Below are 115,363 nucleotides of genomic sequence, written 5' to 3'. Positions count from 1 at the left end.
CTCTTTGTAATGTACGTTTTTAAATTCACCGAATATGCTCGCGCATGCGTAAAACATACGATCAGCAAATGTTTCTATACACACATCAATAGTACTTGCGTAAACTGAAACATGTAGATACTCATACTACGAAAGATGCGAGTAACGAAATGTATTTGTGAGTAACGTTTCGTTACTCGGTACTAGATGGCGTACTCGTTACTCAGTAACGAATACATACGGTTTGCTACAGCTCTAAAATCAATACTATTGCAGTGATGTATTCATTGGTCTTTTTAAAATGAGAACGTGACAAAACTTTAGTTTTTATTCATCGAAAATACTATTTTAATTATAAAGTCTGTTGAAGCTTGATGCTCATTTATTATTTATTTACATAGTGATGAATATTTTCATAGTTACGGCGTGGTAGAACATTCTGCGTTGATCGTCTATTTTAATGCAAAATATTAACTGTTAAAGGTTAGTAGTTATTTTATATTACGTATCTTCTTTTCAAAATGCGTCTTTGTTGAATACATTACAATTTAAGACCTCTGACGATTTTCGCCATTGTCTACTGCATGCATGGTGCATTGCGTTTTCAATACACACCTAAAAGGAGGATTTAAAATTTATACATGTGTAACGACTTCTTATTGATTGCGCTTGTAACTGATTAACAAGAAACGAATTGCACGTTAAAGGTCGGTGCTAGCTATTATTTTAGTATAAATGTATTGTGAACAAAATACCAAATGGTATTATACAACCTCATCTTTTGTTCTTATAAGAGCTCTTATTGGATTTTTAGATATTGTAACCAAATGCTTGTGAAATAATAAAAAATTATCGCATTTATATTTCGTAGTAATTAAAATTGATTTGCAAATCCTGTAAGAATTACACTAAAGAGTTACACTAGTGTCTTTTAGAAGTGAGCATTTCTTAAAAAAAACTTATTCAAACATTATATTTAAATTTAACTGCATTAGGTTAATTAATACTATTAAATTAAAACTAATAATAAAATTTTGTTATGTATGTTTAAATTTAACATAATTAATTTCTCTAGGTATTTATAATGTGAATGCCGTTTATTTTTATCTAGAATCATTTAAAAGCAACTACACATTAGGTACCTATATATTATATAGTTGATTTTACCCATGTAAAATGTAGCTATACAAATTCATTATGCTCTTTTACCATTTAGAAAGAAAATATAATAATATTACGATAAAATGTATAAATATTTCATAAGAATAAAAAAAATATGATTGTTATCTATTTTATATTTTAACATATTAAATTTAAAAAACTGAGCTGGAAATATTTAAATTTTATTTTCATCTTGTACTTAAAAATCAATACTATTGCAATATAAAGATTCCTAAAAGCATTATTAAATTGATTATATAAAATCATTTCTTGTAGAAACAAGTCTGACAAATGTTTTGTGTTTATGAAAGAATTAATTGTATTTCTATTGTTAGTAGTGCATTTGATTGTGGTTTATCATTTAGCATTGTTGTTCATACAGTCTAATTATACATTATTGTTTAAAAATTAACACAATTGTATTTCATGACATTTATTTGTGCAGTATAAAACTTATTCTTGATGGTCTATCTACATAGTGCATTTGGACTTCACTCTAACAAAACCTTTGCTTTAATGCTTAGCACATTTATTTATTTCAATCTCAGCTTATACTTATACCAAATTAGTGCAAGTACAAATTGATATAACTTGATTTATGAGATTTTCTAACTCAAACCCTTAGGGTAATTTGGAGTCAAGACATTGTGCAAACATAACTCCCCGAACGGTTTTCATATAACTTTGTTAATTAATTGAAAATAAAGTATTGAATATGTTTTGATGTTTATAGATTCACATTGTTCCATTGTAAATGTATTTTGTTGTTTTAGATTCTTGTTGTTTGAAGAAAAAGATATACATTATAATATACAAGGGTTATTTGTAAGGAAAAATGGAGGAGTTGAATGGGGATCTTTATGGGGATGGTCTCGTAAGTCTCGGGGATGAAGGATCATTGGAATCTACTGATAGTGGGAAGCAGGACCAAAGTTGCACAATTTGCGAGTAAGTGTGCTAATACACTTTACAAAAAAATTGACTATACAATTTACAATATTTCTGCACAACATACTATTTTACCCAATCTTATATTAGATTTATAAAAATATCCGTTATTTTAGCAATAAGCTGTGCAGTCCCCGGGTGTTGTCATGCCTACATGTATTCTGTGAAACATGTATAGATAAGCTGATGGTAAATGAAGCAGGTGATACTTTGAAATTTGATGTAGCTGTTGAATGTCCAGTATGCAAACAAGAAACCAAGGTAAGTACATATCAAACTCTTTTCATCCGTGAACCATATATTATATGTAACAAGCATTATATTATATAATTTGTATTTTAGATTCCTGTGGGGGGAGCAGCATCTTTACCATCTGATTATGTGATTACTAACATTTTGGATGTGTCTTCAATGGATCAATCCGTTGTTTGCACCTGTTGTAAGAGTAAAGAACCAGCCGTAGCTCGATGCACTGATTGTTCCCACTTCCTATGCTCAAACTGTAATTCTGCACATGAGTTCATGCGCTGTTTCGAAAACCACAGAGTTGTCCCATTTGATGCGCTTCGGTCGTCTAAGGAAAAATCTGCTGTTCATAAACCAATATTCTGCAGCCGCCATGTTGGAGAGAGCCTAAAACTGTATTGCTGTGACTGCGAAGTTGGTGCTTGCACCGAGTGTCTCACAGTAGATCACAAAGTTGGTGAACATCGTTGCGAGCGCATAGTCGATGCAGAGCCGAATCTCCGAGCCGAATTGCGTAACTACATAGTAGAAGCAAACGCGCGTGCAATAGCCGCCGGTGGGGCCTCAGCTCGGCTTGACGATGCCCTGGGTGACCTTCAACGCCAACGCGATGAGGCCGAGAGCCTCATTAATGAAGCTTTCCATGCCTATAAAGCTGCTCTAGAAAGGCGCCGTGAGACAGTTCTAGAAGAACTCGAGCGCTTACACAAAGAGAGAGAACTGAAGGTTATGGATCTTTTCGACCGCGTGGACAAGACCGTTCTACGTATTGATTGCGCTTGCAAGTTCACCACACGGCTGTTGAGACGCGGCGACGGCACCGAAATTGTGATGCTTAAGAAGACCGTCGCTTCCCAATTTGCACGCCTGTTAGAGGGGGCTCCGGAGTTTGATGTCGATTTCTCTTTGGAGTTCGTGACAAAGATGGATAAATTCGACTCTATAACTGAAGATACCTTTGGAGCTTTTCGGACTGAAGCAACTATGGCGGAGGAAAGGAAACGGTTAAGCGAGTCCTCTGCGATCGTGTCCGTTGCGTCGAACGCTCACTCCCCAGCAGTGTCAGTCACCAATGCACCGGTGTTCGATGATTTTCCTCTTGGGAACGTTCGTCGCGTGACTGGCGTTTCTGGGGTGGGAATGGTGGGAGTTCCCTCAATGGGTGTAGGCTCCGGGCCAGTGGCAAGCAGTGGGGTACTGCCGGGGGTCGTGAGCGTTAACAATGTAACTGGAGTAGGCTCTGGGGTGCCAGCACTGCCGTCTATGGTCGAATACAACTTGCAGCAGTTGGCAAGTATTGCCGAAAAGGACGTTCCGCCACCCCCGCACGCTTCCCCCGCTCCATCATTCACATTAGCGGAATTACTGGCTGGTGATTTGAACTCTCCACATGCATACAACAACTTGCAAGCTTTAGCCAAACTTGGATTGAATACAGGTAGTCAAATTATCTAAAAAAATTGCCTAAAAACAAACTTTATAATAATCTAGTAGACTCGGCCAAGCGTTGCTGTGGCTAAGATTTTTGTTATACATATTATATAGTAGTAAACTATTCAAGAGAAACGGCTGAAGAACACCAATCCACCATGCTTTCTTGGTGGTTATGCCATTTAATTGTAGCTTATGTGAAACGTTGGTAATTATTTTGATAAGGATCAATACCTAGGTACGAATAAAGAGCCTTTTCTAGCGGTGGTATTTTAATTAAAAAAAATAATAAAAGGACGCTCATTGTGACGTAACTATAAAAGATAGAGACATGCTGTCGCGACATTTCTTATAGAAAGTGATGTGTCCTGAAAAATTGAAATACATCATTTTCTATCATTAATAGTTTTCGCAGCGCACGCGATCGAAGGAAGTTTTTTGTTTATTTTTTACACCTTGGGTTAGATTATTCAAGTTTTAGTAAGCATCCCTAATTCTTTTGAAAATGAAACATAGTTTATGTCACTCGGGAATAGTGTAGCTTGCCTACAGTGAAAGAATTGAAATCGGTCCAGTAGTTACGGAGCCTATTCATTTCAAACAAACAAAAAATCAAATCTTTCCTCTTTATAATATTAGTATAGATAGAATTCATATTGGATAGCCGTTTATAAACGATCTAATTTGATTGGATACCCTCTTTTACAATTTATCTTAACTTTCCAGAGGTCAACGGCTATGGTGGGGTCGGGGGCGTAAGCGCCATTAGCTCAGTAGGCCCCCGGGGCGTGTCCCCCGGTCGTCCGCTTTTAACAGCAGCCGAAGAAGCAGCCTTAGTCGCGCCACCAGCCCCACTGGTTCGGGCAACGAAGGCCACACCCATGCATATTAGATTTAAATTCGGACAACTCGGAGGCGGTAAGGGCCAGTTCAACTCCCCCCATGGCTTCTGCCTTGGAAATGATGAAGACATCATTGTTGCGGATACCAATAATCACCGGATTACTGTAAGTATTTTCTATATACTTGGTAAATAAAAAGAGATAAAGTTTGCTTTGAGATTTAAATTGAATATGGGGTTATTAATTTTTGAAGTTATACTTCTTTAGGAGCGTTATGAAAAATTTATGAGAGTGAAATTTTACGATGCGCGCGCAACGTGACACAAAATTAACAGAATGAAGTTGTTAACGAATTCTTTTTAAACCAGCCGGGCGCTGAGCGTGCCCAAAATAATAATAAAGAAATAGAATATGCGTGAAGTTAGCAGCTATGCCAAGAATTTTGAATAAACATTTGTAGTACCTTTTAAACAAATAAAGGAGTTTTAATTATTTTTTCAAAGAAATTTAGCAATGCCTTTTCACAGAGACCTATTGTTACTTAGTTAAAAGGTTATGAAACATACCTAGTTATTAAATTGAATGAATAAAATAATAAATAATAATAATTATTATTATTAATATTAATTAATAATTGAATAATATACTAAATATTAAATATTATTAAATTATTAACGTTAAATATTTATTATTAATTATTTAATGTTTTAAAAAAATAAAGAAAGCCAAAGAAGTATAACTTTTTACGTGCGTACATAAGTACACGCACCCTTTTTTTGCTAATTTTAGTGTAAAAAAAATTTCTATAGACTGATCTAAATAAATCGTGCATTTTTCAGGTGTTCGACAAAGCTGGCAATCACAAGTTCAATTTCGGTGTAGCGGGTAAGGAAGAGGGCCAGTTGTGGTACCCCCGTAAAGTGGCTGTGGTCCGCGCCACTGGAAAGTTTGTTGTCTGTGACCGTGGCAACGAGAGGTCCCGAATGCAGATATTCACTAAGAATGGGCACTTTTTGAAGAAAATTGCCGTAAGTATCTCGCATTTTTGTTCTAAGAGAGCGTTCAAGTATTACGTCACGCAATTTTTGGAGATTCTTGACACCCCCTCCCCATGTAACGCGCCGTAACGTTATGTACCCAATAGTAAAACGGTTTGTGACCACCTAGTGACACTTTATACCTAAGAGTTACTAATATTAACAATAACGGCTTAATTCAATCCCCGCCCCGCATCGTAACGTTTTACAAAAGGACCCCCCCCCCCCCAATTCGTGACGTAATACTTGACCACTCCCCAACTCACACAACAGTCAAGTATATACAAGAATTATAAGTAATAGTACGGGAGGTAGCAACGTTTGAAAAAAAAGAATTTTAGGTCAGCTGATTTTGTGATATGTCTTCCTTCTTGCACTTGCGGTTAGAGTCTGGGCAATCTGGCTGGCGGTAGCGGTTGCGTTCATTAGTGCGCATCCTATCTGTCCAGGTAATAATCCTGGATTTTAAAAGCATTTTAAGAAGCGTAATTTTTGATTTTTCCTGTTTAAATAAGTCTACCTGACATACTTTTCTTATTGCCAGACATTTTTCACGTTGCTAACTATGTGCCAGACGCGATTTTAAGTTTTATTTTTATAAAAATTTCAAAGCATTTTAGAATGTCTGTAATTTTAATATTATGTTATTTAAATATAAGAAAAACTGAAAATGAATTCGCCAGACATTAATTCGGTTGTTAAGTCTTGAATTCAAATGATAAAGTATTGCAGTATGATGAAGCATTTCATTTTAAGAAGCGTAATTTTTAATTTTTCCTGTTTAAATAAGTCTACCTGACATACTTTTTTTATTGCCAGACATTTTTCCCATTGTTAACTATGTGCCAGACGCGATTTTAAGTTTTTTTTTTAATAAAATCTTGAAAGTATTTTAGAATGTCTGTAATTTTAATATAATATTAATTAAATATAAGAAAAACTGAAAATGAATTTGCCAGACATTAATTCGATTGTTAAGTCTTGAATTAAAATGATAAAGTATTGCAGTATGATGAAGCATTTCATTTTAAGAAGCGTAATTTTTAATTTTTCCTGTTTAAATAAGTCTACCTGACATACTTTTCTTATTGCCAGACATTTTTCACGTTGCTATGTGCCAGACGCGATTTCAAGTTTTATTTTTATAAAAATTTCAAAGCATTTTAGAATGTCTGTAATTTTAATATTATGTTATTTAAATATAAGAAAAACTGAAAATGAATTTGCCAGACATTAATTCGGTTGTTAAGTCTTGAATTAAAATGATAAAGTATTGCAGTATGATGAAGCATTGCATTTTAAGAAGCGTAATTTTTAATTTTTCCTGTTTAAATAAGTCTACCTGACATACTTTTCTTATTGCCAGACATTTTTCACGTTGCTAACTATGTGCCAGACGCGATTTTAAGTTTTATTTTTATAAAAATTTTAAAGCATTTTAGAATGTCTGTAATTTTAATATTATGTTATTTAAATACATATAAGAAAAACTGAAAATGAATTTGCCAGACATTAATTCGGTTGTTAAGTCTTGAATTAAAATGATAAAGTATTGCAGTATGATGAAGCATTTCATTTTAAGAAGCGTAATTTTTAATTTTTCCTGTTTAAATAAGTCTACCTGACATACTTTTTTTATTGCCAGACATTTTTCCCATTGTTAACTATGTGCCAGACGCGATTTTAAGTTTTTTTTTTAATAAAATCTTGAAAGTATTTTAGAATGTCTGTAATTTTAATATAATATTAATTAAATATAAGAAAAACTGAAAATGAATTTGCCAGACATTAATTCGATTGTTAAGTCTTGAATTAAAATGATAAAGTATTGCAGTATGATGAAGCATTTCATTTTAAGAAGCGTAATTTTTAATTTTTCCTGTTTAAATAAGTCTACCTGACATACTTTTCTTATTGCCAGACATTTTTCACGTTGCTATGTGCCAGACGCGATTTCAAGTTTTATTTTTATAAAAATTTCAAAGCATTTTAGAATGTCTGTAATTTTAATATTATGTTATTTAAATATAAGAAAAACTGAAAATGAATTTGCCAGACATTAATTCGGTTGTTAAGTCTTGAATTAAAATGATAAAGTATTGCAGTATGATGAAGCATTGCATTTTAAGAAGCGTAATTTTTAATTTTTCCTGTTTAAATAAGTCTACCTGACATACTTTTCTTATTGCCAGACATTTTTCACGTTGCTAACTATGTGCCAGACGCGATTTTAAGTTTTATTTTTATAAAAATTTTAAAGCATTTTAGAATGTCTGTAATTTTAATATTATGTTATTTAAATACATATAAGAAAAACTGAAAATGAATTTGCCAGACATTAATTCGGTTGTTAAGTCTTGAATTAAAATGATAAAGTATTGCAGTATGATGAAGCATTTCATTTTAAGAAGCGTAATTTTTAATTTTTCCTGTTTAAATAAGTCTACCTGACATACTTTTTTTATTGCCAGACATTTTTCCCATTGTTAACTATGTGCCAGACGCGATTTTAAGTTTTTTTTTTTATAAAAATTTGAAAGTATTTTAGAATGTCTGTAATTTTAATATTATATTAATTAAATATAAGAAAAACTGAAAATGAATTTGCCAGACATTAATTCGATTGTTAAGTCTTGAATTAAAATGATAAAGTATTGCAGTATGATGAAGCATTTCATTTTAAGAAGCGTAATTTTTAATTTTTCCTGTTTAAATAAGTCTACCTGACATACTTTTTTTATTGCCAGACATTTTTCCCATTGCTAACTATGTGCCAGACGCGATTTTAAGTTTTTTTTTAAAATGCAATGCTTCATCATACTGCAATACTTTATCATTTTAATTCAAGACTTAACAACCGAATTAATGTCTGGCCAATTCATTTTCAGTTTTTCTTATATTTAAATAACATAATATTAAAATTACAGACATTCTAAAATGCTTTAAAATTTTTATAAAAATAAAACTTAAAATCGCGTCTGGCACATAGTTAGCAACGTGAAAAATGTCTGGCAATAAGAAAAGTATGTCAGGTAGACGTATTTAAAAAGGAAAAATCAAAAATTACGCTTCTTAAAATGCAATGCTTCATCATACTGCAATACTTTATCATTTTAATTCAAGACTTAACAACCGAATTAATGTCTGGCAAATTCATTTTCAGTTTTTCTTATATTTAAATAACATAATATTAAAATTACAGACATTCTAAAATGCTTTAAAATTTTTATAAAAATAAAACTTAAAATCGCGTCTGGCACATAGTTAGCAACGTGAAAAATGTCTGGCAATAAGAAAAGTATGTCAGGTAGACGTATTTAAAAAGGAAAAATCAAAAATTACGCTTCTTAAAATGCAATGCTTCATCATACTGCAATACTTTATCATTTTAATTCAAGACTTAACAACCGAATTAATGTCTGGCAAATTCATTTTCAGTTTTTCTTATATTTAAATAACATAATATTAAAATTACAGACATTCTAAAATGCTTTAAAATTTTTATAAAAATAAAACTTAAAATCGCGTCTGGCACATAGTTAGCAACGTGAAAAATGTCTGGCAATAAAAAAAGTATGTCAGGTAGACGTATTTAAAAACGAAAAATTAAAAATTACGCTTCTTAAAATGCTTTTAAAATCCAGGATTATTACCTGGACAGATAGGATGCGCACTAATGAACGCAACCGCTACCGCCAGCCAGATTGCCCAGACTCTAACCGGAAGTGCAAGAAGGAAGACATATCACAAAATCAGCTGACCTGAAATTCTTTCTCGAAAACGTTGCTACCTCCCGTACTATAATGTCATGGGAACTATAGATATATAATTTTACAATTATTTATTTGAAATATGAGACTATAACTTTCCTTTAGCATTTGCCTCATTGATCTGAATACATTTAAAGCTTCAGCAGAACATTGCTTTGTATTAATTTAATATACATACTGAATCTCAATCCGCTGCACTGGTCCTTTATTATTTTGCTTTTCATAAGAAAGAGAAAGGAAAATTCTTATGTTTCAAAGAGCAACACTTCAATCAGAATTATATAACAGTAAAATGATTTTTTTTAATGGGTCTTTCTATTTTTATTATTTTTGTAAAAACTAGCTGTCCGCCATTTGTTGGTTGTATTGTTGCGTTCTTTTTTAAACTGATATCTCCCAATCTTAAAATTAAATGTCGTCAAACATTCTAGTTTACTTGTGTATTTATTTGTATATGAATTATACAAATGTTTTTTTTTTTGTAGCTGCTAGTTTGGTGTTAAATTCTGCTGTCATGTTTTGTCTTGTCTTACTTAGTATTGTATTTTTTTGAGGATATGTCCAATGTGTATTTATTTTATGTTTCTGTATAGTGATGTATCTGTTTAGTTTCCAATAAATAAATATACTTATTCCTTGATTAATTTACTTTCTAAATTAAATTTAAATCGTTTAGTTTTTAGGGCGTTTAAACAAATATTGAAGTGATTTTATCGGGTACAGGTGCGGTTCATCGACATAGTAGCTGGCCTGGCAGTGACAGCCGAAGGTCTAATAGTGGCAGTGGATAGTGTGACCCCAACTGTATTTATTCTGTCTGAGGAAGGTGACCTCATGAGTTGGTTCGATTGTAGTGAGTGTATGCGGGAGCCTTCCGACATTGCTATAAGCGGTGAGCATTCTGAATATTTAAATTTCCAGCAAAAAAATTCATATATATTACCGGAAATGTATGAAATATAGGAATTGTATGCAAATCCTATGAAATTTATATAATTCCAAAGCTATTTAGGAAATTTATAAAAATAATGCTTTCTGTAATAAAACTAACCTAACGTAACATTCGTTTGGCATATAATCAGTCAGTTATTTAAGTCGTTGCAAATGTCACAATATTAAAGTAAGCCTTGTATTATTATACTATGTTAAATGTAAACAAGTCAGTCCATATGGCTTTTTATTTTTGCAGGGTAAGCCGGAATGGCACTTGTACTTTATATTTTTTTGAACATAATGGACACAAAACTTTATATCAGATAATTCTTCCTATACTATCCCCGCATACCCATTGATATCTAAAATATTTTCATTTCCGATTGCTATTTAGACAATGTAAAGATTTCTTAGAAAATGTCTAATATAATTTTACACATTTCCGTGCGGTTTTAGGAATTACATACAATTCCGAGGAAACGTATATAATGACGGATTACATACATTTCCGGTAACATATATACACATAATTCAATGTTATTGTTATTTTGATCTGTATAAAATATTTATTACGAATATTGAGTATAAAAATCTAATTTTAAATGACGACGCACTTTAAATTAACATAATTAACGCTTCATTAAATATTATTTTCGGATTTAATATAATATTACATTTCTAACCACTTAATTGACCTATCGTTCACCAGTATTAAACTATCAAAGATCATAAATCAATTATACTAATTATTTAATTATTGCAATTATTTTTTTGTAATATTCTAAATGTATATTATATAATTTCCAGGCAAAGAATTCTACGTATGCGACTTCAAAGGTCACTGCGTGGTCGTGTTCGACGATGAGGGCAGGTTCCTTCGTCGCATCGGATGCGAGAACGTGACCAATTTCCCCAACGGGATCGACGTGTCGGACGCCGGCGACGTGCTGATCGGCGACTCGCACGGAAATAAGTTTCACGTGGCCGTGTTTTCGCGGGACGGGGTTTTGGTCACAGAGTTTGAATGCCCCTATGTGAAGGTAGGATTATGTGAAATTAACATTTCAATTTAGATCTAATATATAAAATTCGCGTCACAATGTTCGTTCCCAGACTCCTCCGAAATGACTCGACCGATTCTTATGAAATTTTATATTCATATTTTGTAAGTCTACTATCTATCATTCAAACCCCTCAGTGATAAGGGGTGTCCAAACCAATTTTTTTTTTATTTTTTAGAAAAAAAAAAAAATTTTATCATGCAGCATAAGAAAATACATACAACCCCTAATTTTCTCCCCTCTACGATCGACCTCTTTTTTTTATTAGGGGCCATCCATAAAGTACGTCACACGTTAATGGGGAGGGAGGGTATCACCGAAGTGTGACATCGTGTGACAAGGGGCACGGGGGGGGTCAATACTTTTGTGACGTCACATGTTAAAATTTTAAATACTAAAACGCAAAGTTTGGATGTGAATTAAAAATTTACGAACTTGATCTATATTTACATTGATATACAAAAAAACATAAATATTTTTATCTTTAATTAATATAATTAATCGTTTATTATTTTCTAACTAGTCGTTTGTTTTTTCAGTTTTATGAAATGTTGGACTTTATGTTGATTTTATTAGATTATTATTTAATAAAAATAAGCAAAAAATGAAAATTCTCTCGATTATTTTTAAATACATACATAAATTTAAAAAATGTGTGACGTCACATCAGGACGTCAGGGGGGGTTATAAAAATGTGACAACCCGTGACAAGGACGGGGGGAGGGGTTCAAAAATCCTAAAATTCGTGTGACGTACTTTATGGATGGCCCCTTATTGTAGATAGTTATTTTTATTGAACTAAAAAATGTTTCCTTGAAATAATATACGATGTTTTGATAATGATGCAGTATCACAACCAGTTTGTGATAACAACAACTACTTCGAATTTCACTAAATAGACATTTAATTGAACTAATTCAAAGATATACAGCAAATATGTGGGAAAGTAAAAATACTCCTTTTCAGGTGTCCCGCTGCTGCGGTCTGAAGATAACATCGGAAGGCTACATCGTAACCCTGGCAAAGAATAATCACCACGTTCTAGTCCTCAACACCTTATACATTGTCTGAGGAATAACTCAATGGCTGTAAGTCGTACACAAGATCTCACATTTATTCCCTATTTTATAATTTGATTGCTGATTTTACATTGCTTAACAGTATTTGACTAATTGTTATTTTTTTTTAATTGTTAAATTCACTAAACGTTGTCTATTCGCAGTGAAATCTCCTATTCGTTTCGGCCTCACTGCATAAGAACTGAATATTTTGGTTTCGCATTTAGTTATAGTAACAGAAAATCCAAAGTTTAGGCTAATTTCATTTTTTGTTTTTGCATCCGGTTGCCTCATACTTGGTTTGGACAATATGTAAGATTGTTCCATAGACCGGTGACTGGATTATTTTATATCTAAATTAGCAGCTATGGTTCCTAGTTCGAGTGAAGTAATGTCAATTAGGTTCTGATGGGGTGTCGCCTCGCAGACGAATCGAACATTATTGCTTGTAGTCTCATTTTATTGCCCATGGGCGATAAGGCCATGTGTTTACGCACAATTGATTTAATCTTTTTAGTCTTTGACCAAAGGAGGCGACACTAAAACGTGCCATCTAGTTTAGGTTTAATCGCTTATACAATATTATATATTGTCCGTTAAAATATATTTACCTTTTACAGAAATTCTTGTGTCTATACAAAATGTTTTTTCCATGTACTCTTGTTTTGAGAGCCTATATTTGAACATTTTTTCGTGGTTAGGCTGTTAAGGAACACTTTCTTTGGTAATTGGATTGAACCACTGTTAATACAAATTATATACATTGAGTGGTGTTTAGTAGTTTATGTGGCATTTTCATGTAACTTATCGATATTTCGACTGTTATTCCCCTTTTACATAGCATTAGGTAAGTCACAAAGTTGATTAGCGGGTTCGATCGCTTATAAATGGGTTAGTATTGAACAAATAGGCTATTAAACTATCGTTCGTAATATATCCATGAATGTGCCATCATAAACCTATATTATTTCTACTAGTTGTCATCAAAATTACTGTTCGCCAAAGTATATATTTTTTATAGCGATCCAAGTTAGAAATTTTTGGAAAGTTAACTCTTCTTAAAGTTAGATGGTAGGTGAATAATATTAATCGTCACCTTATATATCCTGCTATATATTGTTTTGAAATAATGATTTTCGTGGTCTTCCAATATCGGCATTGAAATATTTTATTAGAATTTATTTGAACCAAATTTAACATGGAAGATGGAGTAGTCGGGGGTCATTATTTCAGCAAGTCCTTTCTAAATTGATAAGTACTTACAAACCACCTATATTTGAGTGTGATATTTTGTTGATATATTATTTTATATGATGCTCTCTAGCCCCTATAGAAAACATGATTTCTAATTTGAACCTCATTTGAGTATGTCTTCATTTTTTGAGTTCCTTAAGCCCAGTGCAAAAGTCTACTGTTCATATGATGAGCCGAATCTTTTTAAATATTGCTGAGCCATACTTATACCGTAGCCGTTCACATATTATATCGTAAGTATATTGTACTTAATTAGTCGGTAATATTTGTTTGTATTGGAACAGTATATGGGTTCAATTAGACATTTAATGTGATATGAGCAATAATGTAAAACCGTCGAGTACCAACACAAGTCGCCGAGTCGAAGTCACATCGGCGTTGACGCTTTGATTTATTTATTAGTAGCTTTTGGGTTTTTTTTTTCTTATTGTTTTTAAGTTATTTGTTTCAGGATTTTTTGTCCCGATAGTATTAGGGAATTTTATTTTCTTTTATTATTTGAACTAAGCAAATGAAAGCTGCGAGCGTTGCGGGTTTTAATGTGTGATTAATACTCGTATTTTATTAATTTTACTGTATTGTTTTAATTGTCCCTGGGCCCATATTTAAATAGTATTTATGGCCAGTGCGTAAGGCCTTAGAGTTACGAATTTTTACTGCCAAATTGTTTTCTTACTATATTTGTGCATGCACATAATTATTATTTTATTGTATAGGTATTTGTAGAAATTAGTTACTAGTTGTTGCCAATTTTTTTTTGTTTTAATATTCAGGGTTTTAATATTATTATAATGTTCAATATTTTATTTGTTGTCCATTGGTCGAAATTTTTGTGTGTTAGTGACGTAAAATTTTACAGAAATACAAATAGGAGCCCCAAAGGGAGCGTTTGACGCTATTAATAATATTGCTTAGAGTTGCATAAAATTATTAAAAAAGTGGTGTGATAAGTTTTGGATAATTTTACAAATTATACTATTTTGTGTGAATTTCAATATTGATAAATTTAAAGTACGCATTACCAATAACACAACGGCATCGACATTTAGTCGACCGTATGTCTGGGAGTATTATTTTAGAATACATTTAATCTAATTTGATGTAAACAGTCGACGAGAGTTTCCTTTTGTTCTTGCCATGTATCTTATATAGGTGTCGAAGTAGAGGTTTTGTAGGAATTAGAATTTTTCAATTATTGATGTATACAGAGCTGTGGGAGCGATGGTGTTATTTAGATTCGTTAGTTAGAAGGGTGGCGGGTATTCGCTGCGTCTCTTTGGCTGTATATTTATGCTGTTACGGATAAGCACTGTCATGGGGTTAATGGCAGGTCAAATGGTATCTATTGTCCATTGACGTTACACGATAATAATTGTATCATTAGAGTACATTACAGTAGCCTTTCTTGGAAATCTTAAAGTTACCTATATACACGTAAAGCGATTTTTGGTACATGTATTTCTCTTCTATATTCCCTTATGTATCCAGCAATAAATTCGGTAGATGTAGTATGCGCCGTTTGGCATTAACGTTGTCAGCTCCGACGGCGATCGCACGATTGTCCGTTCGGTGGAATGCGCAAGTTTATTGGCAAACGGTGTGGTATTAGGGTTCGCAGCGCACAAGGTGAGCTCATGTTACCCTCCCTATTGGAGGTGGGCGTATTGCCTATTTTGTGGCACCAAGCACAGCTCGATAATCCGGTGGAGTTCGTGATTCTTAGGACCGTGCTAATTGACCGTGAGTAGGGTTCGGACGGGATGTGCGTTCAGTTTGGGACACCGACAGCTGATCACCTGCTTTTTACGATTCAGTGATCCTAAATCCTAATCAACCCCTCGGGGCCACGTTGGTAACTCGTAGAATCGATTTTATTGTGTCATTAGTGTAGTATTAACGCATTTAGAATTGAAATTTTTCACCTTACCACCGCCATATTAGTTTGGTCACTCCACTGTTCAAAAACCAATAAAAATAAGGTTGTGAGCTGAATTCCCTTGGAATTATAAGCCACATGAGTGCTTGTGCAATAAATATCACAGTTTGGGTCTAGGCTTTTAAATTATTATAGATTATATACATTGTTGAGCTGATTATAAAAATTTAATATATTATTATACCTTTTAATATTGTTAATGAATTCTAATTGCATTCCACATAGAGTGAACGAATTTGAAATGACCATTTTCAATCTACATTATACAAGTTATTTTTTTTACAACGTAGGATTATTAGCAGTTGCCAATGTTTTTTCCTTTAGTCAGTAAAAGTACAAATATTTTAATATACAATTCTTGGTATTTATCTATGTAGTGTCTAATTTTTTTTTTAATTTGTTTGTTTAACTATAAGCATAATTTTTTTCACTAACGCGGCCAGTTACAACTTGAAAATTATTCGGTAAAAAAACATATCACTTGGAATCTGATTCTCGCATTACGTAATGTGTATAGGCAAATTCATTAACGCTAAACATAAAGCAATACATTGCTCACCACGACAGCTCGGTATAAAAAATGTTGCATACATTTTCCGTAATGTGAGATTGTATTTTTATCTTAGTAGTAACATCTGTGTTTTCTTTAATTTTACGGTTCAATGGCTTTCGTTTTATTTCAGTTAGTTATAAGTGTATCCTAAGTTACAATGTAATGTTTCTCGTCATTTTTAATTATATCGATTAAATTTATTTGTATGAATGGTGCATGTTCCAAATGCATATTTTATTTTTGATCCAAAGATTTCTTTTTAATGCTTATAGTTTAATTTTATTTATAAAAACGACATTTGTGGAGTGTGCATTGGCATTTGATATTAGAATCACATAATTCCGTAGCGTTGGTGCAACCGAGCAAATGTCTACTGTATTCTCGTATGAATATTGCTCAATGGTTTTATTACGTTTAAAGTATTTTAACATAGGTCAGTCCACGGAGTGTATTGGCCGTGGACTTTCGCGTACATAATATCTACCGACAATACCCTCCGTAAACATTTGAAACTTGAAACGTTAAATTTTATTATTAGGTAGTTGTTTTGCCTTGTCGCCTTGCATCGGCGCAAGTTGCGGGGCGCCAGAGACACTTGCCATGCTCTGGAGCCATTTTGACTGCTTCGACTCAAAGCAATATTATCCACTTCCCGATTGCACATATCTTTTTTTAATACGACCCGGTTAGCAGTTAATAATGTCTCCAGCGCCGCGGCGGTGTTAGCTGAACAAATTTTAGCCCCACAGTCAACGAAAGTATTGTTATAATATTACATACAGAATTTTCTGCAGCGTCGTGCCTAGATCTTAGAAGTTAATCGTATTGAGGTAGAGATAATCTCAAATATTTTGGCTCTTTGAATATTCCATGATATTATTTTGTTTTTCGTGAAATTGTATTTACATTATACATTCATACACTTAGTAATATTGTATACATGAATATACATTGCGTAGTTTGTAAATTGATTTAAATGTAAAAATAAGATGCGCAACTGGTTTTACATCGCCGATTGGGATCGCAGGAATTGATCGATTTTAATATAGAGCAATCGAGTATCTCGTGTGTTTTTTTCAACTAGTTGATCGTCTTACTTTGACACTTTTCGCCGCTGAGGTTACTTGAGAATTTGGTGTTGTTGAGCTCGCACCTTTTTGGCGAGTACAAATTTTCACGTGACTGCGGCTTTTATTATTAAGTTTATTATTCGTGAACTGTGGCCAGGACAACAGCACAGAGCAGTGTAATTCAGAGCCTGCCTAACATATATTTTTGTCATGATTTTATTTAGGTATATACATGTTATTCACATATTACAGTTTTCTCAATAATAGCTTGTATTTTAATTAAGAAATAATCATATTTAACATTGCCAGGTGATCAGCAACCTGCACTTTAATATTTTTGGAAACTATTGAACTTAAATTGTACTGACTTTATAAATATATTTACTTCAATAAAGATTTTCCATGCCACTATTGAGGGGTTTTATTTAAAGTCCAACTATGTATGTGTATGCTCCAATTAATTTAAAACCATAAGTAGAAGATTAAATGTGGTTATAATGGAGTGCTCTAAAACGACAGTCATGTGCTGTCTAATTAAACAAAATCATTTAATAAAAATATTTAATAAAATGTATATATGTATAAGTAAAAAATTCAGATTTGACTAAAAAAATATCACATGCTATTACACAATTTCTTATGGTTAGGTGTGTCTAAAGACACATTCGCCTGCAATCCAAGACGACATAACTTTCAGTGTTTTGCGGTCTAAACATACAAAGTCTGCATCGTAGCCATAATTTAGTTTTCCTTTCCTATTGTCTATTCCCAGAGCTCGGGCAGGATGCAAAGACGCAGTTTCCAAAGCATACTCAAGGGTACATTCTGAAAACATTGAAAAGTTCACTATAGTATAAGATCCCGATATACAACGTCCTTCACCGAGATGCTTATTTAATGAAACGTATTTTATATTTAATTTAATATGTCAATAAATATAATCCATATGGGTTGCCTAGCAAATTTCAGTCCAGAGTATGTTTAATTAATATTTAAAAAAAAAAATATTTTTTTATAATTTGCATGTAGTAAATTTTTTTCAATCAATATTTTTAATAAGGGTAGTATTATATATGTATCACTATAACTTTCTTTTTTACTAAAGATGTATATATACTTTAGTGTCACATTAAAAATATACACATAAATAATTAATTGATTAAAAACAACCTAACGTTTGCATATTCTATGGGCTTCTACTTTCGATTGGTATAGAATTTATCTAATAATCCGGTGAAATGTTTAAAAAAATATTTTTTTTTTCCACTATTTCAAATTGTGACTTAATGAAATATGTTATACGTGCGACTCTTATAGGTAGGCAGCTGATGAGCAAAATCTTATATATAAAATTCTTGTGTCACAATGTTAGTTACCATACTCCTCCGAAACGGCTTGACCGATTTTTATCAAATTTTATATGCATATTCATGGTCTGAGAATCGGCTACTATCTATTTTTCATACCCCTAAGTGACAAGGGTTATCCACCACTAATATTTTAATTTTTGGACGATGTTTTTTATGTGCCATTAAAAAATACATACAACCCTTAATTTTCACCCCTCTACATTCAACCCCTATTTTTATTATAGTAGATATTTTTATTGAACTAAAAAAATGTTTCCTAGAAATAATATACATGGCAAAACAACGTTTGCCTGGTCAGCTAGTATCTATATATGATTTGCTCTTGTTGCAAACCTTTTAATGAGCCTCTTAAAAATTTAAATTAAATCAGGTAGGTACCTATACTATATCATATACATATACATATGCTATATCGTAGTTATAAGATTTAGATATATAAATATTTTAATGATTTTTATATTTTATGGCATACTACGAATAATCGAATCAATAATGCAGAGCCCTGAATTAGTTGAATATGTTTGCCTTGAATTTTCTTCGTTATCTAAATGTTATTGACCATTAACCCCAGATACAGGCACGAGCAAATGATTAAGTATCCGGCTTTAAAGAAAAATATTTAACAATGTGAATGTAACAAATGCTATTTTATTTCAATAAAAAGAATCGTGTCTGAAAAAATATTCTTCCAGAAAATTCTGGTTAGCTTATAATAGAATAAAATATCTAGTGTTGAAAATAAAGTTTGTTGAATTTGTTTCCTAAAATATTTCTGTTATCTAATGTGTATTGATTTGTCAATGTCTAATTTTTTTTTTTTAAGACAATTCACACCAATTGACCTAGTCCCATGCTAAGCTGGTGAAGCTTGTGTTATGGGTACTAGGCAACGGATAAACATACATATTATAGATAGATAGACATATAAATACATATTTAAACACCCAAGACCTAAGCACAACACCAAATGCTCATCACATCGATGTTCGTCTCAGCCGGGGATCGAACCCGGGACCCATGGATTCGCAGTCAGGGGTACTAACCACTAGACCAATGAGTCGTGAAATCTTCTGCTGTTATTAATTTAAGTTATAATTCATTTAAATTAACAAAGCCATTAAATAAATTTTATCACCTGTTGCTTCTTTGAATATTGTGACACATCGGTCCAATGCCATGGTGCTTCCACACAATGTTTTGGTACCAGCAATGTATGCCCAACCATTCTCAACAGAGACTGCTTGTGGGCCAATACGGTACGCACCATCTGGTAAACCCTGAGCCGCAAATGCGTCACTTATTAGGATTAGACCTGCAATTTTTGAAGATAAACTTCTTTAGAATCGTTGTGATTTCAAACCGGATGCAACGGAAAAAGCGACAGTAAAAAGAGACAGACACATAAATTAATAGGATTTGGCGTGGGAGAGAGTGAGATAGGAGGCATTATACAGTGTATAAACTTTAAATTAGTATGTATTTGAACATTTTCTGAAATAAAAAAACACATTTGATGAAAATTTAATAAGTAAGTCAAGTAAGTAGTTTAATTATAAAATTAGATTATTTATCAATTTTATTTACAAATCATTAGTTATACACTTAATTAAAAGTTTATACACTGTATAATGCTTCTTATCTCATTTTCTCCCACGTTGGATCTTGTGAATTTATTTCAAACTTTTATTATTTAAGTTTTTACCAAATTAAAGATTGATACTAAAGTTATAAATAAAAATTTAACATTAAAATATAAGAATATTTTTTTAAAGAAAATATCCTACATTTAGATAGAGAAAAAGTCTAATTTACATATTTTAATTATAAAAACTTTGTTTTTGAAGGTTTCACTTCTACCTTAATGATTTTTTTATAATAAGTAGATACTACTGGACTACAGCGCCACCTATCGCTTACAATTTAAAATTAAACCCACTTAGAAAAAATCAATAGTGGGGTTTAGAGCACTATGCACAATTGGATGTCATTAAATTATACAGAATGTGAACTATTATAGTATATTACTTTATAGTTGCGAGAATAGTGTTGGCTTACGCCCGAACCCAATAACCTATCTGAATCCATAAACCACCATCTGAGATAGTAATCTTGATCCAAATGTTGTAAAAAGTGTGCCAATAACCAATCGACGGATTGTAATAGCTATCTGTCGATACAAACTATCCATGGGAAGTCGTATCGGTGTCTGTGGATAGACCTTTGTATGAAAATTACAGTTGACTAAAGCTCGATTTCAACAGTTAATCATTTTAACTTACACCAGTTTTTTAAATAATTAAAAAAAACTGTTTGTTATGTTTTAACATACACATGTATATTTTAATGTTATTTGTACAGTTTTATTTACTTTATTTGGTTTACATTGATTATCAAATATGAGTGAAAACTCGGTAAAATGGAACGACAAAGAGCATTTTATCCGTCGCCAAAAATGGATTGTCTAGGGTTTGGTTATTGGGATGCAGATAGGAGGTCGATCGACTGTCAGATTGAAAACAATCTGAGATCAGACCGTTTGTGGATTGATTATTGGGTTCGGGCGTTAGTAGCTTAGGTATACGCCACACAGGTCGTGCGTTCGAATTTCGACACATAGCACTTTCTATATGCGCAATTAACAGTCGCTCATACAGTAAAGATAATCGTTAGGAAATCGATGTGCTTTTGTCATAAAAATAGAAAACGTGTGTCAGGAAGAAAAGGCTGATCACCTATTAAGGAAAAAGATATCACGGAACAGATACAGAAATTCGAGTTCCAGTCCAAGCCAGTTGTACTGCCACTGAATTTTTAAACTTACATTTCTATATATAATAATAATAGCATAGGGGTAATATTGTCTAGTTACATATTTGGTAATTATTATTATCAGTTTAATACATAAATAACAATTACCACAGTTTCAACATTTATGCCAATATAGCTTTATTACTTCCAAGAAAATTCTAAGATCTTTGTAATCCCCTTTTGTTAACTTCTATAAATGTATTACAAACCTTCACGATTTGTTCGACATGCTATTCTTAAAGCAGCTGGATGAGTGTGGATACCATCAGCTATGATTCCAAAATATACTTGCTTTTTTGTTGTAGATGCTAATAGACCTACAAGACCTGGGTCACGGTGATGAAACTGTAAGTTACACATCAGAATGAGCCCATTAGACTAAAATTGGGCTAGCTGATCGCGACGTGTATCTCGTTCGTATATAATATTAAATTTCTCATGTAAATAAAAAATAATTTTTGTAATGAGAAATAAAGTTCTTTAAACATTTAAGTTGGATATAAAATGACAAAAGGTCTTTGGCTATCCAATATTAATAATTGTTATGACATGTACATGATAAATGATAATACATATTATTGTTTCAGTAACATATATGTCTATAATATGCCACCTATTATATATGGCAATACACCTATCATATAGTAAAGTAAAAAAATCATTTAATCATATAGGTAACATAATGTACACTTATGACTCGTCGGTAAAGAAATACATATTAATGATTCTAATTTTACATTTACTGCCAGTTCTCAAATCAAGGGCGTAGAACGAGAGAGAAGAACTGGCAATAAACTCTCCGCCACTGTTTTTAATTGCCATTTTTTTTTGTTTTATACCCAACGTAAGGAGCTGCAGCCATTACACCATGTTCCACATGACATATCAAGTAATTAATAATAATAACATAGATAAAAAAAAAACAAAGACTTGTCCTCTATCAGCAGGAGGCATGGTGAAATAGGAGCACGCAAACACATAGTCGAAATAACCAACATCACCGGTTACACGAATTCAAGTACGACCAGTCACCACAAGCAGCACCCGTTCACGAGCATGGCGCATGGCCAGCCATCGGCCCCCTCGCCATATTTTATAACATTGTAAACCAAAAGAATTTTTATAATAGTGTATGTCTAATTTAAATTAGTCTTGTAGTTGTTGATATTATAACTTGTATAATTCAAATTAGTCTTATAGTTGTTGATATTATAACTTGTATAATTCAAATTAGTCTTGTAGTTGTTGATATTATAACTTGTATAATTCAAATTAGTCTTATAGTTGTTGACTTTAAAACTATAAACAAGGTATTCACACACTTACCGGAAGCATTGCATTAAATAAATGGGTAATCATATTTGCTCCCTGTCCAACACCTTCTTCAGCTTGTGACAGATCAGCTTCAGAATGACCAAGAGCAACTTTTATCCCCTTTTCTGATAACCGTTTTATGGCATTCAATGCACCTGGTAGTTCTGGAGCTAGTGTTACTATAATCACATTGTCTAGGGACCCATACATCTCTATAAGGGAATCAAAACCCTGGAAAATTATGATTGAACAGATTACATTGAAAGGACCATAAAAGATATTGATTATCTAAAATAAACCCAATCCCATTTTAAATGATGCAAGCATGTTTCAAATTGACCCACATAGGCAGTAAGAATTCCTATGAAGGAGTTAACTTAATAAAGCATAATAATAACATAATAAACTACATTTGATAAGAGTACAACAACCTAATTATAAAAGTAGGCCATTGATTTCAAATAGCACTGGTTTTTCCTTATCAGTATTGTTTTACAGTATCTTCTGTAATTTCTACCATTATCTATCTACAACAAACAATTTATTTTGCAGTATATAATAACTTAAGATAAAAAAAACGACGGATTGCACTCCGGGAGTGCCATTGCACTAATTGCTTTAATTATCAGTATAAAAGTACAGTCATTTATGTGGAAGAATGCAATATTTATTTATTGCGCTATCATACACAAACATGACAATTTATATTACATTAAATACGCCGCGCCTGCTGTCCTCTATCCGTCTTACGAATTTTCGACCAGGTGACGTGTCCTGACGCGAGTTTAACATTTTTTACCCATTTCAAAAAAGTGTTTAACGCCGCTAAAGAAGTTTTCACTTCAACAAAAAATAACAAAAGCTAAATCAATCAGAATGGTCTTTATAGTAGAGGAGCCCAAGAGGGGATTTCGGAATTTAGTACAGCGTGGCAGATATACAGGTTGTACCCGGTTAAGTACCTCTACCAAATATGAGCCCCATATATATGGCCGCCCGTCAAGGATAAAGGATCAGATTAGCAAAAAAAAATTAATCATCAGACTTTCTCGAGCGCGTCAGATTAAGGTAGGGTTAGTTAATTACATGCTAAGAAGTGTATATTTCACTAATCTGACAATTTGCAAGTAAGAAGGTAGGACATGGATGCTATCAATATCTGACGCGCTCGAGTATGTCCATGCCACAGTTTTTTTTTTACATTTTTGAGTCTATAGCCCCCCACCGATGAAAAGGTATAACATTTTTTTCTTTAATATCTAAGCTTCGCTACCCAATAGGTCTCTATGATGCTCGAGTAAATCCACATTTAGCATCGTGGGCTTCCCTACTACTTTGTTAATATACTAATAAAAATATCACCTTAATAATAATAATTACTATGTATTATATGATATTATGTTAATATGTATTATATTACTAGTATGTCTTTATCTGGTGACAAAAGTGTATACCACTTTAATAGTGTATGTAGTATATAGTTCAATATTATCACTACATAGCATATGTTATAGTATATAGTTTTATGCCATAAGTTCACAATAAATTCACAAATTACCTAACTTTTATGAGGTTTATATGAAGTATGTACAGCTTATACATATAGTTAATGATTAAAGCATACCTTTTCTGGATTTTTTATGAGTTCTGGTGTATGTGCACCCTTTCTAGCCAAACTAATAAATGGACCTTCAAGATGGACACCAAGAACAGTAGCACCACTTTTGTTTCCTTGCTTTTTCTGTATTTTAGGCAAAATTTTAGAGTATTTATATTTATCTGAAGTGACCATAGTGGGACAGAAAGATGTAACACCATGACTTAAAAGTTCTTTTGCAACTTTTTGAACTCCCTCTTCAACATTTTCTGAATCATATGAAAAGTCAACACCCCATCCTCCTGTTAACAAATCGGAAAATTAGCACTTTCTAATTATAAAACACTTATACTTAATTTAATTATATTTACTTGTGGTAAGCCCTGTGGGGACTTACCCTTTGTCTTTTAAGTAATGTGAAACAATTTTAATAAGTCTAATTATAAAAAATTGTATTAGTAAACATAAAAATGAAACATATTTTCCTAAAAAAAAATTACGCTGTTTGAATAAATTTTTAAAACAATAAATAACACATACCGTTTATTTGTATATCAATGAACCCAGGAGCGATAAGTAGGCCACCACAATCTACCGAAGTATCGGCCTCAACTTGTTCAACATAAAATACTTCTTCGGGATTTACAATTTTACCATCTCGAATCCATAATTCTTCCTTAATAATCTGACTTTCACGTAGAATGTAACAATTGAAAAATCTGGTAAGTCCGTTTCTTGCCTTCATTATTCCGTACGTGTCCAAGGATTTTCACAAGTTTTACTAAAAAATTTAAAAACAATACAAACAATGTTTTGTAATTTATATTAGTATAAACAAGTTTAGAGTATAAAGAATTCTAACCAGTAAATTATTTATAAAATGTAAAAGACGTGCTGTGCACATAAAAATCTACTTATTTTTAAAAAACAAATAACAAAACTTGACTTGTGATGTGAACTTTTTTAAATTTTCCGTACGCGGTTTGCGTAATGCGTTTAACATTAACTTGCGAAATGCGAATTGCCAACTGCCATTTGCCAATTGTGAAGTATGACCATAAATTATCAAGATGTCAGACGTCGTACGGGACGCGGGTACGTCAATTGTCAGCGCGGATGTACCTTCCCGTATACGTTTCCGGTGACATCTGCATTTTATATTGCGAAGTAATGTTATAAGTTTTAATGATATTAATAAGCACTACTGTTACAATAGCAATAAAAGTATTTAGGGTAATAGTACTCTTCAAATGCAACAATTTTTTTATTGCTTAGGTTAGGAGTGCATGTGGTCAATAATTTTATCAAATGTCAATAAAATTTCAATAATTTTATAAAAGGTCAAACATTGAAATTTAATAATTTCAATGTCTTTCGTGAAAATATTACGACACTAACTTTATTGCACACTTGTTCTTTTTTTAGTAATCATGGTTAACCCAAAACTTCGAGTTATGTAAATAATGTGAAAAATCCGCGTTTATAATTTATTGTCTAAGAGAATTTATTTAAAAATATATACTTATATAAGATAAGGTATAGAAATGTGACCTTTTTGGTAGTCAAATCATACTAGATGTATGAATAAAAAGTTGTATTGATTTATACAAATGTAAGGAAAAAACCTGTATCCATATAAGAAGGAAAATATACAATCATTTACCATTACACAATGACATTGCCGATATTTGATAAACAAATCCATGTATTCCAAGTATTTCGATGAAATACCCAATATTACGTTATTAAATTGAAACGTCTAACGTTGTTACGGGTACCTACTTCTAAAATCCAATATAATACGGATTCCATCTTGCAAAGTCCACTCGCGGCCTCGAGAGCTTTCTCTAAAAGTCTAAAGTTGAGTTTCAGATTTAAAACACTTAGAAGAAAAGTTTCTTATAAGCTTTTCGAACCGGGAAAGACTGTGGTCATCTACTTACACGATTAAATTGTTTTATAGCAATCTACTTAGCTTAAACGAAAAATGTAACATTTCAAAACTAAATGTATACTAATGTACCTATATTTTTACACTTTTTATATTAGCTTCACCTGTATGTATGTATGTATGTATGTTTGACCCACTTTAAACGGACAGATTTAATTCAAACTTTGTACACTTATAAAGAATCAGCGACAATATAATAATTTCATAGGTTTATCTCGAAAAAACAATGAAATATTTTTTAAGTCCACAAAGCAATACGATTAAATTGAGACAACACGTATTGCTGCTAGGACTAAAAAGTGGAAAATAAATATAGTTTAAAAAAACTATAAAACACGCTTTTAAAGCACATCAAACTAAAAAGTGAAAAATAATAAAAAAGATTGCTGGAGCCCACGAACATAGGCTCCACAGCCACGTGAATGTCGAGGCTATTCAACTCCTTGATTCCATGGGCCTAGTGAGAAGACTGAAAAGGACAAAACCATGAATTAGTGTTAGTACACGTAAGTATTAAGTGCTAAACAGTGAGTGAAGAAATAAAACACAAGAACAGGGTGTCTTCCCCTTAAAAGAGACTGAAAGTAGTGTTATTGGACACTTTCTTCTGTTAAAAATCCTTTTTAGTAAATTAGGTTAGATAGATAGGTTAGAAATTAGATACTTATTAGGTCTTAAGTTAGGCTAGATCGTAATGTTCCATGATGACTTAGTAAAGATACATGTATAAAATTATTTAATAAAATAACAACTGCAATAAAAAAATAACAATAAATTATTAGATATTATTGTTTGTTAAATTTTAATATGTCCCTGATCCAAACGTTTAAATAACAAATATATAATTTCTAATAAAAAGCTTTAATATGTAATTCTTATTAAATAATTTGAAAAAGTTTATGTTATTTTCTAATTATATACTAGTTGAAAAGCACGTTATCAATTAAGATATGGATATTTGCAAATTATATCCTTATATCAACGGTTTCTATAGCGCAATTTTCAAATTAGAAAATTCAATATTACTACATGTTTAGGCAGTGATTAACCAAAACCTATTGTATGTTGGTAATGTGTGGAAGTTATTGGAGCAGTCGACTTAATAGAGCTCTGAGACAGATGAGTCTAATGTTGCGACTGCGCGATGGAACAAAACACGACTAGTGTCTGGGCCGTCCTGTATCAGTCAACCGCTTGCTGTAGAACGAAGCACGTCCTTCCAAATCCTGTGTTGTGAGATCGCTGCAGTGACAAACTAAGTGATAAGTGCAGCTTAGGAGTATATGAATTATGTTCTCGTAATGTTTATATGCGGGGAAATTCAAATTTGGAATTCGAAGTTTCGGTATGTGATAATCAAAGTTTTTTGAAACTTCGCTTCAGTTTTATTTGAGGGATTTTTAGTTTTTGAAGCGATCGAGTTTCTTTTTTTTTATCTTGGGTGTAGGAGCACGCTTTTGGACTTCGGACTATTCAATTATAATAAGACTGCATGTGGGGGCTGTAAATTAGATTCGTAGGAGATAATATAGTCTCCTTTGAGAAAAATATCTTAATAAATAATTAATGTTTAAACATTTATCGAGTAGATATATATTGTATATATAATCGGTAAGATAAGATTACTAAGATTTTGTTTAATTTTCTCTACAGCTTACCAATTAAAGGTATTGCCGCTAGATACAAGCTTTTTCATAAGCTCTATTTTCTTAGTTTTAAGATATTTATTTTATTCTTAACAAAAAGGCTGTTAGACGAAATGGTTTAATTTTCTCTTTGTTATTTAATTTTACCTGAAAAATATATGTAAATATAAATCATTGAGTAACGCATTTAAATTTAAAAAAAAGGGTTCCATTGACTCTCGCCAAAGCCTTTAATCAAACCATATTTTGCATGTCCTACAATGACCGCAAACTGTTTGAAGTAGTCTGCTGTCTTTGGCAGACCTCAGCCATAGAGTTACAACGGAATTATCTCAGAACTAAATTTTGAGAAGCTCAAAGGAACATAATAATTTAGAATAATGTGGAATTACTATTATATATATTACTAACTATACGTATATATATATTATAAAAGAGTTAGTACATTATATACTTACAAAGCCAAAACAGATAACATTGTTAAGCAAAATATACGAAACAGAAAACATAAGTCAATTAAGTACATGAATGGATAAAAAACGAAAACCGAAATCAAACATTACACAAATGACAACTTAATATTTTAAAGAAATAAAATATTGTTACTACTGTAGAAATAAAGTCAAAAGTCCTCTCGCTTCGTAAAATATTTCCTCTTTGGTAAGGTGGATAATGTCTATATTATTTTCATAAACTGTATTGTAGTTAGCTAAACCCCGAAATATTGGTGAATTACACAGATAATTCGTGTTCGTACGTGACAAATGGAACAATAATTGTGAATATCTTGTCGCATACGGAGGAGGTTCTTAAAGAAATTAATGATAGCAAATAATCAGATATTAATAATAAATTTTAATATCTTATTTTATATCTACGTCATAACTAAACTTGTAAGCATATAATTAATAAATTCTTCTAACGTTTCTAAATAATATCTCGGCGTTAAGTTAAAATTAAACTTTCATTGTCTGTAAAACAGCAGTTACTATAGCATTGGATAATTAATTTAATCTTTTAAGTTTTCTTTACACAAGACACATTAAAAAGGTTATACAAGTATAAAACTTATGTTTGAAGTATTAATGTAACCTAAAGCAAATTCTACAGAAAACAAAAATAATACAATACAAAGAAGATATTTTTTTTCAAAATAACGTTATCATATTAAAACTTCAAAAAACCAATCAACAAAAAATCAGACGACACTACAGAGTTGACGATTATCAAATTACCAAAGACATGCAACATGGTTTAAATATTCATAGTATGCTCTATTATTTTTGGTAAGTACAATATAGAATAAAAACTTTTCGTTTAGTCTAAGTACCTACTAATTAAAAAGTTACGTAGGATTCGTTAGGATGTCGGTAACTTAATATTCTTTGTAAAATCGGCGAGGCCAGAGATTCATATTGAATCATTAGATTATTAAACTTGCCGATAAATTTTCATGACAGAACTCATAAAAAAGTAAAGTTAAAATATAGTTTTAAAAATGGAACGTTTCGATTCTGATTAGTTAGTCTGGTAACAAATCTAAATCTATAAAACTATTTGAGATGTTTGTTTTTTTAAAATACAATCTTTATTTCAAATCTATGGTCTAAAGTCAAAAAGTCGATTTATGTAATAAACCTTGTTTAACCAATAAGCCAATTTACGTTTGTCAATTTTATACAGTTAAAATTTCGATAAAACTGTATTGAAAAAGTGACCGGAAAATACTTAAATTATTATTTATATTATTTCTTTTATTATTATTATTATTATTATTTCTTTACCTTATTTTAACCTTTCACTTATCTTTACTAATATTATAAAGAGGAAAGATTAGATTTTTTGTTTGTATGAAATGAATAGGCTCCGAAACTACTGGACCGATTTCAAAAATTCTTTCACCGTTGGCAAGCTACACTATTCCCGAGTGACATAGGCTATGTCACATTTACAAAAAAATAGGGATGCTTACTAAAACTTGAATAATCTAACCCAAGCTGTAAAAAAATAAACGAAAAACTTCCTTCAATCGCGTGCGCTGCGAAAACTATTAATGATAGAACAAAATGATGTATTAAAATTTTTCAGGACACATTACTATCTATAAAAATACATGTCTCTATCTTTTATAGTTACGTCACAATAAGCGTCCTTTTAATAATTTTTTTTTATTAAAATACCACCGCTAGAAAAGGCTCTTTATTCGTACCTAGGTATTGATCCTTATCAAAATAAATACCAACGTTTCACATCGTCAAATTTACGTCATGTAAGATCCTATGTTTGGGATATCTTTAATCTTATTATATTTATTTAAAAAAAGAGTGGCATTACTTGAATGATGAAGCTTTTGTAAAATATTTTTTTTAATTTTTCATTCTGTCTAATTGCATAGTGTGATAAAAAAAACTGTCTCTTTTCATCATAGCGTAAATATAATTTGACAGAATGAGATGGAAAGTTTAATGAATAGACCAGTGCAGATAGCCTTTAAAATAAATAAAAAGTAAAAAAAATTACAGTAGGATGAAACCCATTAGAAAAGCAGGGGAATATGATCAAAATGAAAGGAAAAATAAATTACGGTCGATCTGAGGTCGGGAAGGGGCAGGGGGGGGAGTTTTAAGGGTAAAAAACGGTTTATCTCGATTTCCGGCAAAACTACAAGTCCTATCGAAGAAAGTTAAATGGCAAAGTTGGAGGTAATAAAAAGATCTAAAACTTTTGTACTCACACATTTTTCACATAACCTCAAAATTTATGTGAAAAATTCAAAAAACCAAATTTTTGGTTTTTAATTTTTATCTTTAACAAAAATATTTTTTTTTAAAGAAATTTGGTGAAAACTTACCTTTCTATGTCCCAAATACACTGTAATTTATTTGATTAAAAATATTTATTTGTTCACCTTATTTTGAATTAATATCGAAAAAACACCCTAATTTTCAATCGAAAATTCTGACGTCAAAATTTCAGCTTTTTTCAAAAAGTTGGTGTGCTTTCAGTTCGTTGAAATCTTTACTTTCCTATGGTAAAAAAAATATATATATTACCATAGTAAATCTTCTCAGAAAACGCAAAAAATCGTATGCAGTAACGCCCAGACCTGTCATCCCCTTCCTTACTGCTCTATGAAATACGAAAATTTTAGCCGATCTAAAGGCTAAATTTTTTTTTTAGGTTACTCAGGTATATATAAGTTATCTTAAAATAGTAATAAATAGGCATCTGATTATAATTTAAAGAAGATTCATAGAGTAGTAGGGAAGGGGATGACGGGTCTGGGCGTTACTGCATACGATTTTTTGCATTTTCTGAGAAGATTTACTATGGTAATATATATATATATTTTTACCATAGGAAAGTAGAGATTTCAACGAACTGAAAGCACACCAACTTTTTGAAAAAAGCTGAAATTTTGACGTCAGAATTTTCGATTGAAAATTAGGGTGTTTTTTCGATATTAATTCAAAATAAGGTGAACAAATAAATATTTTTAATCAAATAAATTACAGTGTATTTGGGACATAGAAAAGTAAGTTTTCACCAAATTTCGTTAAAAAAATAATATTTTTGTTAAAGATAAAAATTAAAAACCAAAAACTTGGTTTTTTGAATTTTTCACATAAATTTTGAGGTTATGTGAAAAATGTGTGAATACAAAAGTTTTAGATCTTTTTATTACCTCCAACTTTGCCATTTAACTTTCTTCGATCGGACTTGTAGTTTTGCCGGAAATCGAGATAAACCGTTTTTTACCCTTAAAACTCCCCCCCCTCCCCTTCCCGACCTCAGATCGACCGTAATTTATTTTTCCTTTCATTTTGATCATATTCCCTTGCTTTTCTAATGGGTTTCATCCTACTGTAATTTTTTTAGGTTTCAAAAATTATCGGCACTGGTCTAGAAGAGACTTTATAAGAGTATTTAATATATTCTACAACTAATGGTTTTTATGCGTATTTTAATGGATATGTTTATATTATTCAGCAATCATTTGCGTATTGCCCACAGAAGTATTTCCAATTCGACTTAGGGTCCTTCAAGAAAAGAGCGTACCAATTCTTGAAAGGCCGGCAACGCACTTGCGAGCCTTCTGGCATTGTGCGTGTCCATGGGCGGCGGTATCACTTAACATCAGGTGAGCCTCCTGCCCGTTTGCCTCCTATTACATAAAAAAAAAATACAGACGCGGAGATAATAAAAAGGCTTCGTCGCGCGGAAACTGGCAGTGACTTATGGGATCCGCCCTTTCATTGCCTGCGATTGTCGCCCTCTTAAATGTTACTCAAATTAATATAACCCCTCTCAAATAATTAAATTAGATCTTAGAAGTCTTCGGAGATAAAGAAAATGATCTACAACAAGAACTCATTATTAAATTATCTTGCGCTTAATATTTATGCCAGAAGGGTCGCGACTAGGATGCCGGTTTTTTAAGAATTGGTACGCTCTTTTCTTCTGATCCTAAGTCGATTTGGTTCGATAATACAACTGTAGGCAGCTGGTTTCACATTGTGGTGGTGCGCGGCAAAAGCTGTCTTAAATGCTCAATTGTGGAACGACGGACGTCAAGGTGATACGGATAGAATTACGTATTTTTATTCATACATTCCTCTTACCCGGTAGGCAGAGATCACGGAACTCACTTGCTATGATCCTGACATGCCTCTCTCGCTTCATCCACTTTCATTCAACATGCATGTTCCTGTCTTCTGAAGTACGTCCTGCATTTGGTCCAGGTACCGACCTCACCATTCGCGGTCACCTTGTAGATCATACTCATAAGCCACTTTCCAGTCTATTAATCCTTTCTACGTGGCAATACTTAATAATTCCCTTTATATATAGCATTAAATATAGCCGTATAATTTTAGGTTCTCAGATATGGAACTATTCAAGTATTACGTAAGCAGATTAATACTGCAATTCATCCCCTCCCCCTTCCTCTTGTCAGCAAAAGTAAGCAAAGCTCTCAAAAATAATAATACATAAACGTATTAATGTTTGTGGAAATCCTCGAAAATGCATTTCGTTTTCAAGCATAGACAATGCGTGGGTAATATGCGTAAAAAAGTAAATAATTACTGTTGACTTAATCACCGAATAAGAAAATCAAAGACCCCCCCCCCCCCTATAGTGTTACGTAATACTCGAACGGCCCCCATAATAGTGTATCAAATCAGTAACCTGATGAAAATAGGCTAATATAAAATAAATAATAGTTTAAACAAACTAGAACACACGCTTTTAAAGCACATCAAACTAAAAAGTGAAAAATAATTCCTAATTTAGGCTGAAAATGGTAATGAACAAAAAATACTGGTATTATTGTGAAAAAGCGTGGGTTGCTCGATAGACGAAAAATATGGCACAGAGCGCCCTCAACTATTATTTATTTTTTAGTTAGATTTTTTTTTATTTTTTTTTTCGGATTATTGCATTGTCATCGATCTTTGACAGGTGCGCAAAGTTTTAATTAAATCTGTCCGTTAAAAGTGGGTCAAAATCGAGTCCGAAGGAGTCGGTTACATACATACAGGTGAAGCTAATATAAAGCGTGTAAAAAGAACATTCTGGAATGGACAACCTCCCTGGCTATATGCCATTGTATAACTATGGGGTTCAGCAGGTCTTAAAGTGTTACAATATTAAGGTCCTTTCATGCTAGGAATCGTTGATAGATTCTCAAGATTAACATTCAGAGCAGACGGTGAGTCCAAGCTGCTCTTGTAACAATACAAAATAAAAGCTCTGCACGTAGCCACGTTGAAAGGCGGACTTCCTCAAGTTACTTATTTCAATTCTTATTTCATATTGCGATGAAATTGAAAGCGCGATTTATATCCAGGATGTTACCGGGAGAATGTAGGTAATCGTGTTTTATTTTATACAGGTACTCTGGGACTTTGTATAATCTACTTTTTAATGCAGCCTATATACATGTTATTGCCGCAAAGAGTTAATAAGAACAGCATTATTTTGGCAGAAATTTTATTTATTTATTCACACTTCGTTGCATTAAAAAAAAACACAAATCGGTCGGTCTTATCGCTAACACGCGATCTCTTCCAGGCAACTCTTGTAAGGAAGAAACTGAAAAAGAAATATGATGAGTAAAGTGCAAGAAGTGCATAACCAATTGTTTATAAAAACAATAATTATAGAACCTGAATCCTGAATAATAAAAAAAAATAAAACAAACTTAAAATCTAATTTTTTTGACATAAATTAATCGTAGTTTATTGGTATTTTTATGGAGAAATGACAATTTCTTACACACAATCAGATGTTAATCTGTTAATCTACTTAAAAAAGGTAGTTTTAAGTGATTTTCGACTAAAAACTTGAACATTTTATTCATAAAGACACTTTATTCACAAGAACTTGTAAAAGCACTTTGCATTGAGAATATTGATTATACTTACTGACTCGCTTAAATTTTAATGGAATTTTAATTTAGTTTTCTGTTTCCTTAAACTAAACATGTATCTAACAATGAAATAATGTAAAAAATTGTACAAAATCGAGCTTAAACGTTTATACATGTCGGTTTCTTAACGATGTTTCCTTCACCGTTCGAGCAAATGTTATATGCGCGAATGTTAAATTTAATTATATTTAATTATATAATATAGAATAAAAGTCCATTGCACAGCCGAGGATCGACGACGATCTCAGGGATGAGAGTCGCACGCTGAAGCCACTAGGCCAACACTGCTCTAAAATCCATTTTAAATAGAATAATATCAGCGTAGACACATAAATAACAGCGGAATTCAAATCTTTATCTAGATTAGAAATTATTATCTGGACGTTTAAAGGCATTTTTTAAAGTCACAGATAAGGTACTGGACAGTTTTCTCAGCTTTAATCGTTTAGAAGCGTCCCTTTTTTTGTTAAAGAAACTTGAGTTGATTTTATGTGGAGATCTGCTGTCACATAATAAAACAAGTCAACATTATTATAAAAACAAATCTATAAAAGAACATAATTTTACTAAAATAATAAATTGTAATAATTTTTCAAAAACATTCAAAGATCTTCCTGCTAGTGTTTAAAAATGAACATAAATATACTTTTGGAAAAGGTTATAATATATTTTAGTAATGTAATGATGTAGTGATAATATAATATAAGAATTGACTATAATCATAAGACTCATAATGTGGTAAATCCTATTCTACCTTTTAAGATCGCACGCCATTATATGTGGTAATATGCGAACTTTAGATTGTACCACCATAACATTTTTGTAACATATTCTTGCAACTAAATTATTATTATTTTAAATAATATTAATAAATATACATCGTTTTCCATGTTTTAGGATTTATTTATCCACATAATAGTAAAATGCGTGTATGAGGTGATTCAGTCATAATCCAAATAGGAGAAGTAAAATTTAGAAAATATATAACTGTACTATATAAATAAAAAATACACGTTGAAGCGTACATATACCTCCTCCTTCGGTTTTTGTAGTCGGTCAAGATATCCACGGCAAATCTTGGAATATTTTTTTTCGTAATCTGACTATAAGAGTTTGTGAGATTGTATCGGCTTATCTCTGAATCTATTGAGCCGATTTTGCAAATTCTATAACCAATAGAAAGCCAATATATATGAGTGTTATACAACCAAATAAAAAAGGCTTTTTCGCGGAAATCAGATTTCAAAGTGAGTCGAAGAAAATAGGTTGGTCGAAGGAAATTGTCGTAGAGGTGTGATTGTGTTCTAAGGATAAAACGTAGAAATTCTTCAACATTATAACTCAAGGATTAAGTAAATATAATATAGAATTTAGCTTAAGTGAAAACACACCAAAAAATAAGCAAATAGCGCTTTAAATTGAATGAATTTTCTAAATCCACAGCTTTTACGCGTGCAAATCCGACCTCCATTCAGTTCTAAAATTATGAACGGAAGAATTTTTCTATCTCGCTTAATGAGTGCGCCACAAAATGCGGAGTATACATAACTTGAATTCTGCACTGGAGTCAGCTAAGAACGCGATTAATGTTCGTCGCCCACATGTAAATCTCCGCAGGCGAAACAAATAAATGTTTTGTAAAATGTTTTCTCCCAACGGTACACCTGATAAATGATTGCTACGGGCGTTTTATGAAAATGCGAAACGATAAAACGACATATTATGTTATTGCTTTATTACTCACTACGGGTGAATAAATCTGATTAACATCATTATCTATATATATAAAAATGAAACCCGTTTTCCGTTGCACGACAACATGAAAACGACCGATTTGTCTGATTCTTTTTTTATAATAAGTACGAGGATGGTTCTTACGGCGAGAAAAATTAAAAAAATAGAGTGAAAAAGTCTAAAAACAACACTTTTCTATATTCCCATACAAAATATTCGTAATAATATTCAAAGGCAATTTAAACTTTAATACCATATCATAAAGTTCAAGTGTTAGTGGAGGGGTTCCGGAAAGGTAAATTTTTATTTTTTGACATAATGTATTTGTTGTATTATCAACTTCCTTTTTTTTATCTTACAAGCTAGACCGGTGTCCCGAATAGCAGAATAAGTATTTAAAAAAAATAAAGAATCGACTGTTAGGCGGTACGATGTTCGCCAGGCCAGCTAGTGTGTTTATATGTATATATGCATCGAAATTTTGATTTCGCGAACACCATATACACTATTTTGTCTCTTTCTGTTAAATTGTATTTACGCTGTGATGAAAGGTGATATGAGTATTTTAGTTTAGACTGATTTCTGATTGTTAAAGGGGCAAGAGAATTGGTAATTTTCGCTGCTATATAAAATATAGGCTAGGCAAGTACAAAACTAAAATATATAGGTAACTTTATTTCGTAATAAATACATTTATTGCCAGTTCAGTGCAGGGAAGCGACTAGTGTATTATCTAATATATAAAATGTTCGTGCCCATACTCCTCCAAAACGGCTCATGTTTTACCTAAGTAATTTGAAAGATTCCTATGATTTTTTTGATGCATATTCAGTAAGTCTGAGGATCGGCTACTATCTATCGTTCAAACCCTTAAGTGATAAGGGGTGTAAATGTCACCGTAAAATTGTAAAAACCGTTAGATTGTAATCTATCTCGCGAGATTGTAAACTGTCGAAAGATTGTCAACTCAACATACTGCTTGCAATTTAACGTATTATTATTCGGTAGTTATATGAAATTGTTGGGAAGTAAAATTAATCTGTAATTGACCAAAGAAGTTTGAATGATAACTAAGTTAGTGTAGTACAATCTACCGAATACCGATAACCGATAACCGATAGATTACAATCTAACGGTTTTTACAATTTTACGTTAACATAAACACCAATTAAAAATATTAAAAATTTAAAATATTTCGTAATTACGATTTAAAATTTGTTTATTTATATAGTTTTCCTATACAATAAACACATCCATTTGTACGTAGGGTGAATATGTCTAATATATAAAATTCTCGTGTCGCGGTGTTTGTAACTCCTCCGATTGACTTGACCGATTCTCATGAAATTTTGTGTGCATATTGGGTATGTCTGAGAATCGGACAACATCTAATTTTTATCCCCCTAAATGTTAATGGTAGTCCACCCTTAAATTTTTTTTAAAATTATTAGACAATTTTGTTTTGTTTTACATCCACAAATACATACAACCCTTAATTTTCACACCTCTACGATCAACCCCTACTTTTTATTATAGCCGATAGTCATTTTTAATGAACTAAAACAAAGTTTCTTAGAAATAATATACATGGCAACACAACGTTTGTCGGGTTAGCTAGTATTGTATATAAATTATAAATTGTTTGGTTGCTACTTAGTACCTCTGCCATGACAGTTATTATAAAAAAACCTTACAGCTTCCGTAATAATGAATGTGTGTAGGGTGTATTTGTGTGTGCCTGTGTGTTAAAATCGGCTTCATTGACATGCGTAACAATTATATTAAATGTAAAATGGTGACTGTGGAATAATGATTGCATTAAAATTTCGAATTCTGCGATTTATATCGTTAAACCATTGTCACAACCATATTTAATTATTAATAAAGTTTATTATTATTAAATGGGATTTCGGAAACCTGAACCATTATTCGTTCGGAAGCGGTGTTGGCCTAGTGGCTTCAGCGTGCGACTCTAATCCCTGAGGTCGTAGGTTCGAGCCCCGGCTGTGCATCAATAGACTTTCTATGTGCGCATATAACATTTCGAACGGTCAAGAAACCGGCTGGTTTAGACCCAAAAATAGACGGCGGTTTTAGGCATAGGAGGCTGTTTACCTTTTAGATTGACAAATTATCATGAAACACATACAGAAATCTGAGGCCCAGACCTAAAAAGGTTGTAGCGCCATGTTTTTTTTAAAACCATGATTTGTCGACAGTTTTGCCTCTTTTAGTCTATTTTTGGTGGCCAGAAATTCTCATACGTACAAATTAAAACGTTTATTGCGATTTGAAACAGTAGCTGTGTGCTTAATAAAGCTAGTGCTTTCAGTATTTGAGTCTAAAAAATAAAAGAGCAAAGTGGGACATACATTGCCGCGAATTTAGTGATCTTTTATTTATTGGGAGGGATTATCACAAGCATACCTACTCTTTCAAAAAATTCAAAATTCTAAAATCATTTAATCATATTGGTAACACATTGTACACTTATGACATGTCAGTAAATAAATACATAGTAATGCTTCTAATTTTACATTTACTGCCAGTTCTCAAATCAAGGGCGTAGAACGGAAGAGAAGAACTGGCAATAAACTCTCCGCCACTCTTTTTAATCGCCCTGTTTTTTTTTTACACAACGTTTGTAAGCTGTACTATGAGGTCCGATTTCTTTGTTCTGCTTTACTAAAAATGTATTAAGTTTTGACACACTGAGATATCTAGTATGTATGTTTATATCATATACATTTGGAACGATTTTCGAACCTGTAGTGGAGTGGTATAATCTTTAAATGTGCTTCCGATTTCGACAGAGTATTCGTACTTTGTTAGAAGTTGCATCAATAACTCAAGCCGCATCAAGAAATTTCGTAAAAATAAAAACCTAACACACGATGAAGTAATATAGATGCGGCCAATACGCGTTAGAGCGGGACAGAACGTATACTGCGTATTCACAAGTCTCTGACGAGATCGGTGACGTAGCGTAAGCGCGGCCAGTGCAGCCGGTACGCGTTAGAGTGAGACAGACTATATAGGCGTGTTAGTCCGAGTCTGGTAGAGTGGTAGATTGAATTAAAATCAACGAAAACACTTGAATTAATATCAAATAAAAAATAAATAATTATAATTGCATAAGTTGATAAAAATGCTATGCAATAGCTTTACCGCGGCAGTCCCCGATTGTCACACGTTTTTTTTATACACTTTCTGTAAATGCGCTAACAATGTATGGAATTTAAAGGATCATAAATAAGATTTAGCATTCACACAGAACGTTTTTCGCGCCACGGCTTGACAGGTAAAATAACCCCGAAGATGTAAGAGAATAAGGATCGCGGAAATAAATTATAATGCATATTCTGTGCTAAGTATACCGTTCTTACACCCTTTTTATTATCTGTTTCATACTCATTGACATATTATAGGATATTTTAGTCTGTAATTTTTGTGTTGTTGAAGTATATGTCACCCAGTTATTTTTTTTATTTACACTGTCATCTAATGCGCTCATTTTTATATTTTCATTTCACTGTTACATTTTTAGCATCTTCGGCGCTTAAAAATAACTGGGTTCTTCCTGAAAAAAAGACCCTTAGAAGGCCCCGACACAATCTAACGGATCCGTATGATCCAATCACCATAGCCAATGACAAATTAAAAGCCGCCCGCGCGGCAAAGCAAAAATAAAAATGACATTAGCGTAAAACCCGGGTAAGGCGTGAACGTATTTAATTCGCTCTAGTGAGCTTACGACCAGTCCTTCAGGCAATTGACCACCCCACGACAGTCCAAGCCAAGGTCCGAGTCTCGCCATTGCGCTAGTCGCGGGAAAAGCCTATTTCTACCGAGCTACGCTCGCCAATATAGATAATAGCACTGGGGTTTTCGGGACTGCCAGTCGGTGGTTGGACTGTTTGAGGATCCTTTAGGAAGGAAGAGCTTCCTTCCTCCACCAATAGAACAAAAAATGCCTACATAGTTAAAATAGAACTAAACCAGCTGAACTGAGTTTATTCATACAAAATGCGAAATGTTACCCGCATCGTTGGTTTCAGTACGTTAAAAACGGTGCTTGAATTAAACCAATATACTCTTAGGATACAAACAAAGTCTGGTAAAATGGCCGGGGCCTCGCACAGGATCTAGAGGCCGGCCTTTTGGCAGATGGACATACGAAATTGTGATGATGCCAGGGAAAGATGGCTGGAGATTATAATAGAAGATTAATAGAAAATTGTGGAATGCCTTGGTGGAGGATTTTACCCGTGGGTCAATATAAAAAAATAAATCAATGCCACTACAACCTTTTTAGGTCTGGCCGTCAGATTTTTGTATCTGTTTCATGATAATTTGGTAATCAATAGGTTCTGTGCCTGACGCACAGTCTAAGGCAAGACGGTTTCTTCACGATATTTCCTTCACCGTTCGAGCGAATGTTAAATGCGCACATAGAGAGAAAGTCCATTGGTGCATAGCCGGGGATCGAACTTACGACCTCAGGTATGAGAGTCGCACACGTAAGCCACTGGGCCAACATGGCTCTATAAATAAAATAAATACAATATACTTGTATTATTATATTACTTACTGTTAATGATTGATTTGTATTTGTATAAAACTATATTATTATTAGTCTTAGGATAGCTATTCGACCTCCTATAAAGAAAAGTCTAAGAATTAAAGCGCGATTATTGCAATTTTACAATTATTTACATTGGATGAAAATGCGAAGAAAATGAATTTTACGCTTGACATTGCCAAGTTAAAAATTGAGAAAAGCTTTACTGGCTTTAATAAAATTAGGAAATGTTTTAAAAGGTTTTCGCGGACGATAATAGGTTGTCTTGCCAGACATTTCGGAGCGAGAGGATTTGTGCGAATGTCGACAGTGAAATAACAAGCCGTTTATTTTACATTCGTTATAGCTATTAGTTTATGTTAATTCTTTATTGTTGTTTAATTATGGTGTTTTTTATTTATATACTTTGTTTCCGTAACAAAGAAATATAGTACAACTAGCAAACTCGGCCAAGCGTTGCTGTGGCTAAGGTTTTTGTTATATTACATAGTAGTTAACTATTCAAAGGAAATGGCAGGAAAACAACAGTCATGGGGATCACCATGCTTTTTTGGTGGCTATGCCATTAAATTGTAGCTTATGTGAAACGTTGGTACTTTCAACACAGCGCCATCTGTAAGAATTGTGACTATCAAATAATTTGCAATAAAATAATATTGCGGGTATAAATTAAGATGTAAGCTATCCTATCTTTTATGTTAGATCAAACTGCACACGGTGTGCAAATTTGATTGATATCGGTTCGGTAGTTTAGGAGTCCATAGCGGACAAACAACGTGACACGTAATTTATATATATTAAAACTAGCAGACCGGCCAAGCGTTGCTGTGGCTAAGGTTTTTGTTATATTACATAGTAGCAAACTATTCAAGGGAAACGGTAGAACACCAATCATGGGGACCACCATGCTTTTTTGGTGGTTATGCCATTAAGTTGTAGCTTATGTGAAACGTTGGTACTTTCAACACAGCGCCGTCTGTTAGAATTGTGACTATCAAATAATAAAAAAATATTAAGCAATAAAATAATATTGCGGATATAAATTGAGATGTAAGCTATCCTATCTTTTAAGTTGGATCAAACTACACACAGTGTGCAAATTTGATTGATATCGGTTCAGTAGTTTAGGAGTCCATAGCGGACAAACAACGTGACACGTAATTTATATATATTAAGATTAAGATTAAAATAATTAAATAAAAAGAAGGGCATCTCTTCCAGGGAACCACTGTGAGAAAACAGACTACATTAGATAAGGTTCGGGCAAGAAGTGCAAAACTACGTAAGACGTAAAATTCCTTAGACAAAACTTATGGAAGGATGATAAGGATATTATTAGGGTTGTCTGGAAGAGATAGCTTAGTTTGTTTTTAATATTAATATTTAATTGTTGAAATGTTTTATTAGCACATAAATTACAGATGCATTTAATAAATAATAGTATATTGCAAACTAAGGTGACCACTATGGGCATTTAATTGGTTCCACATAGTGGTGGTGCGCGGTAAAAACTGCTTAAAAAGTTTGGGCTCTAAATCCTACCCCAAGAATTGCTGTTGATTTTAATATAAACCAAAACAGTAGCTCAAAATACCGCAAAAATTAAATTCTACATTTTTAAAGGTTAAGAATATTTTATCCATATAAAATATAAGGAAACGGAAGTTTTAACAAGTGGAATTTGCATATTGGCTTTTAAAATATAAATTCGAAGCAACTAGTCCCTCATTCCTTAGTGCAGCACTTCCTCACGGGAAATTTCAGTTTTTCCGCTCTTAAATGTCTATTTCTTATAGATTTTGAGACGTCCAAGAAGATCTAAAATTTTAACGTATTTCAACGACGCGTTCGTTTGTTCACACGTTATTTGACGAATATGTAATAATAGTTCGATTCCCTGCTAACTAATTTCGAATTGGCTGAACGTACTCGTACAAAATGTCTGCTCCATTCTTAGCCTTTTGTCGAGGGATTTTAGGTAAATATTCCGTATCGCGGCACCAGCGATTTTGAGGCCGGATTTTTTTTATATTAATATTTTTTTAAATAAATGGAATTTTTTTTTCATGCGCCATCATAACCGGATATTACCGACTTACAGTGTGATATTTAATATTTATACATATATTGTCTCACATAGTAATAAAAAAGTAATAATAATAAATTAATTATTTCAGATTATATCTGTAGTGTATTGACTAAATAAAGTGTTGCTTGGTTGTCTCATGCGCCTACGTCACTTGTCAGACTGTCAGTCGTAATCCGACACCCGAACGGAGCGGTTGTGTGTAGGACGTTTGTACAAGTGTTGTGGTGTTGGTGAGCCGTAAAACACTCCAAGAAGCAGGACATTACAATATCCATATAATCACAGGCTGTTCACCTACTTGCCTATTATCATGAAACAGATTCATAAATCTGAGGCCCAGACCTAAATAGGTTATAGCGCCACTATGTAGTTTTAGTTAGTAAACAAAACAATACTAAAAACCTCTAATAGGGGACATCATACCAACGTTCTAAAATGCCTTCATGAATACTCTGTAATAAATATATTTTAAATGCCCAAAAACAAGTACATTGCCAACTGCGGGTATGATCATAAATTAACTGGGCGAACCACTTCGGCCTAACTTTCCAAAGTTAACTAATCTTGTTGTGCCAGCCTGTTCTAATGCTGTGTAAAATATATCGCACTGTCATTGTATCGGAAGTAATCGCATACAAATATATCAATTAAGTTGTACAGTATAGAAATAGTTTGTGGGTTTGTGGTACTATGGCATAACTTCCTGTTATCCCAATTATATAGAAGATAAAAGAGATTGGACTGGCGTTGCATTAAAATACTTCTTTAAAATGCCAAAATAAAACACCACTATTTCTAGTCAAACCGAGATTGTAGGACACGGATCGGTATTTCGTAATAACGATTTAAAATTTGTTTATTTAAATAGTTCTCCTATACAATAAAAATCGATGTACCATTTGTACGTAGGATGAATATGTCTAATATATAAAATTCTCGTATCGCGGTGTTTGTAGTTAAACTCCTCCGAAACGGCTTGACCGATTCTCATGAATTTTGTGTGCCTATTGGGTATGTCTGAGAATCGGACAACATCTATTTTTCATCCCCCTAAATGTTAATGGATACCACACCTAAATTGTTTTTTTTTAATTTTTAGGTACTTTTTTTATTTTTATGAACTAGCATTAAAAAATACATACAACCCCTAATTTTCACCCCTCTACGATCAACCCCTATTTTTTATTATAAATGATATACATGCAAAACGACGTTTGCCGGATCAGCTAGTATTTTTATAAAAACAGCACATCATGTCAAATTACAATGCGAAACGTGGCAATAAAATAGATTAATTAACACACAGTAATACATTTAGATGTCAAAATAGTAAACCTTCTTCTTGATGATCGATGATCAGGTTAGGTCAGTTACTGAACTGAACTGAACTTCTGGGAAGATGATTAAATAGTTAGAATGCGAACGACGGCACTCACAGCCCTGTTGGATCCCTTTGGCTTCAGCCTTGCGATTCTGTAACTCACTTTTCGAACTCTCACTGCGGTTTTCGCAGCGGCGGTCACGCTCAAATCAGTCGTGAAGCAGTAATTTTACTTTTTGGCATTCTGATAAAGAGGTTGTAGTTTATTATTTATCAGAATGCCGCACTGTTCGTCTGTATTTCCCAATAAATAAACGTTTTTCGAAAAAGGATTTATTCTATGTCATAATATGTAAATTACATTAAAAGTATGCTCATTATGAAGCAGCTACATATTACTCTACTGGCGGACGTTATAGTACACAAACACAATATATATAATGACAGGGGTTAACGAAAATTTAAATAACTATTACCGTTAAATTTAGGTATAGAAATGTATATAATTAAAATATAATGGAGTTTTGTATTAATTTTAAATTCATAATAGTATTAGTGCTACTATTATGTAGTAGTGTCTTTCTGCATCTGTTTCGTGACATTTTGTTTTTTTCTTATATGCAAGTAGGTGATCAGCCATCTGTGTCTGACGCCTCCGACTTATTAGGTCCTCATACCGACCAGCCTTGCGATTCTGTAACTCACTTTTCGAACTCTCACTGCGGTTTTCGCAGCGGCGGTCGCGCTCAAATCAGTCGTGAAGCAGTAATTTTACTTTTTGGCATTCTGATAAAGAGGTTGTAGTTTATTGTTTATCAGAATGCCGCACTGTTCGTCTGTATTTCCCAATAAATAAACGTTTTTCGAAAAAGGATTTATTTTGTCATAATACGTAAATTACATTAAACGTATGCTCATTATGAAGCAGCTACATATTACTCTACTAGCGGACGTTATAGTACACAAACACAATATATATAATGTTAACGAAAATTTAAATAACTATTACCGTTAAATTTAGGTATAGAAATGTATATAATTAAAATATAATGGAATTTTGTATTAATTTTATATTCATAATAGTATTAGTGCTACTATTATGTAGTAGTGTCTTTCTGCATCTGTTTCGTGATATTTTGTTTTTTTCTTATATGCAAGTAGGTGATCAGCCATCTGTGTCTGACGCCTCCGACTTATTAGGTCCTCATACCGACCAGATGTTTTCCACGACCAACGTATATTTTTACATCCGTTGGTGGCTGTTGTAAACGCAATCAGTACTGAGAGATTAGGCAGTAGAGCTGCTCCAACTGTTCATAGACACAAATAAATGACACACAATGGCGTGTATGAAATTGATTAACGCAGACCATTACTGCAGACTTGAAAGGAGACAGAACTAATGTGAACATATATCTACAATGTTATTTTGAGATGTTTTAGATAATATATAGACATAGACATATTTAGACTCCATAGCTTTCATAAAAAATACTGCTTATATCATTATTGGGCTAGTAGGCTTCAGCGTGCGACTCCCATCACTGATGTAGGTCTAACCCCGTCTGTGCACTAACGCACTTTCTTTCTATGTGCGCATTTTACATTCGCTCGAACGGTGAAGGAAAACATCGTGAGGAATCAAGCTTTAAGCCTTAGACCGAAACTGTCGACGGCGTGTGTCAGGCAGATTAGGCTGATCACCTACTTGCTACTATTTGATTGACAAATGATCATGAAACAGATACAGAAATCTGAGGCCCAGACCTAAAAAGGTTGTAGTGACACTGATTTATTTTTATATGTATAACAAAAACACTCGATTGGCGATAAAAAAGAGTGGCGGAGAGTTTTTTGCCAGTTCTTTTTTTCCGTTCTACGCCCTTGATTTGTGAACTGGCAGTCAATGTAAAATTAGAAGCATTTAATATGTATTTCTTTTTTGACGTTCATAAGTGTACATTGTGTAACCTATATGAATAAATGATTTTGATTTGATACAATTATATAAAATCTAGGAATATTTATTCAGTGCCCGTACTCTGGAACTTCCACTAGCGATACCGAGGTTTTTGTATGCCAGTTCGATGTAATTCTCTTAACATACGTAGCGCTGATGTTGCTACCTTGCGAGGTACAAAAACTCAAAATTTCAGTCGGGAACTTTAAAAACAAAAAAGAAGAGTAATGTCCTAGAGCAGTATTCAGTGTGTATTTTTTTTAATACCTTTATACCGTAGACGGACTATAATATAGACCAGGCATCAACGTACAACGTGTGAGATAGCGAATGATTGACATATGTCGTATTTACAGTTTTAATTCATTGAAGATTGCTTATTATTAACCAAAATACACATTCGAATGAATTCTTGAACAAAGTTACTGAGTCGTGACAAAATAAGCTACTTACCGATGAAAGGTTATGTATGGTTCTTTACGTTCACTATAGCTTTTACAGCCAATTATGCAACAATTCACCATGACTGACACTTTAAATACACCTCTTATAAGGATAAAGTCTTAAGATATGGGTTTGACTTGGGTTTCACAGATTTATCAGTAAACGGTGAAAACTTGTTTAAACCAAACAACCACCAAGGGCTCGGTGGTAAACAAATAAACCCCGATCCACAAATAGAGACAGAAAAACTGATACTTTGTTTCGCTCGCAGTTAAGTATTTCACGTTAATGCCTTCTCTCTTTAGTTATTATTGTCATTTTAGAAGCTCATCTAGTTCTATACTCTATCTACGCTTTATACCTATTACCTATGTATTCTGTGTAGGAAAAAAAACAATATTCTGTGTAAACGTCAAAATTCAAAGATCGAAGCACATATTTCACGGTTAACTATGTCCCAAAGAAACAGTGTCGGTTCGATGATTGATTATTCTGTGGAACCAATTAAAGTTGTCCAGTACACTGAATGTTGTAAAATTCACCAAGATTAATTGGAAACTCGGCAAACGGGAAGCTGCAATGTGTTCAGCATTAGTTATTAGCAAATAAAACGTTAAGCGTGTAGGATTATAAATAAACGTAATTTGTAACGACATTTGAAACGATATATGTAGTCTATGGTTTATATAATCTCTGTATAGGGTTTCCAACTTATGTTCCAAGTATAAACAGAAACAATTTATATATCAAAATATATAATAAATTAATAAAAGCACTATTCAGATACAATTTTTTAACACCTACTAATAAAATCTACCAAGAAACTAAAATTATGACGATTAAACAACTATATGTTTATAGCACCTGTATCCTTATTAAAAAAAATTTAAATAACTCTCTACATAGTAACTTATCATTTAATAAAATCAAATACACCACTACACGCAATACTCGTCGAGCGAGTTTGCTTATCTTGCCAAAGCCGCGCACAAATTATTTAAAGAGATCTATTAGGTATGAGGGTGTGCAATTGTTTAATCGGTTGCCGTCTAAAGCCGGGTCCACATTTGTAGCATGTTGACGTATCACGATCAGTCGTATCGTATCTCGTATCTGTATCATAAATATGGACGCTCATTTTGTCCATGTCGTATATTTAAGGCGTATCTTGTAAAAAACGCGTCCATACTTATCAAATGCTGTATCATGTCAGTGTATCGGCTTTAACTTTACAAATATAGACGCTTCACTTTTCTTCCGATGTATCCTGATGCGCGTGTCTTTCAGTTCACCTTTCCCTTCTCGTACGGTTCAGTCATGTCTTCGTTCCCAAACGGTTTAGCCATGTCAGCAATTGCTCACAGTTTGGCGGTGACTACCGCCTGTTATATTATCATTAATAGTATTTAAAAAAAAGTTAAATCCAGATGTAGACGGCGCTGGAAATGTTTAGAAACCGAAACAAATATGGTGGAATACCATTGATGAGAGATTTCAAATTTCAGCATACCAGCGGAAAATACAAAAATTTCACTCGCATTTCACCCATTGATGTTGTGTATTCCCTTTGATGATCGCGAAAAAACCGACACAGGATGGTTCGGGGTGTATCAAGTATCGTATCGCGATACAGTATCGAGATACTGTGTCAAAATACGTCCATACCACCGATCGTGATACGCGAATCGGATACGAGGTGTATCAAGATACGCGCTCAGTGCGGATCGGGCCGTATCCGATACGGCATGTATCATGAACGGGTATCATTTTGCGTCCAAACTAACGATCATGATACGCGCCGAAGCCACGCAACGGAGATACGATACACCGAAATGCTACAAATGTGGACCCGGCTTAAGGTTCGTAAAGCCGGGTCCACATTTGTAGCATGTTGACGTATCACGATCAGTCGTATCGTATCTAGTATTTGTATCATAAATATGGACGCTCATTTTGTCCATGTCGTATTTTTAAGGCGTATCTTGTAAAAAACGCGTCCATACTTATCAAATGCTGTATCATGTCAGTGTATCGGCTTTAACTTTATAAATATAGACGCTTCACTTTTCTTCCGATGTATCCTGATGCGCGTGTCTTTCAGTGCACCTTTCCCTTCTCGTACGGTTCAGTCATGTCTTCGTTCCCAAACGGTTTAGCTATGTCAGCAATTGCTCACAGTTTGGCGGTGACTAGCGCCTGTTATATTATCATTAATAGTATTTCAAAAAAAGTTAAATCCAGACGTAGACGGCGCTGGAAGTGTTTAGAAACCGAAACAAACATGGTGGAATACCATTGATGCGAGATTTAAAGTTTCAGCATACCAGCGGAAAATACAAAAATTTCACTCGCATATCACCCATTGATGTTGTGTATTCCCTTTGATGATCGCGAAAAAACCGACACAGGATGGTTCGGGGTGTATCAAGTATCGTTTCGCGATACAGTATCGTGATACAGTATCAAAATACGTCCATACCACCGATCGTGATACGCGTATCGGATACGAGGTGTATCAAGATACGCGCTTAGTGCGGATCGGGCCGTATCCGATACGGCATGTATCATAAACGAGTATCATTTTGCGTCCAAACTAACGATCATGATACGCGCCGAAGCCACGCAACGGAGATACGATACACCAAAATGCTACAAATGTGGACCCGGCTTTACATTAGCGTGTTTGATCAGTTCAAAAGGGCATTAAAGACACACATCAGAATGGGTCCATTAGAATAAAATTGGGTTAGCTGATGACGACGTGTATCTCGTTCGTATATACTTAATATTAAATTTCTCATGTAAATAAAAAATAATTTTTGTAATGAGAAATAAAGTTCTTTAAACATAAACATATATTTTTTTATATCTTTATTCAAGTGGGTAACCAAGTACACTTTTGAATCGTCAAGTTAAATTAATCGTAAATTTACATTTACTACCAGTTCGCAAGTCAAGGGCGTAGAGCGGGTAAGAAGAACTGGCAAGAAACTTTCCGCCACTCTTACCGCTCGCGCACTCTTACACTCTTACCGCTACCTATATATATAATAAAATTAGAGTATTAATATATTTAATGTAAAGATTTTAGTTTCCAATTTCAGGTAGGTGCTGGGTCTGGCGTCAAAAATAGATTCCTGGAATGTAATTGAATTTAACAATAATCAATTAATGTCAGTACACAATTTTTTTTGTCGTGCACGATTATAATAACAGAATATAAGCTAAAGCACGAGAAAAAACGTGTTCACATAACCTCTCAGAGGAGAAGTGACGTCATGCTATCACTAATGCCCGTTTTGATCTTAATTTTCTCAGCGATTTGTGAAATTATTAAAAAAAATACGACAAGAAACGGTTCGGTAGAGTTTAACGTTGTTAAACAATTTTACCTTAAAATAAAAAGGAATGAGTACATCCCTCACCTCGATATAACCTTAACATGAAGAAAGGCACAAAATGAGTATGGGAATAATAAGGCACTTTAGGCTGATAATATAATAACAAATACTTGTCCTTAAAATAGTTCACAATACGCACAAACACTCACTAAGAAATTATAAAATTGACGGCGTAACTAATAAATAAAATTGGCAATAATGTAATCAAATTCAATTCTAGCATGCCCAAGCGAAACAAAAGAAAGTAAATCGAATGTGACGATCGGCCGACTTAAAATATTATGGGTCATCAAAATTTATTAAATAAAACATGTATTTCGAAGTGTTTATAATTAATTTTTAGCGGTTATAGAAAAGTCTGTATTCTCAACAAAAAAATCGGTTTTTTGTAAAGTCGGTTTACTGACGATAGTTGAACGTGACAACGTCATAAGAAAATACTGATGGAATGGCTGCATTTTTCAAAAGAAAATTTTAATTTGATTTGTTTGATAGATATTTTGTATGGATATAGAAGGTAAATGGAATCACAATCCGATTGCGGAGGCCGATTGTGCCTTTTTATCACTCGTTACGCTCTCTCGCTTGCACTTCAAGCCTTAAATGGAACGCCTCAGAGCGAGGTAACGCCGCATGAGTCATGTTTTTGACGTGACGTCTTATAACTCGATGGAGACGGCTGCACGCTCGAAAAACATGACTCATGCGGCGTTACCTCGCTCTGAGGCGTTCCATTTAAGGCTTGAAGTGCAAGCGAGAGCGCGAAGCGACAGAAAGGCACAATCGGACTCCGCACTCTTCAGCGTTCGACATCTGTCTCTCTCCTACTTGAGTAAGCGATTCGTGACGTTGTCACGTTCAACTATCGTCAGTAAACCGACTTTCCAGACAACCGATTTTTCGTGCGTGCAACCGGCTCCATCGAATTATAAGACGTCACGTCAATATCTGTCACAATTTAGCCATTTAATAAATCATGTTTTTAAATAAACCGTCACCTTGAGGTTTCGTCGTCTCCATCCTAACAGCTAGTTTATAATAACTTATGTTAAAAGCATGCGGTTGGCCGCCTGTAATGCCTCCCCCGGGACACGAGGGAGTCCTTAACATAAACGTACTCCTGCAATTTTAAGTTTTTGGCATCCGACTCCGGCATTATTCAAAGCGTTGTTTTGTATTTCAAGCCGCGACGACTGTCCCATTATTTATATGGCTTCTATTATACCCCTTTTAATAATGTCGCCATTTTGTTTGCGTTGTTTTTAATCTTACAGTTGAATATTTGAGTGCAAATTTAACAATTGTTATAACGATTAAAAATTGTAAGTAATGTATTCTTATACTTTTCTGTTTTACCTATCATAGTGACATTTAACATTGTGTCGAAATGGTACTGGTGTATAAGGAAACAAAAAACATCATCAACACAATACTTAGTACTAATGTACTAAGTATTGTGTTGATGATGTTTTGCTTGCCTTAATAGGCAAGCCGGTTTCCTCACGATGTTCCCTTCACTGTTAGAGCGAATGTTAAATGCGCACATAGAGAGAAAGTCCATTGGTACGCAGCCGGAGATCGAACCTACGACCTCAGGGATGAGAGCCGCACGCTGAAACCACTAGGCTATCATTGCTCTGGTAATGATCTAATAGTATACCTAAATTGTACGTGACCAAAGATATTAACAATCAATATGCTATATTCGAAATTCCATCTCACACTTCATCCTTCTTAGGCAATTCATTCACGATCTCCACCATTAAGTTGTGGAATACGCTGCCCGCCTCCGTACGATTGGCTACCTCTCTGTCATCTTTTAAAACTCTTCTGTATAATCATTTTTTAACCTTATCCTATCCTGATCAATCGTGACTTGTATAAATCTTATGTTTCCTTTTACATCACTATTTGCTGTTCATGTATTTGTAAGATTAGCTTTTAAGTTTTTAGTCTGTTGTTAATATTTATTTTTTTGTATTACTTTAGATTAAGGTACTATGTATAGGGTTGCCTGGAAGAGATCGCTTATTAGCGATAAGGCCGCCCGTTGCATCCCTTATAATTTTTTTGTATTGTGTTTCATTCTTTGTTTTTTGCAACGAAGTGTAAATAAATAAAAAAATAAATAAATATATTAGGCCTAGTATCTGGCAGTATGTGGTGGTGGGATTATCTCAAAGCTATCGGGCAGGATCACCACGATAATTAACCACTTTGAGGATCGAGAAATGAATACGACAAAGCCATATTCAAATCTGATTTATTGTTATAAAATATATCTTAAATACTATTCACACATACATAATATTATTATTGTGAGCTGGTGGTGGTCGGTGTATCGCGCATCTTCAGCTGATAAAATTTGGAACAACTACGTGAACCTTATCAGCTGTTCGTCAATGTTCAAATGAAATCGAAACTGGGACCTTTTGATCTGCACGAACGTGCCAACAACGACTTGACTTGACGACGACAAAACTTGACGACTCATTGGTCTAGTGGTTAGTACCCCTGACTGCGAATCCATGGGTCCAGAGTTCGATCCCCGGCTGAGGCGAACATCGATGTGATGAGAATTTGGTGTTGTTCTTAGGTCTTGGGTGTTTAAATATGTATATATATGTCTATCTATAATATTATGTATGTATATCCGTTGTCTAGTACCCATAACACAAGCTTCACCAGCTTAGCATGGGACTAGGTCAATTGGTGTGAATGGTCTAAAGAAAAAAAAAAAAAAAAAAAAAAAACTCAACAGGCAGTTTCTAGATGGGCACGTGTAAAATTGGGTACCCCGTCATATTCAATTCCCTTTTAAATTACTACGCTTAATTGGAACTGACTACATTCCGTCTTTTTTCTGAAAGACTTAAATCGAAACCAGTCCAGTTTATATTACACTTTTTTCCCGTTTTTCAAAAGGTTTTCCTGTAGGCTTAATTAACTTTGTAATTGTTATGAAAAATTCATAAAGGATTTGGGTATCAGGAAAATTATAATAGATTCTGAGTTTTCGTGTCTTACTAATTCTTTATATATGAAGGACTGCTCTTTTTCTATTAGCATGTTTAAATATTTGACTTTTGAACGGTTGGGCGTAGTGTGGATACTGGATGCAAATAACATTGCTTTCTTTGTACGAACGCTCGTAAAAATAAAATAAATCAGTAATTACAACCTTTTTAGGTCTGGGCCTCAAATTTCTGTATCTGTTTCATTTGTTAATCTAATAGGCAATGGTGATCAGCCTCCTGTGCCTGGCACACGCCGTCAATTTTTTGGGTCTAAGGAAAGCCGGTTTCTTCACGATGTTTTCCTTCACCGATAGCGAAAGTTAAATGCGCACATAGAAAGAAAGTCCATTGGTGCACAGCCGGGGATCGAACCTACAACCTCAGGGATGAGAGTCGTTCGCTGAAGCCACTAGGCTAACACTTCTATACGAATACAGTGAAGAGTAATATCGCGAAGAAAGGGTAATGTCCGAAACAGATGGCTTATCTACTAGAAACAAATATCAACAATACAGATGATTGTGTCTGCCCTAGACCTCAATAGGGTGTTCATAATGCCCTTTTGTCTAATAAAATCTTGTACCAACATAAAGCGTCATGACGCTAAAGACTAGAGTTACTTTTACATGTGAAAAACTTTTTTGTGTACTGGCGACTTTGAATAATCCCTCCATAGTGAGGTTTTACTGAAACTTTTTGACAGAACATTCTAAATTTAAAAAAATTGCTATATTCAAAACTTTCTTGTTTTTTGAAGTGACTTCTTTATCGGGGTTGGAAAAAAATTTAGTGTAACATTTTTTCGTTACGCGTCACATTTTTCCGTTACGCGCCATGTTGCTTTTTGAAGTCAAACTTCTTTATCGGCGTTAGAATGAATTTTTTATCGACGTATGGGAGAAATTTTGTAGCAAATCGTCACGTTTTTCAGTTACGCGCCATCTTTTTCTTGTCCCTACCACGGTTGATCCGAAGAGATTCGAAGCCATTAATAACAAAAATATATAATAACGATAACAATGATAGTAATAATTCTATTACAATTAATGAAATTCTGTAATAATCTTAGTAGTAATAAGGTAAAATGAAATAATTGTATTTGTATTCATGTCTATGATAATAAAAGCCTTTTGTTAAACTTTATTTAACCAATTTCGTTAAGTTGCATATAGTAGATCATTTTTCGAAAAATAAGGTCATAAAGAAGTTTCACTTTCACTTACGTGTGTACACCTAGTACACGCACACATTTTTTTGTGATATTTACTATTCTTATGTACTCGTATGTGTTTGGAATTATTGTATGTATATATATTGGATAAAGAAAAGGGGTCTCCTAAATTGGGGGATCTAAGTGAAATAAGTAAGTCATAAATTCTTTCCGACAGGCCTTCGTGGGATGGGTAATGGCAGTGCGTAGGTGAGGCCGCAAGGCGGGCGCCGCGCTCGGCCTGCGCCCGCCCATGGCATCCGCGTTATGTATCAGGTAAGTTTAACAAAAGTGTTTTGTTTTATTTTTAACAACAATAGCTTTTGTTTTTGGAACGAAGTTCCTTATCGCGCGTTGTGAATGGGGGCTAGACGGAAAAAATTCTTACGAAAAGTTGTCACGACACTTTTTTGCTATTTGCTATTGTAATACACCGGTTCTCGTCCGATCACCGAAGTTAAGTAACGTCGGGCGAGATCAGTACTTGGATGGGTGACCGCCTGGGAACACCTCGTGATGTTGGCTTTTTTTTTTCGTCGTAAGATTGGTGTCGAGAAAATCTATCATACTGTTATGATACCAATTTACATATAAAATTATTCGAAAGGAATTTCGTTCCATCCGGGTGTCCCTTGACACCTCTAAAGTTTTTTTTATTGAGAAAAGTAAAAACAAACACAAAATACAATTTTTAATGTGACAAGCACTTAAAGGCAAACATGACATACATATAGAGATCATAACCATTAAAAAAAACAATTACTTATCAAAGAAAAAATTCAAATTACAAAAAACTAAACAAAAATCCATTATAGCTTTGACATGAAACTACGACAGTTGACAGATGAACTATGGCAGTTGGTTAAAATATCTCAATAGCATCTCCAAGCGACACACGTGTGACGTGACGTGCTGCGTCATTTCGTTTGACCAATCACAGAACACAATGTGTCGTCTTGCGTCGTATCGTACCATCTCACCCAGGCGATTTTTAAACCATTTATGCCAGATATATTTATAGATATAATTAAATGTATAATTATGAATGAGGCTATCCGTCAAAAGACCGGTGTAAACATAGCGCGCATGGACATAAAACGATTGCCGCGACCTTGAATGGAGACCAGACAAAATACGGCGCGCCTGCCCCCCAACTAGGTAGACTGACGACATTGTCACGGAGGTTGCCTTCCAGTGGATGAAGAGAGGACAATGCAGGTCGTACTGGAGGAAGATGGAGGAGGCCTACGTCCAAAAATGGACCAAAAGAAGAGATTTTCTATGCTATTTAATTTTTATATACCTACTAATTTAATATTTATAAATTTGTGTATTTTGTGAAGTCTGTAACGTGTTCTTGTATTTTTTCAGCGTGTTGTTTTTGAATAAATATGTAAGTAAATATTGAAGACAATTCTAATTTTAGTATTTTACTGATATTCCCCTGATAAAACGATTTCTAGTGTCGATCTTATGCATTTTTAAACGTTTTCCAAACGAATTAAATTGCTTTCGGTAATAAATATTTAATAGGATCTGTTCTACAGCGTGTTAGTACAAGTTTTTTCAAATAAGCGAGAACTATCGTTCCTTTATATATTCCGCTTTAAAGGTAATACCTTAATTCCATGGAGCAAAATTTAATTTTATATAGGTAGGAATGTTATAGTTTTCATCATTTCAATAAAATATAACTCATATTAAAAGTCCCATAGAATATATTTCAAGTAAACATACATTTTGTTTTGCTAAGAATCGAAACTAGGTCCTCTGTGCTGTGTGTAGTACATGTCACCCACTGAGACTTTTTTAAATTACATAATCTCTTTAAATTGTCTACATATGTTTGGATTGCAGTAGTTGCCTGGAAAAGATCGCTCGAAAACTATAAGTCCACCAGTTGCCCTACTTTTTATTTTTTATTTTAATTATACAGTATTTCTTGTTACGAAGTGTAAAAAACAAATAACATTTATCTAGTCGTAATATTTCAATTACGAAGCCAAAATTTAATGTAACTATTATTCTCTAGTTTTATAAAACGAACACAGAATATCATAATAAAACAAACTTATATCATTGTTCAAACAACACACTCTACTCTGTGGTATATATCCGTATTTTGGCGCAATTAATATGTCACTACGAATTTTTTTTACATATGACGTGTCTTTACTAACGGCCAAAATTAATAATGTATCCTCAATCTATGATTATAACCAATCTTGGGCTGATTCATATCTAAAGACCGATCTCCAATCTGCATGCCAATAAACATTTCTGCTATCCGATTGTTTATTTGACAAAAGATTGACAGCAATCTTTTGCGTGATCCTTGCCTCTCGACCGCGTTTCGTTCAATGCAATATGTTGTGTTCAAGCATACCAAAAGTTTGCTGTTTTTGGAACGAAATAAAATAAGTAAGACTTAGGGTCTGTTTCACAACGTATGGATAAAGTAGCAAATAGCTATGCAACGTTTTGTTTGTTTTTTTGTTACGAACAAATAAAGTTACAAAATTCTATAGAAAAACATAGAACCTTAACCTTTTTGTTGGTCATTTAATATTACTTGTAACGAAACGGGCTGTCATTCTCATATGGTATTTTTGTTTGTTAGGTTATTGAGTATTTTAGTACATATTATTACAAATATACATTTTCTCAGAGTAGTTTGTGTATGTTGTTTTTGTGATTCAAGGTTGGTTCTTTAACTTAAAAAAATGTCTACGCAAAAACGTGAAAGAAGCGTCAATTTCAGCCGGGAAGAAGTTGACCTTCTAACTTCGCTTGTTGCTGACCATAATATATTAGAAAATAAAAAGAGTGACTCAGTCACCTGGCAGGAGAAAGAGCAATGCTGGAAGACGCTGGAGGCGCTGTTTAATAGCACAAGTGGGGTAAACTTTCGCAGTGCTAAAGCTTATAGAGGGCTACAAGAAAAAAGTCTGCCTTGATACATGCTGAAACATATCGTACAGGAGGTGGCCCTAGTGCTGCTACTCGTCTTACCCCCTATCGAGGAAAAAGTCAAAGACATGATATTGTTGTCTGTCGAAGGAAATGAAAGTCAATTGAAAGGAAGAGCATCTAAATAAGAGAAAGTAATGGGCATTTGAAGAGGAAGAAAGAGAGCATGAAAAAGAATTATGGGCCATAGACAAAAATATATTGTTAAATAAATTAGAAAAATAATAGATTTTGTGCCTGGAGCGAGGATGTTTATTAAAAATTTGTATTTTTATTTAAATAAAAGAATTGAATTTTTATTTAATTTATCTCAAAAATGTTGTAATTTATAAAATATTATAGTAATAAAGCAAAATAATCACTTATAAGATTACTTCTCACACTTGCATTTCCCACGTTGTCAATTGCGCTTTGATCAATATCATCAGCTGGTTCATCTATTTGTTGCAGTAGTTCAAAATGTTCATCTCGCATATCAATAGCAATATTGTGCAACACTGCATATGCCACTATCACGGCTTGTACACGAGATACTTGAAGCAAAACCTTTTTGGACAAACCGATTTTGGGGAACCGATTTTTTCCAAACACCATATTATGTCCTTTCCACCACATTTCTGCTTCGTATTTGAGATTCGTTATAAAGATGTTCTGCTGGAGTCTTGAGGTTTTGAAGTGGAGTTAGTAGGTAGTATCTATAGTAACAAATATTTTTGATTGTAGCTAATATTTAAATTTTTTTTACAAAAGTTGATGAAAAGATGAAACCTGCAAGATATGATATGATAGACATCACTTTGTGTAAAAGTGTCTCCAAAGCTTCTTTTGTTAACCTAAATCTAAATGTGAATTCGGCGTCATTCAGGCTCTGGATATAATAAATTCTTGTCTTCTTATGTCTTCGCACAGAAGTACGTTGTCTTCTTCCAGCTTCAGAATTACCATCCCAATCGGATAATTGCATTTAAACTTCCAAATCACTATCACTAGAACTGGAAGATGACGAAGATGAATAAATTTTCCCAATGAATATTAAGTTAGGTCGCAATCCCAAACTCAAATCATACGAGTTTCACCGATAGCAATCCGAGATTGATTTGGCCAATCGAAGCAACTGTCAAAATGGACAGATAGGTTGTTGGCATGAGTAAACAATCATTTTCATACAGAGGGCAATCTTCAATCTCTTATCCGCCCTCTTAACGATTGGTTGAATAATTAGATTGGTATCTCAGTCCATGTATTGAATATTGGCATGCTTTTCTTTAGAAATGGATTGAATTGTCAGTCTATGACAGCTAAAATTGGATTGAGATTGCGTATTGGTTTTGGCCGTATGACATCATGGCACATTACAATCTAGCCTAACTTAAGACTAATAAGTAATTTAAGTCTAACCAAATTTACTAATAAATGTCACTACGTTGATGTTTTAATTTCATCCCCAATTATATTATATTTGAATAAAATAATATATTTGAATAAATAATTTTACAGCTATTTTAATAACCGCTTATATTTAGCAGGTGGGTGGTGCAATTCACATCAGTGTTGGCGTGGGTCCTCTTTGTTCCGGTCAACAATCAACTAACGCCAACACTAGTTCCAACTTGTCCCACGCAATGCATCTGCCTATCACAATCGCAGGTAAATAGTTTTATATTTAGCAACGAGTTTTTAGTATACCTTTAAATAAATTTTCAGTTTCGGATCGGTAACACGAACGATTCGTAAACCGTTTAACGTAATCGAATAGTAATAATTGTGGTATGGGAAGTCTTCACATAGTATATGTAGCATTCATGTAGTAAGCCTATACTAAATATTAGAGAAAACGTGCGATGGGTGTCATTAACTGATTAAAGTATTGACTATAATATCGAAGAGGTATTCAGAAACGCGAGCTACAGTTCGCGCTAAATCTTGCCCTAAATCTGGCTCGAAGGACCAAAACTACTAGTATTTCCATTCTATATTTACCATATAGCAAATATACCGTAAAGCAAAATAATATATTTATGCTAGTTAATTAAATGCTAAAAAGATTACCTGCGTCTGTCTATACTGTCGGGGCGTAACTCCTACAATTTAAGTAATCGCCGCGCTTATAAAGCTATGAAAATCTGACTGAGCACAATGTAGCTTTGTTGTTCGCGATTATATTGATACTTTAACGTCTATTTCAACGACTAGTAAGTATCTGCTGGTATTAATAAAAACTGTATGGTATAGAATTGCAATCAAATTATCAATCTAAATAATAAAAAAAACCACCTTTTTGTATTCGAGTTATTATTGTGTTTACTGTAACCCAAATAAAAGTCAGTTCAGATTAAGATTGTTAAAAAGCATTGTCGAGCTATGTAATTACTGTAGTAAAATCGTGTCGCGTAAAACGAATAATTTTGTAACTATAAAAATGGAAATAGCTTTTAAGTGCTGCCAATGAAGTATATTATTTAATTGTTAAGGTGTTCGTGTTTGAATAGGCAAATTTATATGTGTACTTAACGAAACTATAATAAAGTTGTGCTAAGTCGAGCTGTCCCTTTTTATCACTTGCATTTTGACAAAAGTCTTTATTAAATTTTGACTTTACAATAGTATAGAAATAATATTTGTACGAGCCAAGGCTGTACATTTTGCTCACTCGGGCTTTCTTAGTATAATAAGCGTGGCGATTTCCTAAATCGTTGGAGTTGAGCCCCGAAAGTATAGCCAAAACGTAGGCTACCTTCTACTGTTACATTGCATTCTTTCGTTACATAGCAATTAATACAACAATTACCCTACAATATTTCTGACTTGACTCCTATTTTGTTTAAAAAAAAATTCCAATTTATAAAATAGTCCTTATACGTTGGCATGTTAAAATGTAATGAGTGAAATAGATGTCCCTATTAATGAATTAGGCACAAATTTTTAAGTTGACACAAGCTTTGAATATATTCCATGTCACGTCAAGATTTTTAGACTAAGCCGATAGTGTCTAACAATAAAAATACCTTCAAAGTAACAAGAAAAGGCAAATAATATATAATAACTAGCTGACCCGGAAATCGTTGTTTTGCCATATAAGTAAATACGTATTATTTCTAGGAAACATTTTATTCGTTCAATAAAAATAACCATCTACTATAATAAGGCTGATCGTAGAGGCGTGGAAATTAAGGGTTGTATATATTTTTGTATGCTGTATCATAAAAAAGTAAAAACAAAAAATTCGGCTAAAAAATAAAAAATATAATAATTACTGAATATGCATAAAAAAATTCATAAGAATCGGTCGAACCGCTTAGGAGGAGTATGTGAACGAACATTGTGACACGAGAATTTTATATATTAAGATAATTCGTAAATTTTCAACCATATTGAATATAGCGTTGTAAGACGAAACGTCGCTGTTAACCAGTTATTTTAAGGCCTACAACGCACTAGCGGCAGGCCGCAATGCGGTGTGCCGCTGCGGCAGGCCGCAGTACATACGGTCCGCCGTAGCGGCATGCCGTATTCCGGCTAACCGTCCCTATTGCGGTCCTATTGCGGTCTGCCGCAATCGTCACTCGTCAGTGCTTCTTGAAATATTACAAACTCAAATTTAATGACGTGGTACATGTATCTTATGTTCCATAATAAAAATATTTTATTTTTTTATTTTTTACTCTTTTAAAATAGGTTTACAATATTTTGTTTACATTTGTTAAATAATTATATGTGATGACGTACGTAACACGGCTAACCGCGCCGAGTGCGTGGAGGGGACGCGGCGCGCCGCATCATTCAACCGGTGCGGCTCGCCGCAGCTCCAGATCAACCGGAGCGGTTGACGGTTGACCGCAAGTCAGTGCGTTGTTATCGTGCGGTTTCATATAATAATCGATGTGCGGCCCGCACATGATCTGGATGATCTGGAGCTGCGGCGAGCCGCACCGGTTGAATGATGCGGCGCGCCGCGTCCCCTCCACGCACTCGGCGCGGTTAGCCGTCCTACCTACGTCATCACATATAATTATTTAACAAATGTAAACAAAATATTGTAAACCTATTTTAAAAGAGTAAAAAATAAAATATGTTTATTATGGAACATAAGATACATGTATCACTTATTCCACGTCATTAAATTTGAATTTGTAATATTTCAAGAAGCACTGACGAGTGACGATTGCGGCAGACCGCAATAGGACCGCAATAGGGACGGTTAGCCGGAATACGGCAGGCCGCTAGTGCGTTGTAGGTCTAAAAGCTGAAAGTTTTGAAAGTAACTAGTTAAATTTAGTAGCAGTAGGTAAATACCGTTTCATAAAACTTGAACTGAGGATAAACATTTCCTATGCAAACATGAATAAGAGCACAAAAGAGAATGTATTTACAACTGAAATTTTTCATCTAAATATTATCTTAAATTTGTATAATGGATCGAAGCACCTGGTGTCCGGCAATTGAAATAAAAGCGTCCCTACGAGAACGAGCCCATTTTACAGACCCTTACTAAATGACGTTAATTTTCTGACACATTTTCTTTATGAGTGCTCTACCAAAAATAATAGAGTATCCACCCCATTACCGTATAATTTTAATAGAAACATCTACTGATGCGCAAAAGGCGCTGTAACCCAAATAATTTCCGGGCAGGTTAGTGAGTAAATAGGAACAATGAAAACTAAAATGCTTATATTACTGTGCGTATTAAACATAATGAACTTCATCCTTATCACTCTCGACTAAAAATCATATGGGATTGTGTTCAAATCCAGAAAAAAATCCGAAAAATTTGCAAAACGAGTTTCTTAATCGAAGACTGACTTTGAATTGTGTGCTGGCGGAAATAATGGAAATGGTGGATTGTTACATTGGTCTTTGCAATGGACTGCATGCCCCCTCTTTTGATTGAATTTAAAAATTACTTTAAAGATAACTTACTAATATAATAGTTAGGACAGTATTGTAACTAATAATGTATAGTAAAAATAAATAAATTTTATTATTACTATACATTCCTTAGAACCCCATGCTTATCAGGTGGCTTGATAAATACATATGAACACCATGGACCCCATCTTTCAATAGGGATGTTAGTACTGTAAACCTTTTTTTTGGCAAAACGTTTGCCGGGTCTGCTAATATTGCTATTAGTATAGTATGAACAATTGTTGGAACCTGAATAAATCAATTTCGATTTTGGTGTCGGTTATTTGTAAAGATTAAGTTTGAAACAATTCAATCACAATATGGGCATGAGCCTGTGTGCGTGGAGGGGATTAATTTTATTGACAAAACAAACAGTGGCGCAAAATCATTATCATCCATAACCGTTCACGAATGGATTTGTTATTCTCTGGATAGATTATAGAGCTGTTACTCGCGAATTTGTTCCCGCAGAAATATATGGGTAAAAAGTATATAAAAGCAAGTCTGCTATAGTCTTTGCTGTACAAAAAACCGTTTTGTTAATTATAAAAATCGATAAAGAATCAAAAAACTTGATGACAGCTAATTTGAACATCTTGTGGGTGTCTTCCCTAGAGTTGGGAACTGAGTTGGAAAATTAAAATGTGTTAGCAGCAGTGCAGTGTTGGCCTAGTGGCTTCAGCGTGCGACTCTCATACCTGAGGTGGTAGGTTCGATCCCCGGCTGTGCACCAATGGACTTTCTTTCTATGTGCGCATTTAATATTTGCTCGAACGGTGAAGGAAAACGTCGTGAGGAAACCGACGTGTCTTAGACCCAAAAAGTCGACGGCGTGTGTCAGGCACTGAAGGTCGATCACCTACTTGCCTATTAGATTTAAAAATGATCACGGAATAGATTCAGAAATCTGAGGCCAAGACCTAAAGAATCTTATGTTTCCTTTTACATTACTATTTGCTGTCCATGTATTTGTAAGATTAGCTTTTAAGTTTTTAGTCTGTTGTTAATATTTTTTTTTTGTATTACTTTAGATTAAGGTACTATGTATATATATATTTTTTTTTTATATAACATTTGTTTCTGCACTTCTCGCACGCATCATGTTTCTTTTTTTTAGTTTTTCTCTTTAACTAGGGTTGCCTGGAAGAGATCGCTTATTAGCGATAAGGCCGCCCGTTGCATCCCTTATAATTTTTTTGTTTTGTGTTTCATTCTTTGTTTTTTGCAACGAAGTGTAAATAAATAAATAAAGAGGTTGTAGCGCCACTGATTTATTTATTTAGTAGTGCCTAAACAGGACCCGGAGGCGTGCCCTCCAATAGGCCGCATATCACTTAACATCCGGTGCGTCGAAACGTCTGTCCAGTTATAAAATAAACTTTACTGGCAAAATAATGTTTTAAACGAAACGATAACAAACTCGTAAACTTTGAACCTTTTATTATATTAGTTATATATTCACATGTAAATTGTTGCGGAGGTTTTGTGCGAGTTTATTTTCATACGTTTTATATAAAGTTTCCAATGTATTCAAATGAATTCCCTTGTTTGCAGGTTGTGTGCAACAGTGCAAGTTTACGCGGCGTTCCGTCAGCATTGAGCCCAAATGTAATGCAGTTATCGCTGTCGCGGGCAGATCTTCGTGTCCTACGCTCTGATGCATTCTCTCATCTCCGACAACTGCGGCGGTTGTCTCTCGACGCCTGTAACCTCACGCGTATACGTCCTTTTGCCTTCCGAGGCCTGCCACGTCTGGATGAACTCTACATACAACACACGCCGCTCGCTACAGTCGATGCGTTTGCATTCGCCGCGCTGCAGAATATATCGTCAATTGTTTTATCGCATAATCGAATAGCGCAAATCGAGGGCTATGCATTCGCTGGAACCAATTTTATAAAGCTCATTTCACTTAAGAATAACCCTATAAAACGAATACTAGCTCATGCATTTTCCGGTCTCAACGATGTAACTCAAATAGAATTACCGTCTGGAGTTAAGTCAATTGAGCCGAAGGCTTTCTTCGGCCTGGAGGGCGTGGGTGTTATAGAACTGGCTTACATGGATTTACCAGCACTGCTGCCCGATACGTTTTTTGGATTAACTCGTGTCGGTCGGCTGGCTTTGCGTGAATCTGATCTTGGGGTTATGCGCGTCGGGGCTTTCGAAGGTTTAAGACACGTAGAGGTTTTGGAGATATGTAACAACAAAATTGACGGTGTGGAAGAGCTAGCCTTGATACATAATAATAGCGTCCAAACTTTTAAATTGACAGGCAATCATATGCTCGAAGCACCAGAGTCTGTGGTTCTCGAAGTAGAAAATTTAATAATACGCGGGAATCACCTGCCATGTGAGTGCGGGCGTGACCCTCTGGCGAATGCGTTGGCTCTGACGCCTGATTTTGCTGAGGAGAATTTGTGTATATCTCCGCTGAAGGTGCGTGGGCGCAGTTTGTCTAGCGCTGCGGGAGCTGTGTGCCGTGGCGAAGGAACGGGGAGCGCGCGCGCCCGCGCTGCAGCAGGAGCAAGTCCACTGGGCGACTCATTCGAACACTCTCTGGCCGTAATAATCGCCGTGATAGCTTTCCTTGCCAACAGTTAGCCGCCCATGGTGTTCAATATTGTATGTCTTTGTAAATATTGTATAATACGTAAGAATGTAATGCGAAATTTTACATTGGGTCCGTTCATTTAGTATACGTTGGACCACAAATGAAATTTGCCTTTCGATACTATCTTGTTTTACTCCAATTTATAAGAGTTGTTTAATTTAAATATGCTTTTAAGATGTTATATGAGAATGTTACGCATCTTCTACAATCCAAATCAATGTAATAAAGGTATAAATTAAGTTATGTTTCATTTGACCTTTGACCCTACAAACATATCTTTCATACATCTATCAAAAGCTCTGTTTTTTCAATTATCTGTGTTTCTAATATGAACAGAAATAGTAAATGTTAAACTAGCAGACTCGGCCAAGCGTTGCTGTGGCTTGGATTTTTGATATATTACATAGTAGTAAACTATTCATGGGAAACGGCAGGAGAACACCAGTCCACCATGCTGTTTTGGTGGTTATGCCATTATGTTGTAGCTTATGTGAAACGTTGGTACTTTCAACACAGCGCTATCTGTTAGAATTGTGACTATCAAATAATAAACAAATATTTTGCAACAAAATAATATTGCGGGTATAAATTGAGATGTAAGCTATCCTATCTTTTAAGTGGGATCAAACTACACACGGTGTGCAAATTTGATTGATATCGGTTCGGTAGTTTAGGAGTCCATAGCGGACAAACAACGTGACACGTAATTTATATATATTAAGATATATTCATTTAGATTACCAATAATTAAATAAAGTAATAGACGAAGAGTGTGCAGTGATGGGCCAGCGTGCGACTCTCATCTTTGAGGTCGTAGGTTCGAACCCAGCTGTGCACCAATGGACTTTCTTTCTTTGTGCGCATTTAACATTCGCTCGAACGGTGAAGGAAAACATCGTGAGGGAACCGGCTTGCCTTAGACCCAAAAAATCGACGGCGTGTGTCAGGCACAGGAGGTTGATCACCTACTTGAATAGATTAGATTGATCATGAAACTAATTAAACTCAAAACAATAAAATCAATCAAAACATTCCAGCTTTAAACAGAATCTCAACAAGTACCTGCCGAATCATAGTCTTACCAACTATGTATTCAGTTGCAAGAGCTATTAGTGGTTTCTTATCCAATAGAATATTCTAGACGATTGAAAATTTATAGAAGCATAAAGATAGTATCTATGTTTCTAGAAAATTAGCGGAGACATCAGATAGGGACTGAGTAATGCGCTGTCGGAAGGAACGAACTTAGTCTTACATCGTTTATTCTCATATCGTACACTCGAACGATTACTAAAGAAGCTATCTTTGATTAAAATAAATTGCAGTTATTAGTATGCAAATGTGCAGTTAATTATGCTATAGTGAATGAAACTAAACCCAAGAAGTTCACGTCTGAAGTTCTGCAGTTTTGACAGCGCTCACGAACAGGCTGTGATTTGAAACATACGTAAATAGTGTAATTGAAAGTATAAGTGAGCTTATTTATTATTTAAGTTTTGCATTAATTAAAATAGAATATAGTTTTCTTATGAATCCATTCATCTTTAAGCCTTATTTTGTTTCTAATGTAAGATTTGTTTTAGGAAAATTTATGCGACTCATTCCTGAGGTCGTAGGTTCGATCCCCGGCTGTGCAATGGACTTTCTTTTCGTTAAGGAAAATATCGTGAAGAAAACCGGCTTGCCTTAGACTCAAAAAGTCGATGGCGTGTGACATGCACAGGAGGGTAATATGCCTATTAGATTAACAAATGATTATGAAACAGATACAGAAATCTGAGGCCCAGACTTAAAAATGTTGTAGCACCATTGTTTTTGAAGTTATACTTCTTTAGGCGCGTTATGAAAAATTGATGAAAGTGAAATTTCACGATGCGCGCGCACCGACACAAAATTAACAGAATGAAGTTGCCCACGAAAGATGCTACAGCATTGGACATAATTTAAAAATAACATTTGAATAATAATAGAATTAATGTTACACTTAATGTAAGAGATATAATAAATATTTATTTATTTAATTTTTCAAATGTAAACTGAACTTTATTGACTATAATGACTCCTTTTCCAGTCTTTGATTATTTAATTGTAATTAATTATTTGCATGCAATCAAAAACTATTTATAATAATGCCAAAGAAGTATAACTTCTTACGCGCGTACATAAGTACACGCACCGTTTTTTATAGTTATGTTAGTAGTGGGAATTTAGCTAGTTAACAAATAAACTGTTTTATATTCAAGCAATTTTTGTTCCGGATTTTGTACGATTTAATTCAATTGGGCTACATTCAGTACGAGATAGCTTTATACAAGTACTCTTGTATCTACGAGTTTTCATTTTGTTAATGGTTATTAATTATAATATTTTTAATAAAAATATAGCTTCATTAACCGTCCTCGCTATAAGCGTTTTAAAGTTTTTCAGAATTTATAAGCTCACTGGCTTTGATATGGTTTTAAATGCGCATTATATTTTTGATTAAATAACTATCATAATTCATAACGTTTAGATTGGACTTGAAGGATATTTAATATATAAGCGTGAATAATAAATGATATTTTGCAATAAGACGAGACAGATTTGTGGTAATTAAGAATAGGAAAAGGAAATTAGACCAAATTTACTTTTTAAGATTTCTGAAAGTGTGTTGAAACTCAAATGTGTTGCTGCAATATGTATTTTAAGGAACAACATTAGGAGTTATTTTACTTGTAAACAATCTCTTTTATCCTTTTTCTTTATAATCGAAAATGTTCTAACAATAAAATCTTTGAATTAAAATTTAAATCACAGGCCAAAACTAGCGTCTTTTCCGCAGTCTAACAAACAAATTAAATAAAACATCAGTTAACTCACAATAGATAATTAATAATCTAAATAGATAAAAGTAAAGAAATATTTCTTAGATTAGATTAATCTAAGAAATATTTCTTTACAAATATATAATTAATTGTATATATTTCTAATGCGTTTTTATAATTTCGTAGTATATATACTTATATACTACGAAATACTTCTTCTTGAAATAAATCTTAACTGCGTCAAATTTCAAACAGATACGATAAAAAATTGGTTTTAATAGACTTTGTTTCGTTGAAAATATTTTTATGGAACATGATAACATTAATTTGTTTACACTTTATAGAAACTACGCGCGCGTCAATAAAGATTTATGACTATTTTGTTGTGAATTTAAAACATATAAATTAATTCTGTGTTACGTATACTTAGATGTTAGGACATATTCTCTCACTATTATTTCGATTCGCTTAACTGTTGTTTTTATATCGAGAATCGAACCCAGATCCATTATATGTACCATTTATACCGCGGAAAATGTACTTCAATACATAACTTGAGACTGACACTAAACCCACCACGTCTACATTGGGGAGACCAGGAATGAGTAGGTATTCTACCAGGAAAGACAAAAAAGCCAAAAAATATACTTATATTACGAGTTCAGTGATTAAAAACGAGAAAATATTCTCTGGCTTTTACTTAGCACAGTAAATTCTTAGCCCAAAAGGAATATACGAACTCTTGACCACCTCAGTTTTAACAGAAGCAAATATGTTGATGATTTAAATGCGAATTTCAATCAAGTAATCAATAGCTATTAACTACATTAATATTAAACGATGATTTCATCAAGATATTCTACATTAACACAATCCGCACGTCACGCGCCACTCATTAGGTATCGATTAGTACATCATTTACCCTGCAGTTTCCTTTGGTCCAAATCGTACTCATCTTGCCAATACCAGAAGCTCCATAATTACGCTTCTCTCTCCTAATATAAAGGTATACGATGCTATTTGAACTAAAGTTTACGAAGTATAAATCTAGTGATATAGCGTCTAAAAATTAGTAGAGTAATGTTAATCTAATATATAAAATTCTCGTGTCACAATGTTCGTTCCCATACTACTCCGAAACGGCTCGACCGATTCTTATGAAATTTTTTATGCGTATTCAGTAAGTCTGAGAATCGGCTACTATCTATCTTTCAAACCCCTGAGTGGTAAGACAGGCCCACCCCAAAAAATGTGTATTTTGTAGACAATTTTTTTTATGATACAGCATACAAAATACATGCAACCCTTAATTTTCATCTGCCCTCTACGATCAACCCCAATTTTTTATTTGTTAGTTAAGATCTTATAACCTGAACTCTGAGGTTTATATAGAGAAAAATCACAGAAAAACTAGTTATCATATAATTTAGAATAACGACTTGTCTAATATATAAAATTATCGTGTCGCGGTGTTTGTGGTTAAACTCCTCCGAAATGGCTTGACCGATTCTCATGAAATTTTGTGTGCATATTGGGTACGTCTGAGAATCGGATAGCATCTATTTTTCATCCCCCTAAATGTTAAGGGTAGTCCACCCCAAAATATATATTTTTTATTTTTAGATATGTATTTTTTTCTGTCTTAACTTTTTTATGATACAACATTAAAAAATACATACAACCCCTAACTTTTACCCCTCTACGATCAACCCCTATTTTTTATTATAAATTATATACATGGCAAAACGACGTTTGCCTGGTCAGCTAGTGACATATAAAAATGTCAATAAAATAAGGCACCAAGATTTTGTTAAGAAAACTCGCCGTAGCCACTTCTCCAATAATGTTTTTAATTTATATACTACTAACTTATGCCTTATCAATTTGTGCATTTAAAATAAGTTACTACTTATAGATATATATACTGAGGCGAGTTTTTTTGAAGGACTATTTAAGATAAAAATTTCCATCATACATTAGGTACATATTATGTGTAACTCGGATGGTAGATTTTTTCCTACTTACTTGATATTTTAGACAATTCACACAATATCTTTATAAATTGTAGCCTATCTGTTATTTTTATGTATAAGCTATATTATTGTAAAGTTTCAATAAAATCCATTCAGTAGTTTTTACGTGCAAAAGTAACAAACATCCATCCATACTTACAAACTTTCGCGCTTATAATATTAGTAGGATCCTATTCCTATCTATACGTAGGTCGCGAGTCTGACCCGAATTGTTGCAGATTTAAAGCTTCTTAATATTCGAAATTTTTGAGAGCTTTTTTATCTCACTATTACTTAGTAGAGCGTACGAGCGTAAAGGTAATAGGCAATCATTAACACGAAGCCGTCGCAAGCATTCAGTAATAGACACTTGCTACATCACGTTGAACCCTTAAAAGCTTCGGTTACTGGGACAGCTTATGAAAAAAAAAACCTCTTTTGAAAGAAGTTAGCAGAACGAATCGTACTAATGATCCCGTCACTTGCACCTGAAGTCTTTGATTCGTGAGTAAATAAAAGGAAATAGCACTGTCAAGAGTTTCTCGCTTTCATTGTATGAAAAGCACGAAACATTATTGAAATAAAACATCCTTAAATGATTCGCTTTCATGCGCTGAAAAGGCGTAATCTTGAAGTTCTAAGGGTTTTAATGAAAACATTTAGAATATTTTTGTTTTTACGTATTGTTTGTATGGAACTCAAACTCTGATTAAACATTTCAACTTTTGCTTGTGATAATATTGATGTAACATACATGGATTCGTTCTATAATGATTTGCCCTTCATTTGACATCAAGGGCTGTTACCAGTAATTATTTATGTTTCTGCAGTTTTTTTCTTTATATAAGCGGCAAATAGCCAGGCTTACCTGATGTTATGTGATACTGGCGCCGCTCGTAGACGTTCGCATTGGTACGTTCTGTTTCTTAGGGCCCTAAATCAAATTAGTTCGGTGGCTTGGTTCCGATAATTCTTTGGCTCTTGCTTATAATTTAAACCTTTTACGGACTGAATAAATATATACCCGGAGGTTATTGCCAGTTCTTCTCTTCCGTTCTACGCCCTTGATTTGAGAACTGGCAGTAAATGTAAAATTAGAAGCATTAATATGTATTTCTTTAATAACGAATCACAAGTGTACATTGTGTTATGGAGCGTCTAAACGGGCCATGTTTTGCTGCAATTGATGGCTGCACTGTTGGCCACTAATTGCCCGGCCATTACAAAAATATTTTAATGCAGCTGATGGCCGAACAATCTATGGCTGGGCAATGTGTTGCAATATGTCTGCAATAGTATGGCCCATGATGCAGACTCCTAAACGGGCCACACAAACCGGCAACAATGGCTGACGAAATCACACTTGTCGCAGCAGCTTATATTGTTTTAAAAAAGAAACAGAAAAAGAACAGATTGTTAAGACGACCTTACTTAAATAGGCGTGAAACTGTAGACAATTTGAGTCTAGAAATAAATCTTGATAATAAATTATTCAAGAACTAGAATGTCAAAAGTAGTCATTTTTACGTATTAATCTAATGGCGCGTCTAAACGGGCCATGTTTTGCTGCAATTGATGGCTGCAACACTGTGGCCGGCAACATTGCAAACAATAGCAGCCACACTATGCAATATTGGAGTAATGTCCCGGCCATATAGCCAAACATGTTTTGTATAGCCACATATGGCCGATGTTGCCCCGGTGGGTGGCCGGACGATCGCTAGGCTATCGAATTCAACTGCAATATTGCACAGCCAGTTCTCTTGTTGTTTCAGTCACTCCCTTTGTTATGGCATAGTGTATCCTTTTCTACGCGACATGACGTTTGCTTTGAGTGAAGTGTTTTGTGCTTTATTCTGTGTTTTGCGATCAGCTGTATTTGACGTTAGATTAATACGTAAAAATGACTACTTTTGACATTCTAGTTCTTGAATAATTTATTATCAAGATTTATTTCTAGACTCAAATTGTCTACAGTTTCACGCCTATTTAAGTAAGGTCGTCTTAACAATCTGTTCTTTTTCTGTTTCTTTTTTAAAACAATATAAGCTGCTGCGACAAGTGTGATTTCGTCAGCCATTGTTGCCGGTTTGTGTGGCCCGTTTAGGAGTCTGCATCATGGGCCATACTATTGCAGACATATTGCAACACATTGCCCAGCCATAGATTGTTCGGCCATCAGCTGCATTAAAATATTTTTGTAATGGCCGGGCAATTAGTGGCCAACAGTGCAGCCATCAATTGCAGCAAAACATGGCCCGTTTAGACGCGCCATAACGTCAAATACAGCTGATCGCAAAACACAGAATAAAGCACAAAACACTTCACTCAAAGCAAACGTCATGTCGCGTAGAAAAGGATACACTATGCCATAACAAAGGGAGTGACTGAAACAACAAGAGAACTGGCTGTGCAATATTGCAGTTGAATTCGATAGCCTAGCGATCGTCCGGCCACCCATCGGGGCAACATCGGCCATATGTGGCTATACAAAACATGTTTGGCTATATGGCCGGGACATTACTCCAATATTGCATAGTGTGGCTGCTATTGTTTGCAATGTTGCCGGCCACAGTGTTGCAGCCATCAATTGCAGCAAAACATGGCCCGTTTAGACGCGCCATTACCTACGTGAATAAATGATTTTTGAATTTGAATTTGAATTTACTAATTCGATTCTAGGCGTGAAAGTATTTCGTGTGAAGTTATAAAATAGCTAACTAAAAGCACTCAAAACATAAAGTTTTGTGTATAAAATAACTTAGCTATTCGTTTGATAAGTCTAAGTTATGATGTTTTATTAGTTTCTATCCAGCTTTTAAGTAGGTATATTTGACAGAATCTTAATTAAACTGCAATATTGCTTTTAACGCCACGTTAGGGCTGGAATTTCTGAAAATAGTAGTTATTAACAGATAGCATTATTTATTATTGAAATATAAATATCGCAGAGTAAATATACTTTTAAGGAACATTTAACGTTATTCTTCATTTGTTATTTTTACCTTTGCAAGTAATTTTATATTTTTATCCGTATCACCTTGACGTCTGTCGTTTCACTACTGAGCGTTTCTTAAGACATTGTCTGCCGCGCACCACCACTATGTGGAACCAGCTGCCCACTGAAGTAATTCGGAAACTATCGAATTAGGGTCCTTCAAGAAAAGAGCATACCAATTCTTAAAAGGCCGGCACTGCGCTTGCGAGCATTCTGGAAGTGAATAAAAAAAAACTTATTTTTTTTTTTTTTTTCTTTAATTTTATTTTCGAACGTCGATCTTATGCTTACAAGAGCTGTTTAAGTATTTTTTATGTATGTAATATTTTTGACAGTGATTAAAACGAGATTGTGACTTGAAATACAAATGTGTGTAGATTTATACCAGTTTAATTTTAATGCTTAAAATTTAAATCAACTGCCTTTAGCAGTATGTTTAGTTTCTCCTGTTTTGTGTTGTGATGTACGTTTTTTATTTTATTTATTTATAAGTAATCTTACAGCTAACACATATGCATATATAAAAAAACACGTAGACACAAATCCAAAACAGATATATGAAACAGAAAACATAAGTTCATTAATAGACAAAAAGAAAACTGAAATTGAACCTCAAAACAAATGACAATTAATACTTAATAAATATAATAAATCAGTGCACTACAACCTCTTTAGGTCTTGGCCTCAGATTTCTGAATCTGTTTCATGATCACTTTTAAATCTAATAGGCAAGTAGGTGATCAGCCTCCAGTGCCTGACACTCGCCGTCGACTTTTTGGGTCTAAGACATGTCGGTTTCCTCACGATGTTTTCCTTCACCGTTCGAGCTAATGTTAAATGCGCACATAGACAGGAAGTCCATTGGTGCACAGCCGGGGATCGAACCTACGACCTCAGGGATGAGAGTCGGACGATTAATAATTAATATTTCAAAGAAAAACTAAATTTTTAATGCTAAAACAAAGTCAAAGTCTTCCCGCTTCTTCACATATTTCATCACATTTGGTAAGGAATTATGTGAGAAGACGAGAAAAAAGAATTGTTTGCCTTATAACTAAATAGTTCCTTCACAGCTCATCCGTTTTAGGCAATTCGTTTAGGATTTCGGCCATAAAGTTGTGGAATACACTACCCGACTCCATACGATTGGAATCCGCTCTAACCTCTTTTAAAAGTCTTTACAAACACTTCTTAACCATATCCTGTCCTGCTCAATCGTGACTTTTGTAATTCATGTAATTCGTTTTCTTTTGTATTGTATTCTAATTCATGAACCGTGAGATATTATAGCTTTTAGTTTATGTTATTTTTATTTTAGATTAGGTAATTGTATAATTTTTTATTGTTACTTGTTGTTGTATTTTTGTTAATTTAGTTATACACTTGCACTTTATTCTTCTTCTTGCACTTTATTCTAAATATATTTTTTTAGTGTTTTTTTACTAAGGTTGCCTGGAAGAGATAACATTATAGCCATATTACCGTCCGTTTGCAGGCCTAAAAATTTCTGTTAATTGTTTTTATTTATACTGTAACGAAATTTTAATTAATAAAATATATAAATAAATCACTTTCGCTTACGTCTACGCTTGCGTGAATTTCGTGAATTTTGACAAAATATTACACAGTTAGAAATGTTGCTTCAACTTTTTACGGTACGAATTGCGTTGCGAGACTTGGTTTTTTACACGCTTTATATTAGCTTCACCTGTATGTATGTAACCGACTCCTTCGGACTCGATTTTGACCCACTTTTAACGGACAGATTTAATTCAAACTTTGCGCACCTGTCAAAAATCGATGACAATGCAATAATCCGAAAAAAAAAAAAAAAAAAATAAATAATAGTTAAAAAAAACTAAAAAACACGCTTTTAAAGCAAATCAAACTAAAAAGTGAAAAATTTTTAAACTATTATTTATTTTTTATTTTGAAGTTATGTTTTTGATGGCAATGTGTTTACGCTGTGCTTAAATGACTTTAGTAAAAATTAAAACTATTTTTTATAATTAACTAGGTAAAATGTGGCAAAGATTATTGTGTACGATGTTATTGTTGATTATAAAATAGATATTTTATAATAAAAAATAAAATAACTTCAAAATAAAAAATAAATAATAGTTTAAAAATTTTTCACTTTTTAGTTTGATTTGCTTTAAAAGCGTTGTTTTTTAGTTTATTTAACTATAATAATTAATAATATAATAATTGTCAATACCAAGTCGGTAAATTTATTCAGTCTCTACTTAAGGAACCTTCTGTATTAAGTTATTACGTAATTAGCTTAAATCTTATAGTGACCATATCAAAATTACAAATCTTTTATATTTTAAAAAAATATATTGACTTGTCCGTGTATCTCACAAATGATACATTTTATACTAAATTAAATTTGTTTAGCGGCAAATTAGGCTTTTAATTTTATCCATAACAAAGTTATAGGGGTCGAAAATGGTCTAAACTACTTTAAGAAAAGGATACTATGACCTTGCCGCTTTTTTGCTTTTTAGTGCGCACTGCCGTGCCCGAAGATTTGTCAGAGAAATCAATATTCTTATTACACAGAGACAATTAGACTTAGCGACTTTTGGGCTTTATTCTACTATATATATAAATTACGTGTCACGTTGTTTGTCCGCTATGGACTCCTAAACTATCGAACCGATATCAATCAAATTTGCACACAGTGTATAGTTTGATCCAACTTAAAAGATAGGATAGCTTACATCTCAATTTATACCCGTAATATTATTTTATTGCAAAATATTTGTTTATTATTTGATAGTCACAATTCTAACAGATGGCGCTGTGTTGAAAGTACCAACCTTTCACAGCTCAAATTCAAAGCTACAATTCAATGGCATAACCACCAAAAAAGCATGGTGGTCCCCATGACTGGTGTTCTCCTACCGTTTCCCTTGAATAGTTTGCTACTACGTAATATAACAAAAATCTTAGCCACAGCAACGCTTTGCCGGTCTGCTAGTTCTACTATATACATATATGAACGTCAAATGATATTCCCGAATTAAATAGGTCCATTGAACAGATATCACGTAGCTTTTATAGCTTCGAGCAATACAGTGAAGCAGTGCCAAACTGAAACGCCATTGTTTCACAAATTGAAACATCAATGCACATGCTCATGGATTTATGTTTGTGTAGGAATTCACGTTCCGTACTTTCAGTCAATAAATACGGACGAGTACGTACGTATACGTATATAGTAATACGTATAAAACTCTGATATATAACCAAACAAAGAGGAAATCCTAAGTAGAATTTAGTGAAGTGTTAACGCAAAGGCGAGTTAGAAACTAATATATTGTAACAAACTTAAAAACATTTATTTAGAAGGAAAAACTTTATTACATATAATAAAAAAGATGTATAATTAGTCCACGCCGTCACATATTAAATGCGGGCCTCCTTTTTTTTATAGAACAGGTGGCAAACGGGCAGGAGGCTCACCTGATGTTAAGTGATACCGCCGCCCATGGACACTCTCAATGCCAGTGGGCTCGCAAGTGCACTGCCGGCCTTTTAAGAACTCGAACGCTCTTTTCATGAAGGACTCTAAGTGAAATTGGTTCGGAAATACGTCAGTGGGCAGCTGCAAAAATGGTGGTGGTGCGCGGCAAAAATTGCCTTGAAAACGCTCAGTTGTGGAACGATGGGCGTCAAGGTAATATGGATAGTATTTTGTATTATGTCTTGACGTCCGATTGCCATAATAAAAACATAATGAATTATACACTAAAGCCTTTTATAAGAATTACACGATTACTCGTAAAAACTATACAAAAATCCGTTCTTTGCGTTGAGTTTATCGCGTTCATAGAGACCACCGCAGCCAGAGCCTTTTTTTATAATATGTAAGAACGAGAGAAATCAATACAGCTGCACAACAAAACGTAAAAAATCACGACAAATAAAATAATACGACTTAAAAGACAGAGAGCGTAAAATTGAATCGTAAAAATGCAGTCTTTTAGACATATTTATGGTAGCTTAAGCTTAAAAGCTCGGTTTTTCGTGATTTTTTTAAAATATTTAATTTTTGAAGTGAAACTTCTTTATCGGGGTTGAAAAAAAATTTAGTGTAACATTTTTTCGTTCCGCGTCACATTTTTCCGTTACGCGCCATCTTTTGAAGTGAAACTTCTTTATCGACGTATGGGAGAAATTTTGTAGCAGGTTACGCGCCATGTTGCTTTTTGAAGTCAAACTTCTTTATCCCTACCACGGTTGATCCGAAGAGATTCGAAGCCATTAGTAACAAAAATATATAATAACGATAACAATGATAGTAATACTAATAATTCTATTACAATTAATGAAATTCTGTAATAATCTTAGTACTACATAGTGTACTACTACTAGTAATAAGTTAAAATGAAATAATTGTATTGGTATTCATGTCTATGATAATTTAACTTTATTTAACCAATTTCTGTAAAGTTGCATATAGTAGATCATTTTTCGAAAAAAAGGTCATAAAGAAGTTTCACTTCTTACGTGTGTACACCTAGTACACGCACACATTTTTTATTAATATAGGTACGTTTAATACAAACCACGGTGATTTTCAAATATGACATGATTATTATTATGATGTGAGGAAATAAATAGACAAAAAATGTGTGCGTGTTCTAGTGTATTATGTTGTGCTATAGACGATGACGTTTGACACAACGGGGCATGTAAATTGTATTTTTAATCTATGCTTTCCAATCTGTGTTTATCTGTATTTATCATTGCGTAAACGAATTTATTATTGTGAATGGCGCACTCATCCATTCCCCGTAAGCTTCACGTGACGTCACGCGCTCTTGATGCACCGAGTGACATAATTTATTGCTCATTGGGATAAGCGTGACCCCAATATTCTGAATGAATCTTGATTTTAAATACGCTGAAACTTTTATGCAAAACGTTTGAAAAGTTTAATTATTATATCGCTAATTTGCTATTCACGACGGTTTTAATACCAAGAGATTTTTTAAATTCCTTTTCATTTTTAATTAATTAAAATCTTTTTTTCGAGTACCCTAATAAGGACCTCCAACGGAGTGAAGGCGTCCCCCAAATTCTTCCATTTGTCTCTCATCTTGACTACTATTTTCCGATTTTTCCCCGCTATCTCTTTTATTTCATCTTCCCAGATTTCAGGTGGTCGTCCTCTCTTTTCTGATCAGCTTCAATATTATTATAGAGCAGTGTTGGCCTAGTGGCTTCAGCGTGCGACTCTCATACCTGAGGACGTAGGTTCGATCCCCGGCTGTGGACCAATGGACTTTCTTTCTATGTGCGCATTTAACATTTGCTCGAACGGTGAAGGAAAACATCGTTAGGAAACCGACATGTCTTAGACGTAAAAAGTCGACGGTGTGTGTCAGGCACTGGAGGCTGATCACCTACTTGCCTATTAGATTTAAAAATGATCATGCAACAGAATCTGAAATCTGAGGCCAAGACCTAAAGAGGTTGTAGCGCCACTGATTTTTTTACAATATTATAGGATGTTAATCAAAGTTCAATATTGGCCTCGTGGTTTCAGCGCGTGACTCTCACCCCCACCAACCCCCCCATTTCGTGAGCTTTTTGACCGCCCCTCGTATAACGAATGTTATATTTATCTAATAGAAACGAATCGTATCTTTAACCAAATACACAAAGTGGTTTGAACTTCAAATGTCTATAATAAAATCAACCAATGATTGATAAATTTCATCATTTTGATGTTCACTTAACCGTACTGATACTTATTCAAATTGCATTGCATTGGTTTTATGTAAATATTTTATAGCTGTTCATTATAATAAATCGAATGTATTATGCGGTGAAAATAATAAGCATCGTTATATTATCCACGAACAAATCCCTACAATTATTATTAATGCGCAAGTAACTGTGTATGCTGTTGTCATGGCTAAACTACTGATCCGACTTTAATGAAGTTTGGCCTTGGCTAAGGTCATCTTAACACCTGTGAAAGAAGGAGTAATGTTGGCTTGTGCGCCTCTCAACCTTGGGGTCATGCTTTCGAATCATCCTCGATCTAGCCACTGTCTTGTCAGAGTGAGAGCTGTAGTGGCGTTCGAGACGTTAGTATATACTTGGTCGGAAATATTTTGTTAGCGCGATTCAAGGTACGACGTCTTTGTCTAATCTGTAGCCGAAGATAGAGATGACGCTACATTTAAAATATATGAAATAATATATGTATCAGGATAAGATATTATCAAATGAAGTGTCAGCTTGGTAGACTAGCTATACTAAGTCTTCGCCTAATTCCAGCCAGAGTTTTCTTTGTGAGTGCAAAAACATCGTGAGAAAATATCTTTTTTTTTATGGCACTGGCACGAATTGTGCATTAGCCAGCGTCAAGTATAAGATTTTTTTATAATTCGTGCTTATCTTTAGAAATTCGACCGTGTCCTCCATGTACGGTTTAGGCACTCGCCCGGTACCGCACAACCCTCCCAAAGGCCGAGAACAAATTTAAATTAAATTAAAATTTGCCCTCGAACCGGGAATCGAACCCGGTACCCCTCACCTAGCTGCCACTTAATAAGCCCGCTAGGCTATGAGGCCCCTCAGAAAATATCTTATACCGAGAAATTCAGAACGTCAACTGTCAAGTACAGAAGGCTGATCATCAAAGGTAATAGTTTTCTTATTTAGCCACTATTTTTAATCGTTTTCTTATTACCAGATCCATTTTTAGTATTTTGAAACAATTGGGTTTGTGTGTTCTATGGGAATCTTCATTTTTAATAAATAAAAAGCTAAAATTATAAAATATTGCAGCCTGAATATGACGCCGTAAATTATTTGCTTCAAAATTTCACATTCTGTTTTATAACAGCGCAGTTAAGTGCAATTAAAAAGTGATTCGAATATTTATGATGTTATAACGGAGTGCGGTAACGTAAATATTTTTAGTTTGGAAACTAGAGGTGTTAATTCTCCTCCTATTTCTGGAATCTGACGTATAGCCTGATCAATTCCCGGCGAAACAACTGGTGGGGATGAATGGCTTCATTGGACCATCCTGTTTACTACTTGCTCGCAAGTGGGTTGCTGGCCTTTTAGGAACTGGTACGTTCTTTTCTGGAAGGACCCCACACTGTTCCACATAGTGGAGGTGCGCGGCAAAAACTGTCTTAAGAAACGCTCAGTTGTGGAACGACGGACGTGACCTACGGGTGGTATTTCGTAGTCTGCCTTGACGTTCCATGGTAAAACTCAGCTGCAGAACAACTCTTCTGAACACTCGATGGCAAATACGGTAGAAGTTGCAGAGACCCCACATAAATCCGCTCGAAAAGTGAATGGTCGGCGACGGTTCGAACTGCTCTCCGTTGAATACGGTTAAGTGGAAGGAGCTGGTACTTGGGAGCTCTCGGCCTGAAGTGAGAACAGTACTCCATGTGCGGCCTAACATGCACTTTATAGAACTGGATCAAGCAGAGGTGTTTCAATTCTGGGATAGATCCCAAGACAGTAACCAGCCCTGCGATTCTGTAACTCACTTTTCTGAAAAGGTGGGAGCTTGTAGTTTATTGTTTATCAGAACGCCAAATCATAAAATGACTGCTTCACGACTGATTTGAGAGCGACCGCCGATGCGAAAACCGCTGTGTGAGTTCGAAAAGTGAGTTACAGAATCGCAGGGCTGCACATACATGCACGTATGCAGCACAGCTATGCTCATAAAGATTTTTTTCTTCGTTAAAAAAAGAATTGATACTAGCCATAAAAAAAGCTTTTTGATTTGTTTTCGCGTAGAACTTTAAAAAAAAATTATCTAATACCCTACGGTACGCAGTTCGCTCTGTCCAAAAAGGTTTAATCATCAAAAGGTCAAAGCATTGATACTGGCCATATACAAAAATATTTTAATCTGTTTTCGCGTTCTTCAAAAGAATAATGCATTTGTAATTTAAAAAAAATATTTAAAAATCTACTATAGAGACAATGAAGAGTCGTTCACTCGTTAGTGAAAAAAGAAATGTACTAAATCGCAACCCGACTGTATGTTTTACGTCTTTTATTGTTCTACACAATCACACAGGATTTGATGCTGCATTCGTCGCTATACAAAGGCTGTATCAAAGATTTATCATTTACAAAGGAACCTCACATAAGGAAAGTGTTACGTGGCTTAGTATTTTATTCTATGTGTGTTTGAATTTATTTAAAAAATCTAAAAATAATCACGTTTATTTGTAAATGAAATATTCGTTAAATAATATTAAAAAAAGGCATTAAATGATATTTATACGAACCTTGTTTATTAATTACGCAAGCATATATCGCTCCTCTGATGGATGCATCTTCAGACTTCCATGAAAGATGCTCCTTGATTCTATACCATTAGCATCCTCTATGTATCATCATCAGCGTCTTTATTTGGACCATTTCTGGACGTAGGCCTCCATTTTCCTCTAGTATGCCCTGCACTGGCCTCTCTGAATCCACCGACCAACCTCCTTGACGGCGTCGTCATCTACTGGGAGGGTAGCCGTGCGGTCTTTTGTTCTGTCGAGGTCTCCATCCAAGGAGCCTGCTGGAGGAGGGTGCTTCTCCATGTATATCGCTTTCTAAATAGTTCCCTTATCTTTTCTAAAACCTGGAAATAAATGTGATTCACGCAAGTTTTGATTACGCTGCTTTAAGTTACATTAATACAAACCACACCGTTTTTCTAATGTAACTTATTATGATTGTATTACCTATATTTTTTTGTAAAGTAAAGATATTAAAAAAAAGTAATGTCATGTTAATTGTAATTTAAGACTATTTAGACTCTTTTCATACTATTCGTTTTCCTTCCTAGGGACTAAGAAAGGCTTTCCAGGCAACACTAGCGACCGTGTTAAGGCCGGCCTTTCTAATGAATTAAGTATAAGTTTTAGACACTTAGGGTCTGTTTCACAATGTATGGATAAAGTACCAAATAGCTATGCAACACATAAATTATTTGGAAGATAAATTATGCTATTTGACATTCATCGGACTCATAACTTAAGATAGACTTTATGTGACGAATAGTGCTATCTGACAGTCGTGAAACGCAACAATAGTGTTTATCCTACCAATAAGTAATAAATAGCTAATTTGGAACTTATGTAGAACTTATCCGTACATTGTGAAACAGACCCTGAATCGAATGAAATTGTGAAAATGAAATATAAATTACTTAAATTATCTTAATATTAAATTCAAACATTACGTTGGTACGTTTTGGAGGTACACTTTTAAATATATATCAATCGCCTTGTAAGTAATTCACAGGCAATTCATAAATTCTTCTTTCAATAAGACGTAAAAATTGCAAATAATTTCACGGCTTACGCAAACTTTTATTTGGTAATACCCAAGAGCAATTCATACTTTGTTTACAAATAAACTTTATTTAGAAACGCGAAGCCTTTATTTGAAAAAGGATCGGTAAATCGATTTATGTAAAACAGAACGCTCTTTTTATATGTAAATTCTTCTTGATTTCGGAAGATTGAATTGGTCTTTGTGGAAACTTATTCAAAACACAATAATGCTTCATTGTTTTGTTAGATATACGAAGAAACTAAGAACAAAATAGATTAATAATAATAAGTTTTTTTTTTAAAGACAATTCACACCAATTGACCTAGTCCCATGCTAAGCTGGTGAAGCTTGTGTTATGGATACTAGGCAACGGATATACATACATATTATAGATAGATAGACATATAAATACATATTTAAACACCCAAGACCTAAGCACAACACCAAATGCTCATCACATCGATGTTCGTCTCAGCCGGGGATCGAACCCGGGACCCATGGATTCGCAGTCAGGGGTGCTAACCACTAGACCAATGATTCGTCAATTAATAATAATTTTATGTTCGTTTTTTGAAAAATTATATCAAAGGTGCTTTCCTTACCTTACCTTATTAATAAGATCGATTAGAAATTAAATTTAACGTAAATTAATGTTTATTGTAAATACAATTGTTAAAATTGAATTTCAATTTCCCTCCCGGCAATGTAAGTCAATTAAGGCAATAATCTGTTGGAGCTCTCCCTAATTGTCGAATTAAAGGGGCTATATTTTTACCTTTACGGTGACGATAAATCGTCTACTAAGTGCGAACTCGGATGAACCATTTAGAGTTTTCTGAAATTGAATTAGACGAAATCACTATACACACTGTTCATAACATAGTACTTAAACTTAAAAAAAATCAGTGGCGCTACAACCTCTTTAGGTCTTGTCCTCAGATTTTTGAATCTGTTTCATGATCATTATACATTTAATAGGCAAGTAGGTGATCGGCCTTCAGTGCCTGACACACGCCGTCGACTTTTTGGGTCTAAGACATGTCGGTTTCCTCACGATGTTTTCCTTCACCGTTCGAGCACATGTTAAATGCGCACATAGAAAGAAAGTCCATTGGTGCACAGCCGGGGATCGAACCTACGACCTCAGGTATGAGAGTCGCACGCTGAAGCCACTAGGCCAACACTGATCTAGTTCTTAAACTTACTATGCTTTAAAGGTGGCCTGGTGGTTTTACGGACCCCAACCCTGAGGTCATGAGTCTAAGCTGGGCCAAAGGAATTTTCTATATCCGCAATCCGGTAAAGGTATGCATGAGAAGACCGTGGGTTGATCACAGTTAGATTCGTTTTTGAAAATGAAATTGTCGTGATACGAGACGGGAATGAAACCGCCATAACTTAGACACCAGATCGATGTGCAAGTAAGAGGTAAATGTCTTATGGTGGCTGTACACACTCGGCGAGAGCTTCTCGCCGGGAGTCTCGACCGAGAGGACCGAGAGAAGAGCGCAGCCTGTACACACTCGTTACGTTAATTGTATTTAAAACACCGTTGATAATGGACGTGGCAACCGCTGCTGCTGTTTGTCTTTGTGCAATGAGTTATTATAATTTTCTTCACGTTAATCATAAAAAAATACGAAGCCATGGCGAAGAAGAAGATAGTCACTATACACCGCAACAGAAATTGGTAATTAGGATCATAAAGTTTTAATATTATCCAAAATTTAATGATTGAACGAGTGTGTACAGGTTGCTCTCGTTTTACTCGCGAGATCCTTTGACTCGTGCGCAAAAAACCGACAGGCGACCGAGAGAGGCGAGACCAACTGCGAGGACGCGAGGCGAGACGAGAGCTCTGCTGTACACTCTCGCACTTGGCCTGTCTCGGGGTGTCTCGACGAGTGTGTACAGCCACCATAACATTTACCTGAAATTAACAGCGAAACAGCGAAACAGCTGTAAAGTGGATTTTTGTTTAGTTTTTTGTAGTGTTTGTTTTGTTTAATAATAGGTTTTGATCTCTATATGTATGTCATGTTTGCCTTTAAGTGCTTGTCATATTAAAAATTTTATTTTGTGTTTTGTTTTTACCGATGTGTCAGTGTGCCGAGCGTTGGCAAGCTTTATCTCAATAAAAAAAAATAAAAAAAAAACAGGCCTGATACCCTGTAAATCCCGAAAGCGATTCCGACTTCACGATTTAGTTTCAGTTCACAGTCCTGTAATATTGCTGACGCTACATTGAAATTGCTAACTAACGCTGCATTCAAAAATAGTCGGGGTGTATTGGCTATTGGAGATTACAAAGTACTGGTGGAGAAGTCTGTGGCACAAAGGATTGTTGTGCCATGTTTTAATAAAATGACTTACCTCCCAAACATCAAACATAAAAAAGGCGAAATTGAGGCAAAATTTACATTGAAATTATAATGTATTTATGACGTCGGCACCTGGGTATAAAGCCGACACAGGGCAGTTATAAAGTCAGACAGTAAATCAGCCCATCCCTTTTATGACCACAATTAAATTGATGCATTAACAGCGCGAAACAATTTCATTTATGGTCCCTCGCTTCAAGATTAATCATTGATTTAAATCAAACTCAATGTTTATAAAGCGATACACAATTCACTGATTTAAAATCATTATTTCTTTATTCATGCAATACGTACTGGCTTGGAATTTATCAAAAGACGTTATCAGATAAGTTATAACTTATTCTATGTACCTCGTGGGCATTCTCTTTGCAGCCTTGAGCCAGACTTCCTGCTGAATTGTTTTTGACCTGACAACGTCTTATAATTCGATGGAGCCGGCTGCACGCACGCAACATGACGCATGCGGCGTTACCTCGCTCTGAGGCGTTACCTCGCTCTGAAGCGTTCCATTAAAATTTTGACATAATTGTATTTATGCGTACAAATAAATATAACTTGATCAATTCAATTGTGATTTCCATTTACCTCCTTCTTTATATCCAAACAAAATACCTATCAAACAAACAAAATTTAATTTTTGACGTGACAACGTCTTATAATTCGATGGAGCCGGCTGCACGCACGAAAAAACATGACTCATGCGGCGTTACCTCGCTCTGAGGCGTTACCTCGCTCTGAGGCGTTCCATTTAAAATTGACATAATTGTATTTATGCGTACAAATAAATATAACTTGATCAATTCAATTGTGATTTCCATTTACCTCCTTCTTTATATCCAAACAAAATACCTATCAAACAAACAAAATTTAATTTTTGACGTGACAACGTCTTATAATTCGATGGAGCCGGCTGCACGCACGAAAAAACATGACTCATGCGGCGTTACCTCGCTCTGAGGCGTTACCTCGCTCTGAGGCGTTCCATTTAAAATTGACATAATTGTATTTATGCGTACAAATAAATATAACTTGATCAATTCAATTGTGATTTCCATTTACCTCCTTCTCTATATCCAAACAAAATACCTATCAAACAAATATATTTTTTTTTTTTTGAAAAATGCAACCATCCCATCAATATTTTTTATGACGTTGTCACGTTCAACTATCGTCAGTAAACCGACTTTACAGACAACCGTGTAATCCTAGGCATACAGATGCTTCAGCGGGGAAACAGGGGTTCATGTTTTCAAAAGAAGGGATGCTGACGCATCCTTGCAAGTTTGCACCTGACTTCCTCCAGCTCTATGTGGCCGATGTGAGTATGGCCCTTGCTGTGCCATTCATTCCAAATCATTCATGGCCGTAGGGAGTTCTAGTGAATAGGTATAGTAGTGAGTCCCACATAACCCTCCACCAAGTTTTATGATACGGATATTTCCCACAAATAAAAAATGGTGGTATCGTGTTAGGCAAATCACTAATGGTATCCTAAATGTGTTTATCACAAAGAACACGTATATCTTAAAACGTTAGTATGCTGTCCATTCTACTTATTCGTCCATTACTAACCAATACTAATATACGTAATAACTACGCGCACCACCACTTTGTGGAACCAGGTACCCACTGAAGTATTTATTCGACTTAGGGTTCTTTAAAGGCCGGCAACGCACTCGCGAGCCCTCTGGCATTGAGAGTGTCCATGGGCGGCGGTATCACTTAACATCAGGTAAGCCTCCGACCCATTTACCCCCTATTCTATAAAAAACAAAAAACTAAGACCAAATTGTTACTAACTCTAACTAAAACTATATTCAATAAAAAGAAATATCTAGTTGTATGTATTTTGTATGCTGCATGATAAAAAAAAATTGGGGTGGACCACCCTTAGCATTTAGGGGGATGAAAAATAGATGTTGTCCGATACAAACAAACCAAACCGATATGCACACAAAATTTCACGATAATAAGTCAAGCCATTTCGGAGGAGTTAATTACAAACACCATGACACGAGAATTGTATAAATTGGATAATCTGAAAGTTATTATTATTAAAAACATCCTCTGGATACAAAACCAAACCCGATTTGGTCGCATAATAACTGAAATATTTCCGTCCGCCTAACTGATGTTGTCGTAATTAGATATTTAATATTTATTTATTTAATTATAAGTAATCTTACTGCTAACATACATATTATAAAACAAAACACTTAGACAATACAGAATGCCATAAAAGATTACATAGATATACAATATTTACGAAATAGAAAAAAAAAGTACATTAATAGACAAAAACATATATAAAAAAAACTAAAGAAAACTGAAATTTAACATTTGAAACAACAAATAATACTTATTATTACAAATTACTGCTTAAACAAAATCAGAGTCTTCCCGCCTCTTCAAATACTTTTTCACATCTTTGGTGAGGTGGAAAATATCAATATCCTCATAATTGTATCATCATTGATAAAATCATTAGATTATAAACCATGCAGCCAGCATGACATATCCTCCCCAAAACCTCCACAAAACCTCCCACTCTCTCCTGTTCAATGGATTTTCAATAATATATAAAAAGCTTAATTATTTATTAATAGAAAATATAACTCTTAATAAACATTGCATAAGCTGAAAGCAATAACCGCTGCTACAAAGAGGTGAATAAAAAGCTTTTAAGCAATTCGCTAATGTTATTAGCGTCAAAGTTATTTTCTTTTCAGTAAAGCTCGCTCACAACTCATTCATTTTCGAATTAACTCCGCCTTAATAAACTTGATAGATTTCCGGAGAATATAGTCTATGCGAGACAGATAATAAATCGATACAAGAAAAATTATATTGCTGGATAAAGCGAGTGTATGTTTCACAATTTATGTAGAATCGCGTGAATGATTACGTTCTCGGCGTATTATTCGATTCATAGATCTGTAGTAGGAAGGGCATTAGTTACCCGTCACTTGCGAACGACGTGCTACGTAGAGAACGAGAACTATAGTGTGCTGACGCGATTTGTTCGAAGAATTGCATTGTTCGCGGCCACCTGGATTCCGGATTCGGTTTGTATCTCGAATGCGGAATCTTGTTAAAATTGAATAAGGAATTTGATGACGTTATCTCAGTATTCGAATGCATTCCTACTTACTCACGTTTCAATACCTTTTAGAGGATCGTATCAGACGAACTTAAAAGTAACGAAGTATTTTAAATTGTTAAAAAAAAATATTATAAAATAAATAAGTGGCGCTACAACCTTTATAGGCCTAGGCCTCATTTCTGTATCGGTTTTATGATCATTTGTCAATCTAATTAATTAGGTGATCAGCATTCTGGGCCTGACACAAGCCGTCGAGTTTTTGGTAGAGCCAAGCCGGTGTCCTCACTATGTGTTTCCTTCAACGTTCGAAAAGTTAAATGCGCACATAGATAGAAAGTCGATTAATGCACAGCCGGGGATTGAAACTACGACCTCAGGGATTAGAGTCGCACGCTAAAGCCAATAGGGCAACACTGCCAAATGTTTTATATTAATAATCAGTAAAAACGTATTGTGAATACGCTGGCATTTCTGCGGATAATCTTCTTAATTAAATCAAGAACAACAATATGCTATAGGTATATTGTTTAATTTTCCCGTGGCACGTCGTGTAGCAAGGTGTACTGGGATGTTCGGAACAGTACGTGCCAGCGTAGATGCCTAACGAGTTTTAGCTTCACCAACATGTTTGCGAGCTTCATTTCAGTACGAGCACTGACTTAAATGCTCATTATCAGAACTAATACTACGAAGTTGCTCTATTAGAATTTTCGAGTACAGTTTGTAAAGCGGTTGTATTTTGTACTACAGCGCTTTTTGTCAATTAAGCGTAAATTACTTTTATATTTTATAGAAACTACTGCTTCATAATAAGTAAAGCCATAGTTATTTTGTACAAAAGCGCTTTTTGTTAAGCGTTAATTACTTCGGAGAAAAATGTATAACTTAATTTAATATTTTTCTACGAAAAGAACTGTAAAACTGTTGATGTAAATTAATTAATTATTTTCTGTTAGCGACCATAATTACGAAAGATGTGTCGATTTTAAAATAAAAACGTATTCTAATAGAATGACAAAAACTAATGGTTCATAATTAAATATTTTTCTAGGATAGTGATGTTAAAGAATTGTATTTGATATTGACCAAAATCTGCCTATAAGATTTTAGTTTGTAAAAATGTTTTATAAACCTTGTACATACCCTAAATATATAAATATAGGAATAAACTAAAAATAAAATAGAATAAAATAATCAATATAAACTTGTTATATCAGACTATGCCATCACACATCTAGTAAAAAATCAAATTCGAACATCCGTGTTTTGCTTGGTTGACTGATCAAGTTTATTATGTCTAGGTACCCACATTTTTGGTGCTGTTCTGTTTTGTTATTTTATATATGTACCTACATCTGTGCGCTCTAATTTCTAATTTTTAATCTTAGTTTTAAATATGTGTTTCTCAGTAAGTGAATTTTATATGCAATTCTTTTGAGAAATAAAGTTATTCTTAAACCAAAATAGAGATACTAGCTGACCGGGCAAACGTCGTTTTGCCATGTATATCATTTATAATAAAAGATAGGGGTTGATCGTAGAGGGGTGAAAATTAGGGGTTGTATGTATTTTGGCATGCTGTATCAAAAAAATTTTTTTTAATTTTTAAACAAAAAGTTTTGTCTAAAAATTAAAAAAAAAATTAGGGGTGGACTACCCTTACAATTTAGGGGAATGAAAATAGATGTCGTCCGATTCTCAGACTTACTGAATATGCACACAAAATTTCACGAGAATCTGTTGAGCCGTTTCGGAGGAGTTTAACCACAAACACCGCAACACGAGAATTTTATATATTAGATACTCCAAACTAGGTATATAAATTCTGGCTGATATACCGCGGGTGAAAAAGCTAGTAGGATAAATTCGGACTTTCATAGATATTAGGACGAGACTATCTTGACTGGACGAGTCGGACATGTTCTTCGATTAATTTGTTTTTTTTTTTAATTATATTCCCTACTTAAGAGAGATATTTGATCCTCCTTTGAGGCCTCGGCTTCACACGGTGGTTTCTTTTAAGAATGAACACAGTCACAGGTACTCATAGCATTCTAGTCGTGTAAGAATTAACGAAATAGGTCCAGACGTAAAAAACATAGAAATATTTACTCTTAATTTGTTCATAAACGTTTCTGATTGAGTACTTTAATTGTTGAATAGCGAATGAGCTTTATTTTACAATACGAAATACGCCTTTGATGGATAACGGAAATATAAACTTGATTATGAAGCGAAAATAGCTTTTGAAGTGAAATTATAATAGTTGCACCGTGCACGGCCTGTTTCAGCGGTATTGCACAGTGGTTTTTATGAAATATATATATAAATGTGTTATAATTTGACTAGAAATGAATATTCGATATTTGGTGTAAATACTGAGAAGGTAATATAATATCTATGAAAATTAGAAAAATGTTTTCTTTCAGCAGAAATACATACATTTAAAATGTGCAAAAAGACTTTAGTTTGCCTTGTTAATATAATAAATAATAATCATCATCATAAATGACTGTACAGCGTTTTTTGAACCTTAGCCTCCGCAAGTATCGCCATCGCAATCTATCCCGTGCTTTTTGCGTCCAATTTTGAACACCTATTATTTCGAGGTACTTGATAACTCCATCCCACCAACGCAGCCAACCCAAGTTCAGTAAGTACTTTGTGTTTCTGTTGTCAGCCATTTGATACACATGTTCCAACCACCTGACCTTGTTGCATTTTATGAATTGGACTATGTTCTAAAGTTTGGTAGTTGAAGCGAATACGCCAAACACCATCGTCGCAACAGGGCCAAAAAAATAATAAATAATACTATATTTTTTTTAAAATATTAATCTATATCCACGCTCCACGATCTTGTTACATAAATCTCTTTTAATTCAATTGTAAATGTTAAACAATAAAATTTAAATTTTATAAGCTTAATACTAAAATCATTAGTGGAAAGAATCCATATAAAGGGGAAGAAAGCGTTCCCCCTGTGTAGCGATAGTGTGGCCAGGTATAAATGGGTCAGTACGCGTTATTTACCCTCATGAGTTATTTAATCGAACCATTTATCACACGATAGTTTATTTTATTTCCAATCCAACCTTTTTGCAGTTGTGCTAGTGTGATTACGTCATGCATAAAAGGTGACATTTGGCAATTGACATTTGAGACGTCAAATGTAATGACGTCTGGCATTCGACATGTCATGACTAAGATTACGTATTTTGTTAATGTTTGTGTTTATTCCACATTGTACATTTTTATGTAAATATATAGAAAGCAATAAAATTAAAGTGTAATATATATAAATTATTCGAAAATAGAATATCAACTTTTTTTGATTATTATTTTCACCGAAACATGTCCTTCGTGCCTTCTCTATCTACACGACACTGGCGAAGTACCGTGTGCCCATTTGGCACAAATAAAAGCCATAAAAAAAAAAGATTACGTATCATCCAGCCAAAGTGAAGTGTTGGCTTTAGCTTACGAATCTCAAACTTGAAGTTATGCGTTCTGATCCTGGCAATGCTTCAATGGCACGTGGCTCTCTCTTTGTCAATAAAAAAATATAAAATATTATATTTATTAAATATAAGTAACAGGTAAAGGTATATCTTTCTTATTTCTCGCTTTATCCTTAAAGCTTTCTATTAGTGCGGTACGAAAACGTGAAATAGCAAAGAGGGTTTCCCGTTTGAAGATTGTCTTTTATGAAATGCAGTTATGCAATTATACGTTTTCCCTTTTGGAAAACGCGCTTCCCGAGACCATATTACAATCTGGAAATGGACAAAGGGAATTTAAAACTATTTCAAACTTATATTATGCTATATTACCGTTTTGCGTGATGGCAAAGTTTGTAAATTCGGTGACTAATATCAAAGTATATTTAAGAAACTTTACATAACTCGATATTTCAAGTTTATAGTTGTGTTTTAGTGATTAAGCTTTATTTAAATATCCGCGTGGATTTTATGTATTTAGGAAAGATTTTTAGCGATGTCTTCAACTACAATCATTAAGGCGGAAACATACTACCAAAACGCGACGCCACACCACGCCATCCGACGCATGTCAGTACTTATCAATCCCATATATTTAATATGGTCAGATGCACATAGACAACACGCCATGTGATCACACGCGGTAACATCCAATCGATTTGGATCGGCGTCTTGTGGATGTTGTGATGATGACGTCATGCGTCAATGCTTTCGAGTTTTTGACACGAATGTCAATTTATATACTTAGATATTTTTGGATTTATTTGGCGAAATGAACGACGAACAATTAATTGAGTTGGTGAAACAATATTCTGTTTTATATGACATGAGATTACCTCAATACAAGGACAAAAACAGGGAGTTAGGATGTTGTTAGTTTAATACAAATAACCTGCTAATCAATTCAGTTTATTAGAAAAATACAGGGTGGGCCAGAAAGATTTGCGAATTTGAAAAAAATATAATAAAAAAACTAAATACAATACACAAAATTTTTTATTTCAATTAAAATAGACATCTGGGAAATTTATTTCTTAAAAATAACATCATCCAGGTGTGCACCATTGCCCTGCAAACATTCCTCGAATCTGAACCTCAAATTGGTAAAAACTTGCTGGCACATTGCGCGGGGAATAAATCAGCCAAATGACTTTTGAATTTGCAAGCGTGTCGTGGTGTTGCGTGTTGGTAATGTGCACGATGGACATCGGGTGTCGACACGACACGTCGCGTCGCGTTTTAGTAGTATGTTTCCGCCTTTATAGTTTATGTAAAACCATAATAAAATACCTTTCTCAAGAATAACGCGTATAACACCGGGGGACTTTTTATAATATGTATAGATTAAGTATTAGATCGGAGATATTTTCTCATAGAAAAAAAGAAGAATACCAAGCTTGTTCTGTACAAAACTCTGCTTCGACCAGTGCTCACTTATGGTTCTAAAACCTGGCCCATATCAAGAAAGACGAGATTTCTCTCCTTATTTTCTAGCGGAAGATTCTTCGAAGAATCTTTGGTCCTGTTTGCGACGACGGTGTTTGGCGAATTCGCTACAACTAAGAACTTTATAACATCCTAGACGACGACAACATCGTCCAATTCATAAAGTGCAACAGGCTCAAGTGGCTGGGACATGTGCACCGAATGGCGAACGACGGAACCACAAAGTCTTGACTGAGCCCACAACCCGGTGGCAAGAGAAAACCCGGTAGACCTGCGTTGGTGGGATGGATGTCAAGGACCTCGGTACAATAGGGGTTCGCAATTGGACGTGGGAAGCTCTAGATAGATTGTGATGGCGAAGTGTACTTGAGGAGGCTAAGGCCCCACAAGGGGCTGTATAACAAATGATGATGATAGATTAAGTATTAAATATAACTTAACTCTAAAGCGGGCCATAGACGGACCGCATGTTGCAGTGAAGACCGACTGCAACATGCGGTCGCCGCACGGCGATCTGCATTTTCCATACTAAATTTATATTCGCAATACACGGACCGCTCGAGCAGTTCTTGAGCAAACCGCATATTGCAGTCCGTCTTGACTGCAACATGCGGTCCATCAATGGCCCGCTTAAGTCATTGAAATGTAAACGATTTTACGGCAAAATTTACTATGTAAAAAAAATGCACTGTTTCTCTAACAAAAATTCCTTTTGTCCCCCTTTACAATGTCAAGTTGCACAGCAATATTTTAGGTCAACTTACGTAAGCCAAAACCACAAGCCAAGTAAGAATGTCACGGTCGTAGTGGAAAATATTAAAGTTCTGATCAACAACACTTAACGATACAAATCGTGCTAACATTGACCTGTTTATTCTGTTCTATATTTGACTTTAAAAACTGTATTATAATATAAAAAAATTACGGGGTATTGTCTGTATTGTTTTAAATGTAAAGATGTTAGAGTAAACTTCATTTCGTTAAACGGTATCGAATAAATGCTTTTAATTGAAGATTTTTAAGGCAGGTAAATAGCTTTTTTTTAATATCAAGGTAGGCGCTAAATGCAGCAGGGATGGGACTTGACTCACTCCAGGACTCTGCTAATCAGAACCGGCTGAACTAATTAGAACCACCTCGGATAGTATCATCACTATCGCATCAAAGAGTCTCTCAATATCAAAGATCTGGGTCGCTTTTGCATTCTACCAGAACCTTGCTGAGATATAGCCATATGGCGTCAACTAAGTATGGACTACATAAGTGGCAGGAAACCGGCAAACCTTCTCTTTCTCTACGTTTTCAAAAGGGTTCTTATCCACCGCTCTCTCTTTTTGCAGTAGCATTACTTGCTCGAAGAAGAAAGAACAACTCGAATAAAGGCTGGTTTTATTTTTATTTTATTTATTTCTAAGAAATTGTTTATTCGATTCCGGTCCTAAATCAAAGTCATTCTCAAATAGCAATGAAATATTCACGTTGAAAGTATTCAAGTATTGGGTTTTATTTTATTCCTTAGAGAGAAACAGATTAAAGCCAATACACCACAGATAATAAACACGTTCCACATCGAAAAAAGTAAGCGTTTACGAGGTTATAACATCTAAATCCTTTAAACAAAATTACGTAAATGTAAACAATCACTTTTTTTCATTCATGGACTTTTTATGTGCGTATTTAACACTCGCTCGTACGGTTAAATACGCAATGCTTGGCAATAGTTGTAATTATATTCTTATAATTTGATTTGTGTGTAATGGTGAATGTGGTAAGACACAGAACAGATTTTTATATTTTTTTTACTTATGTAACCTTAATGACGTTGTGGTTTATGACATTTTCCTTTGAATAATTGTAATGTAGAGGGAGGGTAAAACTTGCTGAGTTTCTTGCCTGTTCTTCTCAGAACAAAGCCTCCTGATAGTTTTGCGAACGGATGGCGTAGTCTTGCTCTTTCGCGAATTTTGTAAACGTTTTTGACATTCATAAGCATGCGCTAAGACGCATCTAAATTGAATAAACGTATTTTGATTTGATTTGATTTACCTACTTGCCTATTAGAATTATTATTTATTACCAATTCGACTTAGGGTCCTTCTAAAGAGCGTATTAATTCTCTCATTATATTCTTTTTTTTTTTTTATTTATGTGTGTGTTTTTGCAAGTAATAAATGTTATGTCTAATTCTATGTCTAAAAGGCCGGCAACGCAATTGCGAGCCTTCAGGCAATAACCATTGCCGGCGGTATCATTTAACACCAGGTAACGCTCTTGCCCGTTCACCTCCTATTACCTAAAAAAAAGAAAAAAAAAACGAAACATACAGAAATCTGATCCTAAGACACGCCATCTTTAACACAGTGTAATAATCATTTCAATTAGTAGTTTAACTATAAGTACTAATTAGTAATTTATTGTAGTAATTACACTTACTTTTCTTCTTCTGGGTTCTCTTACGGTACTTATATTCATCGTAAGAAGTATTAATATTATGAAAAGCATTATTTATTTAAGTATTTGCTACGAATTTATACGTAACCGAAGTTATTTGGGTTATTGAAGTGAAACTTCTTTATCGGGGTCGGAATAAAATTTAGTGTAACATTTTTTCGTTACGCGTCACATTTTTCGGTTACGCGCCATGTTGCTTTTTGAAGTCAAACTTCTTTATCGGCCTTAGAATGAATTTTTTATCGACGTATGGGAGAAATTTTGTAGCAAAATAACGATAACAATGATAGTAATAATTCTATTACAATTACTGAAATTCTGTAATAATCTTAGTAGTAATAAGGTAAAATGATATAATTGTATTTGTATTCATGTCTATGATAATAAAAGCCTTTTGTTAAACTTTATTTAACCAATTTCGTTAAGTTGCATATAGTAGATCATTTTTCGAAAAATAAGGTCATAAAGAAGTTTCACTTCTTACGTGTGTACACCTAGTACACGCACACATTTTTATTTTTTTCCCGATAGGTTCAGATAAGTTCAAATATAAAGTTTCAATTTCCCGCCATTCCATGGACGTGCGGTGCCTTTCGAAATGAATTTCCCCTTTGATCCGACCCTTTCTCATTCCCTTGTACTTCTGATCGTCTCATTATTACGTATTCAATTTTGTTTTGACACGTATGTGCCGAGAATTATTTACAATTTATTTATTGTTTGTGGCAATTTCACGGTAGCTTTTATCGTAGAATAAGATCTTGGTTAATTATAATTTAACTGGTTGGTTAACAATAAATAAAACACGATAAAACAGTTTTAAATCCAGCCCTGCGATTCTGTAACTCACTTTTCGAACTCACACAGCGGTTTTCGCATCGGCGGTCGCTCTCAAATCAGTCGTGAAGCAGTCATTTTATGATTTGGCATTCTGATAAACAATAAACTACAAGCTCCCACCTTTTCAGAATGCCAAATCATAAAATGACTGCTTCACGACTGATTTGAGAGCGAAAAGTGAGTTACAGAATCGCAGGGCAGTTATAAAATTATTTCCCTAGTTAAAGCGACTTCTTTGTTAGAGATTACATTAAATTCAAGTCGACTGTGTACTGTAAATATTAAATAAAAGCGATCATATCATATAAGAAATTTGTGAATAAATACTTCCGAAATTTAGAACACATGCTTCGAAGCCTTCAGGCTGGCCAGTGGTAAGACATTTTGAGGACCCTCGTGGGAAAAAATGGTACATTTTCTTCATACCCGTAAATGTAATTACTATAAACATTTATTAATAAAAGTAAAAAATCTAGAACTTTTTACGTGCCACAAACTAAATTTTGACTTTTTCTTATATAAAGAATAAATCACAATGGTGTATACCTAAAATTCAATCTCCATACAATAGGATCTTATTAGCATACAAAAGGTTTCACATATTTTACGCAAATCCGTTATATTTTGAGTTATTCACACAAAAAGCCCTTGCCCCTGACCTGGCAACAAATTTAACTTGGGACTTCGTTACCTTTATACGTGAATTATATTTGTATTCATAGTTAGTTTAAAAACTCTGCGTTTAACTGATCAGCCTTGCGATTCTGTAAATGGCATTCTGATAAACAATAAACTACAATCCTTATCAGAATGCCAAATCGTAAAATGACTGCTTTACGACTGATTTGAGCGCGACCGCCGCTGCGAAAACCGCTGTGCGAGTTCGAAAAGTGAGTTACAGAATCGCAAGGCAGTGCATTACAGAGTCTTGATTCGATTACGAAAAAAATTTTATATTAGTTTAGAATACAAAAGCAAAATAATTTCTATACTTGGTTTTTCTTTTATTTTCGCGCATATTATTGAAATAGCTAATGTGAAAACCATTTTGGATATTAATAAAAGAAAAACTGTGGCCCTACAACCTCTTTAGGTCTGGGCCTCAGATTTCTGAATCTGTTTCATGATCATTTTTCAATCTAATAGGCAAGTAGGTGCTTAGCCTCCTTGACACACGCCGTCGACTTTTTGGGTCTAAGACATGTCGGTTTCCTCACGATGTTTTCCTTCACCGTTCGAGTGAATGTTAAATGCGCACATAGAAAGAGTTTATTGGTGCACAGCCGGGGATCGAACCTACGACCTCCGGAGTGAGAGTCGAAATTATATTATACTTTATTTAAATTGACCTCCATTTATCTCCTAAATTCTAGTGATTATAGCCAAATAACTCAATTACGGGTTAGTCATGGAATTGTAAAAAATAAAATTCCATTTTAAAACAAGTGAAATGAATTAAGACACTTTATATTCGTGACTATAATAATAATAATATATGTAAGGAAAACATAATATATTTTCCTATACAAACTCTTGTCTATATTGTATTTTATATAAACTCTTTTGTAATATTGTCTTTGCCGTCTGATCGACGATGTTTAATTTATGTCACTTGACATAATATTATATTTAATTATATATTTTAATTTTTTCATTATCTTATTTTACTTTATAAAACCTAGAATAAAGGCTCTAAATATTGTTTCTTTTGTATTCACAGAGAAACGCAGTTGCGCCTTATTTATTCCCAGTATAAGCGATTGATACTATATGTATTATATGGATTTGGCCTTATTTTGCCTTAATTTAACAATAAATTGGAACCAAAATTAAAATGTCATTGCAATGTTTTTAAATGTATGAGTACGTGTGTGCAGCTGGTCCCCATCTCATTCGGCTGATTGTCAATGCCTGCAGTTTGGGAAAGCTATTTTCCACTGTATTTTGAATTTCCATTGAAACTGTCTCATCAGGCACTGACGGCTATTCATACTTGTAATTTGATAGGAAATGTTAACTCATGTATATTTTGAAGCTTCCGATGAATGCTTAACTTGTTGACGTTATATTAAAGATATATTTGCTTATTTGATTTACCTTGTTTGATATGTTTTTTATTTCAGTTCTTTATACCTACTGTAGGATTTTATTATATTATATATATTTTTTTAATATTATTTAAGTTTTATTATACAAAACGCAATAATGTCTATATGTAATTGTTTTTAATAGGTGTTTGAAATAGAAATATTTATAAGAAACAACTTACAGCGGCTATGATTAAGGGTGGAAAAAGGATCAATTAAATTAAAATGTGTATATTCATTATGTGAAAGATTTGGGAACCTTTTTAAGTAAAAAATACCTGTGTCAGGGTTAACAGCTCTTCCATAACAAACTTAATTGGAATTTCGATAACAGTATATTTTTAAAACGTATTTCTTTTGACACATGAGTCATTTGATAACTACGTACTAAGTGGTAAGACACGAATCTAAATCATACTCAAATAAATTTAAAACAATTATATATAGTAGCTAGCATTATACATAGTCATACTCAATGTAAACATGTATATATTTATAATGGTACAGCGTGTATAAAAGTTATATTTCTCTTGTAATTCTGAAATAACACGAAATTATCTCCTGGCCCACTTACTTACAACACATTTCGTGACTCGGCGCCCATTGTTAAGGTAAATAATGAAACGAAATTGCTTGTGCGTTAATAGCTTAAATAAATCATTACATAATAAAAAAGTTTGAATGTATTGAATAAATGGTTTTCTATATTACCAAATATATGTTTTTTATATTCAACTAGCTACCCTGAACTTTTTTCCCCTTAATATGGTTACTTAGGTTCCTTTTTAGTATATTCTTGAAGTCTTGTTGTATGTTAAAAAAAATATAAACGGTTTTAAAACAAATTGTGACTTTCACCAGTATAATACGCGAAATAGAACTGTACGACCAACCAGGCTCCAAAAGATAAAGCACTCCATATATGGAAATTGTATTCGTTTTTATAATACCCAAGGGAATTAGAGAATTTTCACTAAATAAATTCAAAGCCCTCGTTAAACGTAAATTAATCAATAAAGCTTTTTTATAAATTTGACGAATACTTAAATGATCCTAATCCTTGGGAATGATTTGCTCCAGTTTAAACGATTTGTATGACTATGACTCAATACTTGGCGATTAAAAAGAGAGGGGGAAAGTTTCTTGCCAGTTCTTCTTACCCGCTCTACGCCCTTGACTTGCGAACGACTTTGACTTGGTAGTATATGTAAATTTTCAATTAATTTAACTTCTTTTTGACGTTCATAAGTGTACATGTGTACCTATATGAATAAAGATATTTTGAGTTTGAGTTAGTTGCTATAATCATGTGGAACAACTCGAGACTGGCATAAGGGTATTCCGGGATAGGCTATCCGACATGTTGTTCAAGCACAGATCGCTGCTGGAAAAATTCTGCCATAGAATTGTCAAATATCAGTAGAGGTGACGCGGGTCCCACCGCCACCGACACGCCTATACATATTGTGAGGATATTTCCAGAGTAGTCGCCCCGGCCCGGCGGGAGACGCTAAGCCCACCAGACCTACTTTAAGCAAATAAAGTACCTTATTATGTAAGGGGAGATTTGACATTCCCCTGTTGCCTAGATTCTCGGTTACAGCCTTGCGATTCTGTAACTCACTTTTCGAACTCGCACAGCGGCGGTCGCGCTCAAATCAGTCGTGAAGCAGTCATTTGAGCTGATAAGGAGGGAGCTTGTAGTTTATTGTTTATCAGAATGCTAAATCGTGTGAGTCACAGAATAGCAAGGCAGATGTGCCTGATAGTCTTATTAGCCTATGTCAAAAACATATGGAACATTGTCCTATGCTGCCCCATACAGACTGTTTTTCTTTTCCGAAATAAAAACTGGTTTTAGATTTTTGAAAAAAAATGCACGATTCCAATTTTTCTCCATAAAAACCGTCATCAGAGTGCTAGGAATAAAAAAAAATAACTCGAATTGGACTAGCCGTCTTCGAGTCTCACAGCAACAAATTTTGTGATTAATTTTTATTTTTATATGTATGAGATATATCCATAACAATTTTAGAAGTACCTGTTTAGAAGTACGTTGCGTTGATTAACGAATTTAATAGATTTAATCATCAATCTGTTAGAAGTTGTATATGCTAAAATTTAATCTACCTATTATTATTTCTGCATTCATAGTTCAAAATATGATATTTTTTTAATAATAAAGGGATTTATTTTAACACACACACACATATTACAATATCCTTAACCAACATAGTAATAATAATAAATAAAATACATAGAAAATTAATACAAAAAAAGTTTGTTCCCTGTAGCAGTGCTCCTTTGCTGGCAGCTTTTCCTCGGTGTATTGCGGTACTTATTCGTTGAGCAAAGAAAGCACCAGGTCTACTTTCACCGGTACTATCTACCAGGCACCAACTTAAATATTTAATTAGCCCCTGAGCACTTGAACCCCATTTTTTATATAAAGTTCATCAATATAAAATAATTTACTATATTTGCAATGCGCACGGTTCGTGGATGGTAACCTAAATATGAATTTCGCAAAGCCAGTAGCTTCATATTAGTTCTGTCAAAGTTGTTCATGTACACAAAACACATAAGTCAATTTGAATTCATAGCCGTCAGTTATATTTGGTTATAGTTGAAGATATATGATGCATTAAGATATATTCCCATTGCGACGACTGTCTTTGCGTATATAATACGCAGTCTCGCTACTTCCGCGTAGAATGGTGAAGTTTCATGAGCTATGTATGAAATATTAGATTGTAGATAGAAAATAATCAATTACAAATAAGCCACTTAGAAGTACATATTTTAACGTGGAATATCTGTTCGTTAGCTGCCTCGCATCATTAATAGCGGGGTATTCGAATCCTTCCTATGCAACGATGTCAAAGGAGATTTTCATATTGAAAATATAGGTCTGTAATTATTAATAAAAAATTTCTTCATTCGCTTTACAAATCAAATTACATGTTCGCCTGATTCTGCAGTGCAGATCCACCTAGTGCGGTCTCACCTTTATCGTTCAAAAACGTATTGGGTTTGACACACATGAGTCAAACTTGGCGCTAGGATACGTCAATAATAAAAAAAAAAAAAATATATATAATAATATAATAAAAAATAAGACTGAATCTTAACCTAAGTTACGAAGTATTGCATGATGTATACTTGCCAAACAAAAATAATAGACTACAGTAGCGGATATATCAGCAGGCTGAGTAGGCTCAAGCCTATGGCGGCAGATTTTTAGGGTGGCATTTTTGGGAACCCATTTTTTTTGTTAAGATATAAAAATGATTTCTGTATGAAGGTTTTCTGATGTTTTACAGATAGAAATTTTGCGAAACCTGCCAACCAGTAATCGCCTTCAGCCTTGCGATTCTGTACCTCACTTTTCGAACTCACACAGCGGTTTTCACAGCGGCGGTCGCGCTCAAATCAGTCGTAAAGCAGTCATTCTACGATTTGGCATTCTGATAAGGAGGGAGCTTGTAGTTTATTGTTTATATTTTATATTGTTTAAAGTGAGTTACAGAATCGCAAGGCAGCTCAAACTTTGTATGAGTGAAAAGAGTGACATTTCATAAAGTGTATTTCCCTTTTCCCTCGTCTCTCTTTTCTGTTCCCCCTATCAACCTATACGTGTCAGTTCTACTACAGTTGAGAGGCTGCGAACTAGATGGTTTGTGTATAACTTTGTGCTCAAAAATCAAACCCAAAAATTATTAGACGGGAAACGAAATTGTTATAAAAATAATCTAAGACTTGACAATTGTAGGGGCGGCAAAAATTTCACATTCTATACCTTGAAAATTTGTGAACAATTTTTCTACTTAAACTTTTTTAAAACATCCACAAGAAATATTAATACAACTGACGCATGTTTACATGTAATAATTTTAAAAATTCCTTTAAAGGTAAAAAAAACAGCAATAATGGTCCGAGGTCAGAAATATCTGGTAAAAAGTTCCATTAAAATGCTATACGTTGTTTGTGTCGAATTGGGCGCTGGAAATATTGCGATTCAGCTTTTAGCCAACTTTGCATTGCAACTTGATTACAAAGTCTGTGGACGTTTTATTTTCTATATCAATTGAAGTTTATTTGTGTTATTTAGTTATTTTGTTGATTGTATTTAGTTCTGGAAGGATATAATATGTGTTAGAATATTTATTCAAACATCAAAGGGTTCCTATTATCATTACCGCACACAATCTCAATTTAATGTTATTAAAACGTTGTAAATTTGTTCGACGTCGTGGTGAATAGAAAACATATTTCAAGTTTATGATTTCGACATTCCAATATAAACTTATTATAATAAAGTATAATAAATATATCATATAAAAGCTTTTCAGGGGATTTAGAATAAATCAACGTGGTGTAGGTAATTTATAATATTGGATTTTATTTTCACACATCTATCTAATGACGTGACAATGCGCGTAACGGGACAATGAGTTATGTCCGGTTACGCTCAGTGTACGCAGGCGCATGTAACTCTATTCCACTCGATTGGCATAAGCGTCCGAGGATTCACTCCTTCTTTGTATCCATATATAATAGTCATAATAAAAAATGATTCAATTCTATACATAAAAGTATGCAATCATTTCATCAATGTTTCGACGATATCACGTCCGTAAACCGAGTTTACAGTTGCCAGAGACCTTTAAAAAAAAACAACTTCGATAGCGATCCCAATCAAAAACAAAATTTTGTTCCCTGCGACCCTACCTACATAAAGCTACCACATCAGCGCTATTGATATTGAGAACAGAAAAACCTCGGAATCGGTATTACTGTCACAATTGGAAGTTACAGAGTACTAGCGCTATTTTAATAATTTATTCTAACTGTAAATCTTCAGTGCAAACACCGATTGGTTTTTAATAGTACCTTTAACTGTTATATTTATGACACAAAATTAAATATTATTTATTTGCGGATTACATTACTGATTTCACTTTTGAAAAGGGTTATTTTTCCGCCTAAAAATACACAGTCCAATTCGAACGTAAAAAAATTCTCAACAGGGACGGATGTAGGGGAGGGCAACCGAAACCCCAGGGGCCCCACAATAAAGACTTCTTAAAAAATACGTTTTAAATTCCGACTAGGAAATAACGTTTATTTTGATATATTTTTATAAGGTTGTTATACACTAGAAGAATGAACTTGGTTTCACAATAAGTTATTCAACTGACTGAAAAAAATTGTTAATTTTGGAAAATAATTTGGGGCCACGACTCTCCACTACTTTGTCGGCCCGAGGCCGTCAGACCTCTAAATCCGGCCCTGCTTAACCACTAAACTTATGCTGCGCTAGGGAAATACATTATATAAAAGCCTATATAAACGTAATGTCAACTAAAACTGACTTATATCACTTAATACCCCAAAAGACGTTCATAGTAAAGTTTTAATTGCTCCATACTAAACTGATTCACGGCCTGTCGGGGGGTTAAGATGGTGCAACTCCCTAACTTCATTCATTATATCGTCGTGTTTGAGTTCACGTTTAAACGAGTGTAAAGTTCCCTCGATTGACATCAATACAGCCTTTGTTGCTTTAAGTTTATGCCTTAATTGCCTTTTTAAAATGTATATTCCTGTTGATAAAATAAATAATTTTTAAAACCTGTTTTTGTGGTGAATAGATTTCTATGTGCGCAATTTTTTTTAATAACAGTAGCATAGTTTTCGGCAACGCACTTGCAAGCACTCTGGCGTTGAGTGTCCATGGGCGGATCACTTTACATCAGATGAGCCTCCTGCCCGTTTTTATTAAATAAAAAAGCACATACGGTAAAGCAAGACGTACAGTTGATACTTAGCAATGAGTATGACTGCTTTATCTACTATATAAAAATAAGTCGGATTTTCCTTCCTGACGCTATAACTCCAGAACGCACGAACCGATTTCCACAGTTTTGTATTCGTTGGAAAGGTCTCGGGTTCCGTGAGGTTTAAAGCAAAGAAAATTCAGGAAAATTTTCAACAGAAAAGCGAGAAAATCTTACAAAAAAATTTTTTCTTCATATTTTAATCACCAAACGAAATGTTACATAAAACGAAGCCATCTGGTGGCGAAACGGAGTTCGCCGGGTTTGCTAGTATTAAATATATTTTCATAGTATTTGCGTATAAAAACATCCACACAGCCAAGATTCTAAGGTTATGTATAACGATGTCCTCCGGTGCCACCTCAACACCTGGACGTCCGGCGTTCCACACCAGAGCGTGTTATAAGGCAGTTACCGCGCACCACCACTATGTGGAACCAGCTGTCCACTGAAGTATTTCTGAACCAACTCGACTTAGGGTCCTTCAAGAAAAGAGCTTACCAATTCTTGAAAGGCCGGCAATACACTCGCGAGCCCTCTGGCATTGAGAGTGTCCATGGGCGGTGGTATCACTTAACATCAGGTGAGCGTCCTGCCCGTTTGCCCCTGTTGCCCCTGTTCTAAAAAAAAGACACTATGTGGAACCAGCTGCCCACTGAAGTATTTTTGTACCAATTCGGCTTAGGGTCCTTCAAGAAAAGGGCGTACCAATTTTTAAAGGGCCGGCAACGCACTCGCGAGCCCTTTAGGATTGAAAGTGTCCATGGGTGGTGGGGCAATATCACTTAACACCAGATGAGTCTCCGACCCGTTTGGCTCTGTTTGTTTTATAAAACAACTAGCAAACCCGGCGAACTCCGTTTCGCCACCAGATGGCTTCGTTTTATGTAACATTTCGTTTGTTGATCCCGCTTTTCTGTTGAAATTTTTCCAGAATTTTCTTTACTATAAACCTCACGGAGCCCGAGACCTTTCCAACGAATGCAAAACCGTGGAAATCGGTTCGTGCGTTTTGGAGTTATAACGTCAGGAAGGAAAACCTGACTTATTTTTATATACACTCGCGAGCAAACAAATCGACTCAAGCGCTACCTCTGCATTCAAAGATTGTTTTAAGTGAAGGTATACAATATTTTAATAAAAATGATATGTCATTTGAAAGCTTAAAACTTCAGCTTTTATGAGATGTCATCATTATTAATATCCATCTTTCCTTTTTTTTATTATTGGTGTCTGAACTTAAATGGGGGAAAAATGGGATTTTGGGTAAAGGAGTTGTGTTCAGAATTGACAAATAAAACACGTTTTTTTTTTCTTAAAGAGTATAATATTTATTGGTTCACTAATTGGTATTGCCCCCTAGCCCTTATTACAGCCCTATTATTGTGTTCTTCATTGACCTTATTCATTTTTTGACGGTGTCTCGAGGAATACCTTGCCACTCCTCTAACAAAGCTGCTTTCAATTCTTCAAGGCTCTAATTGGCTGGATTTCTTGCTCGTACCCTTTGTTTAAGCTCATCCCATTAATACTCGACGGGATTTATGTCTGGACTGAGCGCAGGCCAGTCCATTGTGCGCAAATCGACTTCTCGAAGAAACTGCTGAGTAAGGCGCGCTGTGTGGCATCGAGAATTGTCATGCATTAGGATGAAGTCTTTGTCAACAAATCCTGCGTAGGGCACAACATATTCCAGGGGAATATTTGTGATGTACCCATTAGCTGTCAGTCCTGCTCTTCGGCCTACTCCAGGCCCGAAAACGAGCTGGGTTATACCCTCCAACGAGATACCAGCCCACATCATGCAAGAACCGCCACCATAGGCAACGATTTCTGCGAATCAGCATTAGGAAAATCGCTCTCCCGGACGCCTATAGACCCGGCCTCTCCTGTCACTGCCATGCAGACACATCCTGCACTCGTCAGTCAACAGGATCGACCGCCATTGCCCAATGTTCCAGTTAAGATGCTTTCGAGCAAACTGTAGCCGAGCTTGCCGGTGGCCTGCAGTCAATTTGGGGCCCGTTGCAGGTCTTTTTGGAGTCAGGTTGGCTTCCTTCAGACGTCTTCTTGCTATCCACTCGCTGACAGCTATACCTCGAACACGTCCCAGCTCGCTTTGCACGTCGACACCCGTAAGGTGCCGATTTCGCAGGGAGGATGAGACACTGAAACAGTCGTCTCGTTCAGAAGTACAACAGTGGCGGCTGGTTGTTGGTCTCCGAGTTAATGCTCCAGTCTCTTGTCTATCGTCTGTATACTCGGGATACAGCAGATTTACTCAAGTGAAGCTGGGAAGCGACTACTCGCTGACTGAGTCCTTGTTGCAATAAGGCAAAAACTTGAGCGGCTTCTTGAGGTGTGGTATCCATGGTTTCCTGAAAACAATGAATGCAGGTAGCGGAGATGTGTATCGGTCAACTGTTGATAAGCAACTGATAAAGGTTGAAGGGTAACAGGGGTTTTATAGGGGTAGAGGGTAGCGCAACTGGCTGGTAGCGTAGTGAGTAATTTGTCCCATACGCCCTAATTTCGCAAATTTACATGTTGGAAGTCGTTTTATTTATTCGTGTTGATGTTTTTTTTAAAGCTTAGGTTTCAAGCTTTCAAATGACATATAATTTTTATTAAAATATTGTATACCTTCACTTAAAACAACCTTTGAATGCAGAGGTAGCGCTTGAGTCGATTTGTTTGCTCGCGAGTGTAGTAGATAAAAATAATAAATACCTAGTGTTATCATGAATAAGGGAGTAAAACAGGTGTTATAATATTATTAGCTTAATTGTAAACAAAGTTTGTAGATTTGAAAAGGTAACGAAGAGCTGCCTTGCGATTCTGTAACTCACTATTTGAACACGCACAGCGGATTTCGCAGCGGCGGTCACGCTCAAATCAGTCGTGAAGCAGTCATTTTACGATTTGGCATTCTGATAAACAATAAACTACAAGCTCCCTCCTTATCAGAATGTCAGGGTATCTTAGGATAAGCCAAAAAAATGATTCATTTGTTCTAGTGGGTAATATGTCTTCATGCCTCTGAAATTATTATCGTTTCGCTGGGAACTGAAGCGTCTTAATAAAATCGTCGTTTATAGTTACATCTGCAAAGCAAAAGAAATGTCAATAAGAGTCTTTATGTTAAATATCACTTAAATCCTTTACCCTCAGGGAGTTTGAATTAAATTCGTAACAATAGCTCGTTACGAAGGAATTATGAAAAAAGAGCTCTCTAGAGCCGTCAGCGAAAAGTGAAAACAGAACAAATCTTCAAGTTAAATTACCTCTTAAACCGAAGAATGTAAGGGAAAAGATGGGATAATGTATTCAAAGCTTTGTTAGATTTCTTGTTGAGTACAAAGGCCAAATATAACATAATAAGTATGACATTCAAAGCATGTATTTATTTAAAAAAGGTTTGCCAACGGACATTATAATATAATATTACATCGCATTCACAAAAATAACTAAATCAACTGATTGTTTAGTAACAAACACCCTTTAATGCGAACACAGCAAGCTATTGTTACTAACAATAATTATGTGATCTAAAAAGCGATAGATGTAAATGATAAGTTATTGCAAAATTTTGGAAAAGATAGCTCTGCGAAACTTTGAGTAAGAGAGGTGGAAGGGATAAATTTCGGTGGAAAATTTATTACCTAACTTATATCCTAGGAATGGCTGCGTTAGAACCTTAGAAGTTTCTGCGGAAGGGTTTGATAGGAAATCGAGGAAGAAATATTATGTATAATGTAGGGAAAAGGTTATGTTTTTAAAAAGTTCATTTTAAAAAGCTTATCTTAAAAATTTACCAATATGTAAAACATTACCGCAAACAAATCAAGCTGTACATAAGATATTAAACTTGTTTTTAAAAAAGTAATTCACATAATATGTAGTATTTCACTTCGTAATATCATTATTTTTTTTACTTATATACAGTATAGGTTGCGGGAACATTTTATCTAGTTTGTATGACCCCCATATTATTTCTAAACCGCCCCGCGATTCTGTAACTCACTTTTCAAACTGTCACAGCGGCGGTCGCGCTCAAATCAGTCGTGAAGCAGTCTTTTTATGATTTAGCATTCTGATAAGGAGGGAGCTTGTAGTTTATTGTTTATCAGAATGCCAAATCGTAAAATGACTTCTTTACGACTGATTTGAGCGCGACCGCCGCCGTGAAAACCGCTGTGTGAGTTCGAAAAGTGAGTTACAGAATCGCAAGGCTGATATCGTATTTTTAATACGATATGCACATTCAGAGTAGTGTCGTCCTAGTGTAATTGCGTGCGACCCTCATCCCTGAGGTCGGGATAATCACGGTTGTGTATCAATGGAATTTTCTTATTCTTGATCCTACGGTAAAGGGCAAAATCGTGAGGAAACCAGCAAGTATGAAATCCAAAAATCTATGACATGTCAGACACAGAAGGTTTTTTGAAGTGAAACTTCTTTATCGGGGTTGGAAAAAAATTTTGTGTAACATTTTTTCGTTACGCGTCACATTTTTCGGTTACGCGTCACATGTTTCGGTTACGCGTCACATTTGACCGTTACGCGCGTCTTTTTCTTGTCCCTACCAGGGTTGATTCAAAGAGATTCTAAACCATTAATAACAAAAATGTATAATAACGATAACAATGATACTAAAAATTCTATTACAATTTATGAAATTCTGTAATAATCTTAGTGGTAATAAGGTAAAATGAAATAATTGTATTATTTGTATTCAAGTCTGTGATATTAAAAGCCTTTTGTTAAACGTTATCTAATTTAACTTTATTTAACCAATTTCTGTAAAGTTGCATATAGATAATTTTTCGAAAAATAAGGTCGTAAAGAAGTTTCACTTCTAACGTGTGTACACTAGTACACGCACATTTTTTATAAAGAAACGGGTGCATTCTGAGGCTGGAACCTTTTGTGTACCAGCGCAACTGGATTATTTTATTATTACGATAGTTACATATCCACACTTTGGAATACCTTATGACAGTCGTACAAAGCGCTTCGACACATCAAAAGAGGTATGTCTTATCAGTCAAAGGCGATTTTTCTTAGAAAGCGCTCGTAGCTAAGCTATGTACAAAGCACAATAAAGCTCTTACAAAAGAATCACTGTCCTGGAATTTTATGCTTTACATATAAACAGATATACAATATGTATGTATGTTATACGATTTCAATTCAGCGAGGACATGGGACAGACACATATCTTAAGGTTATCAAGGAATCATATTAAACTTATTTATTTATTCATACATTTTAACTATTGACTATCTCAACCTTCATAAAAAAATTAAAAATAGAACTACTTTTACCGTTTTATCTTTTTATGCTTGAATGTAAGTAAAATTTTGAATGAATTATAAATTCAAAATACATTTATTCATTTAGGTAAAAGTTAAATTAATTAAATTTAAATTTATATTGGCACTTATAAAATCAACGGACATTATGATTAGCTATGCTAAGTTCAGAGTCACTTAAACTTGGGGTTATATACATATATAGTATACAATAACGTTTAGTAGTAAATCCTTCTGTTTACCGGCACCCTTCAATAGTGTTCAACCACACCATTTCTAGTTGTAATCACCAAACAAACATTATCATAAATAAATCCAATGAATTTGAGAGACGAACTTTTTTAAACTAAGAATGCGATAACATAGATTTTTTTCTTCTGTGGTAAGACAGCGTATTTGTGATTTCCGGTTTTCAAATATATTATTTATTCTATGTATAGTAACAGGGTTTATATAAGGAAATAAATACAAGGATTGTGTAGAGTTCAATCATGTCGACATAAGAGTAATTCGAAATATTTTCAGTAAGATAAAGGTGTGTTCTCTTGGGAAATTACTGCCGAAATCTCACCGCCTGCCTATAGACAGCTGCCTTCTTCCTTTGTGCACAGAATCAATTCCCGGAACTTATCTGCATATTTTATAAAGTGTACGTTGCAATGCTAATACAGCCTTAATTAACTTATAGTGCAAATAACATTTAAGGCATTCCCCACCAGGCGTGTGCATGCAGAGAAATCTGGGGAATATATACCCTTCACAATTTTAATATCTCATTAACTTACTGCACGTCTACAGAACGTAAGTTGTCACACATAAATCTAGTATTTATATAATATTACTAGCTGACCCGGCAAACGTTGTTTTGCCATGTATATACATTATTAGCCATTGTTTTATATACATGGCTAATAATATACATGTTTGTATATTATTTCTGGGAAATATTGTTTTAGTTCAATAAAAATAACTATCAATAATAAAAAAATAGGGGTTGATCGTAGAGAAGTGAAAATTAAGGGTTGTATGTATTATTGTACATGTACAGGGTGGACAACCCTTATCACTTAGGGGTTTGAAAGATAAATAGTAGCCGATTTTCAGACTTCCTGAATGTGCATAAAAAAATTCATAAGAATCAGTCGAGCCGTTTCGGAGGAGTATGGGAACGAACAATGTGACACGAGAATTTTATATATTAGATCATTGATAAAAGTTTATTCCAAGGAGGCATCTGTGTGTCCGTAGAAAGAAATGTTTTATTGCAAACAATCAAACCCAAGACGGCTAAAGCAGTGAGTTACTAAGTATAGTAACTAATCATCGAACGCGGTCATACATTATACAAGAAAAATATAATATTTTACGCATTTATTTGGAATTTTACTTAGAGAGAATTGTTTGATCAGTTAGGTTATTCAAACACCAACGTGCTCAAACACAAGTCCTTAATCACAAGTTAACATTTTCCTCTTGTTCTTTATTCATTGTGAAATATCATTTAGGTTAAATAATAATATTCCAGAGGTACTCCAACGGTCGTATCTTGGCTTCAGATTTCATTTGTTTCTTAACTTATTTTATAGCTTTACATACCGGTTCCCCGTGATACTTCAATTCAATTCTTTATTTCTTTAGGTAATATATCATTTATGTAATTGTATTTAACCACACGTCCACTAAGCTAAAATCTACTAATATATTAATCTGTGCAAATAAAATAAATCAGTGGCGCTACAACCTTTTAGGTCTGGGCCTCAGATCGTATCTGTATCATAATCATTTGTCAATCTAATAGGCAAGTAGTGTCTGACGCACGCTGTCGACTTTTTGGGTCTAAGGCAAGCCGGTTTCCTTACGATGGTTTTCTTCACCGTTCGAGCGAATGAGCATTCGCATTTAGCGCACAAAGAAAGAAAGTCCATCGGGGAAAGGCCGGGGATCGAACCTACGACCTCAGGGATGAGAGTCTCACGCTGAAGCCAACACTGATCAAATCTGAGCAAATACCTTTGCTTATATCAAAAAGAATGCTTACTGTCGAATCTTTATACTACGAAGGTGCTCATCTTTGTGTGCAGAATCACGTCTCTGTTTGCAGCCTCTGTGTACTTTATCGCTCCGGGGGATACTTTTTTACTTCGCAAATCACAAAAGTTGTAAATATGAATATTTTTGTGTCATTTTTTCTCGACTGTATTGCGATGTTTCCTTTGTAGACAGCTCTTTGTATCTTTATCGTCAATTAAACTAATATTTCAATAATCTGCCTCCAAGGCATGAACGTTGTTCACTCTCTGTTCCCACTCTGCTTCTTATATTCTATTATATATATATATCTAATATATAAAATTCTCGTGTCGCGGTGTTTGTAGTTAAACTCCTCCGAAACGGCTTGACCGATTCTCATGAAATTTTGTATGCAAATTGGGTATGTCTGAGAATCGGACATATATTTTTCATCCCCCTAAATGTTAAGGGTAGTCCATCCCAATTTTTTTTAAATATTTATATAATTTTTTTTTATGATACAGCATTAAAAAATACATACAACCCCTAATTTTCACCCCTCTACGATCAACCCCTATTTTTTATTATAAATGATAAACATGGCAAAACGACGTTTGCCGGATCAGCTAGTTTATATATAAATATATTGATAGAATTCTTCTAACCGGTCCAGTAGTTTTGGAGTCTATACAACCATTTAAATCTTTCTTCCTTTTAATATTAGTGCAGACTATAAAATTAAAGATATTAGTAAAAGGGGTGGTTTGCATGTGGGTAGATCCGTCGTTCCACAACTGAGCTTTTGTAAGGCAGTTTTTGCCACGCATAATACTGTGTGGAACCAGCTGGGGCTGAAATTTGAACCAATGCGACTTAGGGTAAAGAGCTTACCAATTTTAAAAAGGCCGGTGACACACACGCGAGCCTTGTGGCATTGAGAGAATCCATGCCCCGTTAAATTATTTATTACTAATACTATACCTAATACTTTTAATTATATAGACAAAGTCGCGGGCACCAGCTTGCGATATTGAAGCAATTATTTTACACATTTTCTTACTATTACGAATATTAATCTCCATTTTTAAGATTAATGCTCTCATTTATTTCGATAAAAGGCCTTGTTGCTCACTCATTTATTAATGAATGTCATTAGTCATCATTTAACTGTATCACACTATGAAAACGTATCAATTGTCTCGTTTTATTTTAAATAACGAAGACGGAAGTAACATATACTTGTGAAATGCTATTTTCGAAATTCGAATACATATGAAACAAACTCTTCAAGCAGATACTATAATTTTTGAAATTCGAATTCTCTGCGCTAGAAAAACACCGTACGCAACATAAACTTTTCTAGCAAACTTTCCTCTCCAGGTGAAATAAAATGTCCACAGATGGAAGCGCACGGTGAGTGCTTTCAATATTGCAACACACGTTCCGAGCTGTATACAGATGAGTAAAGTAGTCATACTTGGTTCGGTACAAAGCCCGCGCTAGTGCGATAAGTCCCGAGGCGTTAGCGCCGTTTTGTTGGTACCGCGTTCTAACTTTTAGAACCAACTGGTGCGAGTCGGCACCGCAATAGGATTACCGACAGACCTAGGAGCGTGCGCCCGCCAACTAATTCAATTTTATTGTCAATATCCAACTCTTTTTAAAGCTTTCAACTTTGCTTTTAGATATTCAACACCGCAAACCAAAAATATTTAAAGTTGGGATGTGGGTTCTACCGCACTCTTCTACCGCATTTACTATGGAAAGTATTCACAGGAGTTGTTGGGAATACCTGCAGCATCGGACATCGAGGCAGAATACGAAATTCCCGTATCACCTCGATGTTCTTAAGGTAGGTTCTGCCCCGCACATATATACAACGTGCTGCCTACTGTAGTAATAACATTACAATAAAAGAGCGTACCAATTCTTAAAAGGCCGGCAACATACTCGCGTGTGTGTCCATGGGCGGTATCACTTAACATCAAGAGCCTTCGCCCGTTACACCCTATTCTATAAAAAAAGTGCGTGCGTACAAAGTACACATGTCGGAAGTGAAATTTCTTTGGCAAACTAATTTTACGTCTCGTTCATGTTTATACAAATCTAAAACTTTAGATTTCCGAGACAGAGGTAGGGAGAAAGGAAGATATGTTAGGAATTAAATGAATTTAATTGTCATTAAAATATTAAAAGTGTCGAAAATTAATACAAATGATAAATTTAATTTTTTAAATTTCTTTCTTCGATAGTAAAACACTTGAGATTTATATAAATTATTTTGCATAAAATATAAAATACTAATATTTCATATATTCTCTTTACGAAATTTTTATTTTAAATATAATTCACTCACTCTCTCTCAATCGCTCTCTCCCTTTTTCAACAAAAACGCTGCACATCTTCGTGACGCTAATATTATTATTATTGCGTTTCATCCGTAAAAAATTTACCCTCATGCGCCTTAAGGCGTTTCACTTCAAAAAGGTGATTTTATGAATACTGTGAAATAAACGATAAGTTTCGTATGCAATAAATGGACAACTGAGTCGGGTATTGTACATGTTGAGAATGACTTTGTCAAATATTCAATTTCAAACGTGTGTCAGGACGCCTTTGAATTCGCTAGAGAATGGGCATGTTCATTTCTAGTAGCGATTGCAGCCAATCAAAGCCTTTTTCGATACGAGAGCCGAAACAACGGAGGCAATGAATCGGCCCATCGAAGTGAGCAATCGTTGTTAACCAATACCAAACTTTTTGGAATATACTTCGCTCTGACTTCTTTTAATACATTTTCTCTTTGTGGTCTACTTCATTACTAGTTTGGTGTTTTTGTTTAAAATCTTATGGTTTTGATAATAGGAAAGTTTGAATTTTGAGTCACCTTACATCGCTTTCTAAACTTACTTTAATTGTGGGATAAAATTTATATGGTTACATATAATGTAATAGAGCTTTGTTTCACGTTCCTCACGCAAAAAGCTCAGTTTTGTATTGCGCAGCCTGGGCATACAACGACCCATTTAAGGCTTGACTTGTTTAAGCTATTGCGGAATATGCTTATGCATCATGAGCACACCCCAACCGCCGAATTAGGTATTACTTAGTTAAATGTATTTAATGATTTTTATTGTTCTTTTACACCCAAATACACACCCATACACAGCCGAATTAGGTATTACTAAGTTAAATGAATTTAATGTTTTTATTGTTTTTTTTATTTCGTAAATGTTTGAACCTTTTTGTATATATATATTACTAGCTGACCTGGCAAACGTCGTTTTGCCATGTATATCATTTATAATAAAAAATGGGGGTTGATCATAGTATGTATTTTTAAATGCATCATAGAAAAAAAATGTTAATTTAGGGGGATGTTGTCCGATTCTCAGACATACCCAATATGCACACAAAATTCCATGAGAATAGGTCAAGCCGTTTCGGAGGAGTTTAACTACAAACACCGCGACACGAGAGTTTTATATATTAGATGTATTCCTCTTTGGCTATATCTTTAGTATCATTGTTATTTGTTATATATTATTTATGTTAGCTGATATTATAGAATATAAAATAAATAAATTCACAGTCACAGACTTCTTTCTCTACATAATATATTATCAAATAAAGAATAAATTTTCATAAATTATCTCAATTATTATTTACCGTTCTATATATGTGTAGGCGTACTTTTGTGAAGAAGTCTCGTATTGATCTGCTTAAAATAGAATTTTGACAATCTATAAGCGTAACTTCGTGAGGACTAACTTATATTATATAAATACGTGTCCTGATGTTTGCTTGAAGTCTGGCAGAAAATAAATTTATATGGAAAATTCGAGGGCGTGATTTTGGTTATTTTGCTTAGAAAAAATCTCTTCACAAGTATACAGCTATCGACTATATATATTACGATATAACAATCGTAGAGTGATGCTTATAATCTTTCTAAGTCAAAGTCAAAAATCTTTAATTCATGTATATATAGGTAACACAATGTACACTTATGAACGTCAAAAAAAGAAATACATATACATTAAATGCTTCTAATTTTACATTTACAGCCAGTTCTCTAATCAAGGGCGTAGAACGGAAGAGAATAACTGGCAATAAACTCTACACCACTCTTTTTTAAGGCTTTACAAGATTCTAAAGTAATATTTAGGGTAGAGACAGCGACACTGGTACACTGACACTGGTACAATGACACTGGTACAATGACTCTGGTACAATGACACTGGTACAATGACACTGGTACAATGACACTGGTACACTGACACTGGTACAATGACACTGGTACAATGACACTGACATGGGTAGACAGTAGCGGTGACTCTAGAGCTGGTTGGTGCCTTTCTCGCTTAGCAATATTTATAAAAGGTTTAGATTTTGTTATAAGTTAAGATTGGATCCTAGATTTAATACCATTATTTTATTACTAAGAGTGCGATTACTATGTATCTGATAAAGTTCTTACGTGGAAAGGAAAACAATCTGGTAGTACTCCAGTGCCTAGGTCTCAGGGTTCCTATAACGTTGTAAGGCGACCACCATTACTATTCGTACCCTTAGAAAAGGGCACACATTAC

General features: G+C 34.3%; 3 protein-coding genes across 4 annotated transcripts; 2 read left to right on the top strand and 1 right to left on the bottom strand.

Moving 5' to 3' along the window:
- The first annotated feature begins 241 nt into the window (after nucleotides 1-241).
- Nucleotides 242-17,690, top strand: LOC125061161 (brain tumor protein-like). Its single transcript, XM_047666387.1, has 9 exons — nucleotides 242-462; nucleotides 1,914-2,088; nucleotides 2,205-2,349; nucleotides 2,431-3,772; nucleotides 4,492-4,772; nucleotides 5,447-5,635; nucleotides 10,138-10,306; nucleotides 11,155-11,387; nucleotides 12,375-17,690. The coding sequence occupies exons 2-9, from the start codon at nucleotides 1,976-1,978 to the stop codon at nucleotides 12,477-12,479; spliced, it is 2,577 nt and encodes an 858-aa protein (XP_047522343.1). The 5' UTR covers nucleotides 242-462; nucleotides 1,914-1,975; the 3' UTR covers nucleotides 12,480-17,690.
- A 136-nt stretch (nucleotides 17,691-17,826) lies between these two features.
- On the bottom strand, nucleotides 17,827-25,376 carry LOC125061561 (N-acetylglucosamine-6-phosphate deacetylase). Its single transcript, XM_047667035.1, has 7 exons — nucleotides 25,231-25,376; nucleotides 24,909-25,149; nucleotides 24,396-24,670; nucleotides 22,784-23,002; nucleotides 21,667-21,802; nucleotides 19,785-19,961; nucleotides 17,827-18,104 (listed from the first exon to the last, which is right to left on the bottom strand). The coding sequence occupies exons 2-7, from the start codon at nucleotides 25,111-25,113 to the stop codon at nucleotides 17,923-17,925; spliced, it is 1,194 nt and encodes a 397-aa protein (XP_047522991.1). The 5' UTR covers nucleotides 25,114-25,149; nucleotides 25,231-25,376; the 3' UTR covers nucleotides 17,827-17,922.
- Nucleotides 25,377-27,472: 2,096 nt separating this feature from the next.
- On the top strand, nucleotides 27,473-64,887 carry LOC125061601 (insulin-like growth factor-binding protein complex acid labile subunit). Of its 2 annotated transcripts, none has more exons than XM_047667109.1 (4): nucleotides 27,473-27,664; nucleotides 54,335-54,432; nucleotides 58,653-58,773; nucleotides 63,589-64,887. In XM_047667109.1, the coding sequence occupies exons 2-4, from the start codon at nucleotides 54,410-54,412 to the stop codon at nucleotides 64,636-64,638; spliced, it is 1,194 nt and encodes a 397-aa protein (XP_047523065.1). In that variant the 5' UTR covers nucleotides 27,473-27,664; nucleotides 54,335-54,409; the 3' UTR covers nucleotides 64,639-64,887. The 2 variants fall into 2 exon arrangements, with proteins under 2 accessions (XP_047523065.1, XP_047523064.1); XM_047667108.1 differs by having other exon boundaries at nucleotides 27,474-27,664; nucleotides 58,650-58,773.
- The last annotated feature ends 50,476 nt before the right edge of the window (nucleotides 64,888-115,363 follow it).

Source organism: Pieris napi, chromosome 23 (assembly GCF_905475465.1).
Source record: "Pieris napi chromosome 23, ilPieNapi1.2, whole genome shotgun sequence".
Classification (NCBI taxonomy): domain Eukaryota; kingdom Metazoa; phylum Arthropoda; class Insecta; order Lepidoptera; family Pieridae; genus Pieris; species Pieris napi.
The sequence above is the reverse complement of the archived record's forward strand: the minus strand, read 5'-3'. Positions and strand labels throughout refer to the sequence as shown.

Bases quoted from the DNA above. Each gene is read 5' to 3' on its own strand.
- LOC125061601 (XM_047667108.1), top strand. From the start codon at position 54,410: ATGGCATCCGCGTTATGTATCAG. The intron at 54,433-58,649 runs GTAAGTTTAACA...GCTTATATTTAG, and splicing joins GCATCCGCGTTATGTATCAG to CAGGTGGGTGGTGCAATTCA. The intron at 58,774-63,588 runs GTAAATAGTTTT...CCTTGTTTGCAG, and splicing joins TCTGCCTATCACAATCGCAG to GTTGTGTGCAACAGTGCAAG.
- LOC125061561 (XM_047667035.1), bottom strand. From the start codon at position 25,113: ATGAAGGCAAGAAACGGACTTACCAGATTTTTCAATTGTTACATTCTA. The intron at 24,671-24,908 runs GTATGTGTTATT...ATTTGTTAACAG, and splicing joins CATTGATATACAAATAAACG to GAGGATGGGGTGTTGACTTT. The intron at 23,003-24,395 runs GTATGCTTTAAT...ATAATTTTCCAG, and splicing joins TCATAAAAAATCCAGAAAAG to GGTTTTGATTCCCTTATAGA.
- LOC125061161 (XM_047666387.1), top strand. From the start codon at position 1,976: ATGGAGGAGTTGAATGGGGATCTTTATGGGGATGGTCTCGTAAGTCTC. The intron at 2,350-2,430 runs GTAAGTACATAT...TTTGTATTTTAG, and splicing joins TATGCAAACAAGAAACCAAG to ATTCCTGTGGGGGGAGCAGC. The intron at 5,636-10,137 runs GTAAGTATCTCG...TATCGGGTACAG, and splicing joins ACTTTTTGAAGAAAATTGCC to GTGCGGTTCATCGACATAGT.